Source organism: Barbus barbus (assembly GCF_936440315.1).
Source record: "Barbus barbus genome assembly, chromosome: 48".
In the NCBI taxonomy this organism is placed as follows: Eukaryota; Metazoa; Chordata; class Actinopteri; order Cypriniformes; family Cyprinidae; genus Barbus; species Barbus barbus.
In genome coordinates, this window is record NC_136726.1 from 19,940,083 (window position 1) to 20,084,261 (window position 144,179).

The 144,179-nt window shown below is 36.7% G+C and overlaps 3 protein-coding genes across 6 annotated transcripts in view; 1 reads left to right on the plus strand and 2 right to left on the minus strand.

Annotated features, from left to right (window-relative positions):
- Nucleotides 1-60,465: 60,465 nt before the first annotated feature.
- shisal1b (shisa like 1b) lies at nt 60,466-112,720 on the plus strand. The gene is made up of 5 exons (XM_079411695.1): nt 60,466-60,725; nt 88,632-88,814; nt 94,385-94,598; nt 98,822-99,151; nt 111,605-112,720. Coding segments are annotated over exons 2-5 (612 nt in total). The 5' UTR covers nt 60,466-60,725; nt 88,632-88,747; the 3' UTR covers nt 111,606-112,720.
- A 4,286-nt stretch (nt 112,721-117,006) lies between these two features.
- On the minus strand, nt 117,007-130,797 carry parvg (parvin, gamma). Of its 3 annotated transcripts, none has more exons than XM_079412425.1 (13): nt 130,580-130,797; nt 129,498-129,559; nt 127,926-127,993; nt 127,640-127,742; nt 126,769-126,909; nt 126,567-126,682; nt 125,416-125,471; nt 125,280-125,314; nt 125,085-125,146; nt 124,934-125,002; nt 118,354-118,455; nt 117,906-117,978; nt 117,007-117,511 (listed from the first exon to the last, which is right to left on the minus strand). In XM_079412425.1, the coding sequence occupies exons 3-13, from the start codon at nt 127,977-127,979 to the stop codon at nt 117,438-117,440; spliced, it is 885 nt and encodes a 294-aa protein (XP_079268551.1). In that variant the 5' UTR covers nt 127,980-127,993; nt 129,498-129,559; nt 130,580-130,797; the 3' UTR covers nt 117,007-117,437. The 3 variants fall into 3 exon arrangements, with proteins under 3 accessions (XP_079268551.1, XP_079268552.1, XP_079268550.1); XM_079412426.1 differs by having other exon boundaries at nt 117,033-117,511; nt 129,498-129,974; nt 130,580-130,788; XM_079412424.1 differs by having other exon boundaries at nt 117,040-117,582; nt 117,874-117,978.
- A 2,146-nt stretch (nt 130,798-132,943) lies between these two features.
- Nucleotides 132,944-144,179, minus strand: part of parvb (parvin, beta) — a 13,801-nt gene continuing 2,565 nt past the window's right edge. Inside the window, exons 1-13 of one of the 2 annotated variants that reach the window (XM_079412423.1) lie at nt 140,184-140,414; nt 138,386-138,475; nt 137,250-137,320; nt 136,811-136,913; nt 136,555-136,695; nt 135,805-135,920; nt 135,665-135,726; nt 135,530-135,549; nt 135,240-135,301; nt 135,085-135,153; nt 134,922-135,023; nt 133,615-133,687; nt 132,944-133,349 (exon numbers count right to left, since the gene is read on the minus strand). In XM_079412423.1, the coding sequence (XP_079268549.1) occupies nt 133,273-133,349; nt 133,615-133,687; nt 134,922-135,023; nt 135,085-135,153; nt 135,240-135,301; nt 135,530-135,549; nt 135,665-135,726; nt 135,805-135,920; nt 136,555-136,695; nt 136,811-136,913; nt 137,250-137,320; nt 138,386-138,475; nt 140,184-140,223 (1,026 nt within the window). In that variant the 5' untranslated portion in view covers nt 140,224-140,414 and the 3' untranslated portion in view covers nt 132,944-133,272. Of the gene's footprint in view, nt 133,350-133,614; nt 133,688-134,921; nt 135,024-135,084; nt 135,154-135,239; nt 135,302-135,529; nt 135,550-135,664; nt 135,727-135,804; nt 135,921-136,554; nt 136,696-136,810; nt 136,914-137,249; nt 137,321-138,385; nt 138,476-140,183; nt 140,415-144,179 lie in introns of those variants that run through there. The other variant, XM_079412422.1, reaches the window with a different exon arrangement.

Genomic DNA, 144,179 nt, shown 5'->3' on the forward strand with positions numbered 1-144,179 from the left:
TAACGTGATAAATTTATTTCACATGAAACATCCTGCAGCTTTTGCTGGGTTATTATAGGGTTACAGACAGCAATAACTAAGGTAATTCATGTAGTTTTTGGCTTGCATGTTCAAAACATCTACAAACTGACGCATACACAAATAATAATATAAATACTTAATGATGAAACTCAGATTTTTGCATGATTTTGCACAATCATATAAATCTAATAACATGTTTTAGTATAACGTTTTATTTCCATTCAAACCAATCTCAGAACCTGGAGATTACAAGTTTAAGCTTTTCGCTAAATAAAGGAGGTGGTTTAAAGACAGACAAGAGCTGATGTGAATGATCTTCTCTCTTAAATTACAGGAAGGATTTGAGCTCTGTGCTGGTGCGGACGGGAAAGACAATCTGTTGGATTGGTTGGGTATCAGAGGTTGTGATCTTCACTCTCTTCTCTGATGTAAACTTCAGGTAACATCAGCTTTTTTATATCCTTCCGTCTTTATTAAAACAAGTGTTTGCTGTCCATTCTCTCTCCCTCTCCAAATACTTCTGCTGCGAAACCAATCAGCTCTTCACAACGGTTTGTGATCAGATAGCGGCGAGCAATTTGTTTAGAGCAAACTGTCAGCCAAACATTTCAGTGCTACGCCCCCAGTCCCATGAAAAGCAATTTATTAGCTGCCAAGACAAGAGAATCGGTCGCTTTTAAGAAGTAAAGGAAGATGTGAATCTCCTTAGGGCTACAGATTTAATATCCGCCGTGAGGGAGATTCAGACCTTCTGGATGCCAGAAGTGAGTCCACACTAGACCTTTCTGACACACTACATTGCAAGACACCACGTCTCTTCATTCGCAATGAAGATGCAACATTTCCTTGACCTTGAGAAGCCATTGTGGCAGTCCTGGTTCACTTTGTACTTTAAAGGACATTAAAAAAAATAAAAAATGATGGACCAAATTTAGATATGTAACCATACAAATCAATCAATCATATAATAAAAAATAAATGTTTTAGAAAGCAAACATCCCTGAACATTTATTTTTTATCTTCAAACTATCAAATATGTTTAAATAAATAATAATAATTTGAAAAGTAGCATTAAAAAATATTTTCTAAAAAATATTTAGACGTAGCCTTGGACAGATTTTTAATTTACAATCATAGTTAATGCCATTTTAAATAAAAAATAAAAATTAAATTAAATTAAATTAAATTTAGACACGTAACCTTGGGCAAATTTTTGATCTACAATAATAGATAATAAGATAAACAATAAAATAATAAAAGAAAATTTTATTTGAAAGTTACTTTAAAAAAAACAATTGATGGACCAAATTTAGACATCTACTGTACAAAAATGTTTTTTCAATAAAATAAAAATAAAATGATTAAATCTATATTTTAACAAATAAAATTTAATTTGAGAGCTGAACTAAACAAAACACTTTTGCAGAAGGTACAACACAACTGATGCTATTTTCAATACTTACCAACAAAATATAAAAAAAATATGTGTGACCGGTAAGTGACCACAAAACCAGTCATAAGGGTACATTTTTTTAAAGTTGAGATTTCTAAAAGCAGAATACATAAGCTTTCCATTGATGTATGGTTTGTTAGGACAATATTTGGCTGAGATACAACTATTTGAAAATCTGGAATCTGATGGTGCAAAAAAAAAAAAAAAAAAAAAAATATTGAGAAAACTGTCAATGTTGCATGCATGCAGTGTAGATAACATGAGATTCAAAGATTCAACAGAACAGTGTTCAATGAGAAAAAAAAATTGACACCCTGTCAATTTGCAGGTAAAGCTCTATATTATTGGAAAGGAAAGGAAAGGAAAGGAAAGGAAAGGAAAGGAAAGGAAAGGAAAGGAAAGGAAAGGAAAGGAAGTGACGTGGCCAAGTATGGTGAATACTCGGATTATTTAACCCATCTAAGTGCACACACACATCAGTGAGAAGTGAACAAACACACAGACCGTGAACACACACCCAGAACAGTGGGCAGTTGCGGCGCCCGAGGAGCAGTTGGAGGTTCGGTGCCTTGCTCAGTCGTGTGGTACTGAGGGTGGAGAGAACGCTGTACATTCACTGCCCCCACCTACAATCCCTGCCGGACCTGAGACTCGAACCCGTGACCTTTGGATTAAGAGTCCGACTCTCTATCCATTAGGCCCCGACTGATTATTGGTATCTATTTGTGAATTCAAACCAAAAACAAATTTGCTAAAAGGGATTTTGTGTCTTCAAAGTTAGATTTTCCCTTTTTTTTGTCCATACAGCAGATGCCATATCAAAACCCAACCCAAGGGCAGAAAACACCTCCACACTCCTTCCTATGGAGTAATATTTCATCCTAAAAAAAAAGTGTATAATGTTCATATTTTCAAGACATAAAAACATAACTAAACAAAATAAAATAGATTAAATGTTTTAAAAAAAAAAAATTTAATTTGAAAAAAAGCTGCATTTAAAAAGAAAACAAGAACTGATGGACCAAATTTAGACATCTACAATAAAAGGTACAGCAATTTTCTAAACAAAAATAATTAAATAAATAAAATAAAATATTTGAACATGAAAATATGATTTGAAGGCTGAATTAAACAAAAATATTGATGTAATTTCCAAAACATACCAATAAAATAATAAAATATAAAATTATATTAATATATAAAATTAAACTATAATATACATTATATATATTAAAATTCTCTCTTTCTGTCTATATATATACATTTACTATCTAGACTATAACATCTGAGCAAAATCTACAAATTATTATGCTCGGTTAAAATATTTTATGGTTATTATTTTTCTAGCCACAGATGAATATCAGTGAAGATGTGTTCTATGAGTGCCATCGGTGTCAAACCAAGTTTAGTTGAACAAAATTCGCTATGGTGAATTTTTCGCTCTCTGCGGTGGCGAGAGGTTTGGTGGTGGGCGAGAAACTGTGAGAAATTTGTATTGTGAGACACTAGTTGCTAAGGCACTCGGGAAGAGTCGACATCCATCTGTGTAGATGTGTATTTATATCACACATGAATAATTTGCTGAAATAGAAGGAAACAGAGATTCTGAAGCACTGGACTGTCACATTAGCATATGTGTGTCAAAATATAAAGAATTAAATAAACTCATTCTGCCAGCGCTTTTATAATCAATCCCAGAAGAGAAAAGCTTCTGTTTAATTTTATGTAACAATAACATAAATCCATCAACACAAATATACAGAAGGTACAGCCCTTACAGTAGGCAAAAAGGGTATTTTATCAGCTTTTCAGTCCCTAGATAACAATTGCAATCTCACATGAATGCTTAATATGTTTGTAGAAATCCACACTATCAGTCACCTTTGACCCATTGTGTAATCAGGATAATAGCTCACGCATTGCCATTAGTCTTGATTATGTCTGTGTAATGCAGAGGTACTGTCACCCTCCAAAAATACCTATTTTTTTCCCTTTGCATGCATTACAAATGATAAAATATGTTTTACAAATATATTTTGTATATGAAGATTAATAATTAAAATACATTACATTTATAGTTGCATTTAAATAAAAATAATACTGAAACCTCAAGTTAACGTAAATAAAGGACAAACACACAGATACCTTTATTAAATATTTTAGTCACAAACAAAGTTTGAACAGCAACTCAGCTTATCAGAGTGATTTCAAGGATCGTGACACTGAAGACTGGAGTAATGATGCTGAAAATTCAGCTTTGATCACAAGAATAAATTATATTTGATAATATGTTCAAATTGAAAACAGTTATTTTAAATTGCAATAATTTTTCACAATATTACTGTTTTTATTGTATATTTGATCAAATAAATGCAGCCTTGGTGAGCAGATGAGAATATAGAAAATTATTTTTTAAACTATAAAATATACAAAAAAACACATTTTATTATATACAAATATATAATTTTTAAAACAGTCATAAAATACTAATAAACACATTTTAATAATAAATCAATAATAAAATTATTATTATTAATTATAACAAATAAAAAAATAAAACATGCATCAACATAATACCAGTATACCTTAAATAATTTTTTCAAATGCCATCTTTTTCATTAAATACAATCCAAGCCACTGTTACCAAGATCGTCACCAACACCTTTATTAAATTAGGACACCAACATCTTAGATTAAAATGAGCAATATAGCCATTCATCATTATATATAGCATATATATATATATATATATATATATACACTATATTGCCAAAAGTATTGGGTCACCCCCTTCTAATGAACAGGTTTGACTACTTTAGTCATTTCTATGAGTACAAATCTTAATGTTTAAGCATATAATGATATTCTACAGAATTGTGTGCTTCTTATTTTATTGCAACGGTTTGGACAGGACCCTTTTCTATTCTAACTTGACAGTGTCTCTGTGTATAAGGCAAGGCTAAAAAAAAACATGATTGATTCAGTCAGTGTGGAAGAACTTGACTGGTCTGTCAATTATATTATATTTTTACAAATGCATTACAAAATTTTGCAAAAATGCATTTAGATAATTCTAACTCCTTTCCTTACAAATATCATATACTTGTATTATAACCAAGCAGGCCTGCATGGCCTCATGTGATTCCATTACGGTACAATGTTGCCCTGAGGCAACATGAAGGTTTTTTTGTAATTTCCTAAAATACATTTGATGATATATAATGTAAAGTTTTTGAAAATACTTCTTTACTTACCAATGAAGGGGACTTGGATTTTTTTTGTAGGCAATTATATGGATGAAAATTGATGATAATTGTACTTTTCATTGGAGAAAATAGGGAGTCATGTGATATGTGCAAGTAATAATGATTGTATACTTAAAATCTGTATTGGGTCACATGTATACCGATCAATTACATTTTCTCTCCACTGTCTGGAGAGGTGAAACCAAAAATACACACATATAGGAAAATCACTGAGATTGATCTGGAGTCCTGAGTGGCTCCCAGACCAGGCTTGTGTTTAATTGGACCAGGTTTCCAGTTTGCTTTGGGGCTGAACTGGCAAATGAATCCTGCTGATGAGTCCCAGTAAACAATAACACAAACTGACATTTGCCAGTGTGGATCCTGTTGCCAAGATTTTCAGTGGCAGAAATAGACAAAGGCAGCCTTTTTTTTTACTTAAATGTCACAGTAATCATGTTGAAGATGCTCCAGTCCCCTCATCAGAACAGATGAAGAACAAACAAAGTGAACTTCATCTGCTCTCAGGAGAAACTGCTTGTGAATGAACACCAGCCGGCTAATAACACACTAAAACACTACATAAAAATCACAAATGAGATCTCAGCTGATTCTCAGCCACAACATGTTTTGAAGAAAACTGAGAAAAACACCCCAGTATATTTACAAGCCACCTACAGAGCTTCAGAATAGAGTCACAGTGTGCTATTTCAGTTTTTGTTCATATTTTGAATTAGTTTTTATATTTATAATTTTTTAGTTCTTATTTTTGTTTAGGTTTTTTTTTTTTTTTTAAATGTCTACATAGTTATTATTATTATTATTATTATTTTATTTTCAGTTTTTAGTTGTTTTAATATATCAAGTTAAAGGAACAGTTCATCCCAAAATGAAAATTTGCTGACAATTTACTCACGCTCAGGTCATCCAAAATGTAGATGTTTTTGCTTCTTCATCGCAACAGATTTGAAGACATGTTCCATTATTGTGATCCATTCCATCAGTTGCTCACCCGTGGATCCTCTGCAGTGAATGGGTGCTATCAGAATGAGAGTCCAAACAGTTGATAATAACATCACGATAATCCACAAGTGATCCACACCCCTCCAGTCCATCAGTTAATGTCTTGTGAAGCAAAACGATTTGTGTTTGTAAGAAACAAATCCATCATTAGTTTTAACTTTAAACAATCTGGTCTAAATATAAATCCATATAATCCATAATATTTCCTCCAGTGGAAAAAGTCCACCCCCTGTTGTCTTCTCACATCAAAATCCAACAACATATTTGTTAAGGATGGTTTTGGCTTGTAAACGGTGCTTGATCTGTGTATATTTCTCTCCTCATTCAGATAAGACGACTATTTCACAGAAGAAAGCAATATTATGGATTATGTTCATTTACCCGGAAGTGACAGTTTAAAGTTAAAATGTCTTAATGATTAATTTTTTTTATTACAAACATGTAGCTTTTCACTTCACAAGACATTAACTGATGCACTGGACTGGTCTGGATTACTTTTGGATTATTGTGATGTTTTTATTAGCTCTCATTCTGACGGCACCCATTCACTGCAAAGGATCCACTGGTGAACACTGTTACATTTTTTCAAATCTGTTCTGATGAAGAAACAAACTCATCTAGGATGTCCTAATGGTGAGAAAATTCTCAGCCATTTTAAATTTTTGGTATGAACTATTCCTTTAAACTAAATGAAAATGAGAAACGTTGCTTTAGCAACTAACTGAAATAAAGAAATTGATTGTTTTAGTTTTAGTTGACTATAATAACTCTGGCTAAGAAACCAAAATCTGCCACAAATGTTCTTCATGGCCTTTTTTCCGAGGATCCCAAACACTCGGAATGGAGGAAAATCCAGCATCCATGACTCAGGCGACTGAAAAGGATTTCCAGCTATTAAGGGCAGATGTGCTGTTCTAGCAAGCGTGGGTTTTCATGGATGCTGGGAAAATGAAAACTGCAGATTAATACTTTAATTTTAACTTTAAAAAAATCTATTCAGACGCGTCTGGCTCATCCAAACTCAAGAGCAGGAGCTCCTGCAGCCCCGGTGTTTATTCTAGCAGAACCACATGGCAGCGCTCAGATCTGGCCTTTTAATCCCATTACGCAGACAGACAGCGAGAAGAGACACAATCCAGAGACGTCCATTTCCTGTTCCTCTGAGCATCTGTGACTGGATTCTGATGGCTGGAGGCTGTGCTTTGTTGTTTATGCAGATTTTCTCCGCTCTGTCGTCTCATTGTTGATGGAGTCCAGGACTGATATTCCTCCTCATCTCTACATTACAGCCATCCATATATCCATCTACCCAAACAATAAAATTTAAGTACAGTGTTTGACAGTGGCGTCTGCTGAAATCAAATACATAAATGGTTGGGTTCTGCAGTGGTTTGATGTATTATTGGGCTGCGTGCTAACAAAGCACTGCTTATGTTACTAATTAAATGATCAACGCAATCTACTTCAATTCCAATTTAATAAAATTCAACACAGAAGCACAAAATTGCGACTAAACAGTTCGCTTCATTTTCTGTAGTTGTAGATTTTCAAATAGGAAAAGTTGAAAAGTTGTTTAATCAACTTAATGTAATATAAATGCTTTTTTTATTAAGCTATGATCACAGTATTTTTTTCATTTTCTTTAGAGAGAAACTTTACTGATAAAAAAAAAAATAATAATATGTTTTTAATATTCATGCACACTAATATTCCAAAGTTAGGGGTCACAGTTTTTAAACATTTAAACATTAAATATTAGAAATTGTGCCATTTTATTATATGTAGAATACAAATGGATGCCTTTTTAATATAATGCTGAGTAGCTATATTTCTCATTTTATCCTATGAAATTTTAAAACAATAATCATAATTTAATACAGGTATTGGTGTTGGTGAATATTTTGGGGATAGTAGGCTAAAGATGCCATTAAACAAAATATTATTTAATATATACTTTATTATGGTGGCACATTTAGTTTTTTTAATAATCATTTATATTTATTATAAATATTAATTAATAATTGATTATTAATTTAGTATTTTTATAGTTTATGTGGTATTTTGTAATAATATATATATAATAACATGCGTAATGTTTTATGGTTTTATATGTTTTTTAATGTTTTTAATGAAGCCTCTTTTGCTCACTAAGTCTGCAATTATTTTATAAAAATAAATTAAAAATAATATAATCGTAAATAATAAGATTCATATTATAAATAATACAATATTTGTGAAAATTATAGTTTTCTATTTGAATACATTGAATAAAAAAAATTCTATGATGAAAAGATGAATTTTCAGCATCGTTACTCCAGTATTTAGTGTCACATGATCCTTCAGAAATCATTCTAATATCACTTGCTGCTCAAGAAACATTTCTGATTATCTTCAATATTGAAAACAGTTATGCTAATTCATATTTTTGTAAGAAAACTTTTGTAACATTTTAAATGTCTGTATTATCACTTTTGACCAATTAAATGCTCCTTACTGAATAAAAGTATTATCTTCTTTTAAAAAAAAAATCAAATAGAAAAAGTTAAAAAGTTGTTTAGTCAACTTATAAAAAAATAATTAATAATAATAATAAAACCTTACTGACCCCAAACCATTAAACAATAGTGTATTTGAAAAAGTTCAAGACCTATAAGTCTTTATTTAAAATTATGAAATATTAAAGTTTGAGGAAATAAATGCCTCTATAATGTTAAAAGTGGAAATTTGCAATTTGCCAAAGCTCACATTGTACTCCATGCACAAGTAGAGGCGCTGGTTTTTACACAAGCCAAGTGAATTGCAAATTGCCATTTGCTGCTAGTTATCAGCAAAGATAAAGTTGCTGTTATTAATGAAGCTACATGACGGTCTGACGCTTGAGTGATCTGGCAGTGTGAGCGCAGACCTGCTGGTGCACCTCTTAAGATAATGAGCTGTGGGAATTCACATGCTTCGGATTATCCAGAGCAGCTGCTTGATCAAAGACACTGCACAGCTCACTCCAACCAATCACAGAGCGGCACACCTGCCCTCGGCCAATCACAGCCCTCCACAGATCAGGTACTACCATACAGAGATTCCTCTGAGACACTCATGGTCCTAATTAAAGCCAGAACCACTTTTACTGTATTTTTAATGAACACAGAGAGCTTATACTTTTTTTGCACTATGTAAATTTAAACATTACCATATAAATATAACTTCAAGAAAATCGAATCATGTCTGAACTGTGATATCAAATTCCTTCTGACATCTGACCCGTTCAGATAACAAAATACCCACTAAAGTATAGCTGTATCTTCAGACTCATTTATAAATAGAGAGAGGAGAGATTAGACCCTAGCCACCAACCACAGTAACTCCTGATAGCTGCTGCGCTTGACCACGTGTCCACAAAGATTAAACCACTGTGTGATCTCTCTGGATCATTTCAAACCCTGCTGGAATAAAACAGCCCAATGTGGTCACTACTACAAGATACAAGAAGTGACTTTTTCTAATTAATGTTGTTATTGTTACCTAAAACTATAAAAATTGTATTCTGTAATTGCAGTAAAGCTAAAATGTAAAAATAATTAAATAAATAAATAAATAAAACAAAACGACAAAACTTATTAAATTTAAAGAAAATCTAAATGCAAACTGAAAATGTAAAAATAAAAGCCAATTAGAAATATCAGTGCATCCTATAACAGTACATAAATAATGGTAAAATAACCCCCCCCCCCCCCCCCCAAAAAAAAAAAAATAATATTAAAACTTTTGCTTATATTGATATTTAAACCAATTTTTTTTTTTTTTTTTTTTTTTTTTTTATGGCCAATAACCGATAATATTAAGGTTATCCTATAGTATTTTGTTAAACTAAACTAAAGTCCACTAACCTAAAATAAAATAAAATAAAATAAAATAAAATAAAAACAGTTGCTTCAAATGACAGAAGTTCATTTAAGGATTTCAAGTATAGTTCAATTATTCACATTGATATTTGCTAAATATTATATTATCCAATTGTTTTTTTTAAAGATTCATTCTAAATGAGCGTAGATGACGGTAAACGGAATCTAAATTTGAAAAAAACTGGGTAAATTTATAAAAAATATTTGTAATGGCCAATTACCAATGCAGATACAGTATATTTAGCATAATAAAGAAATGTGCTCAAATGTCCACTCTTATTTGGGAACTCTGATTCATATTAGTGAATTGATTCATGCAGACGGTTGATTGTGAATCAGTTAAAATGATTCAAATATTAATTTAATGCTGCCCAGGATTTTAGGCCTTTGTAGTGATTTAATTACAATTATTGTACAAAATAATATATTGTTCAATCGTATTTATATAAATCTCTCTTTTCAAATGTTATTTAGCCAAATTAAGATTCTATATCATCTCATAAGTTTATATTTAAAAATTAATGCACACCTAATTGAGACATTGACTTTTTAAAACTGAAGTTATTTAATAATAAAACGTCAAATGCGATGTGGAGAATGTTGTTTGCATGTATGGACGTAGTGCCGCAGGTTTGTACAACGGTTTTTCCTCATCTCATTAACACTCTGACAGTATTACTGTTTGATGAGCCTTAATTACTCACATTAATTATCTCATCAGGGTTATTTCCGCTCTCATTAAAGCTGAAAATGAACAAACTGTAGGAAGTGAAATTAAAAATTAGAGAACAGGGTGCAACACCTCAGAAAACATTAGTCCCCAATTAAATGTGTGAGTTTCCCAAAACACCAGAGAGCCATCCAGCATCTGCTAAAACCAGAAATGATGTTTTGTGATAATTACAGAAGATGGTAATGTCAAACTAAAACATTTGAGTTAAAACATGAACACAGCTATATAATCATATAATAATCAGATGCCACAGGGTCTGAAAGAAACAATATATTCAGCCAATCTCATGATCTCAGGTGGGTACCTATAAGTAAAGTTCAAGTTTATTTGTATAGCGCTTTTTACGATACAAATCGTTGCAAAGCAGCTCTACAGGAAATTAAGTTTCCACAATATATTTATATATTGCAGAACCTTAATATATTTAATTTATGGCAAAATTTGGTAATTCGGTATGTTGTCTGAGCGTTGGCATCCTCTGAGGGGTTGGCATTATCTTTTCTCAGGTGTTCGGTCATCTCAGATCATTTAAGGGTTGGATCAAGACTGAAGCTTCTGTAATTCCTAGTTACCACGGGATGTTAATCCCGTGACAGAAACAGAGAAACAAATAGAGACATAATTAGCGTAGCTGCTGTTCCATCTAAGCAAAAATGATTTGTTCAACCCAAGCTAAAGAACAATAATAATGTACATTTGATCAGATATAACTGCAGTACAAGATTATAAGATGCATTATGTGAATGCATGGCTAAAGAGATGTCTTTAATCTAGATTTAAATAGAGAAAGGGTATCTGAACACCGAACGTTATCAGGAAGGCTATTTCAGAGTTTGGGAGCCAAATGTGAAAAAGCTTTACCTCCTTTAGTGGACTTTGCTATCCTAGGTACTACCAAAAGTCCAGAGTTTTGCGACCTTAGGGAGCGGGTTGGATTGTAGCGTGGTAGAAGACGAGTTTGGTACGCAGGAGCTAAACCATTTAGGGCCTTATAGGCAAGTAATAATATTTTGTAAATGATACGGAACTGAATAGGTAGCCAGTGCAGAGACTGTAAAATTGGGGTAATATGATCATATTTTCTTGACCTGGTAAGAACTCTAGCCGCTGCATTTTGGACTATCTGTAGCTTGTTTATTGAAGATGCAGGACAACCAGCTAGCAGTGCATTACAATAGTCCAGTCTAGAGGTCATGAATGCATGAACTAGCTTTTCTGCATCAGAAACAGGTAGCATGTTTCGAAGCTTGACAATGTTTCTAAGATGGAAGAATGCTGTTTTTGTAACATGGGAAATATGATTTTCAAAGGACAAGTTACTGTCTAATATAACACCCAGATTTTTTATTTTAGAGGATGTAACAGTACATCCGTTTAGTTGCAAATTGTAATCCAAGAGATTATGTGTACTGTTTTTTGGTCCAATAAGTAATATCTCTGTCTTATCTGAAGTTAATATGAGGAAATTATTGGTCATCCAATCTTTTACATTTTTTACACAATCTATTAGCTTAGATAGTTTAGAAGTTTCATCTGGTCTTGTTGAGATATATAGTTGAGTATCATCAGCATAGCAATGAAAACTAATCCCGTATTTTCTATTAATATTACCATGGGGCAACATGTATATTGAAAATAGCAGAGGACCTAGGACAGATCCTTGTGGTACTCCATACTTTACTGGTGATAACTGAGATGACTCCCCATTTAAATGAACAAAGTGGTAGCGATCGGACAGGTAGGATCTAAACCATCTTAAAGCCTGCCCTTGAATACCAGTATAGTTTTGTAATCGATGTGAGTATGTCATGGTCTATAGTGTCGAACGCAGCACTAAGATCAAGTAATACTAGCAATGAGATGCAGCCTTGGTCTGAAGCAAGAAGCAAGTCATTTGTAATTTTAACAAGTGCAGTTTCTGTGCTATGGTGAGGCCTGAAACGTGACTGAAATTCTTCATAGAGATAATTTTTTGCAAGTAGGAACACAATTGAGCAGACACAACTTTTTCTAAAATTTTAGACATAAATGGAAGATTTGAAATGGGTCTGTAATTTGCCAGTTCATTAGATTCTAGTTGTGGTTTCTTAATAAGAGGTTTAATAACCGCCAGCTTGAATGGTTTTGGGACGTGACCTAAAGATAACGATGAGTGAATAATATTGAGAAGCGGTTCTTCTGCTACAGGTAACAACTCTTTCAGTACTTTAGTGGGTACAGGATCTAATAAACACGTTGTTGGTTTAGATGCACTGATAAGTTTATTTAGCTCTTCCTGTCAGTTGTAAAGCACTGCAGTTTTTCTTTGGGGGCGATGAATGAAGCTGAAATACTAGACGCAGTAGGATCTACATTTGATATTGTATTTCTGATGTTATCTATTTTATCAGTAAAGAAATTCATAAAGTCATTACTATTAAACTGTGAGGGAATATTTAGATCGGGTGGCGTCTGTTTATTTGTTAATCTAGCCACTGTGCTAAATAAGAACCTTGGATTCTATAGACAGCTTTTAGAGCCTGTCTCAAATTCAAATTTTATTTGTCACATACATATACATACGTAGTACGACATGTAGTGAAATGTATTTAGCTGTCTATAGCTGGACATACTGTTTTTCCACGCAATTCTAAAAACTTTTACTCTTTTTCTCCATTTGCGCTCAAGATGACGAGTTTCTTTCTTGAGAGAATGGGTATAACTGTTGTACCATGGCGCAGTACGTTTTTCTCTAACCTTTTTCAATTTGAGGGGGGCAACAGCTTCTAATGTATTAGAGAAGATAGTGCCCATGTTGCTAGTCATTTCGTCTAGTTCATGTGTATTTATGGGTACACAGAGCAGTTGAGATAAATCAGGCAGGTTATTTGTGAATCTGTCTTTGGTGGCTGGAACAATAGTTCTGCCCAGACGATAACGCGGAGCCATATAATTAATATCAGTAATACGCAGCATGCACAATACAAGGAAATGATCAGTAACATCATCACTTTGAGGTACGATATCTAATCGGTAAGATCCAGTCCATGCGATATAATTAAATCTAGCGTATGATTAAAACGATGAGTGGGCCCGGTGACGTTTTGCTTGACTCCAAGAGAGTTTATTAGGTCAGTAAACGCAAGTCCTAACGCATCATTTGTATTATCAACGTGAATGTTAAAATCAATTAGCACTTTATCAACATTAACTAATAGATCTGAGAGGAAATGTGCAAATTCTTTTAGGAAATCTGTATATGGCCCTGGCGGTCTATACACAGTAGCCAGAGCAAGAGATAGGAGAGATTTCTTTTGCATATCTAACAGTGTAACATTAAGCAGAAGTATTTTGAATGCGTTAAACCTCCTGTATCCTGTTTTCTGAGTAACATTGAGAATATCACTATATATTGTTGCCACACCGCCGCCACGACCAGTCTGACGGGGCTCATGTTTATAACAGTAGCTTGGTGGAGTAGACTCATTTAGACCAAAATATTCATTTGGTTTAAGCCAGGTTTCAGTCAGGCAGAGTGCATCAAAATTATTATCTGTGATCATTTCATTTACAATAACTGCTTTGGGTGCGAGTGATCTAATGTTTAGGAGCCCAAGCTTTAAAAATTGTTTTTGTTCATTTATTTTGCATTTTCTGGTTTAATCACGATCAGATTATTTCTAGATCCTGCATTAAATTTATATTTTGACCTCGCTATTCGGGGAACAGACACAGTCTGTATAGATTGGACAACGCAAGTACTTCTATCTTTTAAGTGGATAGAACAAAAGTCATCATAGCAGTTATTTGAGAATTGGCTTACTATTCAGATGGAGCGTAGCGTCCTGGAGATGTTGTCCGTCAGGACTTCCGCTCCGACTCTGCTGGGGTGCAGGCCATCAGCACGGAAAAGCCTAGGACGCTCCCAGAAAAGATTCCAATTATTAACAAAGAGCAGTTTCTGTTCTTTACACCATGACAATAACCATTAATTTAAAGCAAACAGTCTACTGAAAGTGATGCTACTTACTTACTAACTTAGTTTCAAGCAGACGAAATACAATTATTGATGTCTGATTAATTGTAGTAAATTAGTTGCAAGGTTATTATAAATATAAAACCATAAGAAACACTAACTGAAATAATATATAAAAATATATTGAAGTTCTTTTTTTGTTTTATCTAGCTGTCAAGGCAACATTAGTTGAAGTAATTACAAAGTTGAAGTAATAAAATAACTAAAATTGAAAACTAAAAATCTATGTAGACATACATTTTTACTATTAGTAATAACAATTACAAAATGCACAACAAAATAACTAAAACTTTAATTAAAACTAAAATGAAAACAGAACATAAATATTGACTAAAATAAAATATTAAAATATGTGTGTAAAAAAGATTCAACTTATTTCAAGGCAACATTTCTCATTTTCATTTCAGTTGTAATAAAATAACTAAAACTGAATAAAAATTATATAGACATAAAAATAAATTAAATAAATTGATTGAAATTAAAACAGAAAATATAAAAATTAAATATATTAAATAGTTTTAGTTAAGTCAAGTCACCTTTATTTATATAGTGCTTTTGACAATACAAATTGTGTCAAAGCAACTGTACAATATCAGAATAGGAAAATAGTGTGTCAATAATGTAAAATGACTAGATTAAACACTCAATTTTCAGTTAAAGGCATTTCATTATCGAACTCAATGACGTCATCATCCAGCTCAGCTCAGTTTAAATAGTGTCTTTGCAATCAGGTCGACGATATCACTGGAAATCAAGTGTCCCCAATTAAGCAAGCCAGAGGCGACAGCGGCAAGGAACCAAAACTCCATCGGTGACAGAATGGAGAAAAAACCTTGGGAGAAAGCAGGCTCAGTCAGGGGACCAGTTCTCCTCTGGTCAAACGAACCAGCAGTTCAATTCCAACTGCAGCAAAGTCAGATTGTAAGGGCTCAACTGGTTCCAGTGGTCTTTTCCTGATGGCTGTTTAGATGATGGGTCCTCACTGGGGATCAGTCTCTGGGGCTCATCTAGGTGTCCTGGTCTCCGCTGACGTTCAGGGCTGTAGAGGTCGTCTCTAGGTGCTGATCCACCATCTGATCTGGATATGGACTGGATCTGGTGGCTGCAGTGACCATCTGGGCTGGATACGGACCGGATCGGGTGGCTACGGTGACCTCACGGTGACACAGGTGTCACAAGCACTAGTGATTATCTGGAAAGGTCTTTTTAAAGCATTATCCCACACTTTAAACTCAGGAAGTCCCTAAGTGACATATAATGAACACTCAGGTTCAGTCATGTGAAAATGTGGGCATTTTTTGTTGCCATGGCAACATTTCCAACATGGTGTCTTGTCTGGTTAGCACATGTTGCTGTGTCAGCAATTTTTAAAACGCTTGTTTTTGTTACTAAAGGTACGTTTCAACCCATGAAACAATTTTAATATTTTAATAACATTTCCTAGAATACTCTTAACCTGATTTTAATACATTTCTTGAACAAATTTATACAAAACAAGTTACAAAGACATTGTGGTGACATATATGTCACATCGGGCTATTAACCTTATAAAAGTAGGTGAATTTTGATGTGATGTATTTGTCACATTAAAGGGGTAGTTCACCCAAAAATGAAAATTTGATGGTCATAAACGCATGAATTAACATTTCTGCATTTGACATTGAGAGCATAGGTCTCAGTTTAGATATATTTTTAAGATGAAAAAAAGCAGTTTTACAAATGCTAGAAGCATGGCTGTCAAAGGAGAGATTGTTATCAAATAGCACACCTAGGTTCCTGGCTGATGACGAAGAATTGACAGAGCAGCCATCAAGTGTTAACTATTATTTAGTAATAGTTTTAAAAATGTAATTAAAACAAACCATATAGATATTTGAAAAAAAATGTAAATGAAAACAGAAAATCTAAATCAAAATATTAATGAAACTATAATAGTTTTAGTAAAATAAACTAAAAGGTACAATTTAATAAACACTACACAGACTTTAAAAAAATAATATATTTTTTTTTTAATTAAAATAAAAAAAATATATATATATATTCATAATATTAACAAAAACTAATACAGTGTATCAACAATAAAATGACACTGCTTGGTTCATATAAATTGTTCAGAGAAATAGTTAAAACCAGTTTAAAAATATGAATATTTTTTACAAAATATATGGCTTCAGTTGCTTGTAGAGTATCTAACTGCTTTTACAAAAGGGTATCTTAACCTTAGTCTTAAACCTACCAATTTAAAACCTCTTCATGAGTAACTTGTAGCTTGATAGGCCGGTTTTACAGTAGTCTCCCCAACACAGGTCACAGTATTGTTCAAGCACCAGAATCAGCCATGATTTCAAGTGAACAATATCAAAGAGCACTTCTTAATTTCCTTCAGGAGAGATCTGAAGCTAAAGCGATTAGAGCTCAACGGGCAGGTTTGTGCAGCTCGTCTCTGGAAAGATCAAGTCAAGTGCAGCAGCGAGCACTAATGCCCTCGATGGGCACGGATGAGGATCCACTGCTGTGCTCTGCTGACTCCACACACTGCAATTCACCCCATTTACTCCAAAGACCACATGGAACCATATTCACAAGACATTTAACTTGTAATACGACAGTATTTTAGAGAATATTCAGCATAACAATCTCGAGAAGCACCTGATTTTATAAATTTGGTTTGGATTGCAATGTCACGGGGTAAAAATACCAGCAATATCATTAGTTAATATCATATTTCCCCATTCAAGTAGTTTTGCGCTGTCTTCAAGTCATGTCAGAATGATTGCATTTACAAAATAAGCATGCAAACACTAATTCACTGTAATTTCTAATAAGATACCTCAGATTTTCTTTGGCTGTCAATTGAAGAATCATGTCAGAAGCTAACTGGTATTGATCATAAAGTAAGGTACTTATGTTTGTAGCACAAATTGGTTTATTCACATACGACAACACTATATTTCCCATCATTCTTTTGTGGGAGCATCAGAATGCTAAAATACACAATGCGTTAATCACAGTCCTAATGCATCGTTTACTCTTCATTTTGGTTGCATTTGCTGTTAAAAGCTTCCTGACTTTGTTAGGAAATGAACAGTTTTGGACAACACAACATTTTATTATAATGAAAATGACTTGAAAGCATATCATAATTATAGTTTCCAAACTCGTAAGTAGGAACTTTGTAGGAGTACATTGATTGTGTCTGCAGAAAGGGAAAATAATTTCAAAGCCAGAGAAAGTTATTACATTTTGATCAAAGGTAATGAAACCAACCTTTTTTCCTTTTACAAAAACATGCACTGATGAACCGTGCAAAATAAGAACAGGATTATTTCAATTTCAGCTCACTTTTAGATACATCCTACATTTCAATAAATATTCAAATTATTAGAGCCACCATATTTTGGGAATTCAAAAAGCCATGTCCACCCTGCAAAACATTATGATCTTACTCAGTATTTTTGTCTTGTTTTCCATAACAAAAATGACTTATATTAAGCCTTTTTTGTGAAAAAATATTTTAAAATTAAGCGAGTTTACGCTTAAATCAAGAAAAAAACAGTCAGTTTGTGCAGAAAAAATTTACTTAATTCAAAGGAAAAACAAGATTATTTTTCTGACCCAATTGGCGGTTTTTATTTTTTTTTCCTTCTTGTTTTAAGCAAAAATGGATTGATTGATTGATTGATTGATTGACTGACTGACTGAAAAAAAGCCTAAATATCTTTTATCATCTTGGGTCATACCTTTTAGTGTTTAGATATTTGTACTGTTTAATTATTATGTGACAACTATAGCCTATATGATCACATACATGCATGTGTGTGTGTGCGTTTGTGTAAACTCTTACATACATAATATTCTTTTATACGTAAATGTGTGTAACTGCATAATTATATGACTATATGAAAGGTTATATAAACAAATTATTTAATTTGTTGTGATTAGTTTTTAATTGTTTTATACATAGATATACAAATTAACACTATATATTAAAAGAGTAGATTTTTTTAAATCCCATCTTTAAGTTTAAAAATATACATTCGTACTGAAAAATAAGACATTTTATTTATTTATTTATTATTTTTTTACTCCGTGCTCAACACCACAGATTGAGATTAAATACACCAAAATGAGTTTAAATACATTTTTAAAAATGAATTTTGGTCATACTCTTAATGAAGCGTAAATCCCTTAATGGGATCTCCGATGGCGTATTGTCCTGGGAAACCTTTCAGAAGGCACACCAGGACACTCAATTTCCTGCAGTTTCTGTAGAGCTTAATGTATTTTCTACAGACTCAAACAGAAGGAAAACTCACCTGTGACCAAAGGTGGAGAGGAGACCTCCACCAGAAATCCTTCGGTTTTCATGTCCTTGGTGATGAACGGAGAGGTCAGCGGATACTGGAGCACCAGGTTGGTACTGGATTGACAGCATGACTCTGGAGGAAACACGGTAACAGGAAATGGTAAATTTAGTGAGGTGGAAAGCACAAACACACATACCGATCTCCCACACAGCCCGTGGCATCACCAGACAAAGCTGTCTGACTAACCTAAACTGATGTGTTTCTCTCTTCGGGGCATCCTGTCAGTCTGGCCCACGTGTTCACTGGATGAGTTTCAGGAGAAAGTGCATCTTTTTCAAACTCCTGTAAGCACACAGGAACTGAATTCACCTCCGTTAGTGAAACAGAAGCTCCAAATGTAGCGAGTTGCCTACTTAGATAGCACTTTAAAACATCATAAGGGCACACAAATGCTACTCCAAAAGGCAGCAACATTATCTTGCCTTGAAACACATTCTGTGTCCATTACAGAAAAGACAATCCCAGAATTCATTGCAACAAACTCACTGAAAAGAATTCATTCAATATCTGCACAATGTAAATAATAAGTTAAAATCAATATATGATAAAAGTGTATGTATGTATGTATATATGTATGTATACATGGATGGATAGATAGATCAGCTTCTTACATTAATCATATACAATATTTACCCTGCTAAAAAAAACAATAGAAGCCCAATAGAAACCATCACAGAAATTCCAATGTTTTCCATTAAAATAACATTATGAACCATTAGTTTTTCCAGTAAAACCATTACAAAATTAATTTTTGTAGTGTGTTTTGGGCATTTTTCCAATATGATTTAACATCCCACCAATAGAATCCATCACATACCAGTATAGACACCATTATAGTTTCCATTAAGACCAATACAATTCCCATTATAACCATTAAATCCATTACATTTTCTGTTGTGTTTTGGGCAGGGTTCTATTGTTTTTTTCAGACTCATTTAGTCATAGCATCACACATATTACCATGTCACATTTACTACTCACTATATTAGCACAGTGATGTTTTTAGCTTAGCAACATGCTAACATCAAACTATAAATCAGTTGATGAGCCTCCAGTGCATCACGAGAAACACTATTTATGTGTGTGAAGAGAGTTCAGATCAGTCACTATGAGGTTTCATGATAACTTTTGTAGACAATATAAAAGCAAGACACTCAGTTTTGGAACAGAGCTAAACAAGGCCAACATTACTGTAGAAATATTGTGGCTTAATTAGCTGGGGTAAAATCATAATGAACATGAGTGCACTAAAGAGCTAGCTGTACATTGAACACAATGTTTTTGATGGGAAACATGACTTCTTGCTGTGCCAACACTGCAACTCTCGAACTGAACAAATCACGAGGGAGCCGCGAGACCCCGGCGTCTGTACGCCAGTTCAGTGTTTGACGCGTGATTCACTTCATGCTGGAAAATGTTTCACAGACAGCAGGGAATAGGCCTTGTCTTTCACATGGCTAACTGAGTAAAGCTTGAACAGAAGCCATTCGCTCAAGAATAAGAAAAGACGAGCGAGAACAGCAGTGTATATTTAATTGAATATTTGAGACCTACTATTACAAGTGGTGTTGCTAACACAAGAATCCTTAATATTTCACATCTATGGCTTACTGTATATTGAGGACTTGAGAATCAGCTAATAACCAACAACATATAATACTTAAGGAACATGCTAAAAACTGCGCAAAGGGTGAAGATATAGCTAGTTTGCTTTGTAGGGTAGTCTCTGCTGGTAGATATTGTAATTGGACATAAATCTGAGCAAAGAACACATTTCTTTATGATGCTCGTTCAAAAGTAGGCTTGTATTTTAACAAAACTTAAAAAACAACATATAAAAGCAACATGTAAAGTCAGACTGTTTGAATATAAAACTTTTAATATTACTACTACTACTACTACTAATAATAACAATAATAATAATAACATCATTATTTTACAATACAACAATAGTAATAATAATATTTAATGTTTAATATATAAAATCCCTGTTTTATGAGTGTTAAATCTACTATTAATAACATAATAATAATAATAATAATAATATATAATAATGATAATAATACTGATAATAATATAAAAACCCTGTCTTATCATTATTATTATTATTATTATATACCTTAAGGCAATAATATAAAATAAATGTAAATGAAAACAATTGTATTTCATAAGTTTTAATTAATTTCTATGTATTTTATTTTACTTATATTTTAATTTCTTCACTTGCAAAAGTTTTACTGTCAAGCTTTGGATTTCTTGCAAGCTCTGTGAAAACAGGTTTACAAATGTGTCTCATTACAAATCAAGTGAAATTTTAAAATGAAATTTAGTGGGAAAAAATCTACTGAAATGTTAAACATGTTACAAATTTAGCATCTATGAAAATGAAACTTCACTGGCAAACAATTACTAAAAACACAAAAAATAAAAGCACAAAAATTCACTGTATAGCAGATGCCAACTTTTACTAAAAATAAAAATAAATAAATAAAAATTGGAAGGGAACTTCGAGAAATAGACATTCAAAAAAAGAGAGAAAAACAAAGAGAGAGAGAAAGACAGATGGAGATAAGTTTAATAAATCTGCACTTGATGTCTTCAAGAAACATCTTGGTCTTTATCTAGAATCTGCCCTCGGATCGCTTGAAATCCAGAAATCCGTCTCATTAATGAACATGTGGGTGGAAATCCTCAGATCTGCTCCTTACTCTGCTGCAATTACTCTAGTGTGGAAAAATCCAGAGATAAAACAGACACCTTAAAACCTAAAACAACAAGCTGCCGTGTCTTTGAGGTGCTCGCTAATAGCTTCCATCGTGATGCAGGCCCATTAGACTGCTCTTTTAGCCAAATGATCAATAGTTCCAACTCGACCTCCTAAATGCATAACAAGCCAATCAGATTTTGAAATCCATCACCATGGCGATAGAACCATCATCTCAACAACGAGCCGCTCTCGTTAGCGATGACTGATGTCTATCAGAACAGGAAGTAATCTGAAGAAAATCAAACGTAATTAAGTCTAGCCATCCGATCGATGAGCTCAATTTAGTTCTCCTAGACCTAGAGGGAAACGATCTGCTGTAGCCAAGCGTACCTAGAGGAAAATCTGACCCTTACAGTAAAAAGAAATCTCCGCCGCCTGGGAGGCAGAATAAATTTAAACTCTTACAATTTCTGAAGAAAATGCGAAGTAATGGGAGCAAAGGAATCACAAAATAGAAAATTATTCTCTGTTTTGCTTTTGAATTTTAGAAAGTACCCTTTTTTTAAAGGAAACTCCTGTGTAAATTTACAGGAGCTTTATTAAAAGGTTCCCGAGGCCTCCTGCTGTTTTTAGCTTATGACATATGCTTGTGAAAAAGGCAATAAAATTATTCCAGTGAGCTAATTAAGAGAAAAAGGAAGAGTTTCCCAGCCCTCAGGCGCTGATGGGGATCCTGACACTTGCACCGGCTCTCACGTCAGGACTGTGTGTGTGTGTGTGTGTGTGTGTGTGTGTGAGTGTGTGAGAGAGGCATTAGATTAGACTTAGAGCTGGTAATATATTCTTCTCCAGTCCTTAGCTAGGTTTTTTTTTTTTTTCACCCACATGGAAGTAAAACATTTGGTGTAAGTGCTGGAGCCAAAAGAAAATGTAAGTAAATACACATATACATATATACTACCGTTCAAGAGTTTGGGGTCAATTTTATTCCAATGTAATGAAGTCTGCCCACCATTTATTTGATATAAAATACAGTAAAAACAGTAATATTATGAAGTTTTTTTACGATTTAAAATAACTCTTTTCTATTTGAATATATTTTAAAATTGTATTTATTCCTGTGATCAAAGCTGAATTTTCAGCATCATTACTCCAGTCTTCAGAGTCACGTGATATTTCAGAAATCATTCTAATATGCTGATTTGCTGCTCAAAAAAATAAATTTATAACACTTATTATTGTGTCATTATAATGCTGAAAAGAGTTGTTGAACTTCATATTTTTGTGGAAACTGCAGAAAATGTTTTTTTAGGATTCTTTGATTCCTTGATTCTTACCATTGTGTTTATAAATTTTGTGTGTGTATATATATATATATATATATATTAAAGTTTTTTTTTTTTATTACATTTTAAATGCTTTTACTGTCACATTTGATCAACTTAATCAATTTAAAGCATTCTTTAAAAAATAATAAAAACATTTACCACAAACCTTTGAACTGTATTATAAAATAACATATACCACCTCTAATAATGTCAGATTTATAAATAATTAAGCTTCAATGAATCAACTGAATGCATCACAAGGTGCAAATATATACATTTATGAATTATGAATATTAGTTTTTATCATATGTGTGTGTGTGTGTGTGTGTGTATATGTATTTATTTGTATGTGTGTGTGTGTGTGTGTGTAATTATGGCATGTACCGGCACTGACCTCCTTGGCCATGCTGAATTATTGAAATTAATAATTCAACTGAATTAGTCCCAGACACAATTCTACAGAACCCTGTCATTTCTCAGGTGGGTTTGTTCAGGCAGAGTAGCTTCTGTTTAGGAAGCTTACAACCTTGTCCATATGCATCCAAATTATACGTGAAACGGCAAGCACAATCTTGCCAAAGCAATGTCTCTGTCCTGTCAAGCGCAGACCCAGCACTCATGTGTGCGAAGGTCAGGTTACACCTTTAACCAGCGAAAGTGGAGGCCGACCCTGGCAGCTATGAGCCTATTCATAACACGCAAGCCATCACATGAATAGATGTGTGGGAGATAATTCACATCTCGCGCAAAGGCCACTCTCAGTCTGCAAAATGCCTTTCAATTTCCAAGCAAATGTCAGCGCGCTGAGCAGCTTCTAAAAAGTTGGGCTTTTATTTCAAACCACAGTGTAATAGCTCATGTCCTTTTCATTCACTTTTCAAAAGGATACTCAAACGACTCCATTTATTCCCCGAACGAGGGGTTACCAGCATCGTCTTACAACCACAGCTATTTCGGATGGTGATTCTTCTGTACTGTAACCTTACAAACTTCTGCCGGTGACTTTCCTGTTGTCTAAATGTTAATGGCAATTACATAACATTAGTGCTGAAGACAGAAGTTCCCCTGATGGCCCTCGCAGTAATTCTGCTTGTATAAAAGCCAAAGCGTGAAATGTGCTTTCTTTGCTATCGTTGCTAATTCCTCAGCCACACGATTAGGTGCTAAAACAGGCATAATTCCTCCCATAATGAGCGTCGTTCTATTGAAAATGGTGCACGAATGTCAAAGATGGCACATAATCACCTATTAGCTGTCAGAGTTCTGAAAGCCGCCTGTGGCAAGACTCTGCTCACTTATTTCAATAAATTACCCATGCAATATTGAAGGAATGTGCTTGTTTTCACATTAACAATGGTATAATTTTAACCTCAGGCAATCAGATCTTTTAATCTGATGGAGAAAAGCGAAAAGGGCCATGCAGAAGATTTGTTTTGTTGTTTGACTGGTAGCACATTGGTTTTATGGATCGTCAAGAAAAATGGTTCTATTTGTTAACATTAGTTAAAACATAAACTAACAATGGGCAACACATTTGTTACAGTGTTTATTACTCTTTGTTAACATTATGAAATCAAAATGCATCTGTTCTTTGATAGTTCATGTCAGCTAAGGTCCATTAAATAATATGAACATATGTAGGTTTTGATTTTAATAACGTATTTGGAAATATTGACATTAAGTAAGATTAATAAGTTGCTTTAAAGGAGACATATTATGCCCCTTTTTACAATATGTAATATAAGTCTCTGGTGTCCCCAGAATGTGTCTATGAAGTTTCAGCTCAAAATACCCCACAGATCATGTATTATATCATTTTGAAAAGGCCTATTTTGAGTGGAAGCAGAAACACTCTGATTTTCGTGCCTGTTTCTTTAAATCCAAATGAGTTGCTGCTCCCGCCCCCTTTCCAGAATAGTGCTGTGCCATTTCAGCTCATACCTGCTAAAATATCTGTTTTGGTTCTGATTATCATGTTTATCACGCTGAAATCATGCGTTTTATACCATATGAGTTTAAACTTCTGATATACGTTTTTTTGAGTGCACACATCCGAAGCACACGGACAGAATGCAGAAACTTCACACACAAGTTTACGTTAAAAACACACAAGTTACAAAAACAGCCAGTTATGTCTGTGAAGGTAAACAGCTGGGAAATAAATAGCATGATTATTTTAGATCTGTGTGGCAGCAGAATACAGTAAATAAATCAATAAATCCACTGCTCTGTTGTCTCCTCTGAGGCTGGGACTAAATAGTGTTCTGTGCTCGTCAGTGCAGCCAAAGACAGAACAGTTGGCATGTTTTGCTCAAACTTTCACCATGGCATTAGAGCTGGTACACCGCTGTCGCTTGCGAAATCAAAGTGATGACGCAGCGGGTGGAAACTTACAGATTAAGGGGAGCTAATATTATAATGAGATCCCTTTGCCACGTCACCAAGGGAGCGAAATCAGACGCGCACGTTTTTTCAGAAGCTTGCAGAAAAAGGCTTACTAAAACAAAGTTACTGGGTTAATCTTTTTCACGTTTCCTTGGTTGGTAGATGCACTGGGGACCTGATTATAGCACTTAAAACCTGGAAAAGTCAGATCTTCATGATATGTCACCTTTAAGTAATTTTAATTATTAATTTTTGTTGTTAACTAACTGACGGGAACAACTAGAGTTTCCACCATAACCTATTCAATATGTTAAATAAATAAAAGCATATAAAAAGCAAACACACATAAAAACAAACAGATGTTTATAAAAAGTAAACAAATAAAAATGCACAAATGCAATGTGAATTCATAAAAAAATGCTTAAATAACTAACTAAATGATATAATATAGAAAACAAATGCATAAAAAACATAAACTGATGCTTATAAAATAAATAAATGCATAAAAATAAAAAGATGCATATCAAATAAATAAATGAATGCATGAATGAATGAACGCATAATGCTCACGTAAATTAATATGCATTAATACAGAAATTGCATATAAAATAAATGAACAAATGCATATAATGTATATATATATATATATATATATATATATATATATATAATTTTTTATTTTTTATTTTTTTTTTATTATTAATGAATGTCACCAAAAGGCTGCAAAAAATAAATAAATAAATATATCTCCACATTTATGCAGGCTATTTTCCGGGCAGGCTTAAAAGAGTGTTTTTCCCCAATCCGAGGAGCTATCATTTCAGCCAAACAGTCATTGAAGCCAATTAGATTAATGGTTTAATGCAAGATGAAAAACAGTAAACACCTAAAAATAAAATGCATGTTTCCACTGGCTGAAAAACACAATATCCTCTAAATGAAAGAACGATGCTGAATCAGTTCAAAGAACCAATATAACAATAAACAGTCATATTAACCAAACCTAACATACATTTTTACTAAAACATTTTAATTAGTGGAAAATTGTCTTGATGTTTTTGAGTGATGATGGAAAATGATTAGTGATTAATGCAAAACATAATTATTGAACACGGGACCAGCTTCTAGACTTCTTAAATTACTAGTTTTACAATAATTGCAATAATTATGGTATTTTGACAAAAACTATAACCATGATACGTTTTTGTAAGGGTCATGACCAGCTAAGATCTGCACAAGAATCTATTCTCTGTGTGGGTCGTATTTATTATTTTTTTAAATAACTAGACGCAAAATGCAGCACTGAACACTTGAGTCGGACTCTGAAAACTCTACAGGACTCTACTTTGTCAGGTGTCATGAATGTGGACCTGAGGAGGTCAGGACCGGGTCTGTGACCACGCAGCCGGACCAGGGCTCTATTGTGAAATGAAAACATGCACCTGGGAAAGCCATGCAGCACAGTGACAGGAGCCGGCTTGGCATTTAGTGATCAGAAGTCTTGCTGAGCCAATATTATCTGTAAAACAGAGAGAGGGAGTTTGTGAGAAAAAAATATATATAAAAGATTTGGTACCAAACAGAAGTGACATGCATTCGTAACCTTTACGACGCTCTTTGGCTCTTGAGGTAAATTTTTAATCACATTTATTCAGCGAAAAACATCCTTATCTTCTACTTTGCCTCTCTCTCCGGTCCTTTCTACAAGCTATCAGGCTTGAAACATCATTATGCATTTTTTACGAGGAGTCGCATTCCTTACTGGTTGCCCTTTAAATCCATTTCCTCTGAGACCAGGTTCTGGAAGAGCCCACAGTTGAGAGGAATGTTAAACAAGTCGCGACACAAAAGCCAAGAGGAGGATACAGAACACAAACAAGCACTTCAACAGTCTGCGACATACATCGTGCATTGCTTTGCTTTAAAAAGTGACTGGCTAGGCAAACTAGTTGATTGTTATGTCACAACTTCCTGGCTGCTTGAATATTAATTAGGCTAATTGATATTAGCCAACCTACTACCAAAGCTGGGTAGTAACTGGTTACATGTAATCTGGGTTACGTAATCAGATTCCAAAATTAAGTACTTGTAATTAGAAATTACATTTTAAAATACTTGTAATCAGATTTCAGTTACTTTTTATTACTATTATTTACATAATGGCAGCTTATTATTCACAATTTATTGATTCGTTGATTTATTTTGTTTATTTTTTTCTAAATGAACCTACCATTTATATACAGTTTGGGAAACCCTGCTCTAATAAAATGTTTAATGCATTTATTCATGTTGATGACAAAAAATGGAATACATTTCTTTCTCTTAGTTTTTTTTATTGTTTTGTTTTATAAATATGGCACACAATAATCCCATTCAATGTGATAAATGAGTAATCAAAAAGTACTCAGACTACATTACCTAACATGCGTAATCCATATTATGTAATAGCTCATTTAATGGCTATTTTTTATTTTTTATTAAACCAAAACTAACAAGAGACATGCATACAGGTACATTCTGACACTTTTACAAAAATGTCAACAACTTATTGACATTACAATTAGAAATAAAAATGTGTAAAGTCATGTGAAAAGCAATTTAATTGCAATTTAAAGCACATTTAATGGTTATTTTCTACAAAGAAATGTTACACAGTCTTGTACTGTCATTTTTTTCAATAATATATACATTTTTTGAGATATATACAGTATATCTATCTATACCTATATATAAGTTCTGTCAAAATGATTAAGTAAGGAATAATTAACGACGGGCTGTTGAATTATTAGAAAAATAATGCAAACCTGAGGTGGTGATGCGGCTCTCACTCTCAGAAGTGTTCGGCAGCAATGTCTCGGGTAGTTATAGTGAAACTTAAAGTTAACTTTGTTCACGAACAGCATGTGAGAAGTCATGTACGTTTTAACTTGTTAAACTATGTTACTGAAAAAATCGTCAGAGTAGTGCTAACAACATTAGCGTGTATGTAAACGTAGAGAGAGAGCGTATGTGCTTTCTATACATAATAAAACGTAATTTTGTGGCAAAAACATGAATATAATCTGTTGTTTGTATCCCTATGTTTACTATATTTATTTGTTTGGCCAGTGTCGTTGTGGGTTTTGGTTCTGTTTTAGGCTGTAAAAACATTTGAAATAACGCAAATCATTTGGCGAAGTGATATAGACATGGAACTACGTTCGCCGTGCGTTTCCCTGAAAATAATTGCACACCTTAGAACATTTGTCAGCCAATCAGATTCAAGCATTCAACGGCCCCGTAGTATAATCGCAATTAATCGCATCCAAAATAAAAGTTTGTTTACATAACATATGTGTGTATGTACTGTGTATATTTATGTACATATAAATATACACATACATGTATATATATTTAAAAAAATATATGTAATATATATTTATATTAATTTATAACAAATCATATACGTACATGTATGTGTGTAAACATAAAAAAATATATTAATATACACAGTACACACACATATTATGCAAACATAAACTTTTATTTTGGATGTGATTAATCGATTTGACACACATCATGAATTATATAACTTTTATCCTTTATTTCCCTTTTTTATTATTACTGTAAAACCAAAAACAAAGCAAAAAAAAGGAAAAATAAATAAATAAAACAATAAATAAATAAGTAAATAAATATCAGTCTGCCAGATGAACTCCTGATGTTTTTGTGGTTTTTGGCAAATCATTGAAGGTCTCCCATCATTATTTATATATTTAATTATAAATTCTAAAAAATGTATCCGTTATTATGATCTAAAAATAAATAAATATCAAGAAACTTGAAATTTTACATGGGACATGCACGGTTGTGCCCGATGAACACAAACGGCCTGATGTTTGTGTGGTTTTTGGCAAATCTGTGAGGAAAACCAGTCCATCTGAAACCATCTGTCACTGTGGTTTCAGATTCTCTCGCTGCTGTCGGTCCATGGCGGACGTCTTGAAAGCATTTTGTCGTAAACAGTCAGAGATGTTACCAAAGAAAGTTTAGCGAGTCGTCAAGCTCCCATGAAATCCCACATCGATTACAAACAAGCCACCTGCAAAAACTGAAGACATTTCCTCAACGTTCTTAACAAATGCTTACTTTAAGATGCAGATGTTATTAATGACAATAATCAATAAAGGTATGATATTGGATGTGGGTTCGAATCCAGCCAGCAAAAGGCCTGAAAAAGAAAAAAAAAGAAAAAAAAAACAAGCATTAGTGGTTTAATTGCTAATAGACTGAACTTCACGTCAGTTCAACTGCACTATGCTGCAGATGAATGAATACAGATGTATTTAAGACCATTTATGTGATGAATTTGCAGTATGTGATATAACAAACACATTATGTGCAATAGTAGCAAAGCTGATGTCATTATCAGAGCAGCAAACATCTGTTGTAGATATCAGAGCTGAGTTGGAGCGTCGCTACACTCAGCAAACCGTTAAGGATTCTTTTGATACTGTGCTGAGAGAGAGAGAGAGAGAGAGGGGAAGTCCTCAGCGCTCCTTGAGAGCCGTCTTCCAACAATGCCATCAGTTCCCGCTATATGCCTGTTGCCATGGAAACCCCTCTGATAGCAGGTGAAGATCAAAACAGGGAAATCTCATGACTTATGAGAGCTGTGGGTGTGGGTGGTTACTAAGGTGGTGTTGTTCATTTGCTAGGGTGTTCTGGGTGGTTTCTAGGGCGTTGCTAAGCAAGGTGGTGGCTTATTGGTCCAAGTCAAAAGAGAAATTATGTTATTTAAATAAAGCATTTATACATAATGGTATGTGTGTAGTACTGCCTATATTTCACAAATTAAAAAATAAAATTAAAAACTATTTTTAAAAACTATAACGCTAGCAACACCAACATCATGGGTTCGATTCCCAGGGAAAGCAAGAGCTGATAAAACTGTAAAAACTGTAACTTGAATGCAATGTAAGATAAATGCATAAATGTATTATAGCTATTATAAATTATAGTTAATAATAAAAATCAGCCCCGTTTTTTTATATTGTAATGGCACAACTTGATTTCCAGTGATATCGTCGACCTGATTGCAAAGACACTATTTCAACTGAGCTGAGCTGGATGATGACATCATTGAATTCAATAATGAAATGCCTTTAACTGAAAATCTTTTTTTTAATCTTTTCATTTTACATTATTGACACACTATTTTCCTTTTTTGATATTGTGCAGTTGCTTTGACACAATTTACATTGTTAAAAGCGCTATATAAATAAAGCTGACTTGACTTGACTCGACATGTCTCATTTTCAAATAAACAAGACATTTTAAAGAAATTATATATTATTCTATATATAATTATATATTATAAATTATATAATTATTATATTAAATGATAAAATATTTATACATGGTGGTATGTGTAGAACTGCCTGTATAACAGAAAAAAACACAAAAATGATTGTAATACAGTAATGAGAATGACTAAATAATAGAAATGAGGTAAACAAAATAAAAAAGATAGAATTTTGTAAAAAGTAAAATAACTAATAAAGAATAGTAGTATAGTTATTATAACAAAAAAAATTATATATATTTTTTTTTAAAGTTTAAGGAAATGTTATATTATTTAAATAAGTATTTATACATCATGATATAGTAATGCCAATATATTACAGAAATAAAAAAATACACAATTTACACAATATAAACAAAAACATATTGTATTACACTTATAAGAATGACTGAGTCATGAAAATAAGGTAAAATAAAATACAAGAAATAATTAATTAAAAATATTATAGTATTTATAAAGCATGGTATGTGTGTAGTACTGCCTTCACTTGAATTATTGTATATATAAATATTATAGTGATGAAATTAAGAATGAAAGCATAAGAAAAAGAAAAAAATATATAAGAAATAGAACATCTTTAGAACGTCTTGTTTATTTGCTAATGAGCTTTTTATTTCAGAAAATTAAATCAAAACATGACTATGTATTAAACATTAAACATCAGTAATATATGTGCTTACCTTTAGTTATTGTTATCATTATAATGGATCATACAATAACATAAGCTGTATGTTCAGGGAACATGTAAGGCACAGATTTGTCATGGAAATCTGACCTACATCCGAGTATCTCCCACCGCTGGGACATCAGCAGACAGCGCTGATAAACGCACTTCAAAGAGTAGCATTGTGACTGTAAAATGACTAATGCCACCGCTTGCCAGATCCACAACGCCTCGGTGCGCTCCGAGTGGGAGTTTGGCTGATGCTACCGCTTTAACAGTCATTATATCAGATGGAACTCTCTCTCTCTCCCCTTATGTCTGATTTGGGCACTGACCAGGCCAGATGGACATGCATCCATCTATGTTTTAAACAACGATCACTGTGGCCCATCGGGCTGATATTTGTCTCTTGATCAAGTGCCATCTCAAGCCGCCAGGAGCATTTTTCCCGTTCATCTTCAAAGCATCAGAGCTACGGTTTCAGCTCTTTGTTTGTAAGAACTGAAAGCAGGTAGTTTGCAAGTGAAGAAGTCTTCCCCCAAACTTACGGCTGCGCTTTACTCTGGGTATCTGCCAGCTGATAGCAGTGAGGTTGCTATGGAAACAGTCAGGACTTATCGTGGAGGAGGGGATGCGTTTTATCACCGAGTGTCAGGCTGGAAAGTCCAAATATCTTTAGCACAAACCATCATATGTTTGTTTTGATTCAGCAGAAATGAAGGAGCATCATTTATTTTGAAATGCCCTACCTAGATATCTCACAAAACCCCTAAAGTATATGTTCAGATCACATTTCACCATAATATCAAAATTATATTGTACAAAAATAAAAAGTCAGTTTAAAGACTATGAGGGCTATTTATAAATTATAGTAAAATTTACAAATTTAAATAAAAAAGTATATATTACAAATAAATTGTAATAATAAATTGAACAAATTATATTAAATGTAAATTGTAGTATATGTACAGTATATATATATATAAATGTAATTACAGTAAATTATAAAGGAATACAAATATCAAAGATGGACGAATTACAGATTTAAAAAATAACACATTTTTAATCGATATAAAAATACAAAATTTTCTCATATATGAAAAAAATATATATTTAGCATTTTTATATTGATTAAAAATATACATTTAGTAGTAGTTCAAATCAAAAAATAATGGCAACTATGGGAAAATCTTTAATTAAATCTTTCATTTTTTACAAACTTTTTATTTTTATTTTAAAATTTAAACAAACCAAAAAAAGTCAAAGTCCTTAATCATCATAAAATTGTTAAACATGGTTATTTTGTATTTAACTGTGTGATTAAATTTGACCTGGATGTGTTTTCGTCAAACATTCCCATGACTTGTTTTTCCCAAATTCACTCCTGTCCAATTTTAGGTATTGCTGCTAATTTAGTTTGAGTTTTGACGGCTGTTTAAGATCATTCCATACTAAATTCTCTCTAACCCTCGTAAAAGATGTTCTACAATTGTTAAAGTGGTCTGTTTAATGTTCCTCTCTTCCTAAACCTCCTTGAATATTTTGTTTGCTGATAATATCTACGTGTGTGCGTGTGCATTTGCAAATCACTAAAAGGCACCGAGCCTAGTTATTAAGAATGAAAATACGAAAAAAGGCTTTTTACGATGTGAAGAATGAAGCTCGCACAGCTGGTTCAGATTTCCGCTGTGCTTTGAACCTTCTTTCTGGCTCTCTCTCTTCCCTTTAGGATCCCTGGTAATTTGAGCATAATAATTAATCAGGATTTATGCCAGGGTAGAGAGATGCTGTACGATCCCGCTCTCTCACTTTTCTGCTCTTCCAGAAGTGATTCAGACAGAAAAGGACTGCTAAAATAATGAACGTGTCTCCCTGTGTTTTATGAGAGACATGAAACAGAGAGAGAGACAGGCTGTCTGTCTGTGTACCTGCTTAATCCAAAGCTGATCTGCAATCGTGACGTGTAGATCTGTGGTTGGTTTTGGTTCCACTGAAGGTCTGATTTCTTGCTTTTGATTTTTCACCTGGTAAGAAAAGTAAATAAGAACTTCTTTTCAAAGGATTTCCTTCCATCTCATAAAATCAAAAAGGTTGAGAACAACCGATTTAAAAATGGATGATACTAAGAGAATGACAGAAGCTGAGAAATACAGAAACTAAAAAAATAGGAAACGCAGGCGGCACGATAAAAGGATGAATACGAGCCAAGTGAGGGAATAATGGATGATTTCCTCAAAGTTAAACAGAATCATTCTAACATTTGCAAGATAAAAATCAGCTGAATTTGAACAGCTGCAGAATTCAATTCCTCCTCAGATGTTATCGATCATGTGTTGTTTGATATTGACTGTGAACTCACTAAACTCTGGAATCAAAGCTTGATTTGTTCCCTTTAAAGGAAAAGAATACAAATGAAACATTTGTCATCATTTACTCACCCACATGCTGTTCCAAATCCCAATACGACTTCTTCTGAAAAACACAAAAAGGATATGTTAAACCATCAGTAATGTCAAACTTGGTGTGGCCTGGCAAAAAGCATAATTTTTTAACAATCATAAAAGTCAATGAGATCTGAGAAGATTTTCAGGTTAAATTTGTGTTTGACCTCTATCCTCTATCACACGACTTCAGAAGACTTTAAATCAAAGTGCACAACATTAAAGGTTTCAAAAGGGGAGTGGGGGGGGGGGGGGGTTGCAGTGATGCCATAGAACCACCATTTTTGGTTCCTCAAACAACATTTCAGTGAAAAGTTCTTAAAATAATTATTTTTTCTTAGTGTGAAGAGCATTTTAATAATCTGAAGAACATTTTTCACTATAAAGAACCTTCGGTGCAATGGAAAGGCTCCATGGATCTTCACTGAACCATATATGTTAATAAAGAACCTTTATTTTTAAGAATGTACTTTCATTGTATAGAAAATATCAGCTTGGATCTGCCTAGCAACTTAAGTTTCACAGAAGAAAGTCAGTTATATGGTTTTAAACAAAACGAGAGTGAGCAAGAATGCCAAAATGTTAATTTTTGGAAGATCTATTCCTTTAAATGTTCCACTCTGTCTCAGATCTTCTAAAAAGGTTTTCCTTTGCTGATGCTGTGGTGACACCTGTAAAATAATAATAAGAAAATAGGTGTTTTGCTTGAGCCTCACCGTTTGGGTTATTTCAGGATTAACTGATGTCTTAGTCTCCATTGCATGGTGGCACAAAGATAGATTTTGCGTTCTCGAACTCTGACAGCTTTACAAGACGTCCCTTTGGTCAGTGCTATATGGGTGCCAGTACATGTCAGCACGGTGTCTGCGCACCTGTTACACTGCCTACATCAGGCCAGGAATAACTGATCAAGGCAGAATGACTCATGAAACGTGTGGGTCAGGACTAGGTTTTCTTCCCTGAGCGGAGATTTTGATTCCCGAGACTTTTCCCAGGATGATGATGAAACTTTGGTCAAGCAGAAGAACTTAAAATTGGTTTTAAAACACATTAAATAGTAATTTAGCACTTCTGTCTCAAACGACCCAGGTTGCTCGCTTAAGGGTACAATGGCGATAGCTGATAGATTGTTCCTCTGTGGAATATTTACCTCTCTTCTGCTTCCCAGAGTAAACCAGCAGAGTTTCCTAATATAAAAACAACCAAGGAAACAAAACTCTGTGAAACCCTTCAGAGACTGTGGTGTAAAGGTTTAGGCTCGGGGCTGGTTAACCCAAAGTTTCTGTTTGATCCCTGCTAGAGATGAGACATGAACCATCTCCATCGTGCCCTTGAGCAAAGCACTTAACTCCAGGTTGCTCCAGGCAAAGTGTTCCTGTAACAGAGATGTTCATTCATGACGCCAAATTTTAGTTATACCTGGAAGGCTAATTCACCATGGGTAGTCTCAGAAACTTCAAATGGGTTTAGAATAGAATAGTTTTTGATTTATGAGTAAAAAAAAGCCTGTGGATGATATTACTTCAAGAGATTTATCATCAAGTGGTAAAAAGTTGCTAAATGAAGTTGCGCACATTTACCACTGTTCTGCAAAATTTTGCAGCCAGACTCCAGTAATTTTATTAGGAATTTGTATAATTGGGAGTATCACAAGAGGACAAAAAAGTTCCCCATGCAGATTTTGCTCATTTTCAAGTTGGTCACACAAATTTGTCACACTGACCAACAGAAAACTGCTTGGTTTGAATGTGACTTCTGTGTGAGCAGTGCTTTATACATCTTTATGCTGTTGAAAATGGGTCTTTTTTGCATGTGACCCAAGACCTACAATGATGTGTCGAGCATGAAAGCTCACATCCTTAAGTCTAAGTCCTTACTGAGAAACTTGTCAGCAGTACATAATAGATTCAAAATTCACATTTGAGGAATTAACCCATGGTTCAAACATGCTAATTATCTTCTAGGAAAACAAACTGAACAAGTTGACTGCAGCAATCTATTGCAACCTCACCCAAATATTGTGGAAATTTAGGCTCTGTTTGTGTATGGATAAATGTAACTGATTTGAATCTTCTCAAATGAAATTATCTTTTGCAAACCTTACACTAGCTATGTTTCCATCCAAAGTTGTGAATTAAACTTATGCGCAAAATTGGAATATCAAGATTCAAGATTTGTTATTTGTCACATACACAATTATACAGTATAACCAGCAGTGAAATGTAGGTCAGGTATCACATAAAACATTTGCAAATAAAGCACCTTTTCCATCCAGTGAGTTAAAGTAAACAAAATAGTCACTTCCTGATTAACTTTCACTAAATATCACGAAGAAAAATTACATTTGCTGCAGTAGGAGAAGGCACTGTATATAATAATTAGTATATAAAATAAATTACATGCTTCAGGGCGTGCAGATGAGATCTTATTTTCGTATTATCTTATTTTCGTAGCCTGCTGTTTGGGAACACAGCTCTGGGAGTTAATTATAATGAAGCATTTTGATGAGAGTTTGTTCAAGCTTTTTAAAATGAAAAAACTATAATTTCAGATGCTGTACCATGAGATGGGTCCATTGGTTGGTCCAGTAATATGCTGTCCTATCGCAAAGTCACGTGTCTTTTTTTATTCCCAATAAGGAATTTATTTGGTAAAAGTGTTTCCATCATAGTTTATGGGCATGTTTTCTTACCAGATAAGAAATGTATTACTTTTTTATGTGCATTTTTAGAATTTATGCACATCTTGCCGCTTCCATCCAGCGGTTCTTTTTATGCAATATCCTAAACTGCGCATAAAAATAGGTGGGTGGAAACATAGCTACTGATTTTTTTCTCACTTAAGAGCCCCAACAGGAAAACCTGAGAAACATCAGCAGTGTTGCTTTGATCAAGTACTCATTATTTTCTTTGGACAAGGGTCATGCCAAGCTTTCAGGACTGGTGGCTCAGCCTGAATCCTATGGGGTCCCACAAGGCCATGTCTTGGGTCCGCTGTTGAATTGGTTTAGCACTACAAAAGCTGTATCTCATCACCCCCATAACTCTAGTATCTCCTCACTCCTTAGCCCCCTGTCCAACCAAGGCCTCTCCTCAACCCCATGACCTCCCTCACCCTAGTCTATCCAGTCTCTCCACTCGAGTCTTGTGGTCCAGTGCAGCTGTGATCAGTGGCTAAGCCACCCAATTACGCAGTGAGGAGAACAATGAGCTCAAAATAACAGCGAGCTAGAGAAGGTATTCTCTGGCCTTTCTGACGTCAGGCTAGCCATGGCAACTAGCCAGCTCTGATGAACCATCCCACAGACATCAAACATTCCTTTTATTAAGATAAAAGCTTCCATCCTCCCAGACTAGATTTATTTCTGTATGAGCAATCGGCGAGCGCTAGGAGACAAGGATCTGTGTGGAGCACACACATGGGTCATTTCATCACATGGATGGACATAAAAACTCATAAGTGCAAATGGAAACAAGGGCAGAAAGTCCAGGTGAGCTTAAAAAAATTATAATTAATCTAGCAACTTAATTCAGTAATCAAAAAAATATTAGGAATGTGTTTTATGACACTTGCTTACAAAGCTCCCTGGAAAAGAAAAGGAAAATAATACAAACAAGATCTCTTTAATGTCTCAGCTATTTTTTGTATACATTAACTCAAGTAAATGGAGACATCTAAATAAGTTTCCTGAGATAAAGACTCTGGTAAGCTCACGTCTTATATCGAGTGCCAAGTTCTCACTAAATGAGCTGCTCCATATTCATTTTATAGTTCTGTACTCTTACTGTATGTCTGTTATTGTCTCATTTGTGTCTATTTTTTATTTTATTTTATATGTAAGAGAAATACCTGAGACAAAGTTGAAAGTTAAATGAGAAGTTTCCCAAGCTAAGAAAAAGAAACCTCTGCGCAATAATACATTTTCCTCTGGGTCTCTTTAAGATACAGAACAGCATTTCAACTCAAAGATCCGTCATGCTGACACTTATGCCAGGAATGTTTATGTCTCTTGGAAAGGAGCATGTATGTAATTTTGTTTGTGGAGTGATGGATGGCATAATGTGTGTATGTGTGTGTGTGTGTGTGTGTGTGTGTGTGTGTGTGTGAGTGAGTGAATGTGTGTGAGATCCCTCTGGGCATGGATGACAAATCAAATCGAATTCATCGTGTTTCTTGCCAGTGCTTCTCTTCGCCCTACCACTGTGCACCTGTTTACCACACACACAATGTTCAGAAATGAGTTTCAAGGTCTTCTGGGGCATGACAGACAGATGTGACATGCATGCGAGTGACCAGGGACAGTTTGTAAAACCCTGAGGAGAAATTTTTCGCACAAGCAGTCACATATTTATATAGTTTTTGCATTTCTTGAGTAAATGCCACAAAGAATAAAAAGGGCTAACAGGTGACCTGTCTTTCGAAATAAGCAAATAATAAACTAATACATTTTTGCTTATGGTTTAAATCTCAAGTTCTCACAAATTTTCTTGTAGAATGACACATCTCTTCAAGATGATCTCAACACCGTCTCAAACTGTGCCCAGATTTGGCAAGATACCAAAACCTGACACTTCTGAAGTCTGAAAGTGATATTTTGATACTAATAAACATTTTAGAACATGAACTGAGTCTCCTGAGCTATGAAAAACAAAACTGTTAGCACAAATATTAGATTTGCAGTGTAAAGCTGAAAGTCTCGACCCGGCCGTCCAAACTAAGGTCATGTTTGTCATCTGTCGTGAGCAGGTGTCTCTGAGCGAGAGGTCTGTGATTAATCTGTTAAATTGATTTCCTGTACAATTCCGTGATGTTTACACATATAATCGAGAAATGCAGACGAATGATCCTTGGGACACAGACGGCACAAATAAACTGAAAATAGCAGCAATATTCTCTCACATCTGATGTTTTCACCCTCTTTAGGAGGAGTGTCAGCATCTGGCTTTTAGGGTTGATCTAATCTACATGTTTCTGCAATTATCAATGCAAATAAGGCCTGAGATAATACAAGGTTTTTTTGGTGGTCAAAAAGATTCTGTGATGTAAATTCAAAAACTTGTACATTGACAAAAGTTACTGTAATACTGTACATTATTCATTATATTATTGATTATATAATTTAATTATAAATGATTGTTATATACAAACATTATTTATTATTTATTATATCATATCAGAGTACTTTGTATTTTGAAATACACATATTGCTATAATTATTATCATTTGGCTAATTATTAAAATATTTAAACTCACAAGGGTCAGAGGACGGGTGAAACTTCTTCAGTTACATGCAGTCCAATTCTGTAGAGTTGAGGTGCAGAATCCATGTGGGCCTTTGAATCACTGATCTGAAACGAGGGGTGTAACGATTCATCAATATGGATCAATATATCGATACGATGTCTGATGATACGATGCATCGATGCCACGCGTAAAATATCGATATTTGTAGTATAAATAGGCACATTTATTTTGGCACTGTGCCCATTTTCACATAATGTCCGTCTATGCATCACCGCCAACGCGTGCGTTCTCGTTCAAAATCACGTATTAGGACTGAAATCACAAGGCGAGCATAAAAGATGCTCAGGATTGTTGGCGGAACAGTCGAGGGCCGTGTGAGAAGTTTTCTGCGCACACACACAGACCTCCGCGTCTACACTAAGCAAGTACTAAATTGAGCTCTCTTTCGCTTTTTTTTTTGTGCATGGATGAATAGATACCGACAAAGTTACACCAAAATGCACATTTCGGCAAATATCCTATTAAACACGGTTAGGCATATGTCTTAACATAAACAGTTGAGAAAGTGTCTCAAAATATTATAATATTTACATTTGAGTTTCAATAAATGACCATCCATACAGTATAAATTCTGGGTATCTCTTGTTCTTTGAAACTGCAATAATGGGGAAGACGATCATTGACACCCTCCACAAAGAGGGTAAGTCACAGAGGGTCATTACTGAAAGGTGTGGCTGTTCACAGAGTGCTGTATCAAAGCATATTAAATGCAAAGTTGACTGGAATGAAGAAATTGGGTAGGAAAATGTGCACAAGCAACAGGGATGACCACAAGCTTGAGAATACTGTCAAGCAAAGCTGATTAAAACACTTGGGAGAGCTTCACAAGGAGTGAACTGAAGCTGGAGTCAGTGCATCAAGAGTCACCACGCTCAGACATCTTCAGTAAAAGGGCTACCAAGCCACTTCTGAAACATCGCTGATCGCTTCCATGCCACTCCTCACTGATGCTGGAATTTGTGCTAAAGGAGCCCCGACCAAGTATTGAGTGCATAAATTAACATACTTTAAAAACTTGAACTTTTCTGTTTTGCAAATCCTTTTTTTGATTGATTTTAGGAAATATTCTAATATTTAGAGATACTGATGTTTTTACTTTCATGAGCTGTAAGCTCTAATCATCAAAATTAAAACAAAAAAAAACTTTTGAAGTGTTTTACTTTACATGTAATGAATCTAAAATATATGAAAGTTTCACTTTTTGAAATAAGTTACAAGAAAAATTTAACTTTTTCACCATATTCAAAGTTTCTGAGATGCACCTGTATTAAATCCGTGCTTTCGTTCTTAAAGTGAAAGCAAACTAATAATTAATCTAATGCTGTCAATGAAAAATACAACTGTTCACTGCTCCTGACTAAATAACCTTTGTAACATTAAAAATGATTAATTTATATTTAATTTATAGAGTGAAGACTATGCAGTTATTTTACATTTGATTATTACATTTCTGTAGCGTACCTGAAAAATTATTTTAGACTGAGCTGAAAAACCTGAAAAGCTACGGAAGTTCTAAGCGGCCATGCATTATTATAATTTTTCTGTCTTGTTTTCTCGTGATCACGACTTAATTTTCTCGTGATCTCGACATAACGAAAGTTGTTTTGTCGTTATCACGACTTAATTTTCTCGTGATCTCAATATAACGAAAGTTGTTTTGTCGTTATCACGACTTAATTTTCTCGTGATCTCGACATAACGAAAGTTGTTTTGTCGTTATCACGACTTAATTTTCTCGTGATCTCAACATAACGAAAGTTGTTTTGTCGTTATCACGACTTAATTTTCTCGTGATCTCAACATAACGAAAGTTGTTTTGTCGTTATCACGACTTAATTTTCTCGTGATCTCGACATAACGAAAGTTGTTTTGTGGTTATCTGGACATAACGAAAGTTGTTGATCTCAACCTAAAAACCGTTTTCTCACGACGTAATTGTAGCTATCGTGAGAAAATCAGGGTCGCTATATTGTCTTCGACGATAAAGTTGCAGACCCGACAGCCTCCTTCTCAAGTGTCGAACACTTATGTGTAAGTCGTCAATCACTGACAGACACAGAGCTAAAATGGCCGACTATGAATATGCATGAAAAGTATTCTATCATGGATCAATGTAGTCGGTCACACACACAACACCTTCAATATTTGGGATGGTACTTATACCATATTTTTATTTTTATTATTTCAGTTTGAGTGAGTCCCTGATCAAAGTAAAAGCGAATACGATCATCCATGATGCTGCGATGATGCTGCTTCTATAGCATTTTCTCATGCCGAATACACAGAGAAAATTAAGTCGTGATAACGACAAAACAACTTTCGTTATGTCGAGATCACAAGAAAATTAAGTCGTGATCACGAGAAAACAAGACAGAAAAATTATAATAATGCATGGCCACTTAGAACGTCCGTACACTGTGTATTGAACTTGTGTCTTTGTTCTATTGTATTTATTTCCTGCTATTGCTTGTAATTTGGTTATCAAGTTTCAAGTTTTCAAGTTTCAATATTTTATTTGTCAAATACACAATTATACAGAGTATAACCAGCAGTGAAAAAAGTTTTTTTTTTTTGTTTTTTTTTTCAAGGGTGTAGCGGTTTCCAATGTCCAAAAGTGTTTGTTTGCCATAAGTGATCAGTGCCGACGTTAAATGTGTAAAAAGAAAAAGTAAAAGTAAGTAAAAAAGTAAATAAAAGAACAGTCTAAGCGGAGCGACCAGGACGGCTTCTGAACTCAGCGGCGCCATCTTATCTTATGAAATCTGTAGAAAAGATGTTTAGCACTGAGCCCATAGTAGCAGCCAGAATTGATTTTCCATTTGTTTATTTTCTTTATTAGAAAAAAAAAAGTGTAGGCCTATTGAGGTAAAGGATGTGAAAATTTCAGATAAATGTTCATGTTATATATTTTGGTTGCATTTGTGAGTTAATAAAAATGTAGATTGTTGTTTAAAATAGGTATATAATATAATATCGATATATCAATCGATATACTCCTGTATCAAATCGAATCGTATCGTGGAATTTCATGAGTTATCGGCAAATATCGTATCACTGGGTATGTGAATCTATATCGTATTGTGACGAACCATCTGATTTACACCCCTATCTGAAACACAGAAGTTCATGAAACCTAGTTGAGGACTCCTGAGAATGGATGTGTAACAGTTTGACACAAAACCACTCGAGACCGCCGTCCCATCACTGCGGGCTCAAGGTGGCCACTCCATGAAGAAAACTCATTTTATTTGACGATTGAGAAGCTAGACCTGGATAAGCTCTTTTCTGTTGCTATATCTGCTTCCATGGAGAACGACTGCAGTTTGAAAACTAGAAACAAACACAAACTGCATGACTATTCAGATAGGGAAAGCGATATTCCTCACGAGGCTCTGAATGTGATAAATTCCTCTCCTCTTTCAGATTTGATTGACGGCTAGAACAGGAATGTCTCGCAAGCGCTGCGTATAGAGGTCCCGTTGGAGGCTTCCCCATAGAGAACCAAATAACATCTAAATAAAACCTCAATAATCACAATAAATATGTGATAATAATATGCAGCGGCTTCAAAGATTACCCTCAACAATTCAGCCTGATCACAGCACAGCATCTGCCAGAGACATAATTATTCTCATTTGAGCCAACAGCTTTCAAATATGTTTGAGCTTCTTGATTTAATGAAATGTCAGGATGTAGGATTTCTTCTAAAATCAGCACAGAAAATCCAAAAACAGTCACCAGTCTGGACCATGAATAAACTGACATTTCATTAAATCAAGAAGCTCAGACATAAGCATATAACATCAATTATATGAATATTTATTAAATATATACTTTTATAGTTTTATATAATACAATATATTTTTACAACAGTTTTATATACTGTATATTATAATAGAAATAGACAGAAGAACAGAAATATTAAATGGTCTTATAATTACATTTCATGTTGTAATGATGATGATGATGATAATAAATAATAATAATAGTATCATAATTTACTTTTATATAAGTATACAAAATAATTCAACACCCTTTATATTATAACAATTTTATACATTACATATTCAAATACTACGGAGCCCTTAAAGGGACATGGTGGAGGGAAAAATTTGGGGTGAGTGGAAAAAATTTGGGGTGGGAGGAAAAATATTTTTCAAATGTTTTACGTTCTCTCGAAAAACTTTTGCATCTCGCTAATATCTTTGCATTCCCTCACAAAACTGTTGCGTTCTCTCGCAAATTTGCGTTTTCTCGCAAAACCAGTTGAGTTCGGACAAACTCTTCCTGTTTACTTTACAGCTTGCAGTGGCTCATACAGCTCCATATGTTCACAATGAAGCGGTCGAGTTTTATTTTGAACTTGGACTCAAATAAAGAAATACGTCAGTGCTTAGCTCAAGGCACAGTTTTGGGACATTCTACGTTTAATGTGGCTTAATGTTTTAAAACAGTGATATTGGAGGACCAAATTCGATAATAATAAAAGCTGATAAAATTATTAGGCTAATATTAATAACCTTATTAATAATATTACTAAGCAGAATAGCCCAGAATATGAACGCAACGCCCTGCACGTAAGCTTTTTCTCCCCCATAATACTCTTAAGGTAGGCTAATGAACGAAAACGGTGATTTAAAAATACCAAATCCATTGCATTCATATTCTGGGCTATTCTGCTTTATTAATAGTAATATTATAAATAAGGTTATTAATATTAGCCTAATAATTTTATTAGTATTTATTATTATCGAATTTAGTCCTCCAATGTCACTGTTTTAAAACATTAAGCCACATTAAGCGTTTGTAATGTCCCAAAACTGTGCCTTGAACTAAGCACTGACTGTATTACGTTATTGAGTCCAAGTTCAAAATAAAACTCTATCCATTGTGAACATACGAGCTGTAACCACTGCAAGCTGTAAAGTAAACAGGAAGAGTTTGTCCGAAGTCAACTGGTTTTGCGAATGAACGCAGATATCTTTGCGCGATAACGCAAAAGTTTTGCGAGGGAATCCAAAAGTTTTGCTAGAGAATGCAAATATCTTTGCTAGAGAACGCAAAAGTTTTGCGAGGGAACGCAAAACATTTGAAAAATATTTTTTCCTCCCACCCTCAATTTTTTCCACTCACCCCGAATTTTTCCCTCCACCATGTCCCTTAAATGGCTCCGTAAAATACAAATAGACAATGAAATAATAAAAATTATATACATAATTTATATACTTTTATAAAAAAAGTTATATTTTTTCAACACTTTATATTTCATTGAATATATTAATATAGTAATAAAATAAAATATTAACAATAAAAAAATTATAATATTTTAGAATTACATTTAATTTAATAATGATCATAGTATTAATAATAATAATAATATAATACATACAGTCATGGCCAAAAATATCGGCACCCTTGGTAAATATTATCAAAGAAGGCTGTGGGAGAGTCACGTGACGTGCTTATGAACCTAGTCGCACTTGAGTAGAGCTCCATATGTGTTTGCTGATTTGTTTTGGTTTTATTTTAAGTTTTATTCATTAATAATACTTTACCTGATGGAAACAGCAGGAGTTGTCTCCGTCGGCTTCTCCGATTAAGAAGAAATCCAAGCTACAGACCACGAGCGATATGATGGACAAGATGGCGAACACTAAGAACCGAGTTGACGGCGATGCGGAACGATTTCGCTTCTCACGTGTCAGTTGTTCAGTCGCTATGCTCTAAACTGGATCTTCTTACAGGGGAGATGAGAGAACAGGGAAATATCATTATGAAATAAATGTTTTTCTCTAATACACCTTGGACACAATTAACGGCACCCTTTTATTCAATACTTTTTGAAACCTCCATTTGCCAGTTTAACAGCTCTAAATTTTCTCTTATAATGCCTGATGAGGTTAGAGAACACCTGACAAGAGATCAGAGACCATTCCTTCATCCAGAATCACTCCAGATCCTTTAGATTCCCAGCTCCATGTTGGTGCTTCTTCTCTTCAGTTCACCTCACTCATTTTCTACAGGGTTCAGGTCAGAGGACTGGAATGGCCAGCAGAAGCTTGGTTTTGTGGTCAGAGACCCATTTTTGAGGTTTGTGTTTGGATTATTGTTTGGTTGGAAAATCCAAACATGGCCCATTATAAGATTTCTAACAGAGTCAGTCACTTATTGATTTTTTATCTGTTGGTATTTGATAGAATCCATGATGCCATGTGTCTAAACAAGATGTTCAGGACCTCCAGCAGAAATATAGGCCCAGGACATCAAAAATACAGCAGTATATTTCATTGAACACATGGGGTACTTTTTATCCCCGTGTTCACCAAACCCATCTTGAGTGTTTGCTGCTAAAAAGATAATTTTTTAGTTTCATCTGACCATAGAAGCCAGTCCTATTTGAAGTTCCAGTCGTGTCTGATAACTGAATATGCTGGAGTTTGTTTTTGGATGAGCTAGGATAATTTTTCTTGAAACCCTCCCAAACAACATGTGGTGATGTAGGTGTTGTTTGACAATTTTTTTTAGGGTTTTCTGACCCCGAGACTCAACTATTTTCTGCAATTCTCCAGCTGTGGTCTTTGAAGAGTCTTTAGCCACTCAAACGCTCCTTCTCACCGTGCATTAGGACGATATAGACACACGTCTTCTTCCAGGCAGTTTCATAACATTTTCTGTTGATTGGAAATTCTTAATTATTGCCCTGATGGTGGAAATGGGAATCTTCACTGCTCTAGCTCTTTTCTTAAAGCCACTTCACTAATTTGTGAAGCTCAATTATCTTTTGCTGCACATCAGAAATATATTCTTTGGTTTTTCTCATTGTGATGGATGATTAAGGGAATTTGGGCTTTGTTTTCCCTCCTATTTATATTTCTGTGAAACAGGAAGTCATGGCTGGATAATTTCATATTCATAATCACCCTGGAGTGCTCAAAATTGTGAATATGAATGGTAATATACTTCAGAGATATTTTACTCGTAAGAAAGGGTGCCAATAATTGTGTCCAACGTGTATTTGAGAAAAACATTTATTTCATAATGATATTTCCCCCCATTTTAAATTCTTATCCAATGAAAGATTAGATTTTTGTGATTTTTTTAAATAAAAGATCAAAAGGACTAACAATGTAGATTAATTTTCACAGCCTTCTTTGATCATATTTACCAAGGGTACCGATATTTTTGGCCATGACTGTATATATATATATATATATATATATATATATATACATACATACATACATACATACATACACATATTATATGTTATTACACTTTAAATATATTTGATAATAATTTTATATATATTAAAATTTAAATATACAATGAACTTTTAATAATCATACTTTATAATTACATGTCATGTAATATTAATAATAACAATAAATAAAGGTATATATTTTATAGAAATATGCAATATATTTTAAAACACTACAGATATTTTATAATGATTTAATATATTTTAAAGTAGAACTAGACAATGAAATTGAGTTCTTTTGTATTCATATGCTAATGTAATGTTAAATAAAATTAATTTTATTATATGTTTATAATATTATATTTCAATTACATTTTAACATATAACAATAATTATTATTAGAATTAGAATTAGAATATCTGAGAATTTATTATATATCTGAAAATCTAGGGAACTTCCTGCAGAGTCCTGCATGTGCATGGAAATGTTCACCGTAAAGGGAAAAAAAAAAGCTTTTTTGGGAAAAAATTACTTAGTTCTCAGATTCTAATCAGTCTTGTACAATTTGGAACTCTACAGATTTTTTCTTTTTCTTTTGTTGTTTCCACAGTATTCCAAATGATCCATTTCAGGAAACCATTGTGTGACATTTGATCCTATTGACATTCTTGAACAGTTTTGCCATTAGCAGTCTGCAGGTTGCCCCAAGGTTGGGACCCTGCTCTGGTCACATGTCAAAAATCAGGATCTTACCTCATCCATCAAGACTGGGATTGATTTAGTCTTGATTCTTCTTAACTTCATTCGCCCTTCAGAGGCTTGCAGGACTCAATCCAGGCCACAAAATGGGATCAAATAGGCAGTGGTGAAATCAGCTCAGGAAATGGGTGATTTAAAGCTTCATATCCTAGAATTAGGAATATATTTCATTGCTTCTGACAAGAAATGATTTGAAAAGGCCTATTATGAATCATAAGAAAAACCCGGCCAAAACTAAAGCCAGACTACCAGGTGTATTGAATTTATCGGCACCAGACATAACAGAGTGGTTCTCCTCTGCGGTGTCCCAACTTACTGCCAATAAGATTTGCAATACAACCCACTTTCTTATTCCAAACTTGGGCAGGATTTTCTAATTTTCTCTCTAAAAATGCCACAAATCCAAAACATGTACAAATCCATTCCTCGTGTGATGCATTTCAATATAAACCTACAAGATAATCTCCAGCATTTCCCCAGAGAGAAATAATGATGCTTCCACATTACATAATAATGATGCTTGGAAAAGAATGATGCTTCCACATTACAGATGACATTCAAAAACATTTCCCGAGCTCCACGATTTGACCTTTATACTGTGTGTGCTTGTGTGTAAGTAATGAGCTGATCACCTTATTCAGTAACAACACCCTCACCGCCTTGAGCCCACGGGTATTGATGAGTTGTGCTCTGTGTGTTTTCTGCTTTAAAGAAAAATCTATAATTGTTGGGGCAGAGAGCAGAATTGATCCCAGCAGTGGCGTTTCGAGCTCTGTTTTCACCCTGCTTGTATTACAGCCAATGAGCACAAAAGTTTCCCTGGTGGACTCAAAATGTGTTTTCTGCATTTGTTTCTGATTTATTCATTGTCATTCAGTCGGAGGTTCAAATGTACTCTAATTTGTTTCATACCGGTGCTTTGATTTCTATTTTTGCAAGTTAAATTAGAGAGGTAGTTTTCCTTGTGGGAGCCACCGCCAGTGGAGAACCATCATCTGCGTAATGAATTGTCAGATAAATAAAGAGAGGACGAGAAAGAGAAGAGTGGAGTACAGTGCTGGAAAAGCTACATAATTTAAAGTAGTTACGGTCAAGCTACTCTTTTAAGCAAGCAGCTAGCAGCAAAAATCTAGTGAAAATACAGTAATATTGTGAAATATTATTACATAATATTTCACATATTATTGCATTTAAATTTTATTTTAATTATTCAATTTATTTACATTTTTAAATGTTATTTCAGCATCATTACTCCAGTCTTCAGTGTCACATGATCCTTCAGAAATCATTCTAATATGCTGATTTGCTGCTAAAGAAATATTTATTATTATCAATGTTGAAAACAGTTTAGGAATAAAAGTGTTTAATTAATATAAAGTTTAATATTTATTATTAGCAGCATTTATTTGAAAGCAATCATCTGGAACATTTGGGTATAAAAAATATTTTAGGTTTTAATTTCAATAATAATAACAAATGTCCTCAAACCTTTGAAGTGTATACACATCAGATGATGTTCAATTTTATAATCACAGCAGTATTTTCTGACAAAAACAATGAATATCTTAATTAGTGACAGGATTAAATTAAAAATGTGTGTGTGGGGGGGGGGGGGGGGGGGGGGGGAGAATGTATCCAAAAACAGCAAATAAACAACAATAACAAAAAAGTAGTCTACAATAAGTATGAACAATGATAATTGTATGCGAGAACAATTAATCATACTAATAATAATAACAACAACAGCAGCAACAATAATATATATTAATATATATTTTATAACAATTTAATATATTTGAATAAGCAGTATGTAACGGGGACGCTGAGGCAGAAGTTGAATCCATTTGCGGATGTTTATTAAGAAAAGCAGAGTACACAAAACAGGCAGGAGGTCGGTGTCAGAAGGCAGTCTAAGGCAGATGCAACATAAACGTATTCCAGGCAGCGGTGAGATAAAGCAGGCAGAGGGTCAATACCGGGTGATCAGTCCAAATAAACAAACGTAGCAAGAAGGGGAAATCTAGAGAGCAAAAGACAAAGGCAGGCAAAAGGGGTCAAACCATAAAGCAGTCCTCACTGGCAAACAATCCAAAAGGGGCGATCCGTAAACTCGATAATCCAGAGGCAAAACAAGACGGCAACAGGTAATCAGACAGGGTATATGAAAAACGCTCGGTAAGGCAGGTGAAACTGGCAATACTTCGCAAGGTGGAAGCACATGGTGATCGCTTTTAAAGTACCAAACAGGAAGTGGAAGTAGAAGCAGCAGAGGGAGCATGCAGTCAGTATTCAGGTGAGGGCTCCCTCTGCTGGCGTGGCGTTACAGAATCCCCCCCCCTAGGAGCGACTCCCGGAGCTCGACGTGGCCGACCCCGTGGTCGTGGTGCAGGTCGGTCGGGTCTGGCTCGATGAAATTCCTCGATGAGTGATGGGTCTAGGATGTCGCGGGCGGCTACCCACGATCTCTCCTCAGGTCCATATCCCTCCCAGTCCACCAAGTACTGGAGCCGACCCCCTCGCCGACGCGAGTCCAGCAACTCGTGCACCTGGTAAGCGGGAGTCCCGTCAATGTCCAAGGGTGGCGGTGGTTCTGGGGCTTCATGGCCGGGGTCAGCATCCGGGTGGACCGGTTTCAGGAGGGAGACATGGAAAGAGGGAGAGATACGATAGTTAGCAGGAAGCTCTAACTGGTAGGTAACCTCATTAATTCTACGAAGAATTTTAAAAGGACCGACGTACCTTGGGGAGAGCTTCCTGCTGGGTAGCCGCAATTTGATGTCCCGAGTGGAGAGCCAGACCCGTTGCCCAGGTTGGTAGGGAGGGTGTGGACGGCGTCGTCTGTTAGCCTGTATTTCCTGCGTCCTAACAGCCCGCTGAAGACGAACATGAGCACTGTCCCACACCCTCTCACTACGCCTTATCCAGTCATCGACCGCTGGAACCGAGGAGGGTTCGCCAGACCACGGGAACATCGGTGGTTGAAACCCCAGGACACACTGAAAGGGGGTGAGACCTGTAGACGAGTGGGTGAGCGAGTTTTGGGCGTATTCTGCCCATGGGAGGAATTCTGACCATCTATGTTGTTCACGGTTACAGTAGGTTCTCAGATATCGTCCAATCTCCTGATTCAATCTTTCCACCTGGCCATTGGCTTGAGGATGATATCCTGAAGTCAGACTCACGTTAATATCCAACTGTTTGCAGAATGCCCTCCATACTTGAGAAGTGAATTGGGTGCCCCTATCACTCACTATGTCTTCCGGGAGGCCATAGATGCGAAACACATTGTGCAAGAGAGCAAGAGCGGTTTCCATGGCAGAGGGCAGGCCTTTTAGGGGGATGAGACGACAGGATTTGGAGAATCGATCGATGGTTACCAGTATTGCTGTGAAGTCGTTGGAGGGTGGTAGGTCGGTGATGAAGTCGATGGATAGGTGTGACCATGGACGTTGTGGTATGGGGAGTGGGCGTAGAAGACCAGAGGGCAATTCTTTGGGGGTCTTAGACTGAGCACAGAGGGAGCATGATTTCACAAATGATGTTACATCCCTGTTCATGGAGGGCCACCAGAATGTGTTCTTAGTTAAATGGAGAGTACGTGAGATACCTGGATGCCCGGAGCTTAGGGAAGAATGCACCCATTGCATCACTCGATTCCGTAGAGTACTTGGTACAAATTGCTGGTTGGGGGGACAGTTTGTGGGTGGTGGTTCGTTCTGTTGCTCACGCTGAATCTCCTCCATGATATCCCAAGAGATGGGAGCCAGGATAACCGTGGGAGGAAGTATTGGTTCTGGGGATTGTTGTTCGATAGGAGGATCGTGGCGTCGTGAGAGAGCGTCCGCTTTACTATTCTGACTGCCCGGCCTGTAGGTTACCGTAAACTGAAAGCGAGTGAAGAAGAGTGCCCAGCGAGCCTGCCTTGGATTTAGACGTTTCGCTCCCTTGATGTATTCTAGGTTCTTATGGTCTGTGATTACTTGGAAGGGGTGAGTGGCACCTTCAAGCCAATGTCGCCACTCCTCAATTGCTGCTTTCATTGATAAAAGTTCCTTGTTCCCCACGTCGTAGTTACGCTCTGCCTGAGTCAGTTTCCTGGAGAAGAAAGCACATGGAAACAATTTGCCTGGCTGACCGTGTCTCTGTGACAAGACTGCCCCTATACCACAATCAGAAGCGTCCACCTCCACTATAAAGGGCAAATTTGGATCAGGATGTTTCAGGATGGGGGCCGAGGTGAATCTCTCTTTTAGGGAGACGAAAGCTTGACTGGCCGCTTCGGTCCATGCTAGTTTGGATGGTTTACCTTTTAGGAGGGATGTTAAGGGGGCTGCAATCATGCTGTAATCACGGATGAACCTCCTATAAAAGTTAGCAAACCCCAGGAACCGTTGCAACTCCTTTACTGTGGTGGGTTGTGGCCATTCGATGACTGCTTGGATTTTGGAAATGTCCATTTTAACCCCTTGATGACTGATATGGTACCCGAGGAACGAGGTTTGACGAACGTGAAATTCACATTTCTCTGCCTTTACATACAGTTGATTCTGTAGGAGTCTTGATAGGACGGTACGTACATGATCAACGTGATCTTCCTCTGTCTTGGAATATACTAGAATATCGTCAATATAGGCGATCACATACTTGTTGAGCAGGTCCTTGAAGATCTCATTGATGAACGACTGAAACACAGCTGGAGAGTTGGCCATCCCATACGGCATCACCCGGTACTCGTAGTGCCCCCTAGTGGTGAGGAAGGCGGTTTTCCATTCATCACCCTCACGGATTCGAATGAGATTGTAAGCGCTTCGTAGGTCAAGTTTGGTGTATATGGTGGCTTCACGTAACTGTTCTAAGGCAGAGGGTACTAGAGGGAGGGGGTAACGAAATTTAACTGTGACGTTATTCAGGCCTCTATAGTCTATGCAGGGTCTTAGTCCTCCGTCCTTCTTCTCGACAAAGAAAAACCCTGCTGCCGCGGGAGAAGTAGAAGGTTGGATGAATCCGGAGTCTAGAGCCTCGTTAATATATTCCTCCATGGCTTGACTTTCCTTTTGTGAAAGGGGGTAAACTTTACTTTTAGGGGGCATGGCATTCGGGAGGAGCTCAATGGCACAATCCCAGGGACGATGTGGTGGAAGTTGGGCTGCCTTTGTCTTACTGAACACTTCAGATACGTCGTGATAGCAGGATGGAATGGTAACGTCCTTGTGAGTGAGGGGACTTTCTACCGTGGTGGTGTAACAGGGTTGGGGTTTTGCGGAAAGACAGTTCTTTTGACAGAAGGCGGACCAATGTGTTAGCTCACCATGATACCAGGAGATGTCGGGGTCGTGAATCGAAAGCCAGGGGAATCCCAAGATTACCTCATGCTTGGGAGAGTCAACGACGTAGAATGAAATAGATTCCTGGTGCAGCAGGCCGACCTTGAGTGTGAGTGTCTTGGTTTGATAAGTGATTCCTTCTCCGATGAGGGCGTCATCAATGGCTTTGATCTTTATGGGGGGTGTGCAAGGTTGAACGGGGATCTGGTATTCCTCCACCACAGTCCGGTTGATGATGTTTAACGCTGCTCCCGAGTCTATCAAGGCAGTAAGTTCAAGAGACAGAGTATCATTTTCTAGGGTAATGGGAAAGGTGAGAGATCGGTTGGTAAGTAAGGCAAAGTGGTTAATATTTACCCTGGTGTTGGATGAACGTTTCTGAGGGCATCCTAGACTGCGATGGCCTGTTCCCCCGCAGTAGAAACACAAGTTGTTAGTGCGACGTCTTTCCTTCTCCTCCGCTGACAATCTTGAAATGTTGATCTGCATGGGTTCCTCCCGTGGAGAAGATATGGGTGTTGGTGCTATTGCGAGTTTACAGGGGTTACTCCTTTCAGGTTTGGGTTTGGAGTGTTGTCTCATGAGGTTATCGATCTTTACCGTGAGCGAGACGAAATCAGAAAAGGACAAATCCTCTTTGCGGCAAGCCAGTTCAGCCTGTAGAGCAGGATTAAGACTGTGGAAAAACATAGCTTTCAATGAGACATCATTCCATCCACTTTGAGCAGCCAGAGTTCGGAAGTTAATGGCATATTCCGCAGCTGTACGATCACCTTGCTGAAGTCCGATCAATTGTGTCGAAACATCCCTGCCCCCTGCGGGATATTCAAACACCTCACGGAGTTGGTCCATGAAATAGTTAACTGAGCATCTGAACAGAACGTCCGCATCCCACACTGCTGAAGCCCAATCGATGGCTCTGCCCGTTAACAGTGTCATAAGGAAAGCACACTTTGTTTCTTCGGTTTCGAATTTGTCTTTCTGGTGGTCGAAATATAACTTAACTTGACGAATAAATCCTTTACATAACTCAGCAGTACCATCGAACTTGTCAGGGAGAGCAAAGCTTACCGTTCTAGGCGTGGGAGGAGGTAGCGATCGAATGTACTGTGTTAGGTGCTCGTTGACGGACTGGAGTTTGCTGAGTTGTTCCTGATAGCTCTTTAATAATTCTCCTTGATAAGCAAATGCCGCTTGGAGGTTAGAAACGTCCGCTGGATTCATTGTAGGCGAAGTATTCTGTAACGGGGACGCTGAGGCAGAAGTTGAATCCATTTGCGGATGTTTATTAAGAAAAGCAGAGTACACAAAACAGGCAGGAGGTCGGTGTCAGAAGGCAGTCTAAGGCAGATGCAACATAAACGTATTCCAGGCAGCGGTGAGATAAAGCAGGCAGAGGGTCAATACCGGGTGATCAGTCCAAATAAACAAACGTAGCAAGAAGGGGAAATCTAGAGAGCAAAAGACAAAGGCAGGCAAAAGGGGTCAAACCATAAAGCAGTCCTCACTGGCAAACAATCCAAAAGGGGCGATCCGTAAACTCGATAATCCAGAGGCAAAACAAGACGGCAACAGGTAATCAGACAGGGTATATGAAAAACGCTCGGTAAGGCAGGTGAAACTGGCAATACTTCGCAAGGTGGAAGCACATGGTGATCGCTTTTAAAGTACCAAACAGGAAGTGGAAGTAGAAGCAGCAGAGGGAGCATGCAGTCAGTATTCAGGTGAGGGCTCCCTCTGCTGGCGTGGCGTTACACAGTAGCATTTAACTAAATCCCTCACTACTAAATAAAATCAATAAAATAATAAAGGCAGAATAAAATAATAAAAAAATAAAAAATATATTAATACTTTTTTTTTAATTAACAAAATTAAAAATAAGAAAAAAAATGAAGGTCGAATCATTTCTTCAAAGTGGTTCATTTGCAAGAACTGAAAATGAATCACTTACTACTGTGATCTTTTGGTTACATACATCTGAAACTTTAGGATACGTCACAGAGAGGACATTATAAACAAGCATGACTTAAGATATCATTAAATTCATAGCATGAATGATACCTCAAATCATGCAGCTTGGGGAGGGAAGGCGGGTTAAGTTTAAGTCTATAAATTCCATAGACAAACACTAAAAGAGTGAGCCATAGAAATGAGAATATCAGACATTTTGACACGATTTAATAAGCAACCACCCAGAAACCATCTAAAACATCCTAGCAACGGCATAGCAATTCACTAACAGCCACTCTGAACATTTTAACGAACTGGAAATCTCCCCATACACCCATAATATCATGGTTGTGAGGTTTGAATGGACAAGCACGCTATTTACCTTCAGTAAATGTAAAAATAATGGTTTACATAATAACTAAGAACATCTTTTAACCACAGTAAATGACTGTAATGGAAAGAGGCACTGTTTGACACGATTTTATCTTCTTGACGGCTTTTAAACTCGTTCATGTCTCATTGAGTTGAGTTTAACCGTCCTCATCAGATGAAAAGCAGCTGGCGAGCCGATAACAGAATTTCAGCACAGGCGACAAACTGCCAAAACATTTCAGAGCACTATTAAAAGAGATAATCACTCTGACGGCAAAGGCACGTTCCACACAACCTCCATCTGCAGGTGACCTGTGAGGTGAAGACCACAGCAGAAGGTCAAGACTCATGACTCTCATATGTGCACGGTGCCAAGAAAAGAGCAAAACACTCTGATAACACAATCACTGCAGCCTAAGCTCACTGTATACACTACTAAGAATAAAGGTTAGAGGTCTACACAGAGCTTTAGAGTGTCTAGCTCTTTATAAAATCATCTGTTTTGATGGTTTAAAGAACCAAGAATTCAATACACTAACCTATAGAAGTTATATCTTTAAAAGAAATCATCTCCAAAAGAAGCTTACAGCTCAACTCCAGAATGGTAAACTATTAAAAATGACCCTCAGATCCACTGAAGAAACTTTATTTGTTAAAAGTAGAGAGCTGTGTTGAGCATCAGGGTTTTGGCCCATCTGTCCAGAATAGTCTGTCTGATTTAATAGCTAAAACAGTGTAAGTTGATCCTGCTTGTACGGTCTGTCCTGAAAAACGACATGAGAACTATTCAACAGAGCCATAAACCTCAGAGAACCACAGAACAGAGTTAATATACAGCACGGATCCCTTCGAAACGTCTTTCTAGGCTTTTAACTCTACTCTTCGGTCATTTTTGACAGAATTTTTTTTCTTATTTTTTATAAAGCATTTTTTGCTTCATTGGAATGGTATGAAACTTGGTAAAGGTTTTGCAAGATTTAGGATTTTCGTTAGATACTTTGATTTTCTCAGAGTTTTAAAGGAAAACTATATATTTCATATAAAATAGTATTTTTGTGCATTTTTCGTAACATTAAACAAACTTCTGTAACTAACTTTTTGCTCTTTAAAAAAAAGTGAGAGAGACTAATCTTAAATCTGTACTCCAAAGAATTCAAGATTTACAACGGTTTAAGCTGGAAATTTTATTTTCAGGTCTGTGCTCAAAAAGTGGATAATAATTACAGCATAAATATAGTGTATTCTGGAAGCCTGTTTCCACAACGGGGGGAAAAAAATAAGGTAATTGCAACTTTTGATCTCGGAATTGCATGACAAACTCGTAATTCCGAGTTAGAAAGCCAATTCTGAGAAATAAAAGTCAGAATTCCATGAAAAGTCATTATTCTGAGAAATAGTCAAAAGTCATATTTCAAAAGTTATCATTATAACACAAGTGGGAGTTATAAAGTAAGAATTGTGAGATATAAACTTGCAAGTGGGAAGTCGTGGCCTAATGGTTAGAGAGTCGGACTCGTAATCGAAAGGTTGCGGGTTCGAGTCCCCGGCCGGCAGGGATTGTAGGTGGGGGTAGTGAATGTACAGCGCTCTCTTCACCCTCAATACCACGACTGAGGTGCCCTTGAGCACCGAACCCCCAACTGCTCCCCGGGCGCCGCAGCATAAATGGCTGCCCACTGCTCCGGGTGTGTGTTCACGGTGTGTGTGTGTGTGTGTGTGTGTGTGTGTGTGTGTGTGTGTGTGTGTGTGTGTGTGTGTGTGTGTGTGTGTGTGTGTGTGTGTGTGTGTGTGTGTGTGTGTGCGCGTGCATTTGTTCACTACTCACTGCTGTGTGTGTGCACTTGGATGGGTTAAACGCAGAGCACCAATTTCGAGTATGGGTCACCATACTTGACAATACGTCACGACGACGACGACAATTGTAAGAAAACAGTCTTTTTGAATTCAAAAAAAATTTTCCCCTCAGATTTGGACTTTAGAAGCTTGGAGTTGCAAGTTATATCTCACAATTCGAAGAAAAGTCAGAACTGCGAGGAAACAAACAAGTTCATGTCCCGTAATTCTAACTTTTTAACCTGCAATTGCGAGTTTATATCTTGCAATCCTGAGAAAAACAGTCTGAATTGAGAGATCAAAATCACAATTACCTTTAAAAAAAAACAATTATGTAGTGGCAGAAATGGGCTTTCATAGATTTGTACCAATAAATCCCCTAAAAACAAAAAATATGAAATAAAAATATTATCCAACTAAAATAAAATTTTCTGTATTATATTTTATTTTATATAACTTAAAAACATTGTTTAATGGCATCATATGAACTTAAGGTTCTGCGTTGGCAAAATGCTTTTTGGAACCTTTGTTTTAAAGAGTTTATGACCTGATTTTTAATTTGAAATATTACTTAAATGTAAACCACAAATAAACGTTTTACTTTATGACACTAAAGTTTAGTTTCTAACCCTTTCAACTCGAGTTTCCCAACTAATAGCCGTTTAATTCACTTCCTCCTGTTGTTGTGCTTCTATATTGTGTTTTTGGGGGTATTTCATACCAAATAACTTCTCTTCCAATTTTTCCCATTCCCTTGGAGCAAATACTAAACGTTTCCATCATTACAGCATCCTCAAACTTCAGCGTCTCAGAAGTTTCAAAAGAAACGCTCACGACGACCTAAATTTCTTTATTTCTTTATTTCCCGTGGCAGGCGTATAAGCTGTCCTCGAGTGACTGCTTTCTGCTCTGAGAGCTCGTTTCGTGGTTTTCTCTCGTCTAGGAATAAATGTTTAAGCAAGTGCAGAGAACTTGGGTTTGTAAACATCATCTTTCCTCGCGGCTCTGACGCTACACCTGTGATTTACAACCCAGTCGGGCTCTTCCGGCAGGTCACAGCTGAATTGTGCTGTTTTTGGAGCAGGAGATTGTTTAACAAAAGTGACAGTTCTTCCTGGAATTCTGGCCCTTGTGTCCTTTCATCGTGTGTGTTTATTGACAGTACCATATGCTCTTGCATTTGCCGATTTAATATTGTTTTGCGGGCAGATGTGTGTGTATGTGTGTGAAAGAGAGAGTGTGTGAACCTTAAAGCAATTCAGAGGCGCTGAAAGTGTTTGATTTGACGCTGCAGAGGAATTTTATTGAATCATATCTATATTAGTGGCGAGAAAGAGCCCCGTCACACGAACACTTTCAATGACACTCAGGGTATGAGAGTAATTCAGTCATTAATACTTGTCTGATCCCTTCACAGTCAAACAGACTAAATATTTGTGTGTTTAAATAAGAGACGTACCCTTGTGTGATCTTGAATACACAGAGTACACACACAGGAGTGTCAAAGTAAATTAGATTAAAGCCTAATGAAAGGAGGGGAGGGAAACACACACACACACACACACACACACACACAGAGAGGTTTGTTTGTCTGAGAAGCTCATTGAATCTCATTGCTTTTAAATGAAGCTATAATATAAATGCATTAAATATTTAACATCAATTCCCTCTATAAAATAACAGTATATAAAATATATGTAATATTAATATAATAAAAAAATTATTGGCCCATTTATAAACAACTTTAATAAGGACCTTACCATTCCATAAGATAAAATATCAATACGTATGGGTCCAATTTTAAAAATATATTCACAAAATAATTTTAAAACATATAAAACAAGATAAATTATATTAATTATAATAAATATATATATATTATAATGTAAAACAATTAATCAATTAAATATAATGTATTAATTATAATATATAATTAAAAAATATATTTATTTGAAAAATAATATTTTGATCATTAAATATAAAATAAGACCTTTTTTTGCTTTGTGATAGTATTTTTATAACAATACCCCTTCATTCTCATTCCTGCAGCAAATTATTGTAATAATTTTATAGTAATTTTTAGCCATTTTTTATTAAGTTGTTGTTTTTACTACTTTCGGAAGGCCAAATAAAGTGCTTTTGCTTTCGCCTAGAAACACACAACGTCTCCCTGACACGGCTGCATCAACACTGCTGCGGTTACCGAAACCACGCCACCTTTCTTTGCGTGAACATTTGGGCGGCATTAAGCAAATATTTCCACATCGTGACGTAGACATGTGGGGGCCTGTTTGAATGAGCTGTTTTAGGGGAGCGTGGCAGAGTCTTAACTTTGATAAGGAATATCTCTTTGGTTTTGAGACTTTAGGCTTTGCAACTTTAGGGATCTTATCTATGTACAAACAGCTTGTAACACTCCAAAGAGAAAGGAACATTTTAAATCGCATCTTATGACCCCTTTAAAATCCCCTTTCTCAAATCAGGCTGTTCTGAGATTCCTGTCAGAATGACGTAGTTCTGCACAGGCCGCTCCCACGAGAGTTGATTGATAAGATCGTCTTACCTTAGACCCACCCTGAGAGAGCTGAGAGCTGTCCGCCATTGTGTCGACTCCGGTGCAGGGGAAGACCAGATGTCTTTGATTAAGCGATTGAAGTGTTTTGTTGTTGGATGTAATAATGAATATAGCAGTCATCATTTACTCCCAACATCTGAGCCGCTGAAGACGCAGAGGATTAACGTTACTTTCGTTTTGAAGTGAATGCGCCGATCCTCGAGCTACATAAATCCGTCTATGTTCGCTCGAATCATTCGTGATCCAGCTTTATCTACAGAAGAAGTGAGTATAAGGGTTTTTATGAATCTTTGCAAATAATGTGCTAGTTAGCCAGTTTCGCGGCTGAAGTTTAGTATGCTCCATAGATATATATACCTAGATGCCCCGTTATTGACTGTTTCTATGGGCCACGATACGTAAGCCATCCACCATTTTTGGAGCAGTCTGCGAATCTTTGAGCGCATTGACTGTGTGCGTCTACAACAGCAAGTAATACGCTTGTATATCTTTGAATATTCATTGATTATTATGGTGAATGCGAGATGGCTGACGCGTCAACTTATCTGGAGCGGTCGAATAGGGACTCTACACATATCTACGGTCTGCTCGTTACTCCACGGAAGAGAGGGGTGGAGTCAGCAGAGCCCATGAGCATTTAAAGCAACATGGACAAGATCAACGTGCTGAAAACAGAGCTGATTTTGACAGGTTTAAAAAGGTGTTTCTTACACTACCATTGAGAAATTTTAACCAAAGTATGTTATAGACTTTTCATTAAGACCCTAAAGAATCATATCAACTTGTGGAAAATGGGCATCCGATGACCCCTTTAAAGCATAATTCACTGTGTTACTGTAAAATAACTGTAATAAAATTACTTAAGTTTAAGTTAAATTTAACAAAATTTTTATAACAATTAATGCCTCCTCATTCTCATTACTATAGAGCAAACAAATTAATTTTAAGTGACGTTTTTAAAGCATAAATCACTGTATTCCAGTAAATTAACAGTAATAAAAATACTGTATTACAGTAATAAGAATCTAATGAAAATCACTATTGAGAATAAACATCTGAATGCTTTACCATACTAAGAAGTTTGGGTGAGGGGGGGTAGTTAAAAATAAAAACGTAATGATCCTTAAACCGACTTTCTTTTATTTACGTAACATATTTCTTTTTTCACATTTTTGAAGCAAAATGTGACCTGGAGATTCAGTCGAAAAAAATACTTTTAATTTCTGAACAATAGATCTATTGTTTATGTTGTCAAACATATAAAACATCTGAGAAATGTTTTGCTAGAAACATGATCTTTAAAAAAATAATACAACCTGTATCTAATGCAAGGATATTCAGACATTTTAAGTGCTACTTGACTGTCCGAATTCTTTACACAAACAAACCTACACACAGATGCACAAAACCTCAAAACAGGCACACAGTTCTCCCCGCACAACCTCTCTCTCTCTCATTCAGTTGGTCTCTCACTCAGAGCTTTACCTTCCCCTCCCTCCTTTCTCACATTGTACTCTCTCTCTTTCTCTCTCTCCATTTGGAGCTCCTGGATTCACTGGTGAGGTCTTCAGCTTTGGCTCTTCTGTGATATCTGACGGACACATCCAGGACCTCGGCTGTATCAGGATGAACTCCACATTAACGACCACCCAGAGCACTGAAAAAGAGTTTGAGGAGCAACACAAGACAAACTGACACAGATTCAGAGAGAGAGAGAGAAAGAGTGCGAGAGAGAGGAGAAGGGATTTCTTTCCGAGAGGGATTCCCCCACCCAGGGAAACGGAGGTGAGTGTCGACTGCTGTTTTTGATAAAGGAAAGCAACTAGTATTTCCCTCATGTGGGAGACGGGTGGCTCTGTTTAACACTGCTAAGATTGAAGAGAGATTTAATTTGTGTTTGATGCGAGGTGGATCGTTTTCATAAAGTTAGAGGAGAGAGGTCGTGTGTTCGGTCTCACCTCTCTGACGGTCCGTCTGTCGCTCGCCAGGTGTCTTTCGCATCACTTTAGATTAGGACTTTCTGACCTGTTGAGAGCACAGAAACATATAAGTGTGTTTAATGCAGAAAGATAGAGGTTTTGGTCAGTGTTTTCTTCCTTACTAAAAATATGACTGTCTCACCATGGTCTTTTAGACAGAAATATGACCAGTAATTTTGGATGTTAATATGAGGTTTTGAACATTTTACTATGGTAATACCATGTTTTTGCATATAATAAAATGAAAACAGCCCCTTATAAAAGTACTGGCATATGGTATTTACATGGTAATTAATAGTACCATGATACCAAGTATGTGTTTTAAGATATGATACCACAGTAATACCATGGTTTCCAGGACATGTTTTTGGGATACAGAACCATTTATAAAAATACTATAGTGATACCATGGTACAGTGAGAATGACAGATGGTAATATCATGGTAATGAAACAAAAATTCATATATGTACAAAAATTCATATACCATGGTATTTGCATGCATACCAGAACAAATTTGCATGCATACAAGTAAAAATTATGTGTTCAACCCACGCTAAAGAATAATAATAATGTACATTTGATCAGATATAACTGCAGTACAAGATTATAAGATGCATTATGTGAATGCTTGGCTAAAGAGATGTGTCTTTAATCTAGATTTAAACCGAGAGAGTGTGTCTGAACCCCGAACGTCATCAGGAAGGCTATTCCAGAGTTTGGGAGCCAAATGTGAAAAAGCTCTACCTCCTTTAGTGGACTTTGCTATCCTAGGTACTACCAAAAGTCCAGAGTTTTGCGACCTTAGGGAGCAGGTTGGATTGTAGCGTGGTAGAAGACAAGTTAGGTACGCAGGAGCTAAACCATTTAGGGCCTTATAGGCAAGTAATTATATTTTGTAAATGATACGGAACTGAATAGGTAGCCAGTGCAGAGACTGTAAAATCGTATATATATATATATATATATATATATATATATATATACCCTTTCTTTCTTTTATTATTTAAGAAATATTATAAAACCCTGTTTTTTTTTTTTTTTTTTTTTTGCTTTTTACATCAAATGGTACCATGGTAGCACCACAGTAGAGGGTCGTCCTTCCCTCAAATCACTCGTTGAGTTGTTTTGAAGCTTAAAGGTGTTTCAGAATTACGTTCAACTGGCAGCAGAGTAAAGCTGGTAACTTAGAAACAGGCATGTCTGAGCGCTCACACACACAAGCACACGGGGGATGGAGGCGGTGGGTGTCTTCCATGGAAATAAAAGAAGAATATCTATGTGTTCCACCACGGCGGTGTGTGAGAAGCGGTAATGATGGTCTTTACTGAGAAGTGTGTGTGTGTATTTGCTTGCGTGCATGTGCAAATGTGCATGAAAAAACAAAAGAACACGGTGTATTAGCAGAATAAATCGTGTTGCTGAGCGGAACGGTGCAATCAGTCCATGAGAGCTTGTGTTCATTATTGCTCAAAGCCGGAGGTTTGCGCGTTCCTGAAGAACCTCATTCAGACAGAAACGGTTTGATGAATTATTAACCACATATTAGAGTGTTTACATCAATAAAAGAAGAAAACAGGCCGAAATCAAACATCATAGTACTCCGATCACACCGCCTGCACAATAAATGATCCATAAACCTGCCAAGATTTAATGCACGTCCTCTGTGTGTGTGAGAAAATGCTAATCTGGAATAGAAGTTGTTTTCTCTGACAAATTTTGTGATGTAATTAGTGCTGAAGTTTTCATCAACTTCCCAGCATGAGTCTCGTGCGCTGATGGACGCCGATTTATTACCTTTTCATTAAGGACAAAACAACACAGTGGGTGTCCCCAAACACACACACAGGGGTACACACTCATAGGTTCAGATCACACAAGCCACATAAAAACACAGGTCACAGGTGTAATGTCATGTAATGACAGAGTTCAGATTCTCATCCTGCACAAACACTAGAGTTTTTCATGTTTTAGCATAAACTATTAAGCATAATGTATCACAAAAGAATAACAATATCCTCAAATTGTGCATTCAGAAGTATAATATTCAAATTTAATTTAAATAGAATAAGAATTAGCATAAAAAAAAAACATTTAATAGAAACAAGATTTAAATAGGAAACATTGAAATAACAGAAAATAACGGAATAGATTAATTAAAATTTTGAAGAAATAAAATAAAATGTATTAGCCCTCATGCCATTCCAAGACATTATTTTTTTTCATCAATTAATTTATGTTTAAAAAAATAAATAAAACATTTAAAGAGAGATAATGGGTAAACAAACTGGACAAAGAAAGATAAAGTGAATATCACTTTTAGGTGCATTAGAGAAACACATTTTTATTTCTTCAGCTAAGCTCAGTTGCTGTCCATTTAGCAGATGGTTTTCTCATCTGAGTAGACGTACAGGACACTAAGTGCGGGGACGGTCCCTCTGGAGATGTCCCAGGGTTAAGGGCTCAGAGAAGAGAGAAACTGTCGATTAACTCAACTCCACCTGAGGCCAAACAATATTCAAGTTTCTCGAAATGTAACCACTTTAGGTCCAGCAAAAAAAAAAAAAAAAAAACTCTTCATACCAAGAAGCATTTTTCACTGTAAAGGCAATAAATAAATAAATTATTTACTGTAAAGGCAGTAAATAAATAAATAAATAAATTTAGTTAAAATTACTATGAATTACATTTTTTAAAAACAGAGATTTAAATATTAAATACATTTTTATGAATATTTGTATTTATTAAATATTATTTGTTATTTTTTTGTTTGTAAACAAAATGTTATGTTTTAGTAGTTTACAACTAAAGCATGCTACAAAAAAAATATATATAGTAAATAATATAGTAAAACATTATAAAATAAAATCTTTTGTATATTTGTATTCTTTTTATCATCTAATATTATAACAACAAATTATGACACTTTAACATGCAAAAATATATTTACAAAATTATTTACAATTATTAGTAGTATTAACAATTAGAAAAATTATTAAACATGCTACACAAATTAATATATTTTATTTTTGAATTTTGTTTTTATTATTAAACAAAATGTAAGTGAAACAATGAAAAACTGTAAATAAAAAAAAAACATTCTTATTAGCAAAATATAATACAGAAATAGTGAAAAAATATGACTCAGATAAACATGTATTGAGCCAAATTCATAAGAGTACACACTGCCAAATGTATAAATGCAGAACTGAATCGAAGACATAATCAAGGACCAAACAGAATGTTCCATTCCATTTAGAAACCAAAGATTTGGCTCTAATAACCGAAGACAGTAAATAACAAACACACACATACAGAAGCCCGGCAGTCAATCCCTCATGCCCATTACCGTCAATAGACCAAGCCTGGGGGAGGACATCAGTCAACGCTTCAGCCAATCAAAACAGCTGAACTACAACATCATTCAAAGCCATTGAACTATCACATTTCCACAGTCTAAACAGAACCTCTGGAGTCAAATGTTTTTCCCAGAGAGAGAAACAAATCCTTTGCTATAGTTGATTAGTAGAGATGAGAGGATTTTAGTTGGAGTGTCTTTGGCATTTCAGTATGATCTTCCAGACTGACATTTCTCTTGACCTACAGTGCCAGCGCCTATTATAATTCATGGATCATTAATGATGCACAAAAATCCCTGAAGTACTTCATCCTGAATATGCATTAGAAAGCCATTAGAAGCCATTCAAATCATCATGATTTCACCTGTCATGCATTTCTTCTCTACAGGCCTCTTAAACTATCAGCATCCATTATGTAGAAGTCCACAGAAATGGTTTTCAGATCAGATATCCTGGCTCCTGCTGTATGTCACATTATCTTGATTACCGGCAACAGAAACATGTTTTCAGCTGCACAATCGAGCCAGGAAATTGATTTGCATCAACATTTCAGTCCCATCATCTCGCAAACACGATTTCCTGTAACTTTTCTAAAAGCGAGAAGCTTTGTTTTAATGGTTGTTTGTCTCTGACAGTGGTTTCTAGAAATAAAGGTCTGAATTACATCCCAGAAGCGCATACACTTGACCACTTATCGGTCGGCTTCCTACTAAAACCATTGTTGATGCATTATGGGAAATGTTTAGCTAATAGTCATCCTTCCATTTGCAAGACCCTTAATTACGACGTTGCGGCTAATTGTTTCCTCTCTGATGGGCGGTGACGGACAACACAAAGACCTCAGAGCAGTTTATTATCAGAACAACGGCCAGAAACATATTATTATCCTCCAGCAGACGTGAGTTCAGCGGGGAGATCACAGATTTAGTGCATACGTGTCAAGACCCATGTCATTACAGGAATATTCTGGGTCTGGAGATTTTTAAAGGGTTTTTATAAGCAGAGAGCTTGTGTTTTTAAAGCACTTTCATTAATTCTTTGATTAAAACAGCAGGCTTTTACTGAAGAATGACCCATATCTACAGCCAAAATATCACAGAGACTGGGAAAGATCTTTTGCCCAAGTTGCAACCACCTACTACCCTAGAAACTACCTAGTAACACCTTGGTAACAACTAAAACACCCAAACACCATACAAACTAACCAGAATATAATGGCCTGACAACCATCAGAGCACCCTAGAAACCAATCAGTAATGGAGTTAGCTACCACCAGAACGTTCTACAAACCACCTAGTAGGAGCATGGCAACCTACTACTCAACACCCAAAATGCCATCCAAACCAACCTGAATATCCAAGAAACTACTTAGTATAATCTGGCCGCCTCCTAGAACTACCTAGTAACACTTTAGCAGCCACCACAACACCATAGAAACTACATAGTAACACACTGTAACCACCTAGAAACTCTAGAAACCGCATAGTAACATGGTAACCACTAGAACACCTAAACCACCATACAAGCCCTGAATAGTCTAGAAACCACCTAATAACAGCCTGACAACCACCAGAAAACCATACAGTAGAAACCACCCACCTAGTAACACGTTGTAAGTCAAGTCAAGTCACCTTTATTTATATAGCGCTTTTAGATTATGTCAAAGCAACTTTCCAATATCAAAATAGGAAAATAGTGTCAATAATGTAAAATAACAAGATTAAACACTCAATTTTCAGTTAAAGGCATTTCATTATTGAATTCAATGATGTCATCGTCCAGCTCAGTTCAGTTCACATTGTAACAACCTAGAAACTCTAGAAACCAAATAGTAACACTTTGGCAACCATCAGAGCACCCTAAAAACCACATAATTACACATTTCAACTATATAGCAACTGTAGAAACCAAATAGTAACACCTTGGCAACCACTAGCAACACCTAAACCACCATACAACCCCTGAATATTCTAGACACCACATAGTAACACCTTGGCAACCACCAGAACACTTACAAGCATCATACAACCTCGGAATTTACTAAAAGGCTAGAAACAGCCCAACAGCCAACCAGTAACTCCGTGGCAATCACCTAGACAACAACAAAACACCTAAACCCCCTATAAACTACCCAAAATAGAAACCACCTAGTAACTCCTTGGCAACCAGAGAGACATTCTGGAAATGATATAGTAACAACTTGGCACTCCCCAGAACATCTAAAACACCCTAAAAACCTATAGTAATGGCCTGACAACAAACTAAAACACTCTAGAAACCGCCTAGTAACACTTACCAGGTTAGCAACCACCCAAACACTTACAACACTATATAAACTAACAAACAAAATACCCTTAAAAACCACCTAGTAAAGGCCTGGCGACCAGCAGAACACTCTAGAACACACCTGGTAACACCTTGACAATCATATAATCACTGTTGAAACCACCTAGCAACACCTTGGAAAAAAGAGCAGCTGCAGCACCATACAAAACAGGAAACGTATATCCAGACATTTACTGTACGTGCAAAATACATCTGGACTACTTTTTTTTTTTCTTTGAAGGGCCTATGTAGCCAACGGGTGCCATAGAGTATTTTTGAAAATAGTAATAAGTAATAATAATAGTAAAAAGTTTGGAACAACATGAGGATGAAGAAATGATGACAGAATCTTCATTTTTGGAAGGGGGATCCCATATTAAAGTATCCCTTTAATATGATTTAGAATAGATTAAAGTACCCTCAAAACAATTAGAGTGCAACTGTAGCCTTGCTGGAATAATAAAAGCCATATAAAGGGATGAAACAACAGTTTCTATGGAAATAACCAAGACATATCAACAAATACACAACATGTGTGGTGCAATTGTTTAGAATGCCCTAGACTCAATTAAAGATGCACAAATTCAATTTAAGAGTCACATGCCATCTAATCTGTTCATTACACATGCACACTTAATTATTTGACTCCCGCATTCAGTTTCTAACCCCTCCATCACAAAGACCTGCTCTCCAGAGCATCTCTGCTCAATGATGGGTTAATATCCCCGAGTCATTACTGAATTAGAGATGAGGGTTATCCACTCTATCACAAGCCTTGTTAACACAGCGTGAATAATCGTTTTTTAATGCATAGCCATTAATAGCTGTGAATCGTGTGTACACACATAAACACTGAGGGGGGAATGAACTGTGCCTACAGAATGCGCAATTTATTTGCATAAATTTGGTTGTAGTGCACAATTCACAAGCGCAATGGCTGTTTTAATGTACTACAACATCATTCTCTAATTAATTACTGCTGCCATGATCGCTAGAGATATGTATACAAACATCTCTTTAAAAAAGAATTGAGTTTACCTCCTGCTTACTGTGCGCATTAACAACTGTGCAGGGCAAGTTTAATGAATAAGGGTCAATCTTTAATGAGCCTAATTTACATAAAAAGGGGCGTTTGTGCTAAAAAGAATGATAAGTTATATCATTTTACATAAAGAGCAGTGCTGTTGCAGTTGATTTTGCACCATTTAAACTGGACTATGGGAGATTAGTAACTAAAATAAATAAGCAAACAAATAAATAAGCCAAATAAAAGCAAACAAATAAGCAAACAAAACTATGCGAATAAATAAATAAAAAGAAAAATAAATGAATAAATTTTAAAAAAGTAAATGGAGCAAATTCATTAAGACACAAACAATTAATTAAACAAACAAACAAAAATAGTACATAGCAAAAAGCAAATAAGCAAACAAATGAGCAAGCAAACATAAATAAATGAATAAATAGCAAAAAGTAAATAAATAAAGTAATAACCTAGGAAATGAATAAACAATTGAATACATATCAAAACACAAATAAAGCCAAATGAAAAAGGAAAAGCAACAAGCAAATAAATAAGGAAACAAATAAACAAACAAATAAACAAAAATAAATATATAGCAAAAAGCAAACAAATAAGAAAAATAAATAAATAGATAAAAGAAAATAAGCAAACAAGCAAATAAATATGCAAACATATATATATAATTTATTTATTTATTTAATTGTTTTTTTACTGAAATAACCCATAAAAAGTAGTGCATCTGTTCTATTCACTACTACAAACTATGGTGAATTTGACCCCAAATTATTTTCTAATCACACATTGAATTTTAGATTTAATACATGCAGATTTTAACAGATTTCAAAATGTACTAAATGACAAATAAAGTACACATTTGTTTTCGATTTATTCAAGACAGTTCTTTATAAAAGTGTTTTTTTTTTTTTCCTGAAAAAGTTCACTGCACGCTACAGTTTTTTTTTTATAACAATAAAGTGAAACTGTCAAGTCAAATATCAATCCAGCAGTGCCTGTCCAGCTGTGTGTCACTAAGTCACAGCTATTTAGAGCTGCAGTCAGGAAATACAGAACTAAACAAACCAAACAAACAGAAGCGGACAAAACCGCTGCCGGGGGAAAAGCTACACATGCATTTTGAAATAAATAGAGTGAGTCCATCATATCTGTGATCCCTTGAGCCTCGATGTCTCGTTCTGTTTTTGTGTGTGTGATGAGTGTTAGATAGAGCTCGTCCGAATCCCCCGTTGAGACCAAAGCAGAAGCACTGTCACGGGCGCTGTTAAACTTAAACTGCTTTTAGTTTTAGAATGAAACATTTCCGGAAAAGCATCTAGTTTGTAGAACATTACTTACAATTAAAGCCTTGAAGGCAAGAACACAGCACTGTGAATAAATTGTTAAAATATGCACCATGTTTGGCAAGTATATCCATAATTCTGAAACATTTTACATTGTGTAAGCCATGTCTGTGTGTGTGTGTGTGTGTGTTTTGTTTTGTTTTTTTGGTAAAAATAAAATAATCCTTTTATTTAGTAAGGACATTTAAAATTGATCAAAAGTGACAGTATTATTTGTACTGTTGCTAAACATTTCTATTTTAATAAATGGTGTTCTGTTGAACATTCTATTCATCACATGAGACAGAAAAATATATATGCATCACAGTTCCCACAAAATAATGAGGAGTAAAACTACAGGCTTTCCTGTAGCTCAAATAGTAGAGCATGGCGCTAGCAACGCTAAGGTCATGGGTTCGATTCCCAGGGAAAGCAAGAGCTGATAAAATGTAAAAACTGTAACTTGAATGCATGTAAGTCACTTTGGATAAAAGCATCTGCTAAATGCATAAATGTACAATATAAAACTGTTTTCAACATTAATAATAACAAGAAATGTTTCTTGAGCATCAATTTATAATATTAGAATGATCTCTGAAAGATCATGTGACACTGAAGACTGGAGTAACAATGCTGAAAATTCAGCTTTAAACACAGGAATACACACACACATACACACACATATATATATATATATATATATATATATATATATATATATATATATATATATATATATACTATGAAAGCCCTTATCTGCAACTGATTAGATTTTACCTCTAAGTTTTTACTTTACAATTCCGACTTTTCTCCCTCTGATAAAAATGTAATTGCGACCATTTATCTAACAATTCTGACTATTCATAATTGCTCAAAATGAGTTCATATCCGACAATTCAGACTTATTTCTCAGAGCTATGAGTTAGAATCTTGCAATTCGGACATTTATACCACAGAATCTGAAAAAAAAGTATGACTTATGAGATAAAAATTCACAATATGACTTTTTACTACATTTTTTATCAAATAAATTCAGCCTTGGTAAGCAGAAGAGATTTATTTCATTACAAAAATCTTATCCACCCAAACGTTTTGTACAATTAAACATTCTAGTTCCCCTTCAGGAACTCGAGCTGCGTCGAAAACGCTAGGGGAACACCTCCAGCGTGACCGCGCTCTGAATCACATGTGTAATCTGTCCAATGTCCAACGTAATCGACCAGGAAGCATAAAAGCACATGCGGCGGAGCTGGCATGAGCTTTGTGTCATTCAGCAACCGCTACTCTGTGTATGTGTCTGTGGATCTGTGTTGTGAATCTTATTTAGTGTTGTTTGTCCCTAAGCACAATCACTTGAAATAAGCTCCACAATGTGTGCAAGCACTTGGGCAAGAGAAGATCGCATTACAGGCTGTATGTTCCTCCCTGCAAACGTTACATCACTGCTGGGGATACACACAGTCTGTGTGTGGTCTGCTTGAGAGCAGAGCATGCATAGTCAGCTTTCGAGGGATGCCGGTCCCGCTTTTGCCAAAGAAAAAGAAAAAAAGGCAGAGCGGCGGCTTCGCTTGTGGGAATCACACATGGATCTGGTGGAGGGAATGAAGACGGGCGAGCCCCTATCTTCTTCCTTTCCCATCAGATCCAGCGCCTGCTCTCTGTGTTCGGAAGCCCGCCCCGCGCTTTCTTCCCCCCAGAGAGAGGGCTCGACGCTCCACCTGTCTTCCTCTGAGGAGGTGGACGTGTAGGACGTCGATGAGCTTTGTAAAGCTGCAGTGTTTGCACAAGCATATTAAGAATGATGACATCATTATATTCGCGCTGTAAGCTCTAAAGATAAAGGGCTGATTGTGCTTCTCCCCACCGTAAGATCTCACGGTTCCAGTCTGCCACTGCTGAGGCATCACCACTGCGGGGATCGCAACATGGATCTGACGGACGGGTTCGCCCTATCTCTATCTGCATTCCCCAGATCTAGTACTCTCGCTCGGGGCTGGAAGCCCGCGGTGCGGTTCTTCTCCCTTTGAGTGAGAGCTCGCTGTTGCAGCGCTCGTTGCCGAGGCGATGTGTGCATTACATTCTCAAGTTCAAGTTCAAGTTGAGCTTTATTGTCATTCCGCTACATGTGGGGACATACGTGGAATGAAATGTCGTGTCTCGCAGGACCACGGTGCTACATAAATACAGACATACAACAATGAAGTAAAAAACACTATAAACCTATACACTACTAACCTACTGACAGATTTAACTATTCTCATTCTTATAATGAATCCTTTTCATATCAGACCGTGTTCACTCGTCTGGTTGTCTTTCTGCATTTAATTTTGAGGAATTAAATTATGTATTTCATCTAACTAGGACAAGTTAGATGTGTATATATATGTATACATATACATATAGGTGTGTATAGGAGCCTCTTGGGACTTTTCTCGAGTGAGAGCACGATGCTTTACCTCTCTTCCGCTGAGGAGGTTGAGGTGATCAGCAGGGGCTGCTGGGTACTTCTCGTACTCCCCATAATATTGGAGTCAGAGTTGCGCTCCCGGGCAAAAGGCTTCTAGCAGAAGGCGGATCTGCGGACCGTCATTCTTGCTGGATAGTCTTTGGCTAAAACGTCCTTCTGCCTATGACCCAGGACTTCTGAGGGCCGACCCCTCAGGGGAAGAGCGGCGTACATCGCATTACACGGTACATCTCAGGTTACGTATGTAACCATGGTTCCCCGAAGGGAACGAGACGCTGCGTCTCGAGGCCACACTTCCGGCATCCCTGCCAGCGCTTGCTTCATTCCTAGAAGCTGATGCCGGCTCCGCCGCACGTGCTTTTATGCTTCCTGGTCGATTACGTCACCCGCCCGTGACGTCTCGCCCTTCCATTGGACAGATTACACATGTGATTCAGAGCACGGTCACGCTGGAGGCGTACCCCTAGCATTTTCGATGCAGCGTCTCGTTCCCTTCGGGGAACCATGGTTACATACGTAATCTGAGACGTTTTTCTGTAAAGTCACTTTAGCATCCGCAAAATGACTAAGCATAAAAAAACATAAGCATAACAAGTTAGTGGACAAGTTTTCCTACTGTAATTAACCACAGAATATATCTTTTAACAGTTTTGTTTTTAAGGCTAAGATACATTTTCACTGGTCAAAAGAGAATTTCACCATTTTACAGTGACAATAACACTAAAAGAAAGGTTCTGCATTCCAGATCGGCATTTTCTTTCTAAAATACTCGGGGAGATCTCGGGGTCTGGGTAGGGAACACAGAATCCTCTTACAGGAGCAGATAATAGCTTGTGTTTTCTCTCACAGCGAGCTCTGTCTGACTGGCTCTGGAGGAAGTGCTATATGATGCCGCTCCTGTATTATGGTGGGGAATAATTCTCTCTCTTGGATCCCCGTCATGTAATAAATTCCACCTATTAAACGCAGCTGGCTCTTGTTAGAAATCTCCCCACAGTACGACTGCTTCTGTCACCATTGCAGAAGGATACCGAAGATATTCTGGGTTTAATTCTAGAGTGTGGATGGGGAAGCGTTCGAAATACAGAGAGTGATGAGAGGAATAGGAAGCTCAAATAAAAAAAAATTCAATAAAAAAAAGAGCACGTCGGCAAGGTTTTATTAATGTTGGATACCAAACTCAGAGATCAACCTGGATGTTATCGGCTGCTATTGGATACCTCTCACTCGCTCATATGAGGAATTAATCTTGCAAAACAAGTATTTGAATATTAGTATGTGCTGTGGGTAATCCAGATATAAACAATTTTTTTTTACTATATTTTATAATATATATATATATATATATACATATATACACATATATATATATATATATATATATATATATATATATATATATATATATATATATATATATATATATATATATATATACACACTCACCGGCCACTTTATTAGGTACACCTTGCTAGTACCGGGTTGGACCACCTTTTGCCTTCAGAACTGCCTTAATTCTTCGTGGCATAGATTCAACAAGGTGTTAGAAACATTCCTCAGAGATTTTGGTCCATACTGACATGATAGCATCAAGCAGTTACTGCAGATTTGTCCGTGATTTGTCCGTGCGGCCACCGGACTCCGCCCCTTCCCTGGACCCTGGACCCTTTCCTTTTGAACACTTCCCTCCTTCACAAGCCCCGCAACACGACGAGGACACCAGATCCCTGTTTATTTTGGACACTTTTTCCCCTTGGACACTTTATTTTTGATATTTATTGTTTAATAAAAACCTCTCCGAGGCCTGACGCCACGCCCACTGTGTCTGTCGTTTGCTCCTCCCGCCACAATATATATATATATATATATATATATATATATATATATACGTATATATATATAAGATAGAAACACAATTCTCCAAGTTGTCCAAACTTTAGGTTTCTTCTGAAAACATCCACTGAAGGTTAAAAATCTGACCAGAAACGCAGATGCTAATGTTTGCAAAGAAGTCATTTATCATGCATTTATTTTACTGCGGCAGAAACAAACTTCAGTTCTCTGGGGGTGACAGTCAGATATCTGTGGCATTGAATTGAATGTGTTGTTATTCAGGATACGAAGGCTCTGACTAAAAACCTAATGAGCTACTTTGCTATCTATTATATAGGCCACTTTGTATACACCATCCACAACTAAACCTCCTAGGTGACCAATTTGGAACACTACATAGGCGGCAACTCAGTGCCTCATTCAAGCGATCACAACTTACAAATCACAACTAATTTCAATAGAGTTTGGTATTTGCATGTTGCTACGCTATGACAATACTCAAATAAGCATAAAAATACACAGTAAATGCAAATATTGTGCAAAATAGTGGGTAATTTTGGTACTTATTTATAGTTAATATTTTTTTCAATTTGCAGTGCATTATGGAATGACCTTCTCTTCAAGACTATAACTGAGTGATACAAGTTCCTTTTAGATAAATAATCATTAGTTTACTAAGCTAGGATGTTGTGTGTCGAATGCAAACAGAAGTTGTTTACTCTAAATAAGATGGTAAACACGACTAGCAAGACATAACCCTCAACAGTGGATGAATTCTCATCTGCTGACAGTTTCTGTATGGCCTTAAAGAAAATAAACACAAAATAAACATCCAGTCATCATTTACTCATCCTCATGTCGTTCAAAACTGTCTTTTTTTCTGTGGAACACAAAAGATGATATTTTGATGAACACTGACTTTCATTGTATAGACCAAATACATACATATATATATCAGTGCCCTCCATGTTTTACCAAATAAAAAGAACAGCACTTTTAGAGTTCATCCCACTCATTGATGTGAGCATAAGTATTGGGACAGTTGAGCATAAGGCAGATATAAAAGATTAAAAGCTGTTATTTAGTTGCAGATCCCTTGCACACAATCACAGCAGTGAGTCTGTGACCCATAGACATCACCAGACTCTTGGTCTCATCCTTTAAAATGCTTTTCCCAGCCTTTAATGCAGCCAATTCCAATTGTTGCTTGTTTTGTTTTGGAGAGTTTCTGCCTTTATTCTCTTCTTCAGCTGGTGAAATTCATGCTTGGGATCATTGCAGTTCCCTTTTTTCTCCACATTTTTGCTTTCCCATCACTTAGATAAAGGTTCATCTTTGTCTCATCGGTCCATAAACACAGTTCCAAAACTCCTCTGGCTCACCTTTGTGCTTTTTTGCAAACTCTAATCTTGTCTTTCTATTTTTGGTGCTGGTCAGAGGTTTGCATCTTGCTGTGTAGCATCTGTAATTCTGTGTCAAAGTCTCCTGAGGACAGTAGATTGTCAGAGCATCACCCCAGCTTTCTGGAAGTTGTTGGTGATTTTACAGACATGTCTTTTAGGGTTCATTTTCACAGATTTTATGATTTGTCTGTCATCAACTACTGTTGTTTTCTCAGCCGATCAGGTCGTTGTTGGTTGATGGTGTCGCTGGTGGTTTCCAAACTCTTGATTTCTCCATGCCCTTTGTTTTTTCTAGAGCTCTAACTGACTTCCTCTTTTCTTTTAGCATCCAAATTGCTTGCATTTCTCTCAAAGTCAGCTGCCTCGTCTTCATCCTGGTTTGTTTGTGTCATCATCGAATGCAAGATTCAGAATGCAGAAGTAATGTATATAACTGATATGACACATTCCCTGCTTTTAATATCTGAAGAATTAATGCAACAGGACACAGCTGATCACTTAGAAAGACCTGTGAGGCAACTGTTCCAATACTTATGCTCACATCAAAAAATGAAACTCTAAAAGTGCTGATCTTCTTAGCTGGTAAAACATCTATGTGTTGAATCACCCAATAATAAAATGTGACATTCTGTAGTTTTGTCTCATATTCATCTTTTAATCATATTTGTAAATGTTGTGACTCCACAGCCAACAGAGCAATTTTGTCTTTACTGTTCCAATACTTTTGGAGGGCACTAGATAGATAGATAGATAGATAGATAGATAGATAGATAGATAGATAGATAGATAGATAGATAGATAGATAGATAGATAGATAGATAGATAGATAGATAGATAGATAGATAGATAGATAGATAGATAGATAGATAGATAGAAGTTCACCCAAAAATGAAAACTTTCTTAAAATTTACTCACCCTCAGGCAATCCAAGATGTACATTTTTATTTATTTTTTCATCAGAACAGATTTGGAAAAATGTAGCATGACATCACTTGCTCACCAACGGATTTGCAGTGAATGGGTGCCGTCAGAATGAGAGTCCAAACAGCTGATAAAAACATCACAATAATCCACAAGTAACCAACACGACTCTAGTCCATCAGTTAATGTCTTGTGAAGTGAAAAGCTGCATGTTTGTAAGAAACAAATTCACCATTACGACTTTTTAACTTCAAACTGTTGTTTCCTTCGCAATATTAGTTCTACAATGAAAAAAAGTTGTCTCGGCTGAATCAGGAGAGAAATATGCATAGATCAAGCACTGTTTACAAGTGATAAAACAGTTCAAAACAAATGTGTTTTTTGATGTGAGAGAACAACGGGGGATGGAAATTTTCATTGGAGGAAGCGATATTACGGATATGTTGTCCTGAAATGATGGTTTAAAGTTAAAACGCATATATTTCTTTCTTAAAAACACAGTTTTTTGCTTCATAAGATGTGAACTGATGGACTGGTGTGGTGTGGATTACTTGTGGATTATAGTGATGTGATTGATGGACTGGAGTTGTGGATTATTGTGATGTTTTTATCAGCTGTTTGGACTCTCATTCTGACGGCACCCATTCACTGCAGAGCATCCATTGGTGAGTGATGTAAAGCTACATTTCTCCAAATCTTTTCTGATGAAGAAACACTCATCTACATTGTGGATGATGAGAGAGAGTAAGTTTTCAGCTAGTTTTCATTTTTGGGTGAACTATTAAGGGTTTTTCCTGACACAGGGTGCCAACACACCATTTAATGCTGTCACTCAGTCCTCCTAAAAAAAATGAGTTTTTAACTCATTAAAGTCATTAAAATTTTCATTAGGTTCATTATAATGAAACATTTTCAAGGCAGACCTGAACATAGGCGACACACGGTAACAGGATCTCTCGATTTCAGTGCAATCAAATACACCAGATGGAATTTTAATTAGCATATTTAAAATTAATTTAAACCTCTTTTGAGCCACATCGACTCAGGAGACTGAAATCGGCCCTGGCTGGCAGGGATTCAAACCTGCAACTACATGCTAAAATGAGATCCGATCTGCAGCCTGAAATAATCAGAGGCACCGCTGTGCCATTGCTTTGATGAGACCTGTAATGATGAGGTGCGTCTGTCTGCCTGACATCCCTGATAAAGACACTGAACAAGTGAGTATCACAAAATTACTCTCTTTTTAATCAAATACAGACACAGGAATTCACGCAGATAGACTAAATTAAAGACAGAAATAAATCACGGGATGTGCATGACCAAAAGTCAATATTTTGAAAAATGTGTCCGAGTTTTTTTTGTTTTGTATTTTCCTCATACAATAAAAGTCAAAGGGGTTCTATGTTATTTTGGACCCATAACGGTTAGAAAGTTTGAAAGTTTGAATAAAAAGAAAGAAAGAAAGAAAGAAAGAAAGAAAGAAAGAAAGAAAGAAAGAAAGAAAGAATAAAAATATATATATATATAAACATAAAATATATATATACACCTATAAATATAAAAAATAAAATAAATAAAATAGCAAATAAATAAACAAATACATATGCAAATAAATTAAAGAAAATTAACCAATTAAAAGTAAATATGCACATAAGAAAATCTATAAGCAAATCAATAAAAAGCAAATAAGCAAATAGCTAATAAACAAATATGCAAATAAACAAACAAAAAAGAAAGAAAGCAACTATGTAAATAAGCAAATAAATAAATAAATATTTTACATATGCAGAACCCGATTTTAACAGATTTCAAAATTTGAATCATATATATAATTTCTATACTACTGTACAAAACCTGTGTCACTGAATTAGACCATCCCCTTTCTCCTAACTCCTCCTTCCACAGACACTTCAATGTCACCAAACCCTGTCACTCACAATGATTGACAGGCAAAGAGAGCAACACAGTCTAAACAGCATCCCACAGTCAGATTTCCAGCTATTTACAGAGCCTCAGGCAGTGACAGAGACAGCAGGGACATCACAGGACGTCTATTTCAGACATTTTATCAATGTTATTCCGTTTTTAAAAACTTTAAGACATGCCAAGCACCAACTGCGAGAGAAAAATAGCTCTGGTGAGTAAACAAATCTTGCTTACCAGCTGGCTAGTCATGCACAGCCAGACTTTTGACTAAAGGCAAAACTTAATCTTGCCAGAAACCACCCACCTGGACAGGAACTGATCCCCTGCTTTATTACTATTTAAAATAACTCTTTTCTTTTTTAATATATTCTAAAATGTAACTTATTTCTGTGATGCAAAGCTGAATTTTCAGCATCATTACTCCTGTCACATGATCCTTCAGAAATCACTCTAATTTGTTGACCACAATGTTCGCAAATGGTCACAGAAAACAAAAGAAATCTATCCATAAATACTGACTATTTCACAGTCACAAAATGCATACAGTTCTGTTCATGAAATCATCTCAAAACTGTTTTTGAAAAGCAAAACCCCCCTGTGCACCTGTTGAAGATTGTCATCCGAGGATCTGATTGGGGCTTTTCACAAGCACTTTCTAGTTTTCTGTGCAATATAGATCAGACGAGACTGTGGGCGGTTCGTGGGCATGCGATCCGAGGCTGAGAGTAGCTGGCTGCTAGCGTTTTTAGGAATTGCAACATAATATATGGTTCAAATTGCAACAGAAGAACAATTGTCTAAACCTTGCTGTGTTTTATCCGACGAGAGTGAGTCAAATCAAAGCGATGCACAAGGTCTACTACAGCTTAGCGCCTGTCAGCTGCGTCTAATGCATCTTTATGAGCTTTTTGCCTTTATGAGACCGAATAGTAGAGATAGAACAGTAACATATATAGAGAAGAAAATTAAATTGTAGCAAATTGACATTTCAGCGAGGCACTGGTTAGTATGTAATGCAATAATCTGCATTATTTGCCAGAAGTATGCAAGAACAGAACACACACAAATTAAAGATGTGTACCACTGAGAAATATCATATCTCACCCTCCAGTTAAAGGGAACGATTGCTCTGAGCTCTCCTCTGATTGACACTCACCCATGGCAGGCAGTGATTTGCTTCTAGGCGGTGCTGGAAATTGAGAGAGCCAGTAAGTCTGAAAACTGTATGCTAATAGAGACACTTTATGATAATTCAGGCCCTGGATGCTAATCATGAAGCTCCACGCAGACGTGACATTTGGTCCCTGACACGAATGTCAGCAACTCTGATTAAGTCCCACCACATCAGCCAATGTCAGCGGTGCATCATTCAGGTTTATTTACTGCCAGATCACAAGAACAAAACATGTTGTCCCTGCAGAGAAGACCAGAACTGCTGGTATACAGCACATGTTGAGCAAGAAAGACAGTTAGGAGTAAGTTTTAGTTATTCTGGTGTTTTTACTTGAACAAAAATGCCTCAAAATCACCAAAGGGAAATCAGCTAAGAGCAGCTCGGAGATTTCTATTGATCAAATGTGATTTTTCTTAGACTGATTTAGGACACCTGACAAGGCTATGTTGGGCAAACCAGCCTAAACTAGCTGGAAATTCATGCTGGTCTTTTTAACAAGATGCCTGCATGGAGTGGGTGGGTGTTTCACTTATTCTGCAGGTTTATTTTGGTGTTTTGTACAGCGTGATGTTGTGGTTAGTCAACAGCTTATGATAGCATGAGCCGAAAATGCTTTTTTTGTCATGAGCATTGGTTGGTCATTAGCCTAAAGTCAATCAAGAAACGCTTTAATGCTAAGAATGTTAAGAAAGCAATATGTCACAGCACAGTAATTATTATATATTTAGAAGCTGTTCTGAATCACATTAAATTATCTTCAGACAACACAAAGAAGATGCATTATTGGAGGAAGGGGCAGGAACTGACCGGTTTTAGAACTGGAAAACAGGAAAAATGGAAATCAGAGGGAATACCTCATTTCATCATAGGGAGAACACACACATTCAAGACCAACAAGATGGAAGACAAACCTTACAATTCCCCATGCTAATCACTGTTTCTATTAAAAAAACAATAACGAATAAACAAACAAATAAATAAATAAATAAAATATTCAGCTAGGTAGTTGCCAAAAATGGATTACATAAAGAATAAAATTATTTTTATTAATAATAATAATATACATTCTAAATTTGAGTGTGTGTATAAATATATAACAGTTATATAATTTAGAATGTATATTATTATTAAGATTAAAGAACAATACATTTTAAATACACAAAGACTAGTTAAAGAATAATTAAGAATAATTAAAAATAAAAATATACAAAAATACATAAAACAATTATTAAAGAATAAAAATTTAATTTGATAAAAACAATATATATATATATATATATATATATATATATATATATATATATATATATATATATATATATATATAATAAAATTAAGAAGAAATAAAACAAATATATAAATCAAATAAAAATATTAATGAATTAAATACATTCTAAATTGAATACACATTAATATATTAGATAGATAGCTCCATCCACAACTCCCTATAGGGAAAAATCTTGCATTATGTATGGAAAATATGACCTTCTGCACACTGGATTTTAATATCTGGACTTTAGAAGTAAAGGAGAAAAAAAACACTGACACACTGAGACAATCACTACCAGAGGAATAGGAACAATAGTTATTTATGATGAATTCTGTAGAAAAGAAGAAATGTCACATTCTGACACTCAACACCAAATTAAAATGCTAAAAATATTACATGACGTTCTTGCTCGCTTCATAATCAACGGAAAGCCGCAGTGAGCCTCTCAGCACAAATGCTCTCATAAAGACAGCTGAAAAATTCAGAAGCGCAGTCTAATATTTCAACTCTGCCGCTGAGATAAAGGCTGCTAAATCAAGCATATTATTAGCTGCTGTACTTTATTACTGCCTTTATTAATGATTTAAGAGCTGATTAGCATGTTCCTTTTAAATGCTATAATAATATCTGGGGCCTAGGCAAATATCCATTCTGTTGACTAAGACTAAAGTTAAAAATATGAAAGTTTCTCAATTTCCTGACTTTTCTGTATAATGTACTTTGACGTTAAATTAATTATTTTCTCAAATCTTAGCTTTGTGCTTCACAACTTCTTTTTTTTTTTTGCAGCACGTGCAACCTTAGAACCAAGACAACACTTTATGTTGTTATTGATTACATTTCTCTCTTTTTCCCCTTGCTTCCATGCTAATCTCAAAAGTTTTCAAAAGAAAGATGATGAATTTTGCTCAATAAATCCAAGCACATTTATTAAGAAAGTACATTAAAGGCAAGGCAAGGCAAGGCAAGGCAAGTTTATTTATATAGCACATTTCATACACAGTGGTAATTCAAAGTGCTTTACATAAAAGAAAGTGAAATAGACATTAAAATCAATAAAAACATGGAAATAAGAATAATAAAAACAAGGAATTTTAAAATGATATAGAAAATGATTTAAAATAAATTTAAAGAAAATGATTATACATAAAATGTATTGCAGTCAGTTCGGACATATAGCACAGTGCTCATTCAAATGCACAGTTAAACAGGTGAGTTTTGAGTCTTGATTTAAATGTAGCTAATGTTTTAGCACATCTGATCTCTTCTGGAAGCTGGTTCCAGCTGCGGGCCGCATAATAGCTAAAAGCAGACTCCCCTTGTTTTGTGTGAACCCTTGGTATTTCTAACTGACTCGATCCTAATGATCTGAGTGGTCTGTTTGGTTTATATTCAGTGAGCATATCAGCAATATATTTAGGTCCTAGGCCATTGAGTGACTTATAAACGAGTAAAAGTACTTTAAAATCAATCCTAAATGTAACTGGAAGCCAGTGTAAGGACCTGAGGACTGGTGTGATATGCTCAGATTTTCTGGTTCTAGTCAGAATCCTGGCAGCAGCGTTCTGGATGAGCTGCAGTTGTCTAATGGTCTTCTTGGGAAGGCCGGTGAGGAGACCATTACAGTAATCCACCCTGCTGGTGATAAAGGCATGAACAAGTTTCTCCAAGTCTTGATTGGAGACAAAACATCTAATTCTTGCAATATTTTTGAGATGATAGTATGCTGATTTAGTTATTGCTTTGACATGACTACTGAAACTAAGGTCTGTCTCCAGAATCACCCCAAGATTTCTGACTTGATTTTTCGTTGTTTGACCCCTAGAGTCAAGGTATGCATTCACCTTGAGAACTTCATCTTTGTTTCCAAATGCAATGACTTCAGTTTTCTCCTTGTTTAACTGAAGAAAGTTCTGGCACATCCAACTGTTAATTTCATCAATGCATTGGCAGAGGGAGTCAATGGGGCTGTAGTCATTTGGAGATAAGGCTAGGTAAATCTGAGTATCATCAGCATAGCTGTGATAGGCAATTTGGTTCTTCCTCATTATCTGACTTAGTGGGAGCATATACAGGTTAAACAAGAGCGGTGCAAGAATTGAGCCTTGTGGGACTCCACATGTCATGGCCGTCCACTTAGACTTATGCTCTCCTATACTCACATAATAACCTCTCCCTTCTAAGTATGACCTGAACCATTTGAGTGCCATCCCAGAAAGCCCGACCCAGTTTTCCAGTCTCTCTAAAAGTATGTTATGATCGACAGTGTCAAACGCAGCACTAAGATCTAGTAGTACCAGCACTGATATTTTGCCAGAATCAGAATTTAGAATCAGAATTTAAAGTGTGATAGATTGTGCACAACAATAAAACCTTGGACATTCATTTAAAAAAGCACATCAGGTTAAAAATTAAAAATAAAATACAATAAAAATACGGAATTATAAAACTAATAATTTGATCGTGTAAGGACCCTTGCTGTCTATGGGAGGGTCAGAGAGCTCTCAGATTCCATCAAAAATATCTTAATTTGTGTTCCAAAGATGAGATCTTATGGGTTTGTAACAACATGAGGGTGAGTTAATGACAGAATTTTCATTTTGGGTGAACTATCCCTTTAAAGTACATAAAAAAACCTAAATAAACATTCAATTATAAAAACTAAACTACTACCTTTACCACCATTTACCTGCAAAATTGGTTACTTTGAATGTAATTTGGCATGTTATTTGATGAATGATAAGATTTTTTTTAAATGTGTTGAGTTGGACATTCATTTAAAAAGTAGAGTGGTTCAATGGGGAAAAAATATTTAATTAATTGTATTATAAAATAAATTGAGCAAATTATTATTTAAAAAAATAGTACATTTACTAATATTTATATGTTAATTATTGAATTAATGAATGTTATTGTGCACATTATTAAAAAAGGCTTTATTATCTTTCATCAAAATGTAGTGGCTTACAATTGCTTTTCGTTTTAGCTGACATCATGATCCCCTCTTCCTTTTCAACTCCTCGAATCCAATCACCGACCACTGTTAAATGCATAAAATCCCACGAAAGAACACTGGGTTACAAACTAAATAACATATTGAGTCAATTGCATGTAGAACATGAACTATATTGTCAGACTGCTGGGGAATCCCACTCCACTTCAACTGACTGAGATCAATTCACCATTCATCTTCCCCAACAACTCAACTATCAGATGTATAGTGTTCTCAGAACTAAACCCAACAACACCTCTTCTTCCACAAGCATATTTCTCAGATCCACCCTCGTCCACAAAACAATGCGATGCGCAGAGAACAAGGAAGAGCATGAATCTGGGAAAGGCAAAACGCCGACGGAAAGAACAAATGTGTCTGGGTTTCGTCTCGAGTTTCCTTCTCCTACAGAGCAGCACAATCAACCCAAATGAGATGAAATTACCAAGCAGTTGCAAAAATAAATGTTATATCCATCACCAGCCCGAAATAAACAATCACAGCATGCAGATTAACAGCAGTGATTCTGCTTAAAACGCTTTCAGAATCAGCCACAAAAGAACTAGGAGTAATTTAGCCTAAATCCCGTCACATGCTGTGTGATTTTTTACAATGAAACTCTTGATGCATTACAGTAGTTATTAACATGCTAAAGTTTTGTTGTTATTGTTTAAAAATGGAATGTACATTTATAAAACTATTTTTTGGTTTTATTACCTTGGCATTAAAAAAAATGTTTCTAATAAACAGTTGAGGGAGTGACAGCAAATTTGACATCTTTAGTCTCTTCTGATCAGTCTTTCAATATTTTTTCCTCTTTTGGAAAGCCATTGGAATGCTATTGTGGATTTTTCTTCTGCTAAGAGGCTAAAGGAACACAAACATTCAATTTGTTGTGGTTTCTGTTCACCTCTATCCAAATTTACCCAACTATGACTACTTTTACTTGTGAGAACCTCAAAAATGTGAAAAAGGAACTTCAAATGGGACTGGCTTCTATGGTCAGATGAAACTAAAAAAGTATCTTTTTAGCAGCAAATACTCAAGATGGGTTTGGTGAACACCGGGATAAAAAGTACCCCATGTGTACAATGAAATATACTGCTGTATTTGTGATGTTGTGGGCCAATATTTCTGCTGGAGGTCCTGGACATCTTGTTTAGACACATGGCATCACTGATTCTATCAAATATCAACAGATAAAAAATCATTAAGTGACTTACTCTGTTAGAAATCTTATAATGGGCCATGTTTGGCCCATGTTTGGCCCATACTTATAATGTACAACATGTCCTCTCAACCCAATCCCCTCACATCTTCTCCAAACAATCTCTCCCACACTCTTACCGGCACTCACACACATTATCAACACATCTCTCCTCACAGGCATCTTCCCCACAGCATTCAAGTAGGCTTGGGTAGCCCCACTGCTCAAAAAACATTTAACAAATTACATTAAACACTTCTCTTTTAGAAAACTACAGACCTGTCTCTCTCCTTCCATTCGTAGCGAAAACACTCGAACGAGTTGTCTTCAACCAGCTCTCACGGTTTCTTTCACAATACAACAAACTGGATGCTAAACAGTCAGGTTTCAGGAATGGCCATTCAACAGAGACTGCGCTACTCTCAGTCACTGAAGCCCTGCGAATTGCAAACGCAGATTCCAAATCATCAGTCCTCATTCTGCTGAATCTCTCTGCTGCTTTTGACACTGTCAATCATCAGATCCTCCTGTCTACACTCTCATCACTGGGCATCACTGGGATTCCACTTCGCTGGTTTGAATCCTATCTCACCGGTAGGTCTTTCAGGGTGGCCTGGGGAGGGGAGGTATCCAAACCACATCAACTGGTCACTGGAGTTCCTCAGGGATCGGTTCTTGAACCCCTCCTCTTCTCCACATACACTACATCACTGGGTCCCATCATACATGCATATGGCTTCTCCTATCACTGCTACGCCGATGACACACAGCTCTATCTCTCTTTTCAACCAGATGACCCAACGGTAGCTGCACAGATCTCAGGCTGCCTGGCGGATATCTTGGCATGGATGAAAAAACATCACCTACAGCTCAACCTGGCAAAGACGGAGCTTCTTGTCTTCCCTGCCACTCCGACTCTACAGCATGACATTCAGTTAGGCTCATCAATGATTGCCCCATCAACTTCGGTCAGAAATCTTGGTGTAATCTTTTATGACCAGCTGACCTTCAAAGAGCACATTGCAAAGACTGCTTGATCCTGCAGGTTTGCACTACACAACATCAGAAAGATCAGGCCCTTTCTGACAGAGCATGCTGCACAACTTCTTGTCCAGGCCCTTGTCGTTTCCAGGCTGGACTACTGCAATGCTCTTCTGGCTGGACTGCCATCAAACACAATCAAACCTCTACAAATGATTCAGAATGCAACGGCACGACTGGTCTTCAACGAGCCAAAAAGAGCCCATGTTACATCTCTCTTCATCTCCTTGCACTGGCTACCAGTGGCAGCTCGCATCAAGTTCAAGACACTGATGCTTGCATACAGAACGACCACAGGCTCAGCACCCTCCTACTTCCACTCACTATTACGAATCTACATCCATTCCAGAAGTCTGAGATCTGCTAGTGAGCGACGCCTTGTGGTACCATCACAGAGAGGCTCAAAATCACTCTCCAGAACATTCTCGTTCACCATTCCTGGCTGGTGGAATAATCTTCCCACCCCTATACGGAACGCTGGATCCCTGCCAATCTTCAAGCAACAACTGAAAACTCATCTCTTTCTGCACTACTTCATCCTAAAAAAAAAAAAAAACTTAATCTTTCCCTCTATCTTTCTCTCCTTCCCTTGCTAGCTTTTACTTATTTGAACAATGACTGAGACTTGGTGTTACGAGCACTTCCTCTGTCTGATTGCCTCTTCAAGATGAATCGCTTCTTGTATTCCCCAATTGTAAGTCGCTTTGGATAAAAGCGTCTGCCCAATGACTAAATGTAAATGTAAATGTTTGGATCTTCCAACCGTACACTAATCTAAACACAAACCTCAAAAACAACACAAAAATGGGTCATTTTAAATTCTTATTATCCAATGGAAGGTTAGATTTTTGTGAATTTTTTAAATAAAAGATCAAAAGGATTAACAATACAGATTAATTTTCACAGCCTTCTTTGATCATATTTACCAATGGTGCCGATATTAATAATCAACATTTTCACACGATTATCCCCATTGAAGGCACTTTCAGTGGAGTACGACAATTTAAAATCTCTGACACTGTTAAAACTTCATCAGCTGCTTAGATTCATTGCAATAGCAAATAATTAGCCAACACTTAGCAATCAAAAACTGATGATTTTGCCCTAAAACATAAGAAACCACATGATTCTTGAATTCATCACAAATGAAAAAACTGTAGAGGGTGTACTGGGTTTCTTAGGTATCACTAAACACTAAAGCCGTGACAGAAGTTTACAGCTAATGATGTGTAGTTTTGAAAACTTTGCAAATCATTTGTTTTGAACCAGTGATTCACAGCACTTCACATGATTTCAATAAATGATCCTTTGTTACATCATACGTTTCAAAACATTTCAAAATTTAAAGTGCTTTCTCTATAAATCTGTATTTGTGGACATTTTTAATGACACATTAGTATGATAAAAAGGAAGAGTTGCAGTTAATAATCTCTTACTGACCTAATGAACCAAACTCGCCAAACAAAAAAACAAGCCCTACACATGAATAAAATGACATACATTATATAGATACTTCATATTGATTGGTATTAGATAATATGTTGATTGCATTTAATAGACAATGCTTTCAATAAACATTTGCAATTTTTGAAAGCAATTGGTTTGGTTGGTTTAAAGTTCCTCCCATCACTATCAACACCAGAGTTCATTCAAATTTGAGGTATAATCTTTTACATAAACAAACAATGTCCATAGACTAGTGTCATGTCTTACTGCTATGGATATGAAAATAATAACACGTGATTCAACAAAGAGAGGATATTATCCTACCAGAGTGAACCCAAGTGAGTTAGTATTGCCTTAATTGTTATATTTCCAATATTCAAAAAAACATAATACTTCTGTTAATCACATTCTTTCTCTTTCATATGCTTCACAATGTAATTAACTTTTTTTATTACACCTGCATGAGTTTTAAAAATGGACACTGTGAATGGACTTCCTTTTTCCTCTCTCTTCTTATTTCTCAAGAAATACAGTAAAGCTTTTGCTAAAAATTAAAGGTAAATGTTGTGTAGTTCATGCTTTATGTATAATGTAACAAAAACAATGTACAACATGCACTGAAAACAATTAAATTTTTATATTAAATACACTGTTAAAAAAAATTAACTTTTGATGCATTACTGCAGTATTTTTTGTTGTTGTTGTTGTTGCTGTTTAAGAAATTATTTGTTGTTTTTAAGAAACTGAAAGAAATTGTTGGCTGAATCTTTCCTGCCTTATATTTTATTGCTATTTTACTGTCTTTTGTTTTATTTAATTATTTATTTTCAGTAAATATATTTTGTGTTTTTATTTCTTTTTTTGTTGTTGTTTCAATCTTCTTCTTCAATCTTCTGCTAAGAGGCTAATAGGAACACAAAAATTATATTTGTTGTCGTTTCTGTTCACCACTGTCCAAATTTACCCAACTATGACAACTTTTACTTGTCAGAACCTCAAAAATGTGAAAAAAGGATCCATTGTTGCTTGGGAAAAAAAATGTCTATGTTTTTTTTTTTTTTTTTCTTCTTCTTCTTCTTTCTTTCTTTGGAGTCATTTTCCAAGAAAACATGATTTCAGTCTTTCTACGTCATGTTGTTCATGTTTAATTTAACATGTTATAAATTGGTGAAATTTACTAAAAATGTCAGTTTTTACGCCAGATTTTTAAGACATTCTGAATGAATGAATGATGTATTTTATATAGCGCTTTATTGTGTATTGCTGTACACCCAGAGCGCTTTACAATCATGTGGGGGGGTCTCTCCTCAACCACCACCAGTGTACAGCATCCACTTTGACGATGCGTCGGCAGCCACAGTACAACAGCACCAGTGCGCTCACCACACACCAGCTACAGGTGGAGAGGAGAGAGAGTCATAGAGCCATTCAAGTGTATGGGAATTATTAGAAGGCCATGATTGACAAAGGCCAGTGTACAGAATTTGGACACCAGGGTTACACCCCTACTCTTTACAAGAAGTGTCATGGGATTTTTAATGACCACAGAGAGTCAGGACCTCGGTTTAACATCTCATCCGAAAGATGGTGCTCTTTTTGACAGTATAGTGTCCTCGTCACTATGCCGGGGTGCTAGGACCCACACAGACCACAGGGTGAGCACGCCATGCTGGCCTCACTAACACCTCTTACAACAGCAACTTAGTTTTCACCGGAGGTCTCCTATCCAGGTACTGACCAGGCTCAACGCAGCTTAGCTTCGGTGGGCAACCGGTTTTGGGCTGCAGGGTGATATGGCTCTGGCTTTGAATTCTGACAGTTTTTTGGTTTGGCTTGACAAAGCAGGTTGGAAATAAACTGTGTAAAAAAGTGAACCTCCAACAGTAGATTTGCGCAAACTTGGACTGAAGAAAGACACGAGCAGTGACAGATCTTACCGTACAGATCTCCTGGCATGATAATAACACCGGCCCTCTTCTGCTACAGGTGTGCTGGCAAACTGTCGCAGTCATGAACAGAAGCTGGAGATAAAGATGACATTGGGAAGCAGCTGAAGCTGTCAGGCTTCATGTCTCCATCCTCCCTTGAGGGAGGACAAGAAGATGAGTGTCACCAATCATCACTCCTTCAACATCCTGACCATCATCTTCCTCGTTCTGTCTACTACAGGTAAGATGACGTGGGCAGATGGTTTGGTTGGAGTTACATACGCAACAGCGGTTCATTATATACATGCTGTCTGAATTCTACTGATAGAAGCAAACAGAGGCATCACAAACCCTGAGAAATATCTAAAACTGACAGTTCAAAAGCATGTGGATATTTCTTCAACTATAGGTATTTTTGGGCCTGTGAAGAATTAGAAATTAAGCAATTTATTGTAAATATTTACTGAAAATATGCACAAATATTATATTTCCACATTTTTGGATTATTTGAAATCATTTGATAATATATACATTTATTCACGTAATTTTATATAAAACAAAATTCAAAATATATTTAATATGATTTTTACTAGGTGCAAATTGACAGTTATAATTTGTGCAAAAATAATGTATTGAATCACAGCAAATATTCAAATTTTCATTTTCATTTGTGTTGATTTTAATGAAAAAAAACTAATTAACATTTTATATGGGAAAAGGCATGATTAAAGACATGGTTTAAGACTGATATAAAGAGACTACAAAAAAGTTGAGTTGCCATTTTTTCATTTTTTACTTTTAGATAACTTTTTAATATTTAATAATATTAATAATACACACTAACATTATTAATAATACATTTAATAATATATTAATTTATTAAATTTCAAATGTAATAAGAACATTTAACTTTTTGATGTGCAAACTGGCAGATTATTTTAGCAAACATTTAATTATTTCTAAATCAAATTGCACAGTAAATATGAACATTTTATTATACATTATACATTTGGTTGGTTGGTTTAAATGTAGTGTAAATAGTACATATATACTTTTACAGTTCTGGAACATTTTAAATTATTGGATAATATTTTCATTTATTAGGAGAAAATTGACAGTCATAATTTGTGCAAACAAAATTATTTAAAATGAACAGAAATCAAAATAAAATTTTAATATTTACTGTGTGATTTACCTGAAAAAAATAATATATATATATATACACACACACAGTCGTGGTCAGAATTACTGGCACCCTTGGTAAATATGATCAAAGAAGGCTCTGAAAATAAACCTGCATTATGAATCCTCTTGATCTTTTATATAAAAAGAAAATCACAAAAATCTAACCATTCATTGAACTAAAACAATTGAAAATGGCGGAAAATCTCATTATGAAATGTTTTTCTCAAATACACGTTGGACACAATTATTGGCACCCCTAGAAATTCTTATCAGTAAAATATCTCTGAAGTATATTATATTCACAATTTTGAGCACTCCAGGGTGATTATGAATATGAAATTATCCAGCCGTGGCTTGCTGTTTCACAGAAATATTAATAGGAGGGAAAACAAAGTCCAAATTCCCTTAATCTTCCATCACAATGAGAAAACCCAAAGAATATATTTCTGATGTGCAGCAAAAGATAATTGAGCTTCACAAATTAGTGAAGTGGCTTTAAGAAAAGAGCTAGATTAGTGAAGATTCCCATTTCCACCATCAGAGCAATAATTAAGAATTTCCAATCAACAGAAAATGTTATGAAACTGCCTGGAAGAGGATGTGTGTCTATATCGTCCTAATGCACGGTGAGGAGGAGAGTTTGAGTGGCTAAAGACTCTCCAAGGACCACAGCTGGAGAATTGCAGTTGGAGAATTGCAACAATTGAATAGTTGAGTCTCGGGGTCAGAAAACCTTTAAAAAAAAATTGTCAAACAGCCCCTACATCACCACATGATGTTTGGGAGGGTTTCGAGAAAAATTCTCCTAGCTCATCCAAAAACAAACTCCAGCATATTCAGTTATCAGACACGACTGGAACTTCAAATGGGACTGGCTTCTATGGTCAGATGAAACTAAAAAATGAGCTTTTTAGCAGCAAACACTCAAGATAGGTTTGGTGAATACAGGGATAAAAAGTAATGAAATACCATGTGTTCAATGAAATATAGTGCTGTATTTTTGATGTTGTGGGCCTATATTTCTCATGGAGGTCCTGGACATCTTGTTTAGACACATGGCGTCATGGATTCTATCAAATACCAACAGATAAAAAATCAATAAGTGACTGACTCTGTTAGAAATCTTATAATGAGCCATGTTTGGATTTTCCAACCAAACAATAATCCAAACACAAACCTCAAAAACAACACAAAAATGGGTCTCTGAGCACAAAACCAAGCTTCTGCTGGCCATTCCAGTCCTCTGACCTGAACCCTGTAGAAAATGAGTGGGGTGAACTGAAGAGAAGAAGCACCAACATGGAGCTGGGAATCTGAAGGATCTGGAGTGATTCTGGATGAAGGAATGGTCTCTGATCTCTTGTCAGGTGTTCTCTAACCTCATCAGGCATTATAGGAGAACATTTAGAGCTGTTAAACTGGTAAATGGAGGTTTCAAAAAGTATTGAATAAAAGCGTGCCGTTAATTGTGGCCAATGTGTATTAGAGAAAAACATTTATTTCATAATGATATTTCGCCCCATTTCAAATTCTTACTATCCAATGAAAGGTTAGATTTTTGCGAATATTTTTTAAATAAAAGATCAAAAGGATTAACAATGCAGATTAATTTCCACAGCTTTCGTTGATCATATTTACCAAGGGTGCCAATAATTCTGACCACAACTGTATATATATATATATATATATATATATATATATATATATATATATATATATATATAATTAAAAAATATATATTATTTTTAAAATGTAGTAATTCAACATTTTTACTATGGGAAAAAGGGGTAAAACATTAAATAGGAAAAGTAGATGAAGACGTATTTCAAGAAAGATTTAAAGTGACCACAACAGTGTTGAAACCCATTTGTTTCAATAAAAATCAACCCGTGGGACATAAAGGTGCCTGCAGATGAAGAAACATCCTCTTATCAGATTTACCGTTCTCATGCGGTCTTTTTTTCCCCAGAAACTCTGAGCTGTCCAATTTGTGCCGTCCATTGTCCATCTGTGTCTCACTGAGCTTGAGATGGTGTCTCACTGTGAGTTCTGCCTCCGCTGGGAGACTGAAGCTTCCATAACATTGATCGGGTGTGAGATTGTATGAGATTACAGGTCATAAAGCTGGATCAAATCGAAAAACCTCTTTAATTATTAAAGACAAGCGTGAGTCATTCACTCTGCAGCAGAGTTTAAAGCCTTGGACAGCAAGGAGAAAATCATCACGAAACAAACAACCATGGTGTCACGAGTCTTTAGATATGCAGCATGGTGAATACTACAAAATATCATTAATTCATTACATATATTTCATTACATTTTAAAACAAAGCATGCACCCTAATATACATGGATCAATATATATATACATATAAATACATACACACGCACACATATTTTCTCTAGAACATCACTACATTCCATACAAGAATGTAAGGTCAGTTTTATGACATGCTTATATGAAGTGAATTTTAATACAAAGTGAAATAGAATGTTTATTGCTTTTCACTTTGTATTTAACATATCGTTGCTATGGTTACCTCCTCAGGTGAACACCACTTCTGTTTGCAAGCATTTATTTGGCGTCAGACTAAAATATGTGTTCTTATAACTTGCAATCAAACTTTGATTACTAAAACATTCTTTGGAAATGTTCATTATGTAATACATAGAAACTCTTTAGTACTTGTGCTTCTTAAGACTCCCAGCTCTTTGTGTTGACTTACTTTGGGGGGGTTCAAGATTTAATTAAACCACCTCAAAAAAACATCATAATTTGCGCCCCGTCGAAATAAGTTTTGAAGCTCTTGCTCTACTTACTTTTCTCCTTTTGTCTAATTAAACAAATCAGCTTGAGGTTTATTTTCATGTAAGTCTTTATGAAGAAGTGCAGATTTATAATAAAGAAATTCAGGTTTTTTATGTCTCAGTGATTGAGATTCAAAACAAGTACATGTGGTGCTGCAGCAAGAAAAGTAGTCTTTCTTATGTGACGTCTGAGAGCGGTTGTGTCTGCTGGTGCTGTTTGAGTTGTTCAGGGTGAATCGTGTCAACACGGGTTAGTCGCTCAGACCTCGCTGTCACTCTCTGTTTTGAATTCAGAGATGAATAATGAAGCAGAACTACGACTGTCGTATATTAAAAACAAGCCTTGTAGCATTGCTTTTGTGCTGTGCTCAAATCAGTAAGAAAATTATTCTGAGCACGTTTTTATGCTTCAGAATACCATCCAGTTTCTGAAAGGTCCACTAAATGTGGTGAGGGTCAGTAAATCAGGGTTAATTATAACTGAAATTCACTAAAATGCATCTCTTATTAATTAAAAGACTTGGCTGAAGGTCAGCCATTTGAACATGAACTGCTAGCTGAACTGCATGCAACAAAACATGTTAAGCTGTGGCTTAATGACATTTATACATATGATTTTATATTTACAATTCATTTATTACTATTCATTCTATTATATTTTGTTATATTGTAATCCTTATATTATATATTTAATATGATCTTATATTTGCAATTCATTTCACTTCTATACTATGACATTTATGTTTATTATATTATATTGTCATATTTCTATTATGTATTATAATAATTTTATTTCTATTATATTATATTATATAGCGGGTAAAATAAGTATTGAACACGTCACCATTTTTCCCAGTAAATATACTGTATTTCTAAAGGTTGTTGACATAAAATTTTCACCAGATGTCGGTAACAACTCAAGCAAACCATACATACAAATAAAACAAAACAAATATTTTCAGAAATTAAGTTATGTGATAAAATGGAATGACACAGCGAAAAAGTATTGAACTACTAAAATGTATATAATACTTTATACAAAAGCCTGTGTTGCTAATGACAGCTTCAAGACGCCTCCTGTATGGAGAAACTATTCGCGTGCATTGCTCAAGTGTGATTTTGGCCCATTCTTCCACAGAGTCTTCAAATCTCTAAGGTTCTGTGGGTCTCTTCTATGAACTCTGATCTTTAGCTCTTATTTTCTATTGGATTCAAGTCAGGTGATTGGCTGGGCCATTCTAGAAGCTCTATTTTCTTTTTCTGAAACCAATCGAGAGTTTCCTTGGCTGTGTTTGGATCACTGTCTTGCTGAAATGTCTACCCTTGTTTCATCTTCATCTTCATCATCCTGGTACTGTAGGTGTTGGGACTGAACCAGCTAATACTAATTTGCACTAACAAGGGGCAGGATTGCTTTCTAATTACTGTTAGATTTCAGCTGGTGTCTTGGCTTTCCGCACCTCCCTTTCTTCATGTGTTCAATACTTTTTCCCTGTGTCATTCCATTTTATTACACGTAACTTAATTTCTCAACTTATTTGTTTTGTTTTATTTGTATGTATGGCTTACTTGGGTTATTACCAACATCTAGTGAAAGTCACCAGCACCTATAGAAATATATTTAATGAGAAAAATGGACATGTGTTCAATACTTATTTTACCTGCTATATTATATTATATTATATTATATTGGAGTGGTGTGGTGTGCACTGATAAATTGTTTACAGTAAGACACAATAAGAGAACATGCATTCAGAAAGTAAATAGGGTAATCTCATATCACACTCACTGTCCCGTCTATGATTGTCTTTCTACACAGCTCTCTCTGCTCACTTTCGGGTGTGTGAGCCTTACACCGACCACAAGGGGCGCTACCACTTTGGATTCCACTGTCCTCGTCTCTCGGACAACAAGACGTACATGTTCTGCTGTCACCATAACAACACGGCCTTCAAGTACTGCTGCAACGAGACCGAGTTTCAAACAGTCATGCAGGTCAACCTGACCACGTCTCCAGACGGCTACGCTCACAAGTGAGTCTCCTGCCTTCAACTACAAACACGGTGCTGACTCCAGATCCTTATACCAGAGAAAAGCTGCACCAAGTCATTTCTATCTTATGATTCAATACACTGATCCTGGAGTTCATATTGACACTAACAGCCTAGTTGCAACAGCACACATAGAGTATAGAGCCCTGCACGGGCCTCAAATTTAGGCCCAAGCCCAGCCCTGGCCTGAGATGCTCAGGCCCTAGCCCGGCTGTGTCCGACAGCTTATCAGAATTACATTTTTGTTCATTAAACAAGTTTTTTCTTTCTTAAAGTAACGACCAAGCGGCCAGCAGCAGACCGGCAGGCTGATCATAGCATGTTTGACTTGTCTAAAATAAAATCTATAGATATGCAGATCTGCAACAATGCAGATGACCTGAAGGCCGCTATCAAAGGTCAAGGTCAAGTTTATTTATATAGCACCTTAAAAGCAACAAGTGCTGACCAAGGTGCTGCACAGGCAAGCCATCAAAAATACCAACTAACAAAAGCATTAAGACAATATAAAAATTTACAACCATTAAATGATACAAAAAGTAATACAAAACATCACCAAAGAAAAAACAAACAGAGACAAAACAAAAAGTAAATTCAAATTAAGCAAAAGCCTGAGAAAAAAGATATGTTTTAAGAGATGATTTAAAAGAAGATAACGTAGGGGATGATCTGATGGATAAAGGCAAGGAGTTCCAGAGCATAGGACCAAGGACTGAAAAAGCTCTGTTCCCTTTAGATTTTAAACAAGATTTTGGTACAATCAGTACCAAGTATCAGTAATATTCATGGTTCCAGAGCACCAGATATTTCCAAAATACTGCTGAAATTAATAAATGGACATGAAATATATATTTGAGTTTAATTTATGAAGTGACATAAAAGATTAAAAAGAGAGCAGCTGTGTATTGCAAGGGCGTTCTTATACAGTACATAACTGACAGCAGAATGATGGTATATGACCAATCAGAATCAAGTATTCCAGAGCTCTGCGATAATATTGGTTCATATTTTTATCAACAGAAAAATTATTTCACAGGTGAAAGATTTTTTGACAGATCATAAAAGCCAAATAGTTTTTTTTTTTGCCCAGAGGTCACACCTGTTCTGTTTACTTTTTGATGCTATGAAATGCTTCCCTTCTCATCAAATATTAATTGAAAATACTAACTGCTCTCAGATCAGGGTAACAGCCTCACACTCATGACAGCTAATGATGTGGAAGTGTCTGAGGCCGTGGTGTGCTGCTGTGCTCTCAGGCAGGATGAAGATACTGAAAGGCGGCCATCCTGGTGGGAAGCTATTTCATTCTCATCTGTAGTCAACAGGATGTAACCAGTGATATTTACTGATGGCCTGGGGTTAAACCACCCTCAGAAGCAGCCGAGAGGACAGGAACCCGCATCTTTGGACGCTTCGGCATGTAAAGGCATATCTAGTGCAGATTTGAGTTATTGTGCATCAGGCTATTGTGAGTCCAGGACAGGTTCAAATGAAATTATGCCACATCAACAATCGACGCCAACAAGCCATGATAAGCATCTGTGATTAGGCTATGGCCCAGAATCACACAATTTTTTAATAATGTTATGGTCTGCTATCAGGTGAGCAAAGTTAGTGTCTGATATATAGGTGAATAATATTTGAAATATAAAAATGTTGTTTAAAGCTCCAATAAATAAACAGGAGATTTTAGAATTTTATATTTGATATATTTAACTTGTTTTAGAAGGACCCCAGCTATATTTTTGTATATCATCATCAGAAATATTAGATAAATAATTTCACACAAATAGGGACACATTGCCCCATACTTTTTGCCACAGAAAAAGTAAAACATTTAAATAAAATGTATTTGTTATATAGACATTAGACAAAGTAGTAGTAGTAGTATAGTAGTAGTAGTAAATCTTTAATTCATAATATTTTTGGCATACGTTTTGCATCTTATGAAACAAGTCATCCACCTATGATGTTCCTCATAAATCCATTTTGGCAGTAGTATGTCATCAGTATTATTAGTATTACAATTATTATAATTCAATTCAATAAATCATAAGAGCTTAATTCAATGTAATGTAATCTTTAATATAATATTAATTTAACCATTTTAATTTTTATATAAATATTTTTGTTTTAAATACTGTTACCTTTTTTGGCAAACATTTTGCATCATATGAGAAAAAGCCAATCACTTTACAAAAACTTTGTGACCTGCTTTGCTTTTTGTCCTCATAAATTCATTTTGGCAGTAGTATGTCACCATTATTATTATTAGATTAATAATGCATTAAACTATAATACATAACATTTGCAATTAAATAAATCATAAGAGCTTAATTAAATGCAATATATGTAATATAATATTCATTTAACCATTTTAATATTTTATATTAATATTTTTGTTTTAAATAATGTTACCTTTTTTGGCAAACAATTTGCATCATATGAGACTAAGCCAGTCACTTTTCAAAAACTTTGTGACCCGCTTTGCTTTTTGTCCTCAAACGTCTTTTGGCAGTAGTATGTCACCAGATATTTCTGGAGTTGTAGCAATGAAAAAATATGTATTTTCCCAGACAAACATCTGATACATTTTCCACTTACTCGCCAAATCCAGTATCACTCCCGTTCTATTGGACTCTGGGTTCCAGCATCAAAGAGATCTGATATCACACACACATGGCATCTGTTCCCCTTTGCTCTCGGCTCTAATAACACCATACATTATCGAGACCTCAATATTGTCCCTGTCAGTTGTGGCCTTGTCTGACAGCATAAGGCCTGCGCTTCATCAAAAAGTGAAAGTTGCTGTTACTGCAGTTTTCTTTCAGTCTGGGCAGGGATTTATGCTAAGAAGGAACTGTAAAACGGTTTATTAACACTAAATGCCTCATATAATGCTAATGAAGTTTGAATTTATTGAAGTACTTTAGCTTTTATAAGACCACTAATACTGCTAAAGATTTCCCATCCACTTTGCAAGGTGTTTTGATACTGTATATCAGGGGTCGGCAAGTAAGTTTGGCATTGGGCCAAAAAAAATATTTCACCACTAGATGGCGAGCCAGAACATGGTCAAAGGATAATTTAAAATATTAATTAATGAAAAATGCAACGAGAATTGCCTGTGACTGACTGTTATAGTGTATTTTGTAACTGGTAGTGAGCTGTTACTCTGTGTAAAATCCTGCGACAATCTTTAACAAAAAGTCACATTTGTGTGGCGGTTTCCGATCAGAGTATGTGAGCGGAGTGGAGCGTCAACAATTTCCCTTCCGCACTCCGCGTCTAAAGTATTTCAGTAGACTATGTTTGAAGTATCACAGTTCTATGGAAGACCGTTTCCGCCACTGAATAAAAAATAAAAAAAGGTTATTGCGACTTTTTATCTCACAATTCTGATTTTTTTTTTCACAGAATTGTGAGATATAAACTTGCAATTCTTTATTTTTTTTGCAATTCTGACTTTTTTTCCTCAGAATTGTGAGATATAAACTTGCAATTGTGAGTTATAAAGTCAAAATTGCAAGTTAAAGTCCAGTTTTGAGGGGGGGCTGATATATTCTCAGAATTGTGAGTTTATATCTCACAATTCTGAGAAAAAAGTCACAATTGCGAGCTATATATTTCAGTTCTGACTATTTCTCAGAATTGCGAGTTTATATCACGCAATTCTGAGAAAAAAAAAAGTCAGCTGTCAGCTAAAAATATTCAGAAGGAACAAATAAATTCCTTGAGAACTATAACTTCCCGCTCATGTCCACTGCAGTCATAGCCTTCTCATTCTTTCTGATTTGAGTGATCCTTTTCTATCTAGCTAGTTTAACGTGAATTCTTGCTAAATATGCAGTTATATTACGGGTTGTTGGCATGAATTTTACTCGGGATGGAGCGGTGGTGGAGTGCTCTTGGAGCGAGTGGAAACCACAACGCTCCGACTTTTAAAAATCCGCTCCTCGCTCCATTCAAAATCACACCGCTCCACTCCGCTCACATTCTCTGATTGTGAGTAACTGTTGCTGTCATGACAGATCTATTTCAGAACCAGCTGCTATCAAAATAATCTGGCTGCGGGCGCGGGCCAGATATTATTGCTGGCGGGCCTGTTGCTGACCACTGCTGTATACAGTATAGATCATAAAAAACATTTATGGCAACATAAAATGTTAAGTGCATCTAATTCTTCACTGTTTTCTCTGTTGCAGCAACTACTCTGCATTAATCGGCGTGTGGATCTACGGATTCTTCGTCATGGTGCTGCTAGCGCTCGATTTTCTGTATTACTCGGCCATGAACTATGAGGTGTGCCGGGTTTATCTGGAAAAGTGCGGGTTGGGCGGCCGTTGGCTGAAACAGGCCCGCGGTCAGTGGCACGGCGACGGACAGGAGGAGAGGGACGGACGGCCCGCTCAACCCGCAGCTCCGTCAGAACCTCAAGAGCAACATCATGAACACAGCTGCAGTCAGACCAGACACAGCCTGACGGGAGACACACAGAGCCCAGCACAGACCACACACAACACCACAACAGCCTGGTGAGTGAACCGCAAACCACACAGAAACTTACTGAGTGCATCTTAAAGGAACGTTTCTGGGTTCAGTACAAGTTAAGCCCATTCGGAAATACATGTGGCTCAGTGTTGATTAAAAGTCTTTTCCACAATTACAACTATAGAATGAATAAAAAGCACGAGAACTACTGTAAAACCTGCCCAAAAATCCAATTTTACAACTTCATTGCAATACCATAAAAATGCTAACACCCTAAAATGACAGAAAAAATATATATATTTAAACATCTTCAGTTTTAACAATGCCCATTTTAAAAGAAAATATGCAGTAAGTGCTTTTAAAAAATTATACATCTTTATATTTCTGCTTGTAATTGCTTATTAACCCAATGTTTATGACAATTTATTGCCATTAAGCACAACACACTAAAATGACTGTAAGCAATTAAGATTTAAACATCTTTACACTTTAAATAATGCAAAATTAAATATTAAAAGTAATTGCTTTTAAAAAAAAGTATGAAGTTTTACATTTCTGCTTTTAAGGCACCACAGGTGAATAGGTTTAAATAAAATAAAATAAAATTAAATAAAATACATTAACTAACAGATATCACCTTACTTACCCAGTTGATTAATCACAGTAAATTAAGACATTTTATTACAAGATTTTTTTTAACAATTCAAATTATGCATTATTTACTTAAATATGCACTAATGTGCATAAATTCCAAAACAGAAATCTGAACTTTTGATGAAGCCAGGTTCAAGATTCTTGTTTCATTTTGTAGGCATACAGTTTTTTTACAGAGGGGATTTTGGTTATCTCTTCATAAATTAGAAAATACTGTCAACAGCCAGGAAACAAAAATATTATAGGAATATAATAGATCAAAATATATGAATAAATCCCTCTATAAAAACCTTCAGAATAAAACTGTAAAGTGTGATGTAAATGCTACTAAAGTGGAGGATTCTGGCTCAGTGCTTGGGGAAAAAAAAATTTGAAAGTTGCCTTTAAAAGTATGTATTTAAATTGAAATCTACAGATGCAAATAGATGAAGCATTTTGGATATTTTCATTCCACTAGTCTGAAAGAAGATAATTTATGGATGCAGTATAGCAAAATATCTCAAAATTGACCAGTGTATGAAAATACAATGGTTCTTCTTCAAGAACTCGAGCTGCGTCCAAGAACACTAGGGGAATGCCTTCAGCGTGACTGCGCTCTGATACAAGTGTAAGTGTAATGTCCAAAGAATGGGCGAGATGTCACGGACGGGTGATGTAATGGCCAGGAAGCATAAAAGCATGTAGGGTGGAACCGGCGTCAGCTTTTGTCATTCAGCAACCGCTACTCTGTGTGTGTCTGTCGATCTGTGAGGTAAGTCTTATTTAGTGTTGTTTGTTTACAGTCACACTCGTGGGAATCGCAGAAGGATCAGGTGGAAGGAATGAAGACGGGCGATCCCCTATCTTCTTCTTTTCCCATCAGATCCAGCGCCTGCTCTCTAGGATCGGAAGCCTGCCCCGCAGTTTCTTCCAACCAGAGAGGGAGGGCTTATTGTGAACGAGGATCTCGCGGTTCTGGTGAGGTCGCGGGGATTGCACTTAGATCTGGCGGACGGGTTGGAGACGGGTTCGCCCTATCTCCGCCTGCATTCCCCAGATCTAGCGCTCTCGCTTGGGGTGGAAGCCCGCGGTGCAGTTCTTCCCCCTTTGAGTGAGAGCTGGCTGGTGCAGCGCGTGTTGCTGAGGCGACACGTGCATTCTCGTTCATTTCATGAATCCCTTTTATATCAGACCAGGGTTACTTGTCTGGTTGTTTCTGCATTTAATTTTGAGGAATTAAATGATCTATGGTATTTTCTCGAGTGAGAGCACGATGTTTTACTTCTCTTCCTCTGAGGAGATTGAGGTGGTCAGCATGGGCTGCTGGGTGGAGCAGCCCTAACCGTGTTCCAGCTCCTCATTTAGGGGGCGTCACTTCTCGTACTCCCCAGAATGTTGGAGTCAGAGTGGCGCTCCCGGGCCTAAGTCTTCTAGCAGAAGGCAGATCTGCGGACTGTCATTCTCGCTGGATAGTCTTCAGCTAAAACATCCTGCTGCCTATGGCCCAGGACTCATGAGGGCAGGTCCCGCTGGGGAAGAGTGGCGTACACCACGGTATACGGTGCCCGTCTCTCCTCAGTGCCCTCAAGAGATCGGTCTGCCAACCCTGCCACGTTCGGTGTTCCAGGGCGCAGCGATCTCCAGCGAGCATACATCCCAGTTTCTTCCACCCGGAAATGTAGCGGAACTGGGATGCTCTCCACCCCTTTGGGGGTCTCTAGAGCCGCTCTGATTACACCAGAGGCCAGTTTCGGGAGACTGGTTCCCTTAGCAGGGGGTACGTGAGGTTTGCTTTGGGGGCAAAGCAAACCAATATCAGTTCTTCCCCTCGAAACGGTCACTGCAAGCTTTGTAGGCCTCCTCTCGTTGCTGAGAGGTTTCGACGCCTCCGCTTGCTAGAGCTCCGCTGGGACAGTCTGTGAGTGGTAGGCCCCAGGTGAGCCTCCTTACAAAATCCCAGTGTGTGGAGTGTAGCAGGCCTCCTCTCGATTCTAGAGAGTCATCATGCTGAGGCCTCTGCTCCTAGAGCCTGACCGTTTTGGCGAGTGTTGCCGGCCTCCTCTCACGAGGAAACTGTACTCCCTGAAGTGGAAGTCTCACTTCATGGTGCGGAGGTTGCTAGCTCGACCCAGTCAACTGCCCGTTTGGTACAGTTCTGAAGTTCGTGCAGGCCTGTTCCTCCGCAGGTTTAACCCACTCCAACCTGAAGGTCTACGTGGTGGCTTTACCGGCCTACCGCGCCCCTCTTGGTGGCCAATCAGTGGGTAGACACCCCCTAGTTACATGTTTCCTCCAGAGGCTGAGGCCTCCGGCCAGGGAGCTTTTGCTATGTGGTGGATACAGGATACTATAGCCTCGAGTCCTCTGCTCTCCTCTTTCCTGGGGATCAACACTCATTTCTCAGAAGTTGGCCTTCGGGACGCAAGCCCCGCCCACTTTAGCCACTTGTGTGCTTTTTTCTCTCGCCCTAGCTGTGCTTCATCCACACTGGGCAGGGATTTGTCAGTCTGGCGGCGTAGGTATCTCGTTCCCCTAGCGTTCTCGGATGCAGCTCGAGTTCCTAAAGAGGAACGTCTTAGGTTACTTATGTAACCCCAGTTCCTTGAGGGAATGAGACACTGCGTCTCGAAGCCTTACTTCCCTGTGAGCTTTTGCATCATTCCTGAAGCTGATGCCGGTTCCACTGCACATGCTTTTATGCTTCCTTGCCATTACGTCACCCGCCCGTTAAGTCTCGCCCATCCTTTGGACAGATTACACTTGTATCAGAGCGTGATCACGCTTAAGGCGTTCCCCTAGCGTTCTCGGACGCAGCATCTTGTTCCCTCGAGGAACTGGGGTTACATACGTAACCTAAGACGTTTTCCCTGTAGTGTCTTGCCTTAAATTGCCCAAAAATGTGGCTCCATTCACCTCATTGTAACCTATAATTTTGCTTTTCTTTACAGAAAACAAAGACAAAAATTATTATAGTGGATTGAGGTTAAATTGTAGTGATCCTGGAATATTTTAAGCACACACTCTTTCATAATCCTCACAAACTTCACAATCCATGTAAACTAAACACCACGTCCTCAACACACACACACTAGAGGAGTTTATTCACACTGGCGGGTGTATATCCTCTCAGGGGAGGCAGCGCGGTTACACATAATTGGCCATGAACCAGATGCATCATCATCATCCCAAGCTGCAGATCCAACACTTTAAAAATACTGTTTTCTACACAAACACCAGATCCGTTTGCTAGCAGAACTAGGTCACAATCAAGAACGGTTTTTCTGTTGCTGGAATGCTGTCCTTTGATTCTGACATATACAGACAACAAACTTCACTACAAACTCTTAAAATATATAAAATAAAGTGCTTCTTTCGTTGAGGAAATTTCAAGTCACAAGGTTTTGTCTAGATCCTATGAGTGTGATTTTTACAGTTGTTTTCAACTTATTGTAAATGTCAAAGTAGAACTTTCATATTCTATTATGCTATCATATTAACTGATCTGTTAACATGCTTAATTGCATACATATCATTTACTGTATCACTTCAATAACAGCATTTGTAATAACAGTAACGGTTTCTTTCAGATGTTGTCTGTTATTAAACAACCAGCATTCCATTGCTTGCTATCATTTTATAATATGACAGTCACAATACAATATTCAGGTTTAAATTCTGGTTAAGAAATATTTTACACTGCAAAATCTTTTTTATTGTTTTGTATTTTCGTCTTGTTTTTCAGTACAAATATCAAATCATTAAATAATTGGTCATTTAGTTTTTATTTATGTGGTTGTGTTGAGTGGCCCCGCCCGCAGTGATATCTCATTGGTCAAATACTCAGTCCATATAGCTGTATTGTCTTCAGATATGTTCTGATTGGCTGAGATTTGGTTGGTTTGTGCAGCATTTTTGCTTTCAGTGGAGACAGAATGAAAAAAAAAAAAATAGTTCTTACTTGTATTTTTGTCATTTTCCAGTTCAAATATCAAGACATTCTTAAATCAATGTGGCATGCATTTACTCGAGAAGCAGAAATTCAAAATTCATAAATCAAATGTTATTTACTGAAAAAATTATATAATAATAATCTAAATTAGTTTATACTTAAAAACAGAAAAAAAAATATTTGCCAATAAATAAAATAAACAATTAAAGAGAAAACAAGTTTGTTTGTTTTTCTTACCTCATTGGCAGATGTTTTTTCTTGTTTTAGGCATAAACAAGACTTGATATTTCAAGTCAATTTTCATAAAGAAATTGACTTGAAGTCGTGGCCTAATGGTTAGAGAGTTGTAATCCAAAGGTTGCGGGTTCGAGTCTCGGGCTGGCAGGGATTGTAGGTGGGGGGAGTGAATGTCCAGCACTCTCTCCACCCTCAATACCACGACTGAGGTGCCCTTGAGCAAGGCACCGAACCCCCAACTGCTCCCCAGGCGCCGCAGCATAAATGGCTGCCCACTGCTCCGGGTGTGTGTTCACGGTGTGTGTGTGTTCACTGCTGTGTGTGTGTGTTCACTGCTGTGTGTGTGCACATTGGATGGGTTAAATACAGAGCACGAATTCCGAGTATAGGTCACCATACTTGGCAGTATGTCACTTCACTTCATAATTTTTTGTAGTGTAGGGACATAAGGGGTCTATTGTTTCACAGTACCATGACTTCTGCCCCCACAGAAATTCATACAAATTTGAAATTTATTTTTGGGTGAACTATCATTTAAATATAGTTTGACAGGTCTTTAGTGTCTCAAACACAACTCTTGAACATCTTTCAAGTATTTGATCGCATGAACCTCTCTAACTCTGAACTCCAGCGACTCGTCCGTGGGTGTGCTGTCTGAGGAGGAACGCATACAGACACACACTATTCTCTTACAGTGCACAAGTGTGTCAGCAAGACGCTGTAGTCGTGTTAGTCTGAGTGAATACCCATCTAATTAAGCCTGTCATTTGTGCTGAACCCTCTCATTAACAATCACAGGAGTCTCTGAAAGCTTCAGCCTCCGAGCGGAGACTTTGAAACTGCTGTGATACAGATAAACGAGATGAGTATGATACTGTGTGAGCTTTAAAGCAGACATGACTCCAAAAAGCTTCAAACGATAAATCACGTCTTTATGTAAATCTGAGTTTAACCAATCATGACATCTGACACGTACATGGCATTTTGTTGGTCGCTTGTTTTCTATTATGTGGTTGTGCTGGGTGGCCCCATCCACTGTGAAATCTCATTGGTCAAAAGCTCTTACTTTACTTACTTTACTTACTTTTGTCATTTAGCAGACGCTTTTGTCCAAAGCGACTTACAAATAAGAAAAAGTAACTAAAACTAAAAAGTTACAACTCTATAAATACTATCTACCCACATATTTAAGAAAATAAAGAAATTAAATAAAATTAACACATGCATATAACAACAACATTTCAATAATAAACATATCAATGAAAAAATTAAATAAAAAGCTACTACTATCCCTTGCCGGTGTCCCTGCCCGGTGGAGTCGCACGGTAGAGTCGATGGTCTTTACACTCTTTGGTCTTCACACTAAGAGGGCTTCACACGACGACTGCCGCGACCGCTGCCGCGGTATAATAACGAGCTGATTTTAAACTTCCGCTGATAGACTGCTTCTCTTAAAGACCACTTCATTACACTGCCTTCTGCTGGCGCTTGAACCCACTTTCCTGTTTATCAACTACAAATGGCCAAGCAAGTGCACACACTGACAAGATACACGATACAGTACGAGACCAAACGCGATTTCAGCAACTCTCATCCTAGTAAAAAAAAATCTTAAAAAAAAAAAAAAAGCGTGTCATCATCAAATATGTTCTGTTTGGTTGAAATTTGACTGGTTTGTGCAGCTTTTTTCTTTCATTGGGAATAAAATTTTATTATTGATGCTGGAAAATGTTATTAAAAAATGTCAATATACTATAGATATAATTTTACTGTATTATAATAATAATGTTTATTCATCAAATATAAACTTTAAAAAAACTGATATTATTACTACATATTGTTATTATCTATATATATATATATAAAAACTGTTATTATTTATTAGTAGTAGTAGTAGTAGTAGTAGTACTAAATAAAACATAAATAATTGTAAGGATAATACAATTATTTTTCATGTCCATCTATAAAGTTATTGTTATTATTTTTTTATTATATGTGTGTGTGTATTACATTATTATATATATTTAAATATATATTAATAATAATAATAAAAGATACCAAAAACAACAACGAAATAAATTGTCTAATTATTACTACTACTACTACTACTACTACTGCTATTAAATCACATATACGTATAGTAAATTACTGTAAGAATATAGTTACTGTGAGGATATATGCATTCCCACCAGGACTTATGTAACATTCAACAATGATAAGCCATGGTTTACTGCAAAACTCAGACATCTTCGTCAGGCCAAAGCGGACAACTTCAGAAATGGAGACAGAGTCTTGAACAATCAGGCGAGGAACACACTGAATAAGGAGATTAGAGTGGCTAAAACAAGCTACGCTAAAAAGCTGGAAGATCAGTTCACTTCCAATGACTCAGCTTCAGTGTGGAAAGGTCTGAAAGCCATCACCAACTACAGGACGCCATCCCCCAGCACTGAGGCAAATCAACAACTTGCTGAAGACCTCAATGAGTTTTATTGTAAATTTGAAACCCGTTCTGATCATCTCTTCACACAACCTTTAACACCTCCTGCAACGCCCCTCTCCCCCCTCCTGTACTTCAGATCAGTGAAGAAGATGTGCGCCAGGTCTTCAGGAAGAACAAAAGAAGAAAGGCACCAGACCCAGAAGGTGTGACACCAGCCTGTCTGAAAACCTGTGCTGATCAACTGGCACCCCATCTTTTCACAGATCTTCAATAGATCTCTGGAGTTGTGTTAAGTACCTTCCTGCTTCAAACGCTCCACCAACATCCCCGTCCCAAAGAATCCCAAGATAACAGGACTTAAAGACTACAGACCTGTGGCTCTAACGTTTGTTGTCATGAAGTCATTTGAAAAACTGGTTCTGGCTTATCTGAAGGACATCACTGGACCCCTTGCAGTTTGCTTACCGAGCAAACAGGTCTGTGGATGATGCAGTCAACATGGGACTGCATTACATCCCTCAACACCTGGACAAATCAGGGACTTATGTGAGGATCCTGTTTGTGGACTTCAGTTCAGCCTTCAACACCATCATTCAAACACTCCTCCAGCCCAAACTAACCCAGCTCTTGGTCCCTAGCTCTATCTGTCAATGGATCACCAGCTTTCTGAGAGACAGGCAACAGCTATTGAGACTGGGGAAATTCATGTCAAACAGCCGCTCCACCAACACTGGTGCCCCAAATACCAGGAGAGCCAGGCACAAGAACAGTTTCTTCCCCCAGGCAATCCACCTTATGAACAGTTCAATGTCCCCCCCCCCCCCCATTATGTATATAAACATAACAACAACAACAATAAATTGTCTTATGTATGTGTGAGCATTAAATATTATTATTATAACTAAATCATATACAATAAGTCATTGTGAGAATAATACAATTATTTTTCATTTCTATGTCTATAAAGTTATTATCAGAATCAGAATCAGAATTAGCATTATTGACAGGTATGTTTGCACATACAAGGAATTTGTTTTAGTGACAGTAGCTCCACAGTGCGACAGAATGACAGCGACAGGACAGGACACAGATAATAAAACAATTATGTACAAATATACAAAATGGACAATATGCAAAATAGCTCAAACACAATATACAAAATAGATTCAATTCAGTATGTATTATTACTGAATAATTCAATATGTATTATTATTATTATTATGTGTATATTCAAACATACATTAAAATAATAATGATGATAATTATAACAACAATAATGATACATTTTCTTATTATTATATGATTTTATTTTATATATGATAGGTAAAAAAAAAATTTTCTCTGCAGTCTATAGTAAATGAGTTCTTTAGTGTATAGTGGCACTGAAAAGCACAGCATGTTATTGTACTAGCTGAAGACATGAATTGCCTTTCATAAGAGGGCTCAGGGTTGGATGGTCAAGATCTTTAAAGCCCCTTCCCCAAGAGCATTGTGGGAATTTACTGAATTGAGTCCAGCTCAGAGGGGAACATCTGTTTGAGAGAAAAAAAGAAAGAAAAAGACAACCACAAATGGAGGTCCCTGACCAAAAATAGAACTAAGTGAATTCAATTACTGCTTACGGTCTATTCATAAAGCCGTTCAAATGGGTCGGATCACTCTCTGCCCGTTTACTGTGTTTTTATTTGAGGGCTACGTGTTGTTTTCCTCCTGCTGGCCTGAGAAAACACTGCCAGGGTCTTTAAATGGCATCTGATTCTTATATTGTGTGATCTAGAGAGGGGCAGAGGCCCAGGGGAATGATGGGGGAAGATCTTGTGTGTTCGCTCTGCAACATCTGGTTTGACTGACGTGTCATGCATGGGAATCAGCTTTAAATCCTATAAACAGGACACATTTTATTAAGAACCATATTTCAGTGCCCCCTTAAGACACATTGAGCTTCTCTGATGGTTTATGCGATTATATCCTGGTTGCTCAGCATGTCATGATGTTAAAATATTTATTGCTAGGTTGTTCATTATTGCTTTTAGGACATTGCTGAAATCTCTTCTGAATCTCTGGCACATGTGGGATTACAGAGGTATTTGTCTTTGCTTCTCAGACGTTCCTCCAGACAAAAAATGTCTTTATTTGCTCTCAGTTTAAATGTGTTGCTGTCAATGAGAAACAGATGTAATACAATTTTAAATAGTTATTCAAAGTAGGGTTGGGGGTGGGGGGTACAGAACCAATTTCCATGGTGTTTGTTTCTGTTAACGGTTCTCACACATTGCATTCTTAAAATATGAATGTGTTCTTTGCTTCATTTTGTGAGCACTAAACACACAGCACAATCGTCAAAATCCAATTTCCGAGTTAATGATTGAGTCTGTCCATTTAGCGAATCACAAACATGCAGTGAAGTCAGATTCCTGTGAAAATAGGTATTATGAGCTAGTTCTTTAATGAATCGCAAACATGTAGCGTGGCCAGTGATTTGATTGATTAAAATCCACTGATTCCAGAGAGAATGACTCATATGAGCTGGTTATTTTTGGAAAATCCACAAACATACAGCACGAGCAGTGAAGTCAGATTCCCGAGAGAATGACTCTTATGAGTCATTTCTTTAGAATGAATCACAAATGTACAGTGTGACCAAGTATAGTCAAATTCCCAACAAAATGACTCTCATTAACTGGTACTTTTTAGTTAATCATAAACACACAGTGCAACAAGTGAGGTCCGATTACAGAGAGAATGAATCTTGAGAGTCGTATCTTAATAGTCAATCACAAACACGCAATGCGATCAATGAAGTCAGATAGAGTCTGTTCTTTTTAGTGAATCACAAATATACTATACAGCACAGCCAATGCAGCCCGATTCCTTATGACTTTTGTGAGCTGATTCTTGTGCAATTAGTGACGCCAGTCTGATTTTGATGAGTCTTTTTAATGAAACACAAACACAGCTTGGCTATTGAAAGCTATTGACTCTTAGGAGCCGGTTCTTTTTAGTGAATCACATTTATTAATCAGTTGGAGCATTTTCTTAATTAATCTGACTCACTTACTGAACTGTGAATCATTTGTCCAGATTGATACAGTGTTATACAGTGTTAAGGTTTGTGAGACCTAAATAATTTTTTTCATGATGCATAATAATATAATGCTTTCTTAAAGATATATACTATGTCAGTGGTAACGTAAATTGCATTATCAATTGTGAACTGGAATTATTGAATGCATTAAAATTTTGAAGAGACACTGATGTATCTGGCTGAATGCAGATGGTAGTTCTGGGTTAATATTGTGCTAATGTTAGTACTGGCTAACCTCTCAATCTCCTGCTGGTCTGGGACTGATCTCCCAGCATGCACTCTGCCCCGGTCTGGTCAGGGGTGCATATGTCTGCTTCACACCAGAGACATGGCCTGGATTCAGAGAGAGATCTCGGAGGCAGCACATGGTGTATTATTAGACAAGGTCTGCCAACTCACTGTCTCTTCCTCTCTTGTACTGTGGGCAGATTTCTGTAAGAGCATACAGTGAAACCTGCACTTGTCATGTCCACTCTTGAATGCCTGTGCTCCAAGAGCCGTACCAAACACCGGCCACAGAGTGTGACATTTCTGCTGTCCACCTCTTCAGACACACACACACACAAACGGCTGCTATGTTTTGCCAGTTACATAAATAGACAACTCATCTGCGCATATTACACTGTACTATCTGAAAGTGAAAGTGATGTGACCAAGTATGGTAACCCCTACTCAGAATCTGTGTTCTGCATTTATCCCATCCAAAGTGCACACACACAGCAGTGAACACACACCCGGAGCAGTGGGCAGCCATTTATGCTGCGGCACCCGGGGAGCAGTTGGGAGTTCAATGCCTTGCTCAAGGGCACCTCAGTCATGGTATTGAGGGTGGAGAGAGCGCTGTGCATTCACTCCCCCCACCTACAATCCCTGCCGGACCTGAGATTCGAACCCACGACCTTTGGGTTACGAGTCCAACTCTCTAACCACAACTGCCCATAATGCATGTTGCATGTTGCACTCAAAAATGCATCTATAAATTGCATTCACTTTTTTTCCCATTTAGCAGATGCCTTGCAGCTGTCCTTGAGCATACTTATATATCTTATCTTCTACATCACCTCTTATCTCACCTCTAAACATCAAATAAAGCAGTCAAAACACTTTACATGTCAAGCAGAGGCCTCTTTCTGTCTAAATAGGCAGTTCTTGGTCTGTTCAAGGTGTGTGCAACATCTTTGTATTTGTAATTAGATGATGTATATATAGCAATGAAATCAAGTCAACTTCCAGTCTGATGTCTTGTCTTGGTCTTGCCCAATTAATCCAGCAACAGAGTGATACTGAGCTAATTATCTGTCAGATGGGTGATTCAGTGTTAGTGGACAGATGCATTTTCTCATTATTATCAGTCACAGACTAATCCAAGAACAAAAATGGTACATGTTTTAAAAATATTTAGCCTACTACCGGTCAAGTTTGGAATTATAATTTTTTTTTATGTTTTTGAAAATAGTCTTTTACACTCACTGCATTCATTTGCTAAAAAAAACAAAGTAATGTAGGGAACTTTTATTACAATTTAAAATAGCTGCTTTCTATTTGAATATATTTAACTTTCATTTATTTCTGTGATCAAAGCTGAATTTTCAGCATCATTACTCCAGTCTTCAGTGTCACATGATCTTCAGAATTCATAATATGCTGATTTGCTGTTCAAGAAACATTCATTATTATCAGTGTTGAAAGCAGCCTTTGTTGCTTCATATTTTTGTGGAAACCATTTAAAAGTTATGTAAAAAGAAGTTGAAAAAAGAAAAGAATACGTTTATTCAACAAGGATGCATTAAACTGATCAAAAAAAGACTGGAAAGACATTTATAATGGTACAAAAGATTAAATAAATCCTGTTCTCTTGAAATTTCTATTCATCAAAGAATACTGAAACAAAATATTAAAAAACTAAAAAAAAAATCAACATTGATAATATGAAACATTATTAATAATTGAGCATCAATAATAACTGATAATAACTAAGCACTAAATCAGCATATTAGAATGATTTCTGAAGGATCATGTGACACTGAAGACTGGAGTAATGATGCTAAAAATTCAGGAATTAATTACATTTGATAACATTCTAATAGAAAATGGTTCTTTGTTTTGTTTAAATTTTTACTAATCAATTCCTTTTTTTTTTTTTTTTACAGAAACTGACCAAATGCGAGGACCAACTGTTGGAGTCCTGTGAGGAAGTGCATTGTGGGAAGCATTGTACATGCCCCTGCCACATGGACCTACATGTCACAGGGGCCCGTTTGCCCCAAGCCTCTCGATGTGGTCCAAATCTCACAAAGCACAACCTTCAACCCCTCTACAAACCCAGAACCTCAACTCAATGCCAACTGGAAATGGTCCAGTGGTGGAACGAGAGATTCTGAAGAGCGGCTGTACCAAGATTTGTGCAACTCCAGAACCAGACTTCGGACCAAACTGGACTTCGATGGACACAGAACTCACCCAGGACATCTTTGGAGGACCCATGTAGCTGTTTCTGCACCATTTTGTGAGCTGTTCTGGATTAAACTCTCTATAACTGTGCAGTGTCGGTTTATTTATTCGTAGTCAGAGAAAACGCTGAATGAAGACATCAAACATCATTTAAAAGATCCAAGCACTCTCATGACTTAATACTAGAAGTTGAATGACCTTTTTGCGGTAAATATGAAAAGTCACATGTCATGGGTGGTTTTGCGGTGAAGATGTGAAATGAAATAATATGGTGAATGTCTGTTTTTGACTACTGTTGTGATTTGACATTTTCTCATCTGTAAGAATCAGTGAGGTAGCAAATTGTGTTCAATTGTATTTTTTATCACCCCCCCCCCCCACATTTTGTTTCATGCCCTGTAGAGTTCATGATGTATGTTTGTCAGGTTGTTTAGAGACCTGAAGAGGTTTTGTTCAGCGGTACGCACTCTATTATTGATATTGATCGGTTGAGTTCATTTAGACTTTAGTTGCTGAGTGAAATGCTAAAATAAAGTGAAGTGACATACGGCCATGTATGGTGACCCATACTCGGAATTCGTGCTCTGCATTTAGCCCATCCAAAGTACTTACACGCACGCACACAAAATTTATGCTGCGGCACCCGGGGAGCAGTTGGGGATTCAGTGCCTTCACCTCAGTTGTGGTATTGAGGGTAGAGAGAGCGCTGTACATACACTCCCCCACCCCTACAATCCCTTCCAGACCTGAGACTCAAACCCACAACCTTTGGGTTACAAGTCCGACTCGCTAACCATTAGGCCACAACTTCACCCATAAAAATAAAAACATGATTGCACACTCCATTGAACATGACAAAGCAGACAGCCTTGGTTTTGTAAGGAAGGCGTTACCCAGCTAACAATGTTCTAAGAATGTTTTGCTGATGTTCCCAATAACATGTTATTTCTGCATATTATCTGATCATTCAAAATGTAAAGTTTTTAAAATACTTGAAAAATGTTATTTTGTTATGTGAACATTAAGGGAATATTCCATTTTATAATTTTCCACACATTATGTGAATGTTACTTTTGAATGTCCTCTGAACAATGAAGTAGTAACATAAAAAAAAACAGATGAATGTTCAACTTAAATGTTTTAGAAATGAAACATTCCATGAACAATGTATAAATAATGTTTGTGTGGGAACATTATTAAAGACCAAATAACTCTGAACGAATATTCTATTATTATTACTGGAAGAACATTTGTTCATATCTTTAAATGAACCTTGCCAGAACATTAGCCAGAGTTCTGAAAATGCTCATTGTTAGCTGGGTATCAGCTTCTCATGCCTGTTGAAATTGAGCTAAACTTGATATAGCCAAGTAGAACACGTTCCTTCATCAAGATGCTTGCTTGTTCTGGAAGAACGTTACTGTCAGTCAATCAGATTCTAACCGTACAGCATTTTCACAAACCAATCCTTTCTACATGATTTTTGGATTTGGTCAATGATTGTTTAATGGGAATGTTCCAAGAACAACAAAAGAATAATGAAAATCTACTTGGCTAATTTCCAGATTACATTGAAAACAGAACAAGAGTGTTCAAGAGTAAAGCCCGAGACACACTGCATGATTGGCATTATGAAACAATCTCGGCGATTTCTGATTCGACACGATTGTTTCACAATGCCAGTCTTTCGTCTGGGACAGCTGAAAATCGTGCAGTGTGTCTCTGGCTTAACATAAACTTACTCCACGTGCACTGATAGCAGCAAGCTGAAGTCTATAAAACAAGCTCTTCAGTCTTGGATTCTGCACCAAACTGGTTACAGTGTGTTTTGAGCAATACGTTTGGAATATGTCTGTTGGTTGGAGTCCACAATGCAGTGTTTGGCAGACAGCAGCCAATTACACTCATACAGCAGAACAGTGCCATCGTGGCTGTGGCTTCACCATCTTTGGACTGAAGTAATTGGTGGTTCAGAAACAAGCTCAAGGTGGAGGTGATCAGATGAGATTACGAGAAGGAGACGTGATCTCTGGTTTCAGCAGGTGTGAGTTTAATTATGGTGTCAGCTGGCAGGAGGATTGACTGTGATTCATCATCTATTCTAGAGAATATGGAAAGTCTGCTGAAGATGTTTGGGCATTGCTCAGCCTGCATGAAATCACTGCCCACAGATTTCCGCAAAATTCACTCATTATTTACAAAGCTTGCACCCTGGTGTGTTTGTTTACTAAAAATGTTTGTTAATCTGAGAATGCTTTCAGCTCAGTTAGACATATTTTCCAAAATTAAAACCATTCCACAAAATTCAACTTTTTTTTTTTCTTTGGCCACAATTAGCAAAAATGCACAACCAAAAATTTGAATATGCACATTCTGTGTGGGCTTAGCTAACATGTCCAGGTCATAGTTCACCTCTTAAATCAAAAGGAATAAATAAGAAACCATATTTTAAACACATTTAACCTTCAAATTGCCTTTAACGTAATACATCAGTGCATTTTGCATTTGAGTTTTCTGTTGTTATAATCGTTACCACCACCAATCATTACAATGCAGTATTTTTTCTTAATTAAAATAATAATTATAATACAAAAAATATATAAATAAGCATAAATGAAAAGCAGTACAATAATTTTTATTGTTATACAAAATATAAGAAATCTAAATTGTGTTTAAATAAGCTTTGTTTTCTTTAGGCAAAATATAATTTCTTATTTTCCTTTTGACTATATTTGACGTTTTGCGAAAAAGGCCTAGGATCCAGGAGGAGTTTGAATTGAGATTTCTATTTTAAGCGCCACACAAAAACTGTACTAAGGGTCACATTTTCTGATTGTTAGTCATACTAAATAATTTGACTGAACTTGTATCAGGGATCAGCATACAACGGGTGGGTTTAAAACAACCTTTTGCCACCCTCCAGGAGTCATTATTCAACCTTTAATCAACACGACGTTCTAGGATACAAGGAAAGTCATCATTCCCATAATTTGATTCTCACCATTTTGGAAGTTTGAATTGAAAGCCGAGATTTGCTGTAAGTGATGGCAACTCTCAAGTCACCTCTGGAAAACTGTTTCGCGTACAATAAATTACAGTGTCTACCTAAAAAGTCCAATGACGTGCTCCAGTCTCTACATCAACAGTTGCCTTACTGTCAGTCTTCACCTGTCCGTACGGCTTTGTGGTTTTTACCTCGCAAAAGGTGGTCTGGTAAACACACACAAACACAACTCTCGTCATTGTTTCACAAGTAGGTACTATGTACAACGTAGCATTATGTTATACTTTGTACAGCACAGGAAAAATAAACTTTTAGAAAGTTAAAATTTTTGTTTGCGTTGTTCTTACCCACAGTTTGTGTTTCTCAGTGAAGCATTATCTCCAGCAGTGATTCAGGGGCCTTTTCTTGCTCTAGGCATGAGATGATGAAACATCAGCAGGGGGTTTCAGTCGCACGTTGCTGGTGTCTGTATTCATTTAAACCATACGCTGCCTTCAGTAACCCCCTCATCAACCCCAGAAATTGTCCCACCACTGCAGGTCATTAGATGGTTCGGAGTGGACGCAGAGGGCGAACTGGACAGGGACGGATAATTTGTGTCTCCCAGGCCCATAATCTGAGTGCTGTAGAGTTCTAGACGGGGTGTCCTCTGGTCACTTGGGGTCATTACGTAGGCTGCTTTTGAAGTTACTAATGTGAGAATTTCCAGGCATTCTGTCCATCTGTCTGTACAAGCCACCTACACGTCTCTATTGGAATCTGCTTTCTTACCACTCACCGTCCTACAGATTTCATTCATTTTTATGACACTAACACCCACGGTAAGGGATAAGAGAGGCTGAAAAATTGCTGTTATGAATATAAATGAATAACAAACGGGCATTAGGATGAAAAATGTCAGCCTCTTATACGTTTTCTGCTCAGTAACAGCAATGGTAAAAAATTACCCAAGGGCAATTCACCATTAAAACGCCATCAGAGCATCCATCCACCCGCACCTCGAATCCCAGCCCATTCGCTGAGAGGAGACTCTCTTAAACAGCCCATAATGCTTTTGCCATTTAGATTAAATGGAAGTCATTCACCGTATCCAATTTGAGAGAACACACATTAAGGAAATTAAATTACGGGGGTGGATGAAGAGTCTCGGTGAGAGATGCCCTTTACTGTTGATGCCAAGAATTTGAGCTCGAGTTTCTCCAAAGTTTAGAAATAATGTGTTTGTAGCGGTTCACACTCTGAGCAGTATTTAAAAATATGTGAAATATGTGAAGTAGCTTGGATATTTGTAGCAACAGCCAACAATACATTGTATGGGTCAAAATGATCGATTTTTCTTTTATGCCAAAATTCATTAGGATATTAAGTATAGATCATGTTGCATGAAGATATTTTTTAAATTTCCAACCGTAAATATATCAAAACGGAATTTTTGATTAGTAATATGCATTGCTAAGGTCTTCATTTGGACGATTTTCTCAAGATTTTTTGCACCCTTAGTTTACAGATTTTCAAATAGTTGTATCTCAGCCAAATATTGTCCGATCCTAACAACTCATACATCAATGCAAAGCTTATTTTTTCAGAGGTATAAATCTCAAATTTAAAAAATGTACCCTTATGACTGGTTTTGTGGTCCAGGGTCACACATATTTCCGATTTTAGCAAAGGTTTATAACTAACTGACTTTCCTGAGGTAAAATGTAACCTATCATCATGTCACGTTTTGTTCACAAGCGGTTTAATTGACGTCTTTTCGCGGTTGAAACACTGATTAGGCGAATACGTGAGAGTTTACACATTTCAGTAAGTTGTACTGCATCTTTTAACATACCTTCTGATGTTCATTCATGTTTTTCATAACTAGCAGAGGAAGAGATGATCGGTTCACGCGCGTTCCTTACTGCTGCTTCTACAGCGATCTGAACACTGACACTAAAGAGCATCAAAATGAGTTTGAATTGTATATATTTTAATACTACTTTTATAGATTAGAATAAGGTTTATTTAAAATAAATTAAATTTTATTTATTTTTGCACGTAGTAATTTCTCCATAAACGGTTCTTCAGACTCACACACACATATAGTCGAGAAGTCTATTAAAGAAAAAGTGACATCGTTTCAGAGCTGCTATATATGCCACTTTTATTTGACAACAAGCTGCAAGTCAGCAGAAATCTGTTGAGCGATACATTAAGACTAATGCACATCTGTCCAATAGAAAAAAACAACCTTGGAAAGTAGAAGAGTGAAAAGGTGACATTAAATTGAAGCTGTCAGCATCCAAAAGCAATTTCCATGATGAGATGAGTGGCCATGTTCTCTCATTTTCTCTCTGAAGCCTCTTCTATGGTTCAGAGACACTCTGTACAATTGCTTCTAATGTGTTCTAACACTCCGAGTGCCAAAGTAATCTGACTCGGTGCCCTGATTTTTAGTCAGAAGAAAGACGCACATTTACAGTGAATTTGATTATTTAAAGCATTCTGAAAGGTTTTATTGAATTGAAAGGTCTGGAGTCACTAGATTATTTGTTTTTGTGCGTCTTGAATAAGTAATACAGCACTTTCACAGTGGCTGGAACATCTTGGGAAACAATATCTGTGAGAAACACGAGAAATGAGCTTATTATTGAATGAACAACCAGACATATCAGCAATCAATGCTAACAGCTATTCTACTAAAGAAGTACACAAAAGCAGCTTAAATACTGGTTGTAGTTCCAGCAGTAGTGCACACATCCTTAATGAAGTTTTACTGCATTGTGAAAAAATTAATTCAAGATGGAAGATGAAGTGAGAGAATTCTTGATTCTAAATAAGTAATGAGCATTTAATTGAATTTGAAAATATTTAATATAAATAAAAAAAATGTTTGATTAAACCATTCAGTCTAATTTGAAACAGACAATTTTACCCTTCTCAAGTGGTTTTGTTTACAGTGTACACACTCAACATCAAGACAGCGAGGGTTTGGATTGTCCCAAAATAATTACCTTGAGGGTCAATTGACTGAACAGGAAGTCCTCGGTCTATGAGAAGATCCAATGCAAGCGTCACATTATGAAGCTGCATAGGTGAATAAACAGCAATGACAAAAAGATCAAACATTTTTTAAACAAACAATTAAATGTAATGTAAACCCGCAACACTGGTAACTATGAGATCATTAGTTTTGATTTCTGTCTTTTGCATTACCCTCAGTTTCTTAACATGCCTTATGCTGCTGTGCTGTCCTATCCACAGTCATCCTAAGAGACGTTAATTATACAATGGCGAGACATTTCCTGGCAGAGCATGTGAAGTTACGCTGATGTAAAATCATATGCCTGAATTAAATTGTGCTTATTGTTGTGCTTATTAAGCGAAATGGAGCTCACTAACAACATGGTTCTCTTGTTTCGATGCAAAAGCAAAACTCTAAATATTTTCTCAGGTTCTCACCATTTCTGAGCTCCCGACAGGACAAAGGAAGAACTCGCAGAGAGGAATGAAGAAGCCCTCCAACTGACCGATCAACAAGAGCAGAATCACTCCATCTGCAAACTAACAAAATCACATTATAAAATAATAAACATAAACATGAATGTGAGACATAAAAAACAAACCCATAAAGGGCTTATATCAGTGGTCTCAAAGTTAATTCCTGGAGGGCCACAGCTCTGCAGAGTTTAGCTCCAACCAGCTCCAAATCACACCTGCTTGGAAGTTTCTAGTAATCCTGAAGACATTGATTAGCTGGATCAGGGGTGTATTCCAGAAAGCAGGTTATGTGACAAACCCGGGTAAGTTTTTGGTTAAGCTTTCGGTTCCAAAATCGGAGGTTACTTTCAGGGTATGTAAGAAAGAGGGCGTGATTTTTATTCTAGCTGTAGTACTGTTGCTGCCGTCGGCACCATGTCCTGGAGACACCGTGTTTCGTTGTGAAAGCGAAACTACTTTGTTTGGGCTTCCAAAAGAGGACACAACTAGAAATCAGTGGTTAAGTTGTATTTACAACACTGTTCCAGAGCAGTACAATGCAAATATTAGAGTGTGTGCAGCGCAATTTACGGAGGACTATTTCCTGAACCTGGCAGGAGAGTAGCCTACAATGCTGGCTTGCACAAAGGCTGTTTCTATGAAGTGGGGCAATTCCAACTTTGCAAGGACAGTCTGACGCTTCTGACTCACAGCCTGTAAGTATGTTTCTTATATTCAAATGCGAGTTTTGAGCTGTGTAGAGTAGCTCTTGTTGTTTGTCGTTTCCCCAATCACAAATGCAGACATGCTAATGTTTACGCGGCACAATGCAGCACGATGAGGTGCGATGCAATGTGACGCCTAAAAAGACAGTGCAAGTCATTATAATCAGTATTATGTCCCGATTATGGATGCAACAAATGCCTCGTTTGTAATGGGTTTTATTGTTTTAGTCTCGTCGAACCGGGAAACGCCATCACAATACGGTGAGGGGCGTAACATTTCTATCACACACTATTCGGCCAATCACAACGCACTGGATAGCTGACCAATCAGAGCACGCCTTGCTTCTCAGAATGATGAGCTTTTTAAAAATCGACGCGTTTCAGAAAGGCGGGGCATAGAGGAGCAACAATAATGTACAGTATGTGGAAAATGTGTTTTTTTAACTTTAAACCACATAAACACATTGCATTACACCAAATACACAAAATATTGTTATTTTTAGCAATGTCATATGACCCCTTTAATACATAATTAGCATCAAACAAAATCTATAAGTCATATTCTCGAGCATTAAACATTAAACGGAAAAAAAAATATTGCACAACCATCAATTAGGTGGCGATATGCACTAAGCATGTAAACGACCATTGAACAAAAGAAGAAGAAACAGCATGGTGCGCTTTTTCTTAGCGTCCGTTTCCATTGTGACTCGTCGATTCGTTGCTCTGTTGAGAATGTCTTGAGTCTTAACCAGGAACATATTCAGAGTTGAATGAACTTACTCCTGGACGTGTTTTTGGAACCACATACCTCGAGTAAGCAAGGTTTGGGGTTAATCAAATCAAATCAAATCACTTTTATTGTCACATCACCACAGCACGTGTGCCTTCGTGAGTGAAATTCTTGAGAGCGTGCTCCAGACACTGCAAAAACAATTTACATATAGACATTATCATACATACGTACAGACTTATACAGATGACAATGTGTAATATACACATACATATACTCAGTACACACAGTGTACTATTAGACAGACATACAGTTACCGATACACATTATACACAGTATGTAGTACACATTCTACGTTATATACACACAGTAATATGCGAGATGCAGCAGATTATATATAAACCGGATGTGCAAATGTCATGGATGTGCATTGGATGGTATCCAGTGCTGGCAAAAAGATTGTTGTATTTGTGCAGTAGTGTACTGGTAGTCCAGTTTGAACTGTATGGAATTAAAGTGCAGTGCGTGGTATATTGTAAAGTGGGAGTGTGCTGTAGGGTGTGTTAGTTTTGACTGTTCATTAGCCTTATAGCCTGAGGAAAAAAGCTATCCCTCAGTCGGCTAGTGCGGGATCGGATGCTGCGGAGACGTCTTCCTGAGGGCAGCAGAGAGAGCAGTCTGTGGGACGGGTGGCTGGAGTCACTGATGATCCTCCGAGATTTCTTTATACACCGCCTGGTGTAGATGTCCTGGAGGGAGGGAAGCTCACCTCCAACAATGTGACGGGCAGTTCGCACGACCCTTTGCTTTGCTTTGCGGTTGCCAGCAGTGCTGTTTCCAAACCAGGCGGTGATGCAGCCGGTCAGGATGCTCTCCACAGTGCAGGTGTAGAATGATCTGAGGATGCTGGGGCTCATTCCAAACTTCCTCAGCCGTCTCAGGAAGAAGAGGCGTTGGTGTGTCTTCTTCAGCACTGCATCTGTGTGAGCGGACCATGTGAGATCCTCAGTGATGTGAACACCGAGGAATTTGAAGCTGTTTACTCGCTCCACAGGTGTCATGTCGATGGTGATGGGTGTGTGTTCTCTGCTCTGTCTCCTGAAATCCACCACCAGCTCCTTGGTCTTGTCGATGTTGAGTGAGAGGTGGTTCTCTTGACACCATTTAGTCAGGGTTCTCACCTCCTCTCTGTAGGCCGTCTCATCGTTGTCAGTGATCAGGCCTATCACCGTTGTGTCGTCAGCAAATTTGACGATGACGTTGGAGCTGTGTGTTGCTGTACAGTCATGTGTGTACAGGGAGTACAGGAGTGGGCTGAGGACGCAGCCCTGAGGAGCACCAGTGTTGAGGGTCAGCGGGGATGAAGTGTTGTTGCCCATTCTGACCACCTGACATCTGCCTGTCAGGAAGTCCAGGATCCAGCTGCACAGAGATCCGTTTAGTCCCAGAGTCTGGAGCTTCTCAACCAGTGTGGCAGGCACTATGGTATTGAATGCTGAGCTGTAGTCCACAAACAGCATTCTCACATAGGTGTTCTTATTTTCCAGGTGAGAGAGAGCAGTGTGCAGGGTGAAGGCAATAGCATCGTCTGTGGAACGGTTTCTGCGATATGCAAATTGTAGGGGATCCAGTGAGTCAGGCAGCACAGAGCAGATGTAGTCTCTGATGAGTTTCTCAAAGCACTTGCTGAAGATGGGTGTCAGAGCAATGGGCCTCCAGTCATTCAAGCATGTGATTTTATTTTTCTTTGGTATGGGCACAATGGTGGATTTTTTGAAGCATGCGGGAACCACAGACAGAGAGAGGGAAAGGTTAAAAATGTCTGTGAAAACCCCGGCCAGTTGGAATGCGCATGCTCGGAGCACACGGCCTGGGATGCCATCGGGACCCACAGCCTTGCGGATGTTCACCCGTCGGAAGGATCGGGTTACATCTGCGACGGAAAAGGAAAGTGCGCTCGCCTCTTCTGCTACAGCCGCGGGAGCGCGCTCTGTGTGGGCTGTGTTGTGAGCCTCGAAACGAGTATAAAAGTGATTAAGTTCGTCCGGTACAGAGGCGGCAATGTTCACAGTAGCTGGTTTATTCCCTCTGAAATCTGTGATGTTGTTGATACCCTGCCACATGCTTCTTGCGTTGTTGGTTTTGAATTGTTCTTCAACTTTGTTTTTATATTGTCGTTTGGCAGCTTTGATTGATTTCCTGAGATCGTAACTGGCTTGTTTGTGATCGTCAGAGTTTCCGGATTTAAAGGCAGATGTCCGCGCTGACAAGGCTGCTCGAACATCGCTGTTAATCCACGGTTTTTGGTTGGGGTAGATGCGGATTGTTTTTGTCGGTACTACATCCTCTACACACTTCCTGATGAAACACGTTACAGTATCTGAGTACACCTCTATGTCGTCATCAGACGCTGCCCGGAACATGTCCCAGTCCACGTGATCAAAACAGTCCTGTAGTATAGCGTCTGATTGGTCCGACCAGCATTGAATTGTCCTGAGGGCGGGTGCTTCTCGTTTCAGTTTCTGCCTATAAGCAGGCAGGAGCAGAACGGAAGTGTGGTCCGATTTGCCGAAAGGTGGGCGGGGGAGCGATTTGTAGGCGTCCCGGAAAGGAGAGTAGCAGTGATCAAGTACACGATCACCACGCGTGTTGATGGTGATGTGTTGAAAGTATTTTGGAGCTATTGTTCTGAAGTTGGCTTTGTTGAAGTCCCCCGTAACAATAAACGCTGCATCTGGGTACGCGGTTTCCTGCTCACTTATATTCCCGTACAGTTCCTTGAGTGCCTGGTCTGTGTTGGCTTGAGGGGGAATGTAAACAGCTGTGATTATGATCGCTGTAAATTCCCTCGGTAGCCAGAATGGTCGACACAGAAGCATATGAAATTCCAGATCAGGGGAGCAGGAGGATTTAATAGAGTGTAGGTTCCGTTCATCACACCACGAGTTGTTGATAAATAAACAGACGCCCCCACCTCTGCTTTTCCCTGTGAGCTCTTTCGTTCTGTCCGAGCGGTGCACGGAGAACCCCGTGAGCTCGATGGCTGAGTCTGGAACCACTGCCGACATCCAGGTTTCTGTGAGGCAAATAATGCAGCAGTCCCTTGTTTCCCGTTGGTATGAGATGCGTGCCCGCAGTTCACAGAGTTTGTTGTCCAGTGACTGAACGTTAGCCAGCAAAATAGTTGGGAGAGGAGGTCGGAGGGGACGGCGTCTGAGTCTGACAAGGACGCCGGCTCTCTTCCCCCTTTTCCGGCGGCGTTTCTTCGGTCGCGATCGTGCAGCCCAGACAAAGGGCTCTGATGCGGTATCTGTAAACAAGGCGCCGGCGTTCAGGAACTCAAAGTCCGGTTTGCGTTGCGCGACGAAGGAACCAATGTTTAAAAGCGTCTGTCTATCGTAGACAGTTATACTGACAACATCTAACACGTGAAACAACAAAATAACAAATAAAACATAAGAAACATAAGAAAAACTGCAGAGTTTTCTTGGAGCTCGCAACACGGCTGCCATGCTCGGCGCCATCTTGGTGCAGATTAACTTTGTTAATCAACCCAAAGTTCAGGGTTTAGCTGAAGGTAAGTTAACCGTGCTTTCTGGAATACACCCCAGGTGTGTTTGATTAGGGTTGGCGCTAAACTGTGCAGAGCTGTGGACCTTTTCACTTGTAAACGGTGCTTGATCTATGCATATTTCTACCTGGTCTCATGGCATAAACGTACCTGGGCACACTTTTTAGCGAGACGCGAAATACGTACCAATAAGTGCATATCACTGCAGTTTCCAAAAGAAATGAACACTTAGAGGCAGTAAAACTCTGACTCCTTTTATTCCTTTTCACACAAATTTACAGAGTTTCGAAATAAAGCGTAATTTTCGCACAATTACTTGAAGAGTATCGTGTTATGACTTCAAAACAATATTAATATGTTGGGAGATTTGAAAACTGATGCTTTTTAACATTAGAATCACACATATCCAGCTTCATATTTGAGGGAAGTCGTGGCCTAATGGTTAGAGAGTCGGACTCGTAATCGAAAGGTTGCGGGTTCGAGTCCCCGGCCGGCAGGGATTGTAGGTGGGGGGAGGGAATGTACAGCACTCTCTCCACCCTCAATACCACAACTGAGGTGCCCTTGAGCAAGCACCTCGAACCCCCAATTGCTCCCCGGGCGCTGCAGCATAAAATGGCTGCCCACTGCTCCGGGTGTGTGTTCACGGTGTGTGTGCATTTGTTCACTACTCACTGCTGTGTGTGTGCACTTGGATGGGTTAAACGCAGAGCACCAATTTCGAGTATGGGTCACCATACTTGACAATACGTCACGACTTTTAAAAAAAAATATATATATTTATGGGTTTTCTTATACAGTAGGTTTGTTTGGTAGCTCACGGAGTACGGAGATGTACTTGAGAGGTGAAGACTTCAGGTTCGAATCCTGTGTAACCATGGTTCAACAAAGCAGTTCAAATCTGCATATAAGGAAGTTCAAATGACACGGTTGCATCAACAAATGCGTTTTTATATCAGTTTTGCATGTGTCAACACTATCGGGTAGGTTTAGGGTTGGGTTTGGTGTAGGCATATTTCCAACACAACAGAGCATTAATTTTTAACGACGGTCCCTGAATATTTGAATTCTGAAACACAGCAATATGTACCTATATCAACGTAATAAAACGTGCCAGGGTTTACGTATTGAACCCATGTTTTAGCGCCACTCAGCGGACATTTCTCTTTGAAACTGCGGTGCAACAGTAAGGTAAAAACGGTCTCGCTAAAAAGTGCACCCAGGTACGTTTATGCCATGAGACCAGGTTGGCATATTTCGTCTGAATCAGGAGAGAATCACATCTTAATGATGTGTTTGTTTTTTAGAAACACACAGCTTTTGGCTTCACAAGACATTAATTGATGGACTGGAGTTGTGGATTATCGTGATGTTTTTATCAACTGTTTGGACTCTCATTCTGATGGCACCCATTCACTGCAGTGGATCCATTGGTGAGTGATGTAATTGTACATTTCTCCAAATCTAATGAAGAAACAAACTCATCTACATTTAAATTTTGGATGGCCTAAGGCTAAGTATATTTTTGCACACCTGTTTGTCAAGGTCGGTCACGTTCAGTCCCAGAGATGACATGTTCTTATTCACAAAGTGCAAAATGGCCTGTAGGAAAGAGAACTCAATGAAGCTGTGGGAGATGTGTGTCAAAGACTACATTTAGAGACATGTCGAACTGGATCCCAACCTTTTTCACGGTCTCAATTTTGTGAGCCTCCAGCTTGAAGAGCTCATCAATGGGACATTCCTCTGCAAAGACAGTGCAAGAGAGAGATTAAGAAGCAAACGCTTTCTTCTTTATACGCCTCAACTATCTGAAAGTTACTGATGCTTATAAATATGGAAATGAAAAGGCTCAGAGTTCAGCTTCCGTTTGACTCACTGTTAGATTCTCTCTCTAGCGATTCACTGGAATTACTGCGGAGACACACAGCAGACCATGAAAACACTGGTTTGGACGGTGTCAGAGATTCAAAGTGCAGTTAAATGTTTAATAGTGAAGGAGGATCTTCACAAACCTTTGAAATGTGATGAATTCTGTCTGCTTGTCTGCCTTGATGCCACTTTTTGTTACCTGTTTAACAAATTAGATTTTAATGAATCCTGACAACATGAATATTTAACTTCTGTAATATAATTTTACTGCTCAGTGAATATTCAAAATGAATAATGTGGGACTTCATTCCATTGGATCTGATCGGATGATGGATATTAATATGCATATTTATTTTTCAGATAATGAATTGTGAAAACGTTATGACAACGTTTTTTGATAATTTTTTTTAAATAATATGCAATGATTGTGGTAAACAAATTAAGCAATTTTTCATAATATGCAGATGATTTTATTTTTTGCTGTGATAAATTGTGAAACATTATGAAAAAATTATAATCTTTTTTTTCAAAACATAAAAAATTATATATTTTTTTCTTTATAATATGCATATTGATTTTCTAAACATATGAATTGATGAACTGTGAAAAAGAAAATATTAAATCAATATTTTCATTATGATATGCATATTAATTTTCAAAATAATATGCATTGAAAAACTGTGAAAAATTATGAAAACAACTGTTCATTATAATATGTATATTAATTCTTCAAAAAAATACACAGTAATGAGTTGTGAAAAATTATGAAAACAACTGGTCAATATAATATGCACATTAATTTTAAAATAAAATGCAATTATGTCAGTTTTTCCCATAATAATATGCATGTTCATTTTTCAAATAATATGTTGTAACAAACAATGAAAACATGCAGTCATTTTTTTCATTACAATATGCATATTTATTTTTTAAATATACAATGATGACGAATTGTGAAAATACATTAAAATAATTGCTCTTTACACTATGCATATTCATTTTTTTAAATCATTTGTAGATGAATTGTGAAAATATTATGAAAAATTATGAAAACATTTATTATATTATGAAAAAAATATTTCCATTATATGCATATTAATATTTCAAATACCAGACGACAAGAATATGAGATGTGGATTTCTTTTAAACATGAACATGCGGAAAATCTTAGCAATACCCTGGCAACCACCTAGAACAGTAGTATTGTGGTGGAGTTGTTTCTTTAATATACAGCTAGTTTATTTTTGAAACATTTAGTTTATACATTCAAATAATTTCAATAGTAATCAATTACCTCACACTGGATGACCTCCACGCTGACTTTTAGGGGCAGGACCAGATCGGGTTGGAAACGCCTCGCCATAGCAACCAGAAGATGCAATGTAGCCAACAGGTCTTTGCTGTGAATGACTGGCAGATTTGGGTGGGAGAACAGTGTGCATATGCTTATAAATATGTAAATAGGTCAGTGACAATAGCTGATCTGATTGGCTTACGTTTAACATTCCATTTGGCCGTTTCCTCGTTCATCTCTAAGGACTCGTTGAGAGCTGTCAGGATCACCTCTAGTTTCCGTACCTGTGCGTCAGTGCTCAACGCGATCTCCTCTGCATGTAACTGAACACCTGCTAACCTGCCTGGGATCAAAACATACACAGGCGTGACAACGTGATTGTATAGAGGGTGACCTTTCACCTAAAAAAAAAGACTTAATTTTTATGACAATTCAACAATAGTTTACCCAAAAATGAAAATTTGCTGAGAATTTATTCACCTCCAGGCCATCCAAGATGTAGATAGTTTGTTTCTTCAAAAGAACACATTTGGAGAAATGTAGCATTACATCACTTGCTCACCAATGGATCCTCTGCAGTGAATGGGTGCCGTCAGAACGAGAGTCTAAACAACTGATAAAAACATCACAATAATAATTGTAATCCTCACCACTCCAGTCCATCAGTTAATATCTTGTGAGGTAAAACGTTGTGTGTTTGTAAAAAACAAATCCATCATTAAGATGTTTTAACTTCAAACTGTTGCTTCCTAAAAAATTTCTTTATTCGAAACATGCAGCTTTTCGCTTAACAAGACGTTAATTGATGGACTGGAGTCCGGATTATTGTGATGTTTTTATCAGCTGTTTGGACTCTCATTCTGACGGCACCCATTCACTGCAGAGGATCTATTGGTAAGCAAGTTATGTAATGCTACATTTCTCCAAATCTATTCTGATGAAAAAAGAAAATGATCTACATCTTGGATAGCCTGAGAGTAAGTACATTTTTAGCATGTTTTCATTTTTGGGTTGAAATATTCCTTTAAGTATGTGAGCTTCACCCAATAATGTTGCTTTGACATGATTCTTACGTAACAGGTGATGAAGGACGAGTCCATCATAGAGGTCTTCCTCCAGTGTTCGCACCACAATGTGTTCAACTTTCAGAGTTTTGTTGATCCATTCCAACAAAACCTGCCACAAAACACCAGAGAAAATCCAGATACAGATATTCAGACAGTCCTCAGGAAATTATGTTCTCCCTGAGATCACTTGGTTAGTTAATAGTCAATTAAAAAACACTTTTAATAGCTCAAACCAGAAATCTCCCAGTTTTCAAACCTGAGCCACACCACCCTAAAAAGTTAAATATCTCACCTCTTTAAGTTTGTTGAGTTTGGGGTCTTCTAAAGATGTCGGTTGAATCATCATTCTTCTCTCTCCTCCTTAAAACCCACAATAAAACACGTTATTTGCCACATTATTGGGCTCAGGATGCTTATTTGCTTTCAGCTAAACACTGGGTCTGTCCTTCATAAAAGACTATGACTGCATCCTAATTCACATACTATACTTACTATAGAAGATTAGGATTAGTGTGTCCTGAATCCTAGTATGTTAAAAATAGCAAGTCAAATGTGCACAATGAGTTCATTCTGATGTTTTTTCAAAACCCATAACCCCTTGCACAGTAGAAGAGGAGTTTGTTGTAAGTCTCTTTTAAAATTGTCAATTGTATATTTTTTATGTAAAAAGCTCAATTTTAAGTAATATTAATAGAACATTTATTTAAAGGTGCTGCATGCAATTTCAGTTGTTCAGCCTTAATTAGACACACCCTCTCCAGAAACCACACCCTCCAAAGACCTATCATCCAATCCAATGTCAGCAACCTCATACTTGTAAAAGACATTATTACTATTATTATTATTATTATTAAAATTTTAATATTACATCAGAATAGACAAAATAATAACAGGGCTGTAATTATTTCCAGTTCATTCGTTATACTAGAAATGGGAGGTCAAGTGGAGTGCATTGCAATGTGGGATATACCGCTATGGGCTGTGTTTCCCAAATGCATTGTAAGCTTAATAAACCAATGGAGCTACGATCAACTTAGGCTTACGATGCTTTTGGGAAACGCATCCCTGTTTAGTGTGCTCTTACGGTGGCCGAGAGAGCGCAACGCGCTGCAACTTCAGAAAACACATGCAAATAGAAAAAGCACCAGCAAATCAAGAAAACATCTTCATCAATTTGACAGTAGGTGTTGCAAATGCTCACAGCACAACCAAACAAAGAAACACACTGCAAATAGAAAAAAACACCTGCAAATTAAGAAAAGAACTTCATCAATTTGACAACACACGCGTTTCAAATGCTCACAGCACAACCAAACAAACAAACGTTGCAAATAAAATTCTTTATTTGGTTGTGTTGTGAGTATTAGCAATGCAATGCATTTCTTTATTTGTTTGCGTTGTGAGCATTTGCAGCGCATGTGTTGTCAAACTGATGAAGATGTTTTCTTGATTTGCTGGTGCGTTTTCTTTTTGCATGTGTTTTCTGAAGTTGCAGCGCGTTGAGCTCTCTCAGCCACCGTTTGCTCTAGTTGTATAGGCCTATACATAATGGCATAGTTAGAAGGTTACTTCATGCATATAGCCTGGCGCACAATTGTGCACAGTAGGCTAAATACTGCATAAAAAGTAAATAGTAGTACTAAAGCAAGTGTGGTTTCGAACACACATTTTAGTGATATGCCAGGCACTAATATCACTAAAATGTGTGACATTAAGATATTTTTATATATTGTCCCAATACTGTAGCCAGACGTTTGTTCTTTCCCATTATTAGCGAAGTAGGCTACATACTTATGTAACTGAATTGTAGAATGTAAACTGGGATGCAGTCCTGACATTGTCGTATGATGTGATGACCGCTCACCCTGACGACTGCCGAATTCGCCAATGTCCTCTTCAGCTCCACAGTCTCCACCATTCTTTTGACTGTTTCAAAACATAGTTTTTGTCAAAAAGCAAACTTTATTAATAGTTTCACTCAGCAGACTTATTTTTCCAGCGCTTCTGTTTGAAAACCAAGTGATGTTCAGGTTCTGTCTGCGTGTTTGTGTCCTGAGGGAATTTCAAGGGCGCGATTCATCTCAAGGTTTTGTTTTTGAACGGACATTTTTCTGGCTATGATGAAGTACAGCGAACCGAAGCCGACTTCAAACGTCAAAACACAAGGACGGAGAATCTCCACAACACACAGCAGACGTCTGCGGCAGTCAGCACTGATCTGAATGGAGGAGAACACAAGGAGCTCCGAGATTTCTGCCTTCCTGCATCATGCACGCCAGCCCACATTGACTTAACTCAGACTGACAGGCAAAACATAAAGCTCTCTGACAACAAAAACATGCTGCGGGAGAGAAAAACAAGATGGAAAGAGAAAGAAACGTCTCAAAACTCAACCATCTCTTCCTCTTTAGAGCAATAGTTGGCCCTGAAATGAAAACCCTGCCATATTTACGGTCATTTCAAAAATATATCTACAGTAGGCTAAATGTAATGGTGACCATGTCCTTCAAGCTCCACAAAGACATCATAATTATTATTTTAGAGTAAATTATTGCTTTAAATGTGTAGCAATGAGGTAAAATCGAAAGCAAATTGAAACTTCATAGATTTCTCTCCTCAGGAGAAAAAGTGAGTAGCCAACTTTTGCCTGTAGAGTTTAAGAGAAGATCTCAATAATGTCTCAAACTATGCTCAGATATCAAAAATATCTTAATATTGTCTTATACACTTCTTCAAAGACCAAATGATCTGAAATATGCTATCCAAATTCATTTTATGGAGCTTTACAATTAATGTTCATCAACTATTTTGATTCTCCAAAACAATTCTAGGAGAAACATCTGAGACAAAGGTGATGCATTCATTTAAAAGAGAAACCCATGAAGTCTACTGAGATGCTATGAAAGAGCAATACAGTACAACCATGTTTGCTGTCAAAACTTTCACCTCAACTCTCGCCACACGTCTGGAGAAATCCTCCTTCTTTCAGATGAATGTTGTCCAATCAGTCCTGTCACCTTTCCTACAAGGATCGAGTAACTTCTACAACACAACCGACCATCTTTCTGAATCGACTAAAAACAAAAACAAGAACTAATTTAGGGGTGAGGCCTGTTGCAAACACCAGCCAGGAAGTGGTAAGGCACCACTTCCTCTTTTTTTCTATTTTGTAGAAGCACAGGTCATATTCTAAACTGTCACAAAGTGCATCAACAAGGCTGTACGGGGGTCTAAACATGATATTTGAGTCAGTAACTGACAACAACGTTTACTAGCAAACAACTAAATAGTGATCTGATATTTCCTCTCTTCAAATAATACGCTCCAGGTTTGAGAGCAACTATTGCATATATTTTCCACTCTCTCTTACTGTGATGGAGAGAACGCCTCCCTTTGAGTAGAAAAACCAGAAGTAATTTGGGCTGGAGGGTTACCATGGTTACCATCCCGATGAATTCCCCCACTAAATGCAAGTATGTATTCAGAACAAACAACTGAAAAAAGACCCTCAAAGGAGCATCTGAAAACAACAGGATTATTTAGATTCAGAATCACCCATCTGTGGATGTGTTTACATTCTGCGTCATCCGGAGAGATACAATCATACTGGAAACTACGGTTTGCGTAGTCCCCCAAAAAAATGAGAATGGTGTTTGCCCATGCAAAACTTGTTATGCTGTTGCGAAGGTGTGACCTTACATGATGCTGTGTGGTTGCATAGGTGCTAGAGTTTATGCTGTTGCTTGAGTTGGTTGACAGGGTGTTGCTGTAGTGTCACTTATGAGTTCTGATTGTATTTTAGAGAGTTTAAAACAACATAGATGCTATCCAGTTGATAACACAGTCTAATAACCACCTACACTTGCTTCAGTGTTCTGGGTGGTTGCTAAGTTATTGTTATTCAGTTGCTGACAGTTAGGTCCAAAAAATTGGTATTTGTAATTATAGATTATATTACATTTTAAAATACTCGTAATCAGACTACAGCTACCTTTTTATTGATAACGTGATTACATATTATTTACAAAATAGCAACAAATGATTCATTATCTATTGATTATGCCTAATTCTTCTTTTTCATCTTTCTAAAAAAGCCTACTGCTTATATACATTCAGAAAGTTATCCAGTTTTGTGGATATTCACACAAAGACCAGTCACTATGGCCATAATTACACACAGCATGACTATACTGGATTTACAAAAATCATTTCAACTTTAAGAAGTGTTTTCCCAAAATGTCAACATGGCATCAATTGGATTATTATTCAGGGTTATTATGAAATATCAATGTCTTTGGAGGGCTTTTTGTCTTTCGAACATGTTAAAATACACAAATACAAGTTTATTCATTTTTATTTATATGTAATGCAGAGATTCATAAACATTTTTTGTAATATTGAACACTTTCACCTAATATATTTATCTGAAGATTTTAAGGTAATAAGTTATTAATTAACACATTTGCATGTTCAATGTTCTCTGGTATTGGATAATGGTCACGCGACATGCAGGTAAACATATGAAATCTTTTTTTGCAAGTGTTTTAGTTTGATTGTTGATATTTTAAAATGATTTATTTTAGTTTTACATTTTTATAATTGAATTAATATAAGCTTGTCAATAAATTCACGAACCCCCTGCAGTTCCTTCATGAACTCCAATATAGCAAACCTTGATGTAAAGGGATATTTAATGCACTTTATGTTGTTAATAACAACAAATTAAATATATTTTCCTCTTTTATTTTTACATCAATATGGTAAATTATCCTATGTTAAATTATCCTATTTAAATCAATGTGATGTAAAGTTAGGTCAAAAGTAATCTAAAATTAATCATAAAGTATAGTCTGATTATATTACCTAAAATGTTGTGTAATGTAATGGATTAGGTTAATACTACATTTTCTTGTCATGTAATTTGTAATCAATTTGTAAAGTAATCTACCCAGCACTGGTTGCTGAGGACTTCTGGATGGTTTCTAGGGAGTTGCTGTAATTTCTTGGATTTCGTAGGTTGTTGGCAGGACATTGCATGGGTGTTCAGACTGATTGGTAATGTGTTGCTAGAGTGGTTGCTTATTGGCCCAAGTCAAACGAACCCCCAATATTCTATAGTAAAACATCATTGAACCCCATAATTTGAATCATTAATGTATACGGACCAAGGTTTTTAAGCATGAATAATTCTGTGCATGAAAACGTGATACTCAACTGTTTATTTTAATCAAAAAACCTCTATAAATTAATTTAAGACCATCAAGACTGTTCAAATTCAGAGTCAAAATGTCAAAATGAATTCATTCCAGCATGTAGAAAGTACTTGTTTATTTGAAATAATTACACCATTTCTATTAGAATAAAATACACTGCATTCCAGGACAAAAAGTCATTCTTAAAGCAAAGTAGTGCTTAAAGCAGTGGCAGGCCTTGTTTTCGTAAGTCAAATGTGAGAAAAATTTTATATTTTAATGAGCTGCTACACTGACGCATCATTAAGGCTGAATATATTCGATTCTGGGCATAAATAAGCCAAATAATACAAAATATTTCATTCTTACGTACAAAAGTAACATGTGCATGTGTGAGTCCTGGCATCAGTGAGGCATGTAGCGACTTTCCTCAGATCGCTTTCAGTGTTACTCTGAGTTCTTGTAGTTGGTGAATAGGTTGTAAAGCACCCTGAGTGTTGACTTCAGATTCAAGTCCACCACGTCTGCAGGACACAAACAACAGAATCACTGTTAAACACACAGGGGCTTGAATATGTTAACTGTCATTGTGAAGGAACACAGTATGTTTAGTGAGAGTCATTAGGTGAAGTACAGAGTATGCTGCATCAACTGAGGAACATCTCCATCTAGTGGATAATGTGGGTAACATTATGAAACAGGTGCAGACAGTGAGCTGGTCTGTTATGATGTCTAAAGGTTGTGTATATAACGCTGATGTAACATTGCTGGCACTGATTTTTCTGGTACCTTCTGGTCTCGCTTTGGGTTTCTGTAATCCACCATCTTGCATGAGCTCAAAAGCAAATGAGACATTATGCACCTACAAGACAGAAAAACACTCTAGCAGTCCTTTTCATAGTAATTAATACAAAATGTTATAAAATAGAAAAGCTCAAGTAATTGTGAATTGAATGCCATAGGAATTCCATAACCACCACATAATCAGACTTAAGAAGTCTGCATCAGACCACATCAAACCGCATAAGATTAGACCACAGACTTGTTGAGCAGTATTCACAATGTAATCAGACTGGTTCTGATGAGGTTTGATGTGGACTTCAGTCTGATATGTTGTGATGTGGTTTGATGTAGTGTGATGTGGATTCATAAAGTCTGACAGGGTATGATGCAGTTTAAGGTGGTAGATTTAAAAACGAACCACATCAGTCAGACATAATGACTGCACATTATACTCAAGTCCACATCAAACCGTATCAGACATCATAAATACTAATTGTCTGATGTGGACTTGTTTAGTCTAATGTAGTATGATATGGTTTGATGTAGTCTGATGTGGATTCATAATGTCTGACAGGGTATGATGCAATTCTAATAAGGCATTTGAAAATAAACCTGACCTCATCAAACCACATCAGACCCTGTCAGACATAATGATGGCACACTAGACTCCAGTCCACATCAGACCATATCAGCAAGTCCATATCAAATCATATTAGACTTCATAAATACTATTCATCTGATGTGGACTTGTTGAGATTGATGTGGTCTGATTTGGTCTGAATAGTATTCATGAAGTCTGACTGGTTCTGACAAGGTCTGATGTTGTTTGATATAGTCTGATGTGGATTCATGAAGTCTGACAGGATCTGATGAAATTTAATGAGATATCTGAAAACAAATCAAACCGCACCAGATACTGTTAGAATTAACGAGTCTATCTTAGACTTAACAAGTCCACATCAGACTTTATAAATACCTAATATCTAATGTGGACTCATTGAGACTGATGTAGTCAGAGTGTGATGTCATCTGAAGAGTTTCATGAAATCTGATAAGGCTTGATAAGGATTTGATGTGGATTTGAGTCTGATGTGGTCTGACATGGTGTATTTTAGTCTGATGTGGACTCATGAACTCTAGACAGGGTCTTATTTGGTTTGATGAGGTATTAAATAAATACAAATCAGACCACATCAAATTCTGAGTCTAATCAAGCTTCATTAGACTACATTAGACCCTAACAGAACAAATCAGTCCTCTTTAAACCACATCAGACCTTACCAGTCCACATTAGACCACCGTGGCACACTTACCTTCTGTTCGAAGCTTTCAGGCGTGAGGTAGAAGTTGTACAGCGGCACAAAGTAATTTTCTAACAATCCCATCAGTAACACCAGATAGACACCATCTGCAAACTTCACACACATGAAGAGGTTTTAGAGTGGTTTTGTGAGAGTTAACAGATAAAGTTCATACCTGTGATTCCAGCTCCGTCACCTCCAGGTTCAGTTTGTTCAAGTGTTTATTCACAAATGTAATCAGCGACTAAAGAAACAGACATTCAAGGTTCATTTTTGTATAATCAGTCCCATTGCACAGAAGTTCTTGTCCCATACAAAACCGGTTCTCACCGTTTTCACTACATTCAGTTTGTCAGGTGAGTGATCCAATAAGGTGTCAAAAGCATCACGTTCTGCAAATGACAATAAAATAAATTGTTTTTGACCATTTTTCCCAGACTAATAAATCAGAATCAGAATGAGCTTTCTTGGCCAAGTATGTTCCTGAAGTTCACTGGTTTAATAGGTTCTACTTAAATAGCCCACCTTGGACCAGCAATGAGACCTCTGTATAACCTGTATTTTCCAGAAGCTTATTGATTCTTAAGGAAAAACATGAAAATGTGTGTGAAAATACTCACTGGATCTTCCGATCATCATTCTGTTGAAAACAGTGAATGCAAAGTCAGCATCAGACCACACACTCAAATACAAAAGGTACATTTCTGTGTTATAATCATCTTTCACCACTAGATGGCCACATTGGAGAATCTTACTCTGTTGTGGTACTTGTGAGTTGTTTGGTCACATGAGCAGTTTGCAGGATTCCCTCCTTTTTCTGAGACAAACACACTGTAATTAGGCTGAAGCTACTTGATATAATGTTAAATTTCACACATTAATAAACTCGTCGTACCTTGACCACGATCACCTTGACGGATACATGCTCAGGTAAGCGGATGGGAGCCGTGTAGTAGATGGCCAGCGCCAGCAGCAGGTACATGATGGACACCAGGTTCTTAGAGTGGATTGCTGAAGATAAGACAGAGACTTCACATCAACAATACATTGGACAAAACATTTCTATAATTTAGATAATAAAGGCTAATTTAATTAAAAATCAAAACAGACCCAATTTACTTTCTTAATAAAATCTCTTGTGCACAACTTCTCAGTGCATTAAATAATACATATATACATATGTTTGTATTTAATTAATTAGCTTTTTTATAATATTATTTTATCTTAGATTTGTTTGTCATTTTAATATGTGCTTTTTTTTTACATAGTTTTTACATTTGTTCCCTAATTATATATATTTTTTTCTTTTATATTTGTTTCCAAATATTTCAGTCAACCAATAAGAATGGGAAAAAATGCATGCGATTTTAGCATTATTTATTTTAAGTAGTAGTAGTAGTAAATATACTCTTGTTTTTATATTTTCGGTTTTCATTTCATTTTAGTATGTTTTGTCATTATTATTAGTTTCAGGGTTTTTTTTAATAGTACTATTTAGGTTTTGTTTATTTTTATTACTGTTTCAGTTTTAGTTTTTATTCATTTTCAGTTAGTAATTTTGGTGCTTAAACTTATTTCAGTTAGTTGCTCATTCTTATTTTTGGGTAAACTGTCCCTTTAAATGCGAGTGTGTTTCAGTGCTCACAGTCGACACTCCACTCCGTGTTCCAGTCCAGCGGTCTGAGAAGTCCATTAACAGCCTCTAGAACCGTCTGCAGTTTCTGCTTCTGTCCGATCTCTGACTGCGTCACCTCTGCCACATTCAACTTGTGACCAGACAGCTTCTCTGAAGGACACGACACACAGAACACAGAAAGTCCTCACTGCACTGAAAACACCACAGCAAAAGACCAAACAGAAGATCAACACGAGAATCAGAATGGAAAAGTTATTTGTCTCACCAAACAATTTCTGCAGCACCTGTCCATCGTACAGATCTTCCTCAAGGTCTTTCACGATGATTCGGTCCTCCTCCAGTTCACTGTTGATCCAGTCAATGAGAACCTTAGAGGAAGAGTTTGTATCATAGAAAAAGGGAGAGTGAGTAGAATGGTAATTATGCAAAATGGGCGTGGCTTAGTGGGCCAGATGTTCACTCTAATTGGTCAAGTGTGATAAGTTTTTATTATTATGTTTGTTTGTTTTTCAGCACTGATTAGAATGGACCAATAACAATCACTGGTGAAGTTATTTACCATTTAATCTTCAACATTTTTGAGGAAAGATGACCAGGTGTAAAAACAAACATACTTTAATGTCAAATTTAAAGTCTTTTCTCTTTTTTCCCCTTTCCACAGACTTTATTCTGAAATAACTTTATTGAGAAAAGGTGTTTTCTACCTTCTGGAGGTCTTTAAAATTGAGGTCTTCTCTGGAAGTGGGGTCTAGAATGGTCCTCTCTGCATTTTCCTCTGCAAAAATCAAGGAAGAAAGAAAAAAACTGAAGAACTTGGGTGTGGGTGCATTTCACCATCTGTCTGACTCAGAAATCAGGGTAAGTAAGAGACATGGAGGAAACGAAAAGTGTCTTCCACATCCAACGATACCACAAAACTTGGGATCAGGACTTCTTAGAAATGCATTGCTTAAGTGCCAGCTCAGATGTTTTTCTTTAAATTCATAACTAAGAGAACAAAAATAGACAAAAATGAACACTTCCTGAAAATGTACTCACCCGCAGGCCATCCAAAATTTAGATAAGTTTGTTTCTTCATCAGATTTGGAGAAATTTAGCATTACAGTAAATGGGTGCCGTCAGAATGAGAGTCAAAATAGCTGATAAAAACATCACAATAATCCACAAGTAATCCACACTACTCCAGTCCATCAGTTAATGTTTTGCAAAGCAAAAAGCTGCATGTTTGAAAGAAACAAATCCATTATTAAGATGTTTTGAACTAGTTGCTTCCAGCTAAAATACAAGTCATCTATCCATAATATTGCTTTCTCCAGTGAAAAAGTCACCTTCTCTGAATCAGGAGAGAAATACGCACAGATAAAGCAACATTATGAACACTCATTCTGATGGCACCCATTTACTGTAATGCTAAATTTCTCCAAATCTGATGAAGAAACAAACTCATGTACATCTTGTATGGCCCGAGGGTGAGTACATTTTCAGCAGATGTCCATTTTTGATGAAAACACAATCAGTACGCTTTTACTTGTCTTGAAAAATGTAAAAAGAGTCTGAATGGGACTGCAGAGGTTGTTGGGGACATTAAACATCCAAACATTTAAACTCATTTACTCACTAGTCACTTTCACAACCTTGTTGTGTATATAATCTTGCTTTTGCAAACTATTCTAACTTAAGCTTTCAGGGAAAAAAATAAATAAAGATTGAATTATTCTTCTGAAATAATCAAGTACAATTATACAGCATCACACAGCAGCCCTCTATTCTTAGTGACCTCTAGTGGAGAGGAGTCAGACATTATATTGATTTTAATGGATGAGAAGAAGCCAAATGTTACCTAGCAACGTGTCCTCAGGGAGCAGCTCTGGGCCGGCGTGCAGGAGGGGGGCGCTGATGGCATTCTTACCCTCTTCCTGAAGGTCACTCACTATGAAGACAAAAAAGACGAATAGAGCATCATAAGCATAATATAGTAATAATTCTATAACATGGTAAATATCAAGGTACACAGTAAGGGTTCTTTATGCTTGTCTGCATTGCGCAGAGCAGCTAATATCACATAACTCGCTGCTATTGCTAAATCAATACCAGAAGCTCACTGCCATTTCAATTAACTGATTAGTGTGCAGCGATTAATCAGCTGATTCTCTCTTCCTCTGTCAGTTCATTACAGTTCATTTATAATGTGACTTGACGTCTCATTCTATGAAAAACAGCCTCAGTTTAGTGCACTTCCTCTAAAACAAAACGCAAATAGTCATCAGGGTCAAGTCCAAACATCAGAAATAGTTCCTCCTGTATGCTGCACACCCATACCATCAGCAAGGACGCATTAAATGCATCAAAAGTGACAGTAAAGGCAGTTATAATGCTGCAAAAGATTTATTTTTAAATCAATTCTGTTCTTGTGAACTTTCCATTCATCAAAGAATCCTAAAATAGTATCACAGAGTTTCCACAAAAATATTAAACAGCTAAAACAATGTTTTCAACATAATAATAAGAATGTTTCTTGAGCAGCATATTAGAGTTTTATTCTGATAATAAAACTCTTTGCAAGCTACACATATATTTCATTATATTATAGTAGAAGTTTTTAATGCCATCAAACGCCTTTTGAAATGAGCGTATATGTAATTCAACGTATTTTATTTCAGCTAGTTGCCAAAGCAACATTTCTCATTTTGATTTAGTTGTAAAACAAATATATACAAAATAACAATAATAATTCAATAGACGTCAATGGGGACCAGAAACTGTTTGGTTACCAACAGGTTTGGAACAGCATTAGGGTGATTAATGATGACAGAATTTGAGGACAATGAATAAGAATGGTAACAGATTGCTTTTTGTGCTGTTAACAGTACAGTCAGGGAAAAAATGACTTTATAAGGATAGACAGATTCATTCATGTTTTCAGGGGTCTGTCCTCAGCCCCCCATGTAAGCTGCACTCATATAAACGTTTAAGGTCCAGAGGGACAGTTTTACATTGACAGTTCTTCATCCACCCTGCAGATCTACACAGAGATTGCAGCATCTCGCGCCCAATCTGCATTTCCTGCAAGATTATGCTTCTGCTTTTCTTCGTAATTGTGCATTTCCCCTCCAGGGCACTATGAAGCATGCCTCATTTTCTTAGGAATACAGCTCCGTTTAGGTTTAACGTACAGAAAATGATTATTTAGAAACAGAAGCTTTTTATAGTAATCAATGCTAATATTGTGTATTAAATACTACACCATAATAAATACTATATGACTACATATGTTCACAAACAAATGCATTTTGATTTATATTAAATACTGTATGGGGTTTTTTTTTGTCATTTTGTTAATTTAATTAAGAGATATTGGATTATTTAGCGACACTTTTAAATGAAAAGCACCATAAAATAGCCAACAGACCTGCTATCCAAACTATTCTATTACTATTATTTAACACAATCATACCCTATATTATAAATACTGTAATATTTTATAATAATGTTTCAGTGTATGATTGCGAAAGCATCTGTATTCATAAATAATTTTATATCAAATATTTAACATGTAAATCTAACGTGGCAACGTACATCTGCATTCATTTAATTAAGATCTATTAAACTGCTGCACTATAAAACAGCCCAAAGTTTACCTTGCTTTTTTTTCTTCGTTCCACACAGTAGACCAGCCATGTCCCGTTAAACAACGCTGAATCCCGCTAATGTCCTGCAGTGAGTCTCGGTGGCGAGTGTGTGTGTGTGTGTGTGTGTGTGTGTGTGTGGGAGGCCGCCAGTGTGGCTACAGCAGTCACACCTGCGTCATCGCCTGTTATTTCTGTCCCTTTGAAACCTCCCACCCTCACTGCTCCTGTCTCAATGAGGAGGAGCTGCTGCTCTACACTCTGCTCTTATAGATTCTTAGATGCAACATGTGACTGTATGATAAGCACACTAATGAGGGACTAACCAGAATAACACTTGATGGAGAGATGATACGCCCCTGCTTTTTACAATGTTGTACATCTGTCTTCGATTTTTCTTTTTGTCTTAATATTCTATTCTATACTACTCTATTCTGTTCTATTCTATTATGAATTAGACCTTTATTTAATATATTATATATTAAATATTTTACATTTGTATTCTATTCTATTCTATATTCAAGTTATTCTGCAACACACAACATCTTTATGATCTTTGAAAAATTCCAGATCTTAAATGTCCATTATCTAATCAATTCTATTTTATTCCATTCTATTCTATTCTGGATTAATTATTCAAGTTTTTCTGCTACACATGAAATCCTCATGGCTCTTTGAATATTTCCAGATCTTAAATGTCTATTGTCTAATTATTCAATTCTATTATATTATATTCCATTCTATATTCAAGTTCTTCTGCAGCACATACAATCTTCATGGATCCTGATTATTTCCAGATCTTAGATGTCTGTTGTTTAATTGATTCTATTCTATTCTATCAACAGATTAGATATTCAAGTTTTTCTGCAACACACAAAATCTACATAGATCTTCAGAGATTTCCAAATGTCTTTTGTCTAATTGATTCTATTCTATTGGATTAGATGGATTCTATTCTAATGGATCAGTGTGTTGTCTAATTAAATCTATAATATTCCAGATTAAATATTCAAGTATTTCTGACACACATGTAATCTTCATGGATCTTCAAACTTTTCCAGATCTTAAATGTTTGTTATCTAATTCTATTCTATTATATAATTGATTAGATATTTAAGGTCACTGAGACATTTAGATCATTGAGTTTTGTTATATATTAACAGTTCTGATGAATGAGGCTATTAATTTATTTGAATGACAAGTCATTTTCAGGAAGTCACCGTTCTGCTCTCAAAGCTGATTTCTCACGTTCAAATCAATTAGTAAAAAGCTGATGATCAGCGAGTGGAGCTGCTCTTAAATATAGCAGCACTTATTTGTAGGATCATTGGGATGCTGGAGTGGGAAATGGATGCCGGATGAGTAACACAGTTCAGATGTAAAGAAGATGATTGTGTCATGTCAACCAAACTTCCTGCATTACACACAGTCCACAGTTAGTCTCCATATTAGACACTGTGTCATTAATCTCTGGATTATATGCTGTCAATCGTGTGTACCAGATAACCTTAATAAACATTAATATTCATTTTAAATATGAATATGACAAAATATGAACGTTTTGTGCCAATCCTATTTCAATGCTGTTTTAGGGATAAACTAGTTTGACAAGACTAATATATGTGAAAATTAACAATGAAATACTTAAAAAATAAAAATAGGTCACTTAAGTGTTGTTGTTGTCAGAAACACTGAACCATTATTACAGTTTGGGCAGAACATTTCAATTGCATAAAAAATGTTTTTTAAATTATATATACTGTATATATGGACCATTAAAATGAAGTGGCATTGAATGGGCACATTCAAATTGGTTGATAATCTGATTTGTTTATTTAATAGTTTTTTATTTGTAAAAATTATAATTTTAAGTATTATCTGAGAACACCGAGCCGTGATGATAGTCAACCAACTTAATATAAAAGCAAAAATGCTGCTTAGGAAATACTATGACCATTTCATAACCTTCACCATTACTTTTTACATTCATAAACACATCCTTTCATCATCCTAATTAGTGTATTAACACTGTCATAGCTGAAAAGTATTTTAGGAGCTGAAAACCATGATGAAAAACTAGACTTCTGCTTTCTGATTAAAACTATTTTTTAATACAGCTACACTTCACCTCAGACAGCTACACACAAACACAGATAAACTTCACTGATGCTCAATGTACAAACATAGACAGGAGTGAAACTTACTGAGATCCATGTTCCTTGAAGCTTTGAAGTTGTCTAAGAACACTTGACAAATGAAGGCAGCAACAGCCAGATCTCTCAGTATCACTCAAACACACAATAATGTGTTATTCAACATCCTGACACACAAACATGCACTCACACATCCTCATATATATCAGAGGGCTTGCTGATATCAGCTTCTGCACAGCAGGGATGGGAAATGCTGCTGTCAATCGGAACAACTACTACTTTCCTGAAGAAAACAAACCACTCTTTCTAACAAATTTCCTCTGGGTGGCGCTATAAACGTCACATTTACTCGTCTAAACAATCACTCATCTATAAGACCCTTGACCAGCAAAAACAATCAAATTTTCTACAAATTTCCATGGAAAATGTATGATTGTGTTTCCTCTCAGAGTTTTCAAACAACATCCACCAATCAGTACAGTTCTGAATACAGGCCATGCAGCCTGGATACCTTAGCAACCAGCCAAAACATCCATTCAGAAAACCCTAGCAACATCCAAACACCCAGCCAGAACACCCAAGCAAACAGCCAAAGCACCCTAGCAATACCCTAACAACCATACAGAACAACCCAAACAAACAGCCAAAGCACCCTATCAAACAGCCAGAACCCCCAAGCAAACAGCCAAAGTACCCTACCAACACCCTAACAACCATCCAGAACACCCTAACAATCAGCCAGAACACCCTAGCAACACCATAACAACCAGCCAGAACATCCGAACATCATTTAGAGAACCCTAGGAACACCCTAACAACAGCCAGAACACCTTAGCAAACAGCCAAAACACCCTAGCAACACCCTAACAAACTTCCAGAACACCCATGCAACATCCTAACAACCAGCCAGAACACCCTAGCAACACCTTAACAGCCATTCAGAAAATTGTAGCAATACCCTAACAACAAACAGCCAAAACACCCAAGTAACACCCTAACAACCAGCCAGAACAACCTAGCTAATAGCCAAAACATCCTAGCAACACCCTAACAACCATCCAGAACACCCATGCAACACCCTAACAACCAGCCAAAAAAACCTGGCAACACCCTAACAAGCACCTAGAACACCCAGACAACTATACAGTACACCTTAGCAACTGGCCTAGCAACAAACACCATAGTAACACCCTAACAACCAGTGTTGGGAAGGTTACTTTGTGAATGTAATAGACAAGTGACCCTATTTAAAATATAATAACTATTTCAATTACTTTTTTAAAGTAATGTAACTGATTACATTTGATTACTTTTTGATTACTTTTCAAAATTTCTAACAAATTTACAGCTACTAATCATTTTGAAACATTTAAAGCAAGCAGGGTTAACCTCACAGTAACAGATGATTGTTAAACTTTCAAAATCCTTCATTACTAGAAGATTATAATCATTTAATTTTAAAGCACAGTGTCCTAAACACCAGAAACATTGGTGTCTCATATATTAGAGCAGTCACTGCAATTTATGACAGAAATCAATGTATGTGGGTGTGTGGAAAAAAAATCAGATGTAACCCCCTTTGTAATTGTTAACATTTTCATAAGTAACTGTAATTTAATTTAAAAAAAATTGTCAGTAATTGCAATTACATTTCTTTTGGGTAACACTTTATTTTACGGTGTCCTTGTTACACGTTACATGTACTTACTATTATAATTGTAGAAGAGGAAATTCAACTGCGCCATCTGCTGGACACTCTCAGGCATCCAGGTTAACAAGCATCCCGGCCACAGTAGTTATCATGCACCGATCACGTGAAGGGACAGCCAATCGAATAACCGCATTGTCTGACGAC

Bases quoted from the DNA above. Each gene is read 5' to 3' on its own strand.
- parvg (XM_079412424.1), bottom strand. From the start codon at position 127,979: ATGATGATTCAACCGACATCTTTAGAAGACCCCAAACTCAACAAACTT. The intron at 127,743-127,925 runs GTGAGATATTTA...GTTTTGTGGCAG, and splicing joins AACTCAACAAACTTAAAGAG to GTTTTGTTGGAATGGATCAA. The intron at 125,147-125,279 runs GTGAGTCAAACG...CTGTCTTTGCAG, and splicing joins GCTAGAGAGAGAATCTAACA to AGGAATGTCCCATTGATGAG.
- shisal1b (XM_079411695.1), top strand. From the start codon at position 88,748: ATGAGTGTCACCAATCATCACTCCTTCAACATCCTGACCATCATCTTC. The intron at 88,815-94,384 runs GTAAGATGACGT...CTTTCTACACAG, and splicing joins CCTCGTTCTGTCTACTACAG to CTCTCTCTGCTCACTTTCGG. The intron at 94,599-98,821 runs GTGAGTCTCCTG...TCTCTGTTGCAG, and splicing joins CCAGACGGCTACGCTCACAA to CAACTACTCTGCATTAATCG.